Below are 111,132 nucleotides of genomic sequence, written 5' to 3'. Positions count from 1 at the left end.
TCTAAGTCAGAAATATTTTACAGATCAATTAGCTAATTTAGGTAAGGTAAAAACTACACAACTTAAGTTCGGGATTACCTTTGCAAATTTTGCTCCTTGGAATGTATCCGAAACATCTAAAAACGTTGGAAACAATTGTAAATATGACCACCTTCTAGGTCCGGCCGCTGGATGCCCAAACCGAGCTGAAAACTTAGTCCCGAGTACCGGTAAGCTATTGCCAATCTGATTGCATCTATACAAAGCCCATAAATTTTTAATAATTATCATGCAATTATTTTTAATTTATGAGAATCAAAAAAGGCTCGAAAATCTCACCGAGTGATTTAGACCGTCTGATGATTGCCTTTTCCAAACAGTGTCTGATCGGAGTGGAGTTAGTCCCATCTCGAAGAATTCAGCGTGTTGAGCTTAATAGTGGTCTTGAATCACTGGAAAAATGGCCGGTGTAATATCCGTCACTTTTCGACATCAGAATATATGTCCTTAAATATTCTGGTGAAAATTAAAACCTTAGTCATATCTGTCCGTAACGGAATATTCTGGTAAAAATTAAAACCTCACTGACTAAGGAGTGGTAGTGAGATGTGAAAATATTCATGTATGTGTGTTCAAAATATTTAAAATGTATTTAAGAATGAAAAAAATATATATTTTAAGAGTTTTATTCTTTAAAAGTTTTAAAGAAGTATTTTGGGCAAAAGGAACTTCGATAGCCGAAAGACAGATTTTCAACAGCTGAAGTCCATTTTTGGTCTGGATGCCCATTTGGGTAAAATCGACTCCGATAGTCGAAAGTGTGAATTTTGTCATCCGAAAGTCCCCCGACTATCAAGGGTATAAAAGGGACCACTACTCATTTTCAACTCAAAACACTTGGGTTTCTTTCTTTCCTCTCTCTTTCAACTACTGGGGGCATACAAGGAGCTCTTGAAGAGATATCCTTGAGTTTTTGACGATCTGGAGGTGGATTCTTCCATTTGGAAGTGGGGAAGAGTAGATTCAAGCTTTAAGGCTTTGGTTCTCTCACCTCCAAGCTCTAACAAAAGATGTAAACTTTTTTTCTTCTTGATCTAATAGATAGATCTAAGAGAGTTGATGAGGAATTAGGTTTCTAGAACTTTAATTTCATGAAAAGTTGTTTCAAGTTAAGTTTTTTATGAAGTTTATGCATGTGGGTTTGGGGCAAACCTAATATTTGAGTTTTTATGAATGTATGTGGGTATTAAGCATGTTTTGTAGTTGTTCTAGGCCCTAGAGATGTGTATATGTGTTTGAATTGAGTTTTGAAACTTTGGAAGGAGCTGGGCTGTTAATGGGAGAAGGGATCTGCAAGTTTTCAACATAAAAATTCTAAAAATTCTCAGGTTCTGCTGCCAAAAGCCAAAGGTTCGACAGTCAAAACTTGTATTTTCTTAGAAAATCTAAAAATTTTCCAAGTTCGACAACTGAAGTCCTAGACTTTGGCAGTCACAGTGGCTACTACCCAAAATTGGGCACTTGATGTTCTAAGGTTCGGCAGCCGAAGTCCAAGGTTCGGCAGTGAAACTTGGCTCTGCCCACTTATTTTTTTCTTTGATTCCAAGGTTTTAAAACCTAATTTCATGGTTCCTAAGAGCCTAGAATAGGATGCTTTTATTATGTATAGAGTTTTAGAACCTTATATAACACTATAGGGTCCAATTTTATAGGATCAGGCTTGAGGGACTAGGAAGAGTAAAGATCCGAGAATGGCTCTCATTCGAGTAAGGAAGTTGATAGGCTATAAGAGGTGAGTAACTCTAACCTTAATAAAATGAAAACTCTTTATAGGTAATTAATGAGCATCCTCATGCATCATGTCATATTTATTTAGGAAGTAAGTATCTAGAACACGAAGATGTTACATAATTGCATAAATTGCTATTGGTGTATTGATGGTTATTGGATGACCCATTACTCCCCCCATATTATATTTATGTAACGTTACGTATGTTATGGATCCATAAGTAAATCCTAAGGAGAGATCTTCATGTTGCCCTTCAAGGGAGATCTGATAGCTGCCCCTGCGTACATGACACAGGTCATGTTTAAAAGAACAGTTTAGGAAGTTGCTGGTGACAATGTTCATCTTACATGAAATATTTGTAATGTGAAAATCCATGTAAATGATGCATTACACATGTATGAATGAATAATAAAGTTAATGATGATTATGAATGAATAATAAAGTTAATGATGATTAGTTTACTCACTGATCTTGTGTAAGCTTATCCCATTCCCCTAACCCCCAGGTGTAGGGTTGCAAGACTAGAAGAGTTCCTTGAAAAGAGAGCATCAGGGATAGTCTTAGCCCTCCTTTATGTATGATGTATGGGTAGATGGACATTCAATTTATGAATAGTTAGTACTGTGTTGGAACAATATCACTAGTGGGCCAACTTCGGCCCAGAGCCCACAATATCACTAGTGGGCCACCCACTAATGATATTGTCCGCTCTGGGTCGAAACCCTCACGGTTTTAAAACGCGTCACTAAGGGTTACGAACCACCAACTTATAAATCCAAGAGTTACGAACTACCAACTTATAAACCCAGCATCTCTCTCGTGTTTTGTCAATGTGGGATTTATCTAGGGTGTTACAATTTTACCTTTAAATTTTTATCACGACTAAATCATATATCTATAATTATTATGATAATATTATTTTAATTTAATTATTTTATATAAATATATTGTAGCACTGTAACTAAATTAATAGAGAGGTTTTTCAAAAAAAAAAAAATTGGAGTGGAGTTCTTCTATCCGATTTCGAAGCCCATCATTGGTGTCGGTGGTGCCCTTTTGGAGGTGGACACGTCACCCTCGCCTTTCCTCTTAACAATCTTTTCATTCTTTCCAAAAGAAAACACAAAGGGTAAATTATTGAGGTTTAACGAAATTAATAATTTAATTCTTAATTTTTTAAAATTAAATATTTTACTTGCCCACTTTTTATTTCTTTAAAATATTAATTTCTTTGCTCAACTTTTAATCTAATTTATGTTATTAATTATAATAAAAATAATTAAAATATTCTTAACACTATTTTTAATTTAATAGCCACGTAATTATGTCATTAATATTTTAATAATAAAACTATAATTACTTATAACACTTTTTATATTTTCAATTTTAATAACTTAATTGTCTTAGAATTAAAACAGTGTTAGCAACATTTAATTATTTTCTCTATAATTAATGTAAGATCAATCTATTAATGAAATAAAAAAAATAAAAATTAAATTATTTTTTTTTTAAATATAAAAGCAAAGTTATTAATTTTACTGAATTTAAGAGATTATATTATAGTTTTTTCAAAAATAAATTAGAAATGGAAAGTGGTCGGTCTACCATCTGCCTTCCTCTCTTCCTATGGTGACTTTTTTTTTTCATTCAATTAATTAGCTATGATTAAGATTTAAATTTAATATCATATAATTTTAAAAATAATTTAAAAACTATTAAATTAAAATTTATTAATTATTTTATAATATGTAATTTTGTAGCAATGAAAATAATACAATGATAATTGCATATATATCATTTAAAAAAACCTTGTTGAACTCCCATCTCCCACTTATGTAATAAAAAGAAATATGTAATATGTCATATTTAATAATTCACATGATTTAATAATTTATCAAATAATATTTACTTAGCATAAATATTGATTACTTAAATTTTAATTTATCCTCTTTAATTTAAAATTTAAATTTCATATTCCTATTTTTTTTTATCCATTTTACTTCTTTTCAAGTTGTAAAATTTTTATTTTTGTTCTTTTTTTTATTTTTTAATTGATATATATAAACTATTTTAAAATATAATATATATCATTTATCAAAATTTAAAATTCAAAATTAAATGATATTTATATAAGTTACTATTAAATAATTTATTTATTAATATTAGAAAATAAATTCATTTCTCATTTCTCTTGAATATTGAATATATGATTTATTAAAATCTCTCACTTTTTTATCTGTTTATGTTTAATTGTTTTATATTTTTTAAATTTGCATAATATTTTTTAATTATTTATTATGTTTTACTTTTCAAATCCATTACGTTTATATTAATAAATTATTTTCAAATCTTTTTTATTGTGTGCATAATTATAAACTACACTTCAAAAAATAAACATTCTTATAAAAGATATAGAATTTGAAAATTAATGTTGTTTTAAAAAATATAAAATATTATGTAAGAAAATTAAACTATGAAGGTTTGCAATTACCGAGAAGTATAAAAAATTTAATTTTAGAAGAACAAACTTACCTAAAAAAGAAGAATAAAATGAAAATCATAAATTAAGAAATCATTTGACTATTATTATTATTATTATTATTATTATTATTATTATTATTATTATTATTATTATTTCTCAAGTATTATTGTAATATTTAAAATTTTTATTTTTGAGCATATTTACTATTGTAATTATTACGTACAAATTATTTCTAATAATATATGATTTTTGTCAAATGCAATTATACTATAAAAATATTATATTGTTATATTTTTATGAAAGAATATTTATAGAAAAATAATTGATAATCATTTTAGAAATAAAAATTTATTTTAATTTAATAGAAATATAATTATTCAAAATTTTAATAGAACTTTTAAATATATTTAATATAATTAACTAAAAATTTATGATTAGTAAAATTTTATAATATTATTTTAAAATATAAAATTTTATAAAAATAAATATTAAATTATATATTAAAATAAAAAATATAAGTCGTGTATCAAGTGGCACGCTTAAACTATTAGTATTTTTTATTTTAGTTATATTTCCCTCATTGGTAACAATTCATATGTACATATTAAATATCGTTTATTAGTTTTACTATTATCACTTAATTAATGTGTGACTTTTTAATTTTCTACTAATTAATATAACTTATCAATAATGGTGAATTAAACTTTTAACGCATTTTATTTCTATTTTTAATATATATATATATATATATATATATAATTTTAATATATTTTATTTTCACTTTTTTATTATGTTTTCATCATTAATAATAATTAATATGTAATTTTTATAATTTCTTACTTATATAACTTATTAATAATGGTGAAGTAAACTTTTTTTAATGCATTTCATTTTTATTTTTTGATTTATATATATATATAAACTATATAAAAAGATTTTAATATTAAACTAAAGTATTATTTATTAGTTCAATAATTTTTGTAAAATCATAACTAATAAAAGTGTGAAAAGTAGCACACTTAAACTTCTAATTCATTTTATTTTCATTTTTAGTTATATTTTTTTATTATTAATAATTAATATATATTAAATAAAAATAATTAATTTTATTATTAACAATAATTATATGTGAATTTTCAGTTATCTATTACTTAATATAATATATTAATAACAATAAAAAATAAAAGAGCTCAGTGCCTCTTATGTGCGCGCCTATTCATATTTTATATTATTCATATTTTGCGCAATAATTTAAGAGTTAAATTTCGTATAAAAAATTTCAATATCAAGCTAAAATGTTATTATATGGTAAATTTTTTCAAATAATAATTAATATTATTGAATTAAATAATTATATATAATTAATAGATATAAATAATTAAAAATATAATAAAAATAAAATAATACTTTATAATTTTATATAATAATAATTTAAAATTTTATATATCACCCAATGCGTATAGGCAAATAATTGATCTAGAAATAAGAATCACTATATTTTTCAGGTAATTATTATATGTGATTACTCAATTTTATAAATATTTTTATAAAAATTATTAAATTTTAATTTTTTTCATAAAATTTACTAAATTTAAATTTAATTTTATAAAAATTATTATAATTAAAAATTAAAAATTTATTAATTATTTTATTAATTATTTTATAAATAAAATTATCTAACTAATTATTGTTGTGACGAAAAAATAAAAAAAATGATAAAATTATCTAACTAATTATTTTAATGTATTTTTTTAAATTAATAAAATAAAATAATTTTATTTATAAAATAATTAATAAATTAATTTAAATTTTTTTAATTTTTTATTATAATAATTTTTATACAATAAAAATAAAATAAAATAAATTTTATAAAAAATTAAAATTTAATAATTTTTATGAAATACTCAGGAAGCACATGATGGTTACTCCGTTCCAAACTACACAAGAACACGCAACCATGTCTTTCACCACCTTTTAAAAAAAAGAGACTTTATCCACATTACATTCTTTAAATATTAACATGTTCACACCTGATATTGCACGTGTCACCCCTTTTGCTCACCTAACTATGCTTCTCAGCCACGTTCCTTGCTAAACCTCATTTTCTCCAGTCTTTTTAATCTACTCTTAGTCTTTTAAAATGTTAAAATTTGGAAAATTAGGAAAAGGAAAAAAAATAGAAAAATCAATTTTCCTTCTCACGTTACCTGAACTATGGCACAAAGCTTGTTTCTTGGAATCAAAGGTGTAGAAAATAGAGGTAGATGATTAATGGGTAGTCTTTGATTTTTAATTTTTTCAAGAGATATTCATGATTTGTAGTTCAATACACTATGTATTTTCATTAAGAAAAGACCCACCAGCAATATAGGGTCTCTGTCCAGTCCATAGATTTTTTGTTGTTGTTATCATTTCTTATCAATACAAATGATTTTAGCATTTCTTTCTGCTAGCATGTTTTAATCAGTCTCAATCTCAAAAATTTAACTTAAATTTGTACTATTTTGATGAACAGTTGATGGCAGGATTGGAGTTGACCAAGAAATGCTACTGCCTTTGCTTGGTTTTCTTGCCTGTGAGTTTAAGTATATCAATGCTTTAATATACTTTATTTGCTTCCATTATCAGTTCCGTTTCTTATCTTGCTTGCTCCTCTCTCAAAGCCCATTTGAGCTTTCCTTCTGATACTGCTTGTTTTCGATGTTTTCTTCAAGAATTTTTTGTTCATCTTTCCATCCAATTTTCAGGTAAGTGAAGTTTACAGAAACATTTCTAATGTCGATAGATCTTTGAATTGGCAATTTGTACAGCCGAATTACAAATTGTCTTGGTCGTTGTTTCATATATGTGGTCTAGTTTTCTTGGTCCACTCAGAAACTTCCATATAATTATCTTTACCTTCTTCAATTTGACGACTTAAATAAGCCCACAGGAGCCAAATTTAATTATAAACTTAAAGATCTTATATATTCTCCAGTTTTGCCACTTCCCAACTTTCTTTTTGTTGCAAATTTCAGGAGCTGTTGATAAGATAGAGACACAGAAGTTTTGAGTCCTGAAATTTGGAAGAGTTCTTTAGCTAATGGGAGGGAAGAACTCGAAAGGGTCAAGTGGGAGGCATATTTCATCCTCATCATGGAATCAGTACGGATACCCGCAAGCAACACCATATCCATGCCCATCTCCTCAACAAAACCAATATTACACGCCTCAGCAACATCAGCCCTCTACTTCTTATAGTTATGAAGCAGGAGGGCCTCAGCCACAGAGGAGGTTGGATAGGAAGTACTCCAGGATTGCTGATGATTACAAAACATTGGATCAGGTTGGACAATGATTCTTCAGTATATTTGTAAATTGTGATTTATTTCTGTTTTATATGACCTTTTTATTCTTACCCTATATGCAATAAGACTGAAGGGCTCCAGTGACTAGGCTGTGCTGTGGTGGAAGGCCAAAGGTGAGGGATTGATATGAAGGCCTATGTGCTTAGTTCTTGGTTGGGATTAGACCATGATCTGCTGAGGGGTGGTGATGAGTATAGATATCGATGATGATAATGGTGGTGTTAAGTCTCTGAGCACGAGTATTGATATTTACTAAATCCCAAAACTTATGATATCTTATTGTTCTTTATAGTGCTCTAATTTCTCTCTACATATTCTTCAATAACTTTTTTATATTTATGGCTATTAGTAAGAATTTCCTGTTGTTTTATTGTGAATATTTTTTGATGGAAAAGTGCCTCTTTGTTAGATAATTTCAGTACTGAACTTGTGATGATAAATGATAGAGATCGTTAACTACAGGTTACTGCTGCTCTTGCTCAATCTGGCCTGGAGTCTTCTAATCTTATTGTTGGCATTGATTTCACAAAAAGCAATGAGTGGACAGGAGCAAGATCATTCAATCGACGAAGCTTGCATCACATTGGCAATGGACAAAATCCATATGAACAGGCAATATCAATTATTGGCAGAACTTTATCTGCATTCGATGAGGATAACTTAATTCCTTGTTTTGGTTTTGGAGATGGTAGGTTCGTCTGAAGCATTCTCTTGACTGTTCTATATCGAATTAAGATTTGGAATGTGGAGATCATATTTGTCTTGTGTATTTTGCAGCATCAACTCATGATCAAGATGTCTTCAGTTTCCATCAAGACGAAAGATTCTGTAATGGATTTGAGGAAGTGTTGACACGATACAGAGAAATTGTTCCCCAACTTAGACTTGCAGGTGTGGCTTCTATTTATTCCATTAGTCTATGTTAGAGCATTAATATTGTTCTACCAACTAGTTCTAAGTTCTAAAGCACGTATTTATATTTTTCTATGGAAGGACCGACATCTTTTGCACCCATCATTGACATGGCCATTACTATTGTTGAGCAAAGTGGTGGACAGTACCATGTTCTGTTGATAATTGCTGATGGGCAGGCAAGTCACCATCAAGTTGGACCTTGTTTGCATGATGGGCATAGTTTTTCTATATCCTTGGCTAGTCAATACATTATATTATATTATTCATACCTCAAAGTAACTACTAATCATGATAGGTAACAAGGAGCGTCGATACACAACATGGTCAACTCAGTCCACAGGAGAAAAAGACAATTGATGCAATTGTAAAAGCAAGGTAATCCAGGAAGATCCTAAAAAATTGAAAAACTGAAAAAGAGATTAAAAGCATTTTTTAAAACCTAATTGCTTGGATTTTCCAACCCACTTTCTCATATGCTTGTTTCCTTACAGTGAATACCCTTTATCAATAATTTTAGTTGGGGTCGGTGATGGACCTTGGGACATGATGAGAGAGTTTGATGATAATATCCCTGCTCGAGCCTTCGATAATTTTCAGGTAAGCAGCATTTCTGTGGTGTACTTGTCTATGTGTTTTAAGTTTCTCTTCACATATTCAGATATGATTGATTGAAACCATTGTTTTTCTTTGTTTTCTTAGTTTGTGAATTTCACAGAAATAATGTCAAAAAATGTGAATGAATCCAGAAAAGAGACAGAGTTTGCTCTTGCAGCATTGATGGAAATACCTGCTCAATACGGAGCAACCATTGAGCTTGGCATATTGGGGTAATTACAAAAGCCATAATGTGTAGGCCTTTTGCTAATAGATTTTTTCTGTCATCTAAAATTTTTCTAACTTCCATTGCTTATTACCATTGGCAAAGCAGTCAACGGTCAGGGAATGCTCCAGAGAGGGTTCCTCTGCCCCCACCTCTTCATGGACCATCTTCTTTCACCAACAGAGGAAAACCTTCACGCTCAAGCAGCTTTCAGCAACGTGTACCTTCATATTCTGGATATGATTCATCAGTACCTTCTTGCTCTGGATATGACTCACCAGTTTCTGGATATGATACCTCAGTCAACACGGCTCCATATTCAAGTTCTACTTATGATAATCAGGTGCAAAAACCAGTACTCAAAAGAAATTCAATTCGTTTTCATCAACTAGTTTTTCTATTGTCACATTTGCTTTTAAGTCTGCCTCTCTCTTGATGCATGAACAAAGACATCACTCTTTCTTTCAATGCTGGTGTCAACGTCATCGCCTGCACCACAAACTGTCATTTGGATTTCTTACCGCTAACCGTGCCTCTTCTTTTTTGTAAACTTGCAGGTTTGTCCCATTTGTCTTACTAATAGAAAGGACATGGCATTCGGTTGTGGGCATCAGGTAAACCATTTTCTTGTGTTGTTTTGCAGTGTCATCAAATCCATGACAAAATAACCATGCTGACACCCCTTTTTCAGACTTGTTGTGACTGTGGAGAAGACTTGGAATCATGCCCCATTTGTAGAAGCTCAATACAGACTAGAATCAGGCTCTATTAATCATCTTCAATGCACATCTCTGAGATTGGTCTGTGCCACCAGTGAGTTTGGTTCAGTGAAGCTAATTCAAATGCTCATTTTCCGAAGGCAGGAACAGGTTAGCTATTTGAGTACTGATGTTTCCCTCATTATTTTTCTTCAGAAAGCAGAAGCAGTAAATTTCTGCATGAGCTTCACCGAGAAGGAAACAGTTTTGGGATGCGAAGGAGTGTGGCTCATATCTTGGTAGATGTGTGTATTCCTTCGCGTGAGAGTAAATGGAAAATCAAGATGCAAGGGAAGTATTTAATTGTTGACTTGGTAAATATTTTCAACAAGAGTTTGATACTACGATGTCTTGCTGAATATGGTCCTTATTCTTCTTCAACGCTTCTGTTTCACTGTATGATTTTGGCAGAAGCTAGCTGTTGAAAGGCTATTTAGACTGTCGATAGGTTTGGTTTTAGAGCAGATAGATGAAAAAGGACTTGAGGTCTGCATTTATTGTTTCTTTTTAATTTTTTCTTTCTAGTCGTTGGTGGTAATGTTAGATCAACTTGTTTAATTGTGGGAATCTACACTAGTTTGGCTAAGGCTTGGAATTTCATCGTGAAGCTTGATGTGAATTGTATTGGATTTGATGTACACAGGCAATACTGAAGTCTTATTACTGAAAGATACACGCGGTTCTGTATTGCCTAGGAGAAATGTATATAAAGTGTTTGTTTCATTAATTTTCTTGTATGGAAGCTCTTAATTTGAAAATTTGTATTGGTTGGTCACTTTGAAGGGAAACCAGTTGTTCCTGTTGATATAACCTTACGGCAAGAGATTATTTTTATTTATTTTTTTTGCATTTCTGCTACTGACTATTTGCTTCATTCACAGGGATGTCTTTTATCAGTTTATATTGGATAAAGAAGTAACTAAATGCCCATTTGATGCTTTCTAGCAGTTACAAGAAAATTAATCTCAACATATTGTTGCATACATTTGGATGTTCTCAAGAAATTTGAACAATGTAGTGTTACAGGCAGGACAACAAAGGAGGGTGAAAAGCATAGGCTGGATTATCAAATGATTCTGGCTGTCCAGGCTCTCTCAGCAAGTACTAGTAGCACATCATTGACTCTAAAACTCGCAATGAAGGCAACGGATAATGCCCATACAACCTGACAAAATCTAGGGCTTAAAATAGCCAAGAATAGCACTTCGTTTCCCCCTTTTTTCTGATGACTAGCAAAAAGTAATATGATAATATCCCCCCGAGATGATACATTTAATCTTGTTCTGGCACCCCTACGCTGGATTTTCTGGTCAATAATAGTAGTAACCTCTACTTGGTTCCGAGTCGGGCACCATGACACTTGATAGCAATGAACTCTGCATGCTCCATCCTTCAGGCTCTTGAAGGAATCTATTGTCTTCTATGTAGGATTGAATCTCTATAATTATTGTTTTCAGCTCCTGATCCTCCCGTTCTCTCAATGCCTTCAGAAAGTCCTTGGAGATAATGTTCAGCATCTTCCTAAACTGGGATTTGTATTTTTTGAAGAGCACAAACCCTGCTGTCTGATGGAAACATAGATTTTCGTCAGCTCTGTGGATCCTTTAAAAATTATTGTACTGAGTACATCATGAATCTGTATCAACTTACTTGCAGGAATGCTTTCAATGCAACAGCAGTATATACGTTGGCAGGGAGAGTATTCAAGAACCTCGCAAGCCATGCCCAGCCTTCTTTTGGACCATGAGTGTTCTGGATACCCTGGATTTCTGTCTGCCAGAATAAGTGTTCTTTGTCAGCTACAAAGTAGACAAGACAAATAATAACTAATGAATGGAGTTAGACCATCAACATAATAGTACATGCTGCACAACCAACAGGGAAGCACTAGAGTTCTTTTTAACCATAATACAGATTAGCAACAAACCTGAACCAGAGCCCCATATAGTTTCATGTAGGATTCCAATCGTTTCAAATAATCTCTTGTGCTTTCAACCTTCCCATCTTGTTCTTGATATCCAATGGTTTTGTAGTAAGCCTCTTTTGATTCAAATGCTGACTGAAGGTTTAAAAGAATCATTAAGCATATATGCAAACAGCAGTAGCAGCAACAAAAACAACCAAAGAAATGCCACAAGCAAAGAAATGCCACAAGCAAACTTTGGTCTTTCATCCATGAGTAGACCAGTGGAGATTGGATATTAACCCTTTATTTTCCCTTTATAATTTCTTTGAGAATAATAAGTGGGAACAGAATGGTAAATAAACTATTTGTGGTTGCTAATAATAGCTAGCTTCACACATTTTTCTTGCTCTGTGCTTATGTGAGATTTGACCATATTAAAGAAGGATACCTAAAAAGCTACACAGGAAGAAATCAAGGCAAGATTCAAGTGCAAGCACATGATATTTAGCCAAGTCTAAGCTACCCAACTAAGCGAATATTACAATTAGGGCTGAGCACAATACGGTTCAAACCGAAAAACCGAACCGAACCGATTCAATTCGGTTCAATCGGTTCGGTTTTAAAAGTTAATCGGTTCGGTTCGATTTTAATTTATAAAAATTTCGGTTATTTCGGTTCGGTTCGGTTTTGAAAAGAAAAAAATCGGTTAAACCGAACCGAACCGAATAGTGATTTATATAGTCAAATCAAACTAAATCGAACCGAATCGATTTTTGAATTAATTTATTTTTATGAAAAATTTATGAATTATATTTAATTTTATATATATTAATTGTTTAATTTCATTGATTAATGGTTATTAGGTTCAAACCAAAGTTAAAATTAGACCAAGTATTAGACCTAAATTATCATTAATTAAATTAATAAAAAATCAAACCGATCGGTTTAAACCGAACCGAACCGAATTAAAACGGTTCGGTTCGATTCGGTTTTTCACTAACTTCGGTTCGGTTCGGTTTCTGAAATTGACGGTTCGATTTTGATAATTTAATTCGGTTCGGTTCGGTTCGGTTTAAACCGATTGCTCACCCCTAATTACAATCCATTGCAGAAAAAGGTAGGACAATAACAAAATGCCTCTCATGTCATATCCCTTCATTTCTCTATTTAAGCCATTAAAGTGGTTAAGAGAAAAACAAGATTACCAAGAAAGCATGGACAAAGAAATATGAAACCAAAAAAGAAAAGGAAATAGCTGTAAGTGCCATGCTAAAAGTTCATGGTTGTTCACGTGAAATGATAATTGCTTGGAGGAAAATTTACATAAAAATGTTAAAATTGGTGCAGGGTTTTAACATTCAGCTGTCCAATCACCATATGTCCAACATAAATACCCATCATTCAAACAGCATCCGAAATGCCAAAATTAGTACATTGGATAGGTCCTTTATGTAGATCATTTAGATATAATATCAATTTGATACTGCCCTAAGAAAAATGACATGCTGAAAAAAAAGTGAATTCGGGAGACTGTTCTTAGCATTTAGTACTGATAAATAGCATATGATAATTCTCTTATTGCCTTATGAGTGACAAGTACTGCAAGTGAAAATTGAAAACTTGACTTCAAATCATAGCCTAAGAGAAGAAACTGCTTCACCAGTTCCATTCTCCCTAGTATTGCCATTGTATGCAGTACAGAGAATTGAGCCATCTAGGGGCGTATATGGGTTGTTTTTGGTGTTTTGTGTGTATAATGCTAAACCAAAACGAGCTTCTCATCTACAATTTATTCAAAGCAAACCAACCATTCAAACATTGAAACAAAAATTTTTGAATTTAGTGAGTTTAAAAGTCAGTTACCTTCAAGTATACTACATGCTTGGGGACAGTATAGATGCAAGCTGAATGGAACTCAGCCAGAATAAGATCCATTGCATGTGGGAACTGATTCAAGAATCATTAATATATGTTAAAAATCAAAAGAATTCCAAGAGTTGGGGCAAAATCATTTCCTACCCTCCTAATAGCCTAAACACACATGTTATCATTTCAAAATCATATGCTACCACTGACTCAACAGAATCTACATACCACCATAGGCCTTGAGTAGTGCATCAAGCAAGTAAACCATAAATCTATGTCTCCTCCCCCAACACAAATAAATCTGATAGAAATATAGAGACAACAAAATGAAGAGGAGAAAAAACAGCTAATTAAACAAGCTGTACCTGTGAGGTAACAAGAACAATGACATGGCCACATGCAAAAGCAGCATTATCAGGAATTTCGCAGTGGGAAGCAACCTGTAAATATCAAAACTTGGAAAACATCAGTGTACCCTTGAGTTTTCATATCCTATGAGTATACAAGTTAGAAAACTACGTCATAATAGCTGTAACATGAGTGCATAAAACAATTAAAATGAAGAATAAATAATGTTTGAGCTATAAAGCATCCTAGAAGAATGGCATCTACCTTATTCAAAGCCTATTACTGATCAATGACGAACTTTTTACCTTAACACCTTGCTCTTCACCTCTCATTTGTAATGTTACAAACTTCTATTAGATATGATATTATTGATAGCTTATGGTTCAGGTTTATGCAAAAGAAGTGTTCCATTTATATTTTCCATTGTTTATGTACATATGTCAATCAAACTAATGACAAAGAAAAACAATGGCATCCAATTAATTTAAATTTTTAGTAGACTAAAGCATTAACATAGCAAAAGAGCACTCAATACTAGCCATATGGGTTAACCCAAGCACTCTAATCTCTCCATTATCCCAGTGAATCATATAAATTAACAATAAATAACAGTGGAAAAGGCATCATTTTTCTGGACTAATCAAGTTTACCTTCTTTGCAAATGCTGCAATGCTAATTGACAGAGGGCATGAAGGATTCTTGAAAATTTTAATAAGTTCACTTGATTTTGTTCTGCAAAGGTGAATTGAAAAAGTTAAGCTAAGAAAATGCATATAAATTGAATTAAATGAGTATGAGAATTCCAAACAAAAGGAATATCAACCAAACAAGAAATACCTAATATTCTCTTGTGTCCCCCTTATTTGTCTTATCAACCTAGCGATATGCCTTTCACTGTTGCTGAAATCCTAACCAAATATTACACCAAGTCAGAACATCAAATAAAAAACATATATTAATATATGATGATCAATTTCACATAATTAGAAAGCAATGCATTAGCTGAAGCACAACTGAAAATCCCAGAAAACAATAATCACATCAACATGTTCAAAGTAATGAAAATAGTAATATAAGATCCTCAATTTCACATAATCAGAAAGTAATGCATTAGCTGAAACACAACTGGAAGTCCAAGGGCACAGTAATCACATCAACACGTTCAAAGTACTTAAGAAATACTCTAATAGAAAGGTCAAGAAAGACTGAACAAAATATTGGTCCTAACACTCTGCATTATAAGTCTAGAACTATGATATCAAATACAACTACCATAGATTAAATAATTCAAAATCACAGCTAATGAGTTGCAGTGAAGTATCCACAATTACAATCATTATTTTCTAATAAAGACAAATGAAGAAGAACGTTCAAATCATAACATTACAAGTGCAAGCTATACCATATTAGAGCTCAATTTCAGAGATTGGTTCTCTTCCTCCAACTTTTTAAGTTTATGTAGTCTTCCCTGCTCCAGATTCAAAGCACTTTCTGCAGCTCTCAAAATGTCAGCTGCCATAAAAATGGCCAATTCAAAAGTCAGATGAGGGCAAAACCTTAATAAAAGAAAAAATAAAAAAGTGTGTAAGACATATTAACAGGCAAAAACATGAAATGAAAGGACCACAGACTGTGAACCAGATCCATAAACATGCAAAATGATGATGAAGAATAGCCTATAAAACATAAAAGGTTAAAGTCTATGAAAACAAGGAAGAGCAGATTGTAATAGAGGGTATTGAAGAGGATAGAAAATGGTTTTTTTTTTTACCAACTTCCAAATTATGCACATTCTTGAGTTGTGAGAACAGAGAAAGGAATGAAATCAGATTATGATGTACAAGCAACTATATTAATTCACTCACTACAAATCATTACTTGATAATAAATCTTGGGTTCAACTTGACAAACCAGAGCTCAAGGGAATAAATCTACCGGTCATGACCAGGAAACTAGTGAAAGATAAATAGAATGGGCAAAAATTAAAATAGAAAGAGCAAATAGATTTTTCTATTTCAAGAAGATATTCCTAAAGAAATTAACAGTACCAAAAGCATAGCAACTCAAGACACAAATTTGAACACAAAGGTGTAACATCAGAGATTCAGAAAGCATAACAAATTTGAGTTTTGTGTGGAAATCAGGAAAGAAAAACAGAACAAGGAATACCTGTTGGTTCTGATTTACGAGTTCCATTGGATGCAGGTCCCTGCTTATGAAGATTCTGATTTGCTGAACTAACATTTACTTGTTGTCTGGCAGCATCTCCTTGTGGGACTAAAGCAGCTACCCTTTTTGATGCTTCAGCAGCTTCCTTCCGGGCAGCTTCCTGCACTGTTTTCCTCTCTGCTTCTAGAGCAACCATTTTTGCTTCCTCAGCTTTATGTTTAGCCTGAATTAAAAAATGTGATTAGTCCACTTTTCCACTAATAAATAGTATCTTCTCTTAACTCCTGATATGCATATTATAACCACATTATAAAGTATCACATGTACATACATTAAATGACATGACAACCATACGCTTGCAATTACAACATTTGGATTATTTCCTGATATATGTATATACCTCTGCCTCTGCTTTAGCTCTCTCTTGACGTATTCTTTCTTCTTGCAAAGCCTTTTCCTTTCTCTTAGCCTCTTCATGAGCTGCATCACTTCTTATTCTCCTTTCTTCTATTTGTGATTTGAGTTCATGATCTCGCTGGATTGCAGTTAAGTGATTATCTAGTGCTTCAGCACTAGAGTTTTATGAAAAAAATGTCACCATCTATTTTCAGGATTCTCAATAGCTCATTTAGAGCAGCAAGCAGTTTTCTTAATAGCTCATTTGGAGCGGCAAGCAGTTTTCTTAATAGATTTTTTAGAGTAGCAAGCAGTTTTCTTCTTTTGTGAGTGTAAGATTATGTTGCATTGAGAATAAAGAAAGCCAAATAAATGAATAAAGACGATGAATCTTACATTTTACGCTGATATTGGGTATCAAATTTTCGGTCTGATTCCTTTCTTGCCTCTATATACTTCTCAACTCGTTTGAATGCTGAATCATACTTTCCACTGTCCCTCATTAACTCCATCTCTAAAGTTGAGATTTGGTTTCTAATATCCTCCTGTTAGTCAAGCAATTTATCACTGTTATACATACAAACCAGAGAAGCTTGGAAAATCATAAATGCAAGGGCTTCTCTATTAACATTTGCCAACCTGAAAAGTTCAATGATGGTCAGGGCCTAGTTCAACATAATAATCACAAAATGAACCCTATTTATAAAGGGCCACACACAAAAGATTGACAGTTAAATGAAATCCACACACCTTAACTCCAAGCTCAGGGCTTAGCTCAAATAGGGCACCTTCCACTAACCCTACTTCATCCATTAAATAGGATTGGCCATCAAGAGCTATCTGGGAATCAAAGTCATCACTAACACTGAAAACAAAACAAATACACATAAAATACTTGTTACATTGCAAATAAAGGTAACAAACAACAGTACTAGTAAATGCAGTCCAATTTGGCAATACCTAACATAAATATCATCACAATTGAACCGTGTCACCGCTACCGAACTTGGACCATGATCCTCTTCAGCTTCACTTTCTGAATCCTCCATCTCATCATCAGAAATACGCATTATAAACGCCACTGGACTCCTCTCCACACTCTTCCTATTTGAAAAGCCCCTAAATGAACACGATAACAATATATTTAGCAATTCCAAGAACAAAATAATAATAATAATAATAATAATAATAATAATAATAATAATAATAATAACAATAACAATAATAAAACCCTTGAGAGGTAAGAGAAATGGGATACCGATATTGGGTTTTATCGAAGGAGACATCAAGCTTCTTTTCAAGTAACTCAAGCTCTGATAACACAGCGTTAAAACTCCAATCAGGCTCAGGGTCTGCCGCAATCTCAAGAACTTTTGGTGGACAGGGAATTTCCAATTTAAAAGCTCCCCTAAAAGAGTTAAACAGAGTTAGATCCAAATAGATTTCAAATTAAAGCTACGAAATTTAGAGAAAAGCTAAACATAAAAAAATTGAACTCACATAGCTTCGGAAGAAATTCAAAACCCGTCAAATTGAAGTCGAAGTCGTTGCAACAGCGCAAAATTTCCCTAAAGTTTGAGTTAACGGCACCAGAAAAGATTAAATCATCACTGTAGTCTCCATTAAAGCCCAAAGCTTTCCCTCTGCACTACCCAGAACCTCTCTCTACTGATGAAAGAAAAGCTCAAAAGAAACGACCCAAGAGAGATGTCTCCACAACTTGTAGAAAAATGGCAGAGCACTTAGGGGTCAGCATCTGACCCGGATGGAATTGATTTTTTAAGTAATTGAATTATTAATTGACTTTTAAAATATTAATTAATTTAAATTAAAATTTTAAAATTAATTAAAATTAAAAATATTCAATTGATTATAATTATAATTGAATTAATAAAAAAATAAAATATATATTTTATATTATTAATTATTTAATAAAATATTAACAAAAATATATTTTTATTTTTATTTATAAAAAATAATAAACATAATTTAATATTAATAAAATAATAATTATAAATTAAATATTATTATAAAATTATAAAAATAATAATTATAAATAATATAATATTAATAAAATTATAATTAATATATTGATTAATTATAATTCAATTATTTTGATTAGTTTAATTATTAAATTAAAAATAATTGAATCAATAATAAAAAATTAAAATTTTTTATATCAATAACTAAAAATTAAATCTAATTAAATTTATTTTTATTAAAATAAATAAATTTTAATAATGCGCACCTCTAGCAACACAAAACCCACCTTTTATATATATATATATATATATATATATATATATATATATATATATATATGAAAATGCAAAACGTACAGTTGTAAATACTACATTCCATTCCATGTTATGGATTTCGCCCCGTTCTTTTTTTTTCTGAATAAAAATTAATTTTAATAATAACATTTTTTTATTAAATATATTACAATTAAAAATTTATTTGATAGTATTATTAGTATTAATTAAAAAATGAATTTAATGTGTTTGAATTATTAAAATAATAAAATAATTTTAATATACTATTTTTTTGAACCTGAGTTTCATCGGTCCGGTTTCAGTATTGGGCCAATTCAGAACGGGCGCAGCGGGTCTGATTTAAACAAAAGAGAAAGAACGTTTCGGGCCGTTGGATGTTGTGAATCACAAGCTTTTAACATATTGGGCTTGTATTCACACAAAAGGGCTTGGCACCCCCCTTTTTATAAAGGAAATTTGAATTTTAATCCAAAATCATGTGTGAAATGATCATTTTTTTAAAACAAATTTTATTTAAAAAAACACATAAACCAATAAAAATATTATTAAAATATAAACAGTCACCTTCACAATTTGTTTAATTGAAATTTAGTTATTCATTTAATTTTTTTTAATTATATTTTCTACCACGTTTGAAGATAATTTTTATATATTATATTAAATTTATATTTAAAAAATATAGTATTCATATTAGGCTTAAAAAATTCATCAAGTCAATTTAAAAATAAGTAGTCAAGTGTTTAATAAAATTACTTAAAAAGTTACTTTTTAAATAGTTTAAGTATTTACTTAATAAATTAAAAAATAACTTAATTTATTAAAATAATGTAATATTTTATTTAATTAAAACATAATTTTAGAATGAATTGAGTGGCTTCTAAGCAAAATTAAACACACTCTTACAAATAATAATTTTGAAACATTGGCATGCAACTCTTTAGGGTGAAAAAAAAGTCAAAAGCAAAAATAGAAGTGCATTGGCTTGTAAGTTTGTCAAGTTCATGACTCAAGACAAATGCAATGGAAAGGATCTCTTAGGCCTAAAGTTCTTTTCTTTTTTTTGGGGTGTAATGGCAAAGTTTTATACTCTTCTTATCAAATATTATCTATTACTTGGTGTGTTTCCAACTACAACAGATTGTATGCAGCTCATTCTCATTATTTAATTAATTTCAAAATTTTATAATTTTAAAATTAAAATATATTAGTTAAATTTCATCATTATAATAAAATCTTGATAAATAATTTGAGAATTAAAAAAAATAAATTTAAAAAATAATATTTTAAGGAATAATTAATTATAGACAATGACATCAAACTTTCCATTTTTCTTAATGCTAACCCACTTCCCATTCGATATAAAATTAATCAAACGATAATAAACTATTCAATATGTTATATCCAAAATCCTGTAATATTACATGATAATTCTTATATGATAATTCTTTTGGATAACTCAATTCAACTCAATCAAATTTTTCTCTTAAAAATTTAAAATTAATTATATAAATTCTTTTCCTCTACTATAAAAAAAAAAAAAACCCCTTCATGAATCTTAACTACTCAATTTGTTGCAACTCTCTTTATTTTTTTTAATTATTAAAATTTAAAATTTTAAAATAAAATTAGTCTAGTACTATTTCTTTCTTTGATTTGCAATTGCCTTTAATTTTTAAACACTATTTCGCCTATTGCTTTTATCTTATATAGGACCCACAACTATTTATGATTAATCTTAGTTTAATATTTAATTTATTATTATCATTTAAAAGGTACCTTCCCTCGAATATAAATGGAGACTTTGAGCTCCACTTCTGCAGATTGCAAGACCTAACAACAACCCAACACAATCATGGGGAAGCTCTCTTTCTTCTCTGTTCTCTCCATCCTTTCCCTCTCCATAACCTTATCGACAGTGACACCACCAAAACAAGCCGCTGCTCTGCCTCTTTCCACCAGTTCACGGTGGATCGTGGACGAGAACGGCAAAAGAGTGAAGCTAGCATGCGTGAACTGGGTGTCACATCTAGAGGTAGTGGTGGCTGAGGGGCTGAGCAAGCAACCCATGGATGAGATTGCCAAGAAGATTGTGTCCATGGGATTCAATTGTGTGAGACTCACTTGGCCAATTTTCTTGGTCACTAATGATACTTATGCTTCTCTCACCGTCAGACAATCCTTTCAAGGCTTTGGTTTGCTTGAATCCATTTCTGGCATCCAGGCTAATAATCCCTCCATTATTGATCTTCCCCTCATCAAGGCTTACCAGGTAATTAATTAGATTACAAATGTCAAGTTTATTAGCAATAAATACAACAAAAAAGATCTCAAATTTCTGTGGTCTTGCTTGCTAGGAATCCACATTGAAAGAAGGGAATATATATATATATATATATATATATATATTAGTGGTTGATTTGTAACAACAAATTGACTTGTAACTCAATCACTTACATATTAAAATAATTAGTATAAATTAATACCTAATTTGCTAAGCAGTCAATCAATTAGTTTGACACAGTAAGGCCTAGAATAAGGTTTTAAATCATTCGCATTCTATTAAAATAAAATGTAAATAAAAACAAGTTGATTATATTTTAATAAAATTTAACTTTAATTAAAGTTTATTTTTAAAATATAACAATCTTAAAAATAATTTGGTGTCACTATATTAAAATTCATTAATTGATACTTTGCTCTTTAATAAAACAAACTCTTTGATAAAAAGAAAACATCTACATGCAACCTAGCTAATTAGTGTAATACCAGTTTTGAAACAGAGTCTTCTTTTATTAATTTTTTTTAATAATGAGCTTTAGAGAGAGACTCTATTTAGGGCCGAGAGGTTTCAAGTATGAGTTTCATTTGGAGTGAAATTTTTTTAAAAGAAAAAGAAAGCCTAAGTGTTAAAGTAAAATTATATATATATCTTTTTTATTTTTTTCAGGCAGTGGTGTCTAGCCTTGGGGTCCATAATGTGATGGTGATACTAGACAATCACATAAGCAAGCCTGGTTGGTGTTGCAGTAACTTCGACGGCAATGGCTTCTTTGGTGACACTTACTTTAACCCAGATCAATGGATTAAGGGCTTAACCCAAATGGCTACCATTTTTAATGGTGTCCCTAATGTGGTTGGCATGAGCCTTAGGAATGAGCTTCGAGGCCAGAAACAGAATGTAAATGATTGGTACAGGTAAATGCCCTTTGAAGTTTGAAGGTTAAAAACTAACTCAAAATTCGGCTTTTAATAAGATTTAAAGCTCTCATTAGAAGATTTCAAACTAAGAATTGTTTAATTTTGGTATATTATTTCTTAAAGTTTAAATTTTACAAGACAGGTACATGGAGAAAGGAGCTGAAGCAGTGCATTCAGCTAACCCAGATATCCTTGTTATTCTATCTGGCCTGAATTACGACAAAGATTTGTCATTCCTGCTTAACCGTCCAGTGAATTTGACGTTCTCTGGAAAAATAGTAGTTGAGGTACATTGGTATGCGTTTTCAGATGGGCAGGCATGGAAAAATGGGAACTCTAACCAAGTGTGTGGAAGAGTAGTGAGTAATATGATGAGGGTATCAGGGTTTTTGTTAGTCCAAGGTTGGCCATTGTTTGTGAGTGAGTTTGGAGTGGATCAAAGAGGTACAAATGTGAATGATAATAGGTACTTGGGTTGCTTCCTAGGTGTGGCAGCTGAACTTGACTTGGATTGGGCTTTGTGGACACTAGCTGGGAGTTATTATCTCAGGGAAGGTGTGATTGGTTCAAATGAGTTTTATGGGGTGTTGAATTGGAATTGGTGTGACATTCGGAATTCAAGCTTCTTGCAACAAATATCTGCCCTCCAATCTCCTTTTCAAGGTATATTGTTGCAAAAATGATTAGAGGGACAGAATCATGCTTTCATTCCTACACCAGTGTGAATTTTGCATAGGACGTGGGTTTCATATATGGAGTTTGAGAATATTAGGACAGGCTTCAATCCTGCATAATTATCTTTCAAGTTTGTAACATCTGGCTAGCTCTCCACTAATTGGTACTTTATCCCATCCTAAAAAATGTATCTTATAAGTAAAGACATAAGATTGTGTTTATGTTAATGCAGGACCAGGTCTGTCAGACACTAATCTACATAAAGTGATTTTCCACCCATCAACGGGTCTTTGTGTCCAAAGAAAATCAATGATAGAGCCATTGAGGTTAGGCCCTTGCAATGATTCTGACGCATGGAGATACACACCCCAGAAGACGTTATCCATCAAGGGGACATATTTCTGCTTACAAGCAGATGAGTTGGGCAAACCAGCAAAACTTGGAGTAATTTGCACAGACAGTAATTCAAAATGGGATATCATCTCAGATTCTAAAATGCATCTTTCGTCTAAGATTGCCAATGGCACAGCCATTTGCCTAGATGTAGACTCCAACAACACCATTGTTATAAATACTTGCAAGTGTTTGAGTAGAGATAACAATTGCGACCCAGGAAGCCAATGGTTCAAATTGGTGAACAGTACAAGAAGCTCAACCATGGCAAAACCCACTATTCGAATGAGTTCAATCTTAGACCTGGAGCCCCCAGTAATGGATTTATTATGGAAGTTTTAGGGCTCAGCATAACAGAAGCACTCAATGGAGCAACTTGACAAGGAAGTAAACATTTGAACAGTACAAAATATTCATCATTATGTGCACAGATATTTAAAAGCAACATAAAAGGTAATCAGTGGCAACTTGTATTTATCATGTGTACGTCCCAAAGGAACATTTCAATGGCTAAAGCATGAAATTCAGGCTTGAAGAAATAAAGGAGGTTTAGGGGTATTCCATAGCCCAAACAACAGATTATTTGAAGAAGACAGTCTTATCACAGTCACACACAAATGATAAAACAGCAGATTTCATTTTGAATTTCTTTTCCTGGATTTACACTTCAGTGAGATCATCATTTCCTATATAATATTTTCCTTTTTATTTCCATATTAGTTTTGGAATGAAAGAGAACAGCAAAATAATCTCCTCTCATATTCTGACAGGCCACATGTCTAACTTTCAATAACTTGATGCATGTCCACATAATATAACAATGTTAAGATTCAGATATCACATATTAAAGCAAGAAGTGAAACATACTGATTCATGTTGCAGAATACTGATCAACCACAGGATTTATTCTCCCATTGCTGGCATCCAACATTTCTTTCAAAGAAGCAATCTTTGCCACTAGGACCTCTGCAACTGCAATTATGATAGGATTAGGACATCAAAATTTTCAGGGTAACAGCAACAATTTGCAAGTAGGTGGTTAATTAGTCCTTGTTAATAGAATTCCATTTGCAATATAGACATAACAAAATTAGTTTAGGATTAAGGCTTAGTTGTTTTCGTTATGAAATTCAGATTACCATAATTGTCCTAAAAGATTTTGCACCATCTCCCTCATTGCTTTCATTATACAAAATCAAATAACACATTAATAGAACAATTAAATTTAAAATTCTCCTATAAACACCAAAGATCACAGGTGCTTTCTGTTATCTGCATAAAGCAGTTCTGCATAAAGCATTTCATAGACACTCACTAATAAACAAAACATTGTTATTAGCCCTAAAATCAGATGTTAAAATCTAATTGCACAAAGTCTTAGTTTCGAATAAAAACCAGCAAGGAACAAGCTTTCGCTCATTCCTTCTATACAAATATAAAACTGAATCCACCGGAAGGACCTGAAAGTTGAAGTTAATGAACCAAAATTAACTAAAAATAAATAAATAAACAAACAAATGCTGGCAGTTTTAAAGCAAACTTACACAAGATTTTGGACTCTTTTCTTTCCCTGACTTTTCGTCAGCTCTCAGAGCTACCAAACAGAAAATAGAATTCAAAATGCTTTAAGACCACCTGAGAAATGGGTGACCACCGAGCTAAGAAGAGGAAATTTCAAGTCTGAGAAACATAATTCATGCACGCACACAAGGGACAAGGTGCAGATGCGGGGCGATGAAACCTTCACAAGGAGGGGAGTGAGTCTCCCCGTGTTATTGAGAATGAGATCTATTTATTTTTTAACTCAAAGTTGAAAAAACATGTGCCATTGCCTCTAAATTGATTCGCATTATTGTCGGAGCATATGTTAAATTTTTTTAAAAATATATTAATTAGAAAGTATTAATATTAAAAAATTATTTAAATTTATTAATTATAAATATATTAAAATAATAAAATTGTTTTTTAAATTATTTTTTTAATAACATCTAAAATAATATAAAAAATAATTTTGCTCTGCTTAAGAAATAACACAAATATATATATATATATATATATATATATATATATATATATATATATATATATATATATATATATATTTTTTTTTTTTTTTTTTTTTTTGTTGAGAGGTAAAGACAATTTATAAATGGATGCCATAATTCGAGATATTTTTTAATTATATATATATATATTTTAAATTTACTTTTATAAAATAATATGAATTTATTTTTATATTTTATTTTTAAATGCACGATTTTATTTAACTTGATTTAAAAATAATTAAATTAATTTTAATTAGTAAAAGTAATTTTTTAGCATAAAATTCAAATTAAAAATAAATATAAAATATATTTTATATAATAAATACTAAAATATTCATTTAGTATATATAATAAATATAAAATATATTTTTTAAAATATAAAATTTAAATCAATAAACTATTTTATTAATTAAACATAACTTTAAATATTATATTATTAGCCTTTTCAAATTCAATTTTACACTAAATCATAAAGGTTGTGTTATATTAAAAAAAAATTAAAAATTTTAAAACATGGCTATAATTGTAAATTTACATAAATATTTGGACTTTTTCATGCTAATTAATTAGTCTAATTACATAAATCTAACAGATATTAAAGGAATCTCATTTTTTTTAACTAAATTTTAATTGAAATGTAAATTTCAAATCTCACAATTTGATAAAATATTTACAATATTACTAAATACACTAATGTGTCTTTTCTTTTTTAATCGTACGAAGATTTTTTTTTTTTTTCTAATTGTATATCACACACTGATATTATAATAAAATTTGTCTGAATTCAATTACTTACAAAGCTAATATATTCTTTTTATTATAAGATATAAAAAATAAAATTTTGATAAATAATTTGAGAATTAAAAATTAAATTTAAAATATACTATTGCTATTTAAAATAATTTGGAAATAAAATTAAATCAAGAATTATACTCTCAATGTTCCATAAAGATATATTTATTTTCTTTTTTATTTATACTAAATTATATGTCATTTTCTTTTTTAGAATGATAGCTTATTTATTAACTCCTAATATTCTCATATTTAATATGTATTAAAAAGATAAAATTTATTAGTTCTAATAATACTTAATACCATCTAATCATTGGCTTAGAAACATAATTAAATCTTAATTTAATATTTAATTTAAATATTAATATGGCTTTTAGGCAAGGATGACATGCAAAATTTAAAGCCACATTCTAAGACAGTGTAGGAATTGAGGTCATACTCGGTAACAAATTTTAAAGTAATGTGGTGTTAGTCAAAATATTATTTATCTTATTTATACTGTTTGGTGAAATAGTATTTATATTAGTATATTGTATTTAGAGGTTAAAAGAGTGATTTATAAAAAGTTACCCCTCTTATTTATATTGTTCGGTGGTATAATATTTATACTAATATTTAAATATTGAATGAGTAATTTATAAAAAGTTACATTTTTAGCTAGAGATTGATAGAGCATTTTAACTAAGCTGAACTAGATGATACTACTATTTTTATATTTAACAACTAATATAAATATATAGCTGCTAATAGTTAGTAGAAGAACTAATATTGCTAAATAGGATCTAAGAAATAATCCAGATATTTAATTTATAATTAAAAAATGTAAATGGTAAGTTTTACTTCATTTGGTATGTTAATGCTCATATCTAGGGGTGTGCAAATGGTCGGTTCAGTTCAGTTCGGAACTGAACTGAACCGATAAAATCGAAAACTGAAAATAAAAAATCTTAAAAACCAAATCAAATTGATTATTAAGAGAAAACAGAACCGAATCAAACCGATAAATGTCAGTTTGATTGGTTTTAAACCGATTAAATCGAATTTTATAAAATTTCATATTTTCACTATTAAATCTCAATAACAAAAATATAAAAAAAAACTTAGAAATCAAAAATAAAAAATCTTAGGATTTCATTGATATACATATATATAAAATTTTGGTTCGGTTCGGTTTTTTTTCATTTTTTATGAAAATAATCTAACCGAACCGATTAATCGAAATTATCAAAATTTAAAAACCAAACTGAATCGATTGAACTTTAAAACTAAACTGAATTGACTCGGTTCGGTTCAGTTTAATTTTTCAATTTAAACCGAAATCTGCTCACTCCTACTCGTATCCCTGGAACAAATCATTATCATTTAAATCTTCCTTTCCCTCGAATTTGAGTTCTACATATTGCAAGAACAAACAAAAACCCAACACAACCATGGGGAAGCTCTCTTTCTTCTCAATTCTTTCCATCCTCTCCCTCTCTATAACCTTGTTTACAGTGACAACATCCAAGCGAGCCACTGCTCTGCCTCTTTCTACCAGCTCACGGTGGATCGTGGATGAGAACGGCCATAGAATGAAGCTAGCATGCGTGAACTGGGCGTAGTGGTGGCTGAGGGGCTGAGCAAGCAATCCATGGACGAGATTGCCAAGAAGATTGTGTCCACGGGATTCAATTGTGTGAGACTCACTTGGCCCCTTTTCTTGGTCACAAATGATACTTATGCTTCTCTCACCGTCAGACAATCCTTTCAAGGCCTTGGTTTGCTTGAATCCATTTCTTGTATCCAGGCAAATAATCCCTCCATCATTGATCTTCCCCTCATCAAGGCTTATCAGGTAATTAATTGGACTAAAAATTTTCTAGTTTATTAACTTCACTAAACTTGAATTCAAGATTTCATAACTCGACTCAGTCCCACCAAATTAAAATTCATTAATTAACAATTTGCTTTTATAATTTTGTTTCTAGCCTTGGGGACAATAATGTGATGGTAATACTAGACAATCACTTAAGCAAGCCTGGTTGGTGTTGCAGTAACTTCGATGACAATGGCTTTTTTGGCGACACTTACTTTAACCCAGATCAATGGATTAAGGGCTTAACCCAAATGGCTACCATTTTTAATGGTTTCCCTAATGTGGTTGGCATGAGCCTTAGGAATGAGCTTCGAGGCCAGAAACAGAACGTAAATGCTTGGTACAGGTAGTAAGCCTTTGCCTTTGAAGGTTAAAAACTAACTCAAAATTTGGCTTTTAATAAGATTCAAAGCTCTAATTAGAAGATTTCAAAGCTAAGACTTGTATAATTTTGGTATATTATTTCTTAATGTTTGAATTTTACAAGACAGGTACATGGAAAAAGGAGCTGAAGCAGTGCATTCAGCAAACCCAGATGTCCTTGTTATTCTGTCTGGCCTGAGTTACGGCACAGACTTGTCATTCCTGCGCAACAGTCCTGTGAACTAGACATTCACTGGGAAAGTGGTATTTGAGGTGCGTTGGTATGTGGTTTCAGATGGGCAGGCATGGAAAAATGGGAATCCTAACCAATTGTGTGGAAGAGTGATGAGTAATATGACGAGGGTATCATGGTTTTTGTTAGACCAAGGTTGGCCATTGTTTGTGAGCGAGTTTGGACTGGATCAAAGAGGTACAAATGTGAATGATAATAGGTACTTGGGTTGCTTCCTAGTTGTAGAAGCTGAACTTGACTTGGATTGGGCTCTAAGGACACTAGTCGGAATTTATTATCTTAGGGGAGGTGTGTTAGTGTTTGATGAGGTCTATGGGGTGTTGAATTGGAATTGGTGTGACATTCGAATTCAAGCTTCTTGCAACAAATATCTGTCCTCCAATCTCCTTTTCAAGGTATATTGTTGCACTTATAATATAGGGACAGTATCATGCTTTGATTCTTACGCTAGTGTGAGTTCTGCATAAGAAATGCGGATTTTGTGAAATTTTGATAGGAAAAAATGTTGAAAATTATTGCCATTGTTGAGCTCGAGTTGCCTCTTTCAAAATAGTTTAAGCTAATTATGCTTGACTTTCCCTTACTTATATTATTTTTTAACTTCTTATAACTTTTTAACGCGGGACTTCAACACTCCCCCTTAAATGCTATTAAACTGAACTCAAATTTTTGATTTAAAATAGTTGTCACTTGAATTACATACAGTGACCCCTCTAAAATTTGGTCCCTTCTTCTTTTTTTGGCTTGGTTTTAAAGTCTAGTTCATTTTATTAACCCATGGATCCACTTGGATCTTATTCATTGCGGTACTGTTTATCATAGTCCTGGATTATGGCCTATTCTGATACCATGTGAAATTTTGACCCAAAAAGCATTGAAGACTGTTAATGTGTTTTGATTATTGAGTTTGAAATTGTCTCTATCAAAATAACTTAAGCCAATTAAGATTGGCTCTCCCTTATGTTATCTTTTAACTTCTTACAGCTTTTTAATGTGATACTCTAACAGGTATCGCATATGCTTCAATCCTGCATAATTATCTTTCTAAGTTTGTGAGCTCTCTACTAGTTGATGTATATCCTACCCTAAAACATGTATCTTGTAAGTAAAGAGTTAAGATTGTGTTTATTTTAATGCGGGACCAGGCTTGTCAAGTACTAATCCACATAAAGTGATTTTCCACCCATCAACGGGTCTATGTGTCCTAAGAAAATCAATTATAAAGCCGTCGAGGTTGGGCCCTTGCATTGATTCTGAAGGTTGGAGATACACATCCCAGAAGACTTTATCCATTAAAGGGTCATCGTTTTGCTCACAGGCAGATGAGTTGGGCAAACCAGTCAAGCTTGGAGTAATTTGCACAGACAGCAATTCAAAATGGCATATCATCTCAGATTCTAAATTGCATCTTTCGTCTAAGATTACCAATGGCACGGCCATTTGCCTAGATATAGACTCCAACAACACCATTGTTACAAATATTTGCAAGTCTTTGAGTAAAAAGGATACTTGGGACCCAGAAAGCCAATGGCTCAAATTGGTGAACAAAGTTCAACCATGGCAAAACCCTCTAGGCGAATGAGTTCAATCCTGTATTTGGGGTCCCCAATAAATAATTTCTTATGGAAGTTTTTGGGCGTAGCTATGTTATTTGCATTCGGGAATGGGTATTGGAAATAGACACATGTCCATATGTTAGGCTCGTAAGGCATAAGTGCTCGAATACTTTATATAAATAAATAAAATAAATTATATAATAATAACTATCGTCTTTGATGTTAAAAAAATAATAATTTTTGACTAGATAGATTAATATCTTTATTAAATATTAGTTAATATGATAATTTTTTAATATAAAATATATATTGTTTAAAATTTAACAGAATAATATAATTTTAAATAGTTAAAATTATGAAATTTATATTTTCTAATAGTTCTATTTTTTTTTATAAGTTAATTGTTTCAAAATCAATATTAACAGCCACTTGAGACATTAAAACAGAGAAAAAAAAACTCAAAAGTCCTGTAACACATTAAAAGTGCATGAAAAATTACACTATGAAATTATTATATTTATAATTATAAAACTCACTATAATTAATAATTATAATAAAATTATTATACATTTATTAGTTTTATCAAATAAAATTCTTCAATATGTTTGTCAAAATTATTTTTTTAAAAAAATTATTTTTATTAAATAAGTGATTTTATTTTATTATTTTAATTTTATTAAAATTTATTAAATTTAATTTTAATTTTTTTTAAAATACACTTTAATTAATATATTTTCAAAAGTATTTTTTCGACGGAAGCTGCATTGCCAAACAGAGCTTACATAAAAGGCTTAAGTTAATATGCAACAGTGTTAAAGCTGTTGTACAGCAGTTCAAAATCGTTGCCAGCAAATTAAGAAAAAATGTTACAATTTAAGTCGGTACTGTTAGGGTTTGGGTTATGGAATTTTTGTCACGCGGATTCGGCTTATACCGAACACATGGAGACATCTCTGAGATCTGGAGGAGATTCCAGAGCTCTGAGAATAATTCCCTCTCAATTCTGAAACTCGCTTGCAGGTGACTTCGTCTTCTTGCTGTGCTTCTTTTAGATTTTCTTCTGATTCACCTACACGTTATTGATTAAATGTTTGATTTTGAGGTTTAGCATCTAATTCACTTTATTATTAGTGCAATGATAGAAGCTTATTATAATTGTAGGCAAAAATTTTTTGATATTTGTCCATGTGTTTCTTGCAGACTGTATTTTTCATTTTGATGTTGTGATTCCTCTAACTCCCTTCATGTCCAACTTCCTTCTATATGAGTAATCATTTCAGAGACAGAGAGAGAGAGAGAGAGAGAGAGAGAGAGAGAGAGAGAGAGAATATGTGCACTTGTTAATGGCCAGATGATCCTTGGAAGTGAAGCGGATGGATTTGATGGTTTGTGCAATTAGTTGGTTTAGTCCAAAAATTAGAATAATTAAAGTAGTTAAATTTAGAAACAAAAATGAAAAATGATCAAGTTATCTAATTAATGATAATGTTAGTCTTGAAATGTCACGAAATCTAATGACTTGCAACTGATTTTACATAGCTCCATTCTCAGAGTTTAAATGATAAAAAGTCTTTTAATTAGACATATAGTTTAAATGGATAAAATGATGTTATTGGACATATACAATTTGTCTTTTAATTATACAATTGTATATCTCCAAGGATTGAAGAGACACAAGATTCTGCATCTGACTTGGCAGACATCTAAAATTCTCAAAGCTATAAATTCTAAAATTGATAAGAGTTGGGATATATAAAAGTTGGCATTTTTAAGAGTTGCTTGCTCAGGGTGGTGATAAGGTTGACAGCAAAACAGTTAAGGAAATCCCTTGCTATGTTTCTGTCCAAAGTAGTGAGGCCACTGAATACTTTGTTAAGAGTCTTAAAATCAAAGAATGTATCCTGACTTGATGGACCAGGCTGAAACTTTTTATTTTGGTCTGATTTGGTTTTGCTATCATTAACTTGTTCAACTATCCTTGTTTCAGCAATGGATAATGTTTTGTTACTAGCTCACATAAGATTTAAGATAATTCATCCTCCTTTTGCATTTCTTATGGCTTGGGCCTTAAGGTAATTAATAATTCTCTATCACCTAAAAAGACACATATTTGTTGGATAGTGAATTTGTTATAACAGGTACGCAAATCTAAGGTACACACACAAATCGCACAATCACATAGTATAGAAAAAAGAAGAAGAATAATACAGGATTTGATTTAACATGGCTCAACCATAAGGTCTACGTCCATGGGCAAGACAAGAGAAAAAGTTTCACTGTGATGAAAAGAGCAAGATACAATCACTCAGAACTCTCAAACCCTAACCCTAGTATGTTTCCCGAATATCTCACAACTCTACCGCAAAGAGCAGAATATTACAATATATCGGCCCGTGCCTTCGGCTACCACTACTGATCTCACTTTTTATCCCAATTGGGTTGCAACCCTAAACTTTTGGTTGGATCACAATTCGGGTTCATGAAAACGTATCCAAAAATTCAAGCTGCAAAAAAATAACAGAATTTGATTTTCATCATGGGTTTTTATGCAGGCTTGAGAAGGTCAACTTGAGGAAATTGCATAGCCAGGCAAAGACATTGGGGACTCTAGTGACAGTGGTAGGATACCATGATGATGCCATTAAGGGTGCTTTTATGATTGGAGTTGGTCTAATTTCATCATCCTTCAGGTAATTAATGAATAGTTACATATATCCTTCTTTTAATCACATTACATTTAATGGTTTTACGAAATTAATTATTATCCCTTTAAATTCAATATTTTCTGATTATTTAATGATTGGTTTATAGGCTATAAAACTGAAAACATACCCTGTTGAGCTCTCCTTAACAGCTTTAATATGCTTGATGGCCACCATTGAAGGCTCCATATTTGCTGTTATAGTGGAAAGGGGAAATCGGGCCTGGTCTATAAACTTTGATTCTAGGTCTATAAACAAGTTGCGATAGGATTATAATGATTGTTGACTAATTTTATTATTTTAATTTTATTATTTTAAATGCATTTATTCTGTTATTAGATGGCAGTAGGTTGTAACTAATTTGGATTCTGATTCATGGCAAGATATCAAGGTCTGTTTGATTTCCTTACTACAACTTAGTTCTACTGCAAAATTGTGATTTCAGATTCAAGTCATGAAGTCAGTTAGGTGTCTTATTGGACTGTTATTGATCGTGCATGCTTGATGATGAAGATCATACGTGACAAGCTAGGGATGTCAGCATTTCTCAGGTCTTTTGTGGTCGTGGTGGTGAGTTGAATCAACTTTTAAGTATTATGATTTTGGAAAATAATTTATGTGTCTCAACCCTTTTAGTTTGAGAAGTTATGAAAGATAATTTGTGTAGCTCAACTTTTGTTCTATCTGCAGATCAAGAAACTTGATCACTCAGAGTTTCAAAATGCAATTCTGATGCATTAATTTGTCCCTTTTTGTTTTCTTAGCTGGTGAAGATTTTGAAATGATTGATCATTTATTCATTTTAATCCCCTTCCATTTAAATCATTGGTTGTTCAGGTTGGATTTATAATAATTTTTCACCCTGCTATCTACTTTTCATCGGTGAAGTTTGGATTGTGAATTACTTTCTAATCCAAAGACTATCATGGCTGAAGTATTATCCATTGACCATGCACTTTTTCGTGCATGCAAATTGGTGAACAACTGAACACATTATTCTTTGAAATAACTCTCACTTTACAGAATTCTATATTCTGAAATTGGAACTCATAAGTTGATTAACTTTAATTTCTTTGAATTTGCAATCGTATCTGTTTGTAAGAGGTTCAAGGACCAAGTTATTCTACTTGAAGAGCTCCAATGTTGGTTGCTGTACGAAAGTTTCAGTCTTCCTTTACGCATTTGACCACTTTGCATCTGCAGTTCCTTCAGCTACTTTTTTCTTTGTAACTTCACTTTGAAAAATCATTGTAAAACGGTTGTAATAATTTATTAAGTTCCTTCAACTACTTTTGAAAAAAAAAACCATTGTAATTATCTATTAAGGCAGAGGCAGGTGTAGCGGTTGTAAAACGGCTGTCATGGACCTACAACAACAGTTTTGACACCTATAGCAATCCAATTTCTCAAGGCCTCATTTAAGCTCCCGTCCTTTCTTCTTTCTTTCTTTCTTTCTCTTTCTGCGTCGCTGCTGCCTATCTCACTTCTTCTTCTTCTTCTTCTTCTTCTTCTTCTTCTTCTTCTTCTTCTTCTTCGTTTTTTTTATCCTTCTTATTCTTTATCTTTCTTCTTTATCTCTAGACTTCTTGCTGCCATGAAAGGATCATGTAAAAAATATTGAAATAGATATTAGGAACCCCATTTTAGTGAATTAGGGTGCATAGCCAAGCATTTTGGTAAGCACTCTCTTCATCTGAGCTCTCTCACTAGGCATATCCAACTTCATGGATGTGTGTTGGACAAATATTCCATGTGATATCCAGTGTCGTGTCATATAGACATGGTTATGTCAGGGCAAAATGGCGAGTCCAAGTACCAGGGTGGCTTAGCATAACAGCAGTAGTCAATGAAGCAACTTGACAAGAGAGTAAGCATTTGAGCAGTACAAAATATTCATCAATGTGTACATGGATATCTAAAAGCAACATAAAAGGTAATCAGTGATAACTTGTAAGGATTTTATCATGCCTACTCAAAGAAACATTTAAATGGAGAAGAAAAATTATACAATGAAATTCGTTTATGTATAACAATTTCATTATAACTATTGTTGGCCAAATGTCTAATTTTCAATAACTTGATGCGTGTCTACATAATATAACATTGTTAAGATTCAGATATCACATTTTCAAGCATGAAGTGTGAGCATACTGATTCAAGTTGCAGAATACAGATCAACCACATGATTTATTCCTCCATTGCACCTCCATCTTCAATGGCTTCCAACATTTCTTTCAAAGAAGCAATCTTCGTCATTAGGACCTCTGCAACTGCAATTTTGATAGGATTAGGACATCAAAATTTTCAGGGTAACAGCAACAATATGGAAGCAAGCAACTAGCTTTTGCTCATTCTTCTATATAGAATAACCTAAAAATGGAAGCAAGCAACAGAGTTGAATGAACCATAATTAACTATAAATAAATAAACAAATAAATTACTTTTTCTATATGATGTTTATAGTTAAATGGCCAAGAATTAAATTTTATTTTACATGCTAAGTGCTTTTCATATTAATTTTATATTTATTCACACTTTGCATGCACAATAGATTTTTGTTTTTTGTTTTTTTTTTTCTTCCTCTCGTTTACCATTTTCTTTTTTAGGAGATTTTCATTTATCACTTTGCTCTTCTTGAATAAGGACAAGTTTCTCAATGTAACAAGTTATAATTATTGATCAATTGAATTTTGCAATTGAGAATTATGATCTAGTGATTAGAGTATTGATTGAGCATGTAAAACAGTTCAATAGCAAATTCTATCATGAGGAGAAGAAAAAAGAGAGAGCAGCTAACAAAAGGTTGAATCTCAATCTGGTGAAGTCTCTCTCTTTAATCAGCAAATATAGGGGAATAAGAAGCCTCTTGGTTTCTGAAATTAGCTTACTCAATCCACATTGTGCCTCATTGTGCCTTTGAATTGACCTTCCAGTTCAGAATCAATAACAAGGATGGAGGAACTAAAGGAACGCACATTTATGTTTTCTATAACTAAAAGTCTCAGCTGCAGGCATCTGTAGTTTTCTTTCTTCTTCTTCTTCTTCTTCTTCTTCTTCTCTTTTAGACTGAGCTTGGTGGTATTTTGCAGCACACTTCACAATTGGTGGATGAAGAATAAAAATGCGGAAAAAATTATATTCTAAATATGCTATCAAGTTTTTCTAATTGCATAATCATATAAACACTCATCATCAAGAATGCAAAACTTGTATTCCTACTGCAGTAGAAACTGAAATGTATGTCTAGCATAAGATCTTGTAGGATTACTTACTCTCTTTTTTCTAGTAACTTGTACGCTAATTCCCTTCCCTCTTCTTTTTTTTTTTTTTGGCTCCCACAGAATGAGATGCAAAGAAATTTGAAGAACAACTCCTTTTGTAACCTTTTCCTTTTCAGTTTCTTTGCACTTTTGTCATTCAAATCTTAAAATAATAATAATATCCCAATTCAATTGAAATTCTTGATATCTAATCATACTAATTAAATTTAAAGTTCATTCTGGATTTAGAACATATAAAAAATATTCTCATTTTCTTTGTTAAGTGTTTTTTCTTATTTTCTTAACAATGTTTAATTTTCACAATTTCTTTTCATTTTTGAGATATATTTTCAAAAAAGAAAAAATATGTTACCTGGAAAAACATTATTATAGGCACTTTAGTCTCCCTTCCATGTTATATCAAGTAAAAGTGCAAAAAAGGATAGGATTAAATTTTATCCTGGTACAAAGTACAAAAATCTTTAATTAAGAACCACTTCTTTTAGTGATCTCCAAGCAAATCAAAGGAAGCCATAGCTTCACCCTCATTTCAGACTAGTACATGTGCATTTGTGCAAAATCACTACTGGGTTGTCCTCATTGCCATCCATAAATAGCATCAATATATCAATAAGCTAACAAAGCTCATTTTATCAACCCATGCATATGATTAGCCTTGGAGTCACAGATCACTTAGGCATGAACTTCTTTGGATATAGCCCATTTTCTTTGCATTCCTCACCTGCGTCTTGGGAAGAAAATATTCTCATAATGAAAATCCTACTGACGCATGATCCTGATGGTCGTCACCTAGATTCTGAGCTACTACTTTGTGCAATGGTGAATGTTATGTGTTACACTGCTACATCAGAAGTACAAGTAGCTCTCATGATTGCTAATATATTTTTACTCTGAATTTATATATCTATACATATGTTTTTGTATAGATTGATTCTATATGCTTGCAGTAGCCCCATAGAATCTGGTTGCTGCAATCTGTTGTACTAGCTATGTTAATTAATTCATACAAGTAAAGCATACTTGAATATGAATTTGAAAAGCATATTTGAATATGAATTTGAAGTTCAATTTTCGGGTTAGCAACTTCCATATTGATGCCATTGCAGAGAATGATATAAGCAACATTGAAGTAATTGGAACAGAAAAATCACTAAGACAGATCATCTGTAAAATTTCACATGAGGTAATTCTTCATTCAACTTCACTCTCCTGCATGCAAGTACACAAACATTTTAAGTATTTTCTGTGATCACAGATGCTTTTCAAAAACGCTGGAAAGGGGGATCTGCACACGAGGACTATGGTCTTGTTCGATTTGCTGGGAAATTACAGATGGGATGCCAAAGTAGCATTAATATTTGCAGCATTTGCAACAAGCTATGGTGAATTTTGGCTGATAATGCAGCTATACCCTGGCAGTATCAATTGCAATGCTTAAACAGGTACCCAATGATAAGCATGTTAAAGCCTAGGTTTAAGGCATTAAGCAAGTTGGTCAAGACAATGGTGCATTTGACAAATTAAGCAAGTTGGTCAAGACAATGGTGCATGTGACAAAGTGCATTATCAAGTTTGAAGACCTGCCACTTAGTCATGTAAAGCTTGACGATGAAGCAATGGCAATTGCAAAGTCTTATATCTACATAGCTTCTTACTGGGTCACAAGAAGCACATTGGCTTGCTCTTCCCAAATCAGAGACTTGATAGCCAGGAAGCCTAAGCAAGTGCATGTTCCTTCCCTTCAATCATCATATATATATGTACCTTTTCAATTCATTATTTCTATCAAGATACTGGACATTCAACGCATATTACTTATCTAACCAACAGATCTAGCAGAATGCATTAGCCAAACTCATATAGCTTTCTTGCTTTTCTTTTTTGAGATGAAAACTTGTTTAAGTGTTTAATTTTGTATTATAATTAATTAGACCTACATGTGATAATAATGAAATTACCTAAGTTTGATAATAATAAGACTTATAAACAGTACAAGATAGCAAAGAAAGAGCCAAAAAAGGTGATTAGTTAAGTAAGAGCGCAGACCTTTAAAAGTTATATGAAAAACTTAGAACTAAAGAAAGAGAGAAATATATTTATAAATTAACAAGGAGGAAAGAAAAGAAATGTCAAGATCTCAATCAAGTTAGGTGCATTAAGGATAAAGAAGGAAAAATGTTGGTGAAAGATGAGAGCATTAAAGAAAGATGGAGAAATTATTTTGATGATCTCTTTAATAATAGTCAAAGTGGTAACAGCGTGAATATAGAATATAAAGTAATAGAAAAGAATGTGAATTACACTAAAAGTATTAGATCTTTAGAAATAAAGGAAGCACCTAAGAGAATGAAAATGGATAAAGTCTGCAGAATCGATGGAGTACCAATTGAAGCGTAGAAGTATTTGGGAGATGTGGGAGTGGCATGGTTAACTAAATTGTTTAATAAGATTCTAAACTCAAAAATGTTGGTGAAAGATGAGAGCATTAAAGAAAGATGGAGAAATTATTTTGATGATCTCTTTAATAATAGTCAAAGTGGTAACAGCGTGAATATAGAATATAGAGTAATAGAAAAGAATGTGAATTACACTAAAAGTATTAGATCTTTAGAAATAAAGGAAGCACCTAAGAGAATGAAAGTGGATAAAGTCTGCAGAATCGATGGAGTACCAATTGAAGCGTAGAAGTATTTGGGAGATGTGGGAGTGGCATGGTTAACTAAATTGTTTAATAAGATTCTAAACTCAAAGAAAATACCTGTTGAATGGAGGAAGAGTATTTTAGTTCCTATTTTTAAAAATAAATGAGGCATACAAAATTGCTCAAACTATAGGAGAATTAAACTCATGAGCCATACTATAAAGTTGTAGGAGAGAGTTGTGGAACATCGATTACGTCATGACACTTCTATCTCTCCCAATCAATTTAGCTTCATGTCCGGTCGTTCAACTATAGAAGCGATCTTTCTCATTAAAAGTTTGATGGAGAAATACAGAGATGTGAAAAAAGATCTACATAGCGCTTTTATAGATTTAGAGAAGGCTTATGATAGTATTCTAAGAGATATCTCATGGAGAGTGTTAGAACAAAAGAGAGCATCTATTAGATACATACAAGTATTAAAAGATATGTATGAAGGAGTAACTACTATTGTGTGCACAGTGGAAGGGGACACAAGAGATTTTCCTATATCAGTTGTATTACACCAAGGTTCAGCTGTGAGCCCTTATCCTTTTGCATTAGTTCTAGATGAATTGACAAAACATATACAAGAGAGTATCCCTTGGTGCATGATATTTGCAGATGATATAATTCTGATAAATGAGACGCGAGAAGGAGTCAATAGAAAACTAGAGCTTTGGAGAAGTATTCTGGAATTAAAGGGCTTTAAGTTAAGTTGAACAAAAATAGAATGCATGTATTGCTTGTTCAGTGAAGGCCGAACTGATGATAGGGAAGGAGTTAGTTTAGTGGGAGTGATATTACCCCAAAGTAATCACTTTAAATATCTCGGCTCAATCCTTCAAGTAGATGGGGGATGTGAGGAGGATGTTAATCATAGGATTAAAGTTGGATGGTTGAAGTGGAAATGTGCCACAGAAGTTTTATATGATCGCAAGATTCCCAATAAGTTGAAAGGAAAATTTTATCATATAGCCATACGACAGGCCATGTTATATAATAATGAGTGTTGGGCAATGAAAGAGCCGTATGTGTCTAAGATGAGAGTTACAGATATGAGAATATTAAGGTCGACAAGTAGCCATACTAGACTAGATAAAGTCTGTTATGAGAGTATTAGAGAAAATGTAGGAGCGGTGCCAATTAAGAATAAGTTGAGAGAAGGGAGATTGAGGCGGTTTGGTCATGTGAAGCGTCGATATACGGAGGCTCCAGTTAGACAAGTAGAGCACATTGGGTTTAAAGGATAGAAAGAAAAAAAAAGGGGTAGATCTAAACTAATTTAGAGGAGAGTAGTATAACATAACTTAGAAGCATTACACATTTTCGAGGATTTAACTCAAAATCGTTTAGAGTAGAGAAAGAGAATTCATATAGCCAAACCCAATAAATTTTTGGGATAAAAGCTTAATTGAGTTGAGTTAAATTAATTAAACCTCTATGAAACTTTTTGACAGATAGCTGTTAATAATCAATACATTTTCTCTTCAAAACTTCAAATCTAGCAGTACTTGCATTATGGCAACTCTAAGTCTGGTATATAGGTTGAGTGGCATGTACAGTTGCTTCAGTAGGCAAGTTGATTCGTGTCATCATCAAATAGGTTATTGTTCTGATTCTTCAGGGTTGTTCTGTTTGTAAATGTAGCATAGCCTGTAGTATTTTAACACCCCATCTTTTGCATAACTTGCAAAGTCAAAATTATATCAGAAGTTGTTAAACCTTTTGCAGGAGGTCCATGCTGACAACCAAGAGGTCCTTGGCATGTTATTGTGTCTGAAAGATGAATTACCACTTAAGAATTCTTCTACACAAGAAAAGGTCTTTACTCTTTTATTTATAGTATATTCATCTAACAATCCCACATCCATATGCCTGTTATTGTCACACCTTACCCCTCTGTAGGGCATAACATAATCCTGTAGTATACCTAATGAATTACCGACTCCGTCTACCGATAACCCATTAAATACACTACAAGGGATTTTAAAACAATTTTCTTACTTTTTGAAAGTGGTGAGCATTTCTAGCAGGCATTAAAAACATTTAATTGAAGTTTAAAAGTTATGTAAAATTTTTGTCCACTTTTATTTTTTCACAAATTTTGAAATAATTTCGGCAGAGTGCCGACTGTAATTGAGAAAAATAAAAAAATTTTCACCTGTATAAAACACTTCCAATTTATGCACTTCACTAAAATCAATCACCATCATAGCTCAATTCATCACAATTTTTCTCAAACTCCACAATTCAAGTCAATTTTCAACTCAAATATCTTCAAAAATAATACTAAATAATTTTATTCATATTCCATTAAAAAAAATTAATTTACATTCATCAATATAAATTTACAGCAGAAAATTCAAAAATAATATTATTACAGTTTCTGTACAAACTACTCAAGATCAATTTACAATGTACATACAGTCATTTATATCAAAATAAATATATACAATAAGGGTATAATGTAATACTCGATAAAAGATCCAAAGGTAGTACTATGATCCTCAGCAGCTCACTTGGCTGATTTACTAGTCTCTCTACCTGCGATAGCAATAAAAAGTCATCGCTGAGTACAATAACTCAGTGGTGCACAACATACTAAAAATACTCCTTTATGCATAATTAAATCACAAATATCCAATTATAATGATGAAGTCAGTAAATAGATACAAAACACAATTTTAAATTTTCATCAAAGCATTTTTGTTTCAGAAGGCACAAAACAAACTTTATAAAAACACACAGTCATATCATGCCATCAATATAGTGTTCATCTCAATAGCCAGAGGCTTATGAGGCATATCAAGGCTAGCTAGCTCAAACTATGGGTACCCATTCAAATTTCTTTCTCTACTAGCACACACCTCAACACTTCAGCCAGAGAGGAAATTCAAAACTATTTCCTCTCATTAGTCATGCTAGTGAGGCATTCAGATATATGGTCATAACATTGTGGTTTCAAAACTATCTTAACAATTTTCTAAACATTTATTTACAATTCATCACATACCACTAAATTTTCTAACAATTTAAGTCAAAAGTATATTATTCCATTAAATCATAATTTTTAATACAAATAAGTCACAATTTATTCATTCAAAACAATTTGCCAAAGAAAATTTATAGAAAAATTCTATGTTGTGCACAAACTTTGTGCGAGTCACCTCTAGGCCTTGACTCGATGTTTCCTTTCCTTTCTCCGTATTCTTCTCAACTGAAATATATAATTTGCAGTGTTTCAGTATCACAACTTATAATAAATCCAATAAATAAATTTATGTCTACTTAATTCTAATATTAATATGCTTAAAATCATGTTCTTAAAAATTTGCATTTCAGGGGTTACTATTTATGACACTATTCAAGTCAAAATGTTGACTTTCTCATATTTAATAGGTATGTGAATTCTAATTACACCCACATACCACATTTTGGGTGCCTAATTTGTTGGTTTTGGTTGCCCCTGCAATTTTTAGGTCTCCTATTGACAATTTCAAATTTTCAGTTTTTGTACCTTATATTGCACTATTCCATTGGCCTGGTTACTGTGAAAACTTGGCTAAGTGTCCTTCATTAAAGTTGTTCCTTATTGTCTTATCTTTAATTTCCTTTTTGAATCACTCCATTTGGAATTTTGTAGTCCAAGATATGGCCATTTGAATAAGGCTAGCCGGATAGGTTTAATCCAGATTTTCTGGGCACCTAATTAGTTCTGAGAGTTTTAGACCACTAACTTTGGATGACAATTTCACTTGGTTATTAGCAGAATTTGGGTTGGTTTTCTTCACAAAAGATGTAGTGCTATGTCATACCTTTCCAATGCCACAAAAATCAGGTCATTTGGACCTGCCTAAACCAAGTTATGGCCAAATGAACAAACACTGTTTATTTGGTCATTTTTGTATAGTGGCAGTGCACATTATTCGGATTTGACCTAATTGTTCACTATGTTAATGTCATTTTCTGGGCATGGTTTCTGAATGAAAAATGTGTCATTATGTGTCTATTTTCATTCTCAATTGGCCTCACACCAATTGGGTTGGTAAAATTTCAGTTTTGGTCCCTCAAAAGGACCTAGGTCAAGCTACCAGAATAGAAACCCTAACCAATCCGAATTGCAATTCAATTCTACCAATTCCAACACATCACAAATGGTCTCAATTGACCATTTCTAACCTCAATTAAGGTCATTTGCATCATTTAACCATTTTTTCTAATTTTTCCCCCAATTTCAAGAACTCAATAACTCTAATTTACACAATTCATTCAATTAATGAAATTAAAGTACATAATCAACATTTATACACTTAATTCAACTTCTCTAACACTTTAATTCCATCAAATTCAAGCAATTTCTATCCTCCTATATGCTGGCCGAAATTCACAAGAATCTCACACACTTGATTTGTTTCAATTATTTGTTAATTCCAAGTGTAACTTAACTACTTAAAATAAATTCGAAGAGAGAATGAAGAAAGAACACTAACCTCAATTCTTTGATTTACAATCCACCAATTCTTTCACTTTCTCATTTCTTTTTCTCCCTCAATTTTCTTTCTAGTTGCTATAACAAGGTTTAAGTAGAAAATTTGGGGGATTTATGGTTTATTTAGGGGTTTAGAAAGCTTGAAATCAAGCTTTAATGGAAGAAAAAAATAACAAGAGAGAGAGAATGAGAATGGGTGCCAACCATGGGGATGAAGAAAATGAGAAATTTGTTTTTCAATTTTGTTTTTTATTCCTTTTATTTGACTTAGTCATTTTTAATTAATTAAATTTCATTTTTGATGTCATGGGTGATGTAATTTGGATGATGTCATTATTCATTTTCTTTTCTTTTTTCTTTTTACTTTATTTTTCCATTCTTCTTTAATTTAATTCTATATTCCGAAATTTTCATTTCTCCGATTTTATTGGACAGTTAGGTCAGAAGTCACCTCTAGGGGTGAATTGACCAAATTGTCATTAATCGGTTTGATCCGGTTTGCAAATAATTTGATATTTCTTCCGGAATCCTGACCTAATTATTTGACCAACTTATCAACTCTTTATTGTGATTTTCTCTTTTCCACTAGGTTCGCAATAGTCCTTAGGACCGCGGCGTCACATTTTTTCGGTTCAGAATTAAGGTTACGATGGCCTTCGCAGTCACTTCCTGGTAAGGTCACCCATTGCTGTGACTCCCGGCTCATTTAACCTTTTATGTTCTGTTTTTCTTATTTATACTTAACTATCTAACAATTACTAATTATTTATATTCAGGGCTTATCTAGGTGTCTTAGATGTGGTTCTAATACTCTTAATTGTCCGCATCGACACCGATCACCGGAACAGTGAAATATACCAGGCTATGCATATAAGGGTGTTACAGTTATGCTTTTGGCTAATCAAGGTGTATTGTCTAAATACAACAAAATTAATTTCTTGAAGTGAAAATTGAGGAAAAGGAAGAAAGTTTTCCTGAATTTGATATCCTACTTGTCCTTCAACTGAACATTACTATGTCTGCATTAAGGGCCCTTTACCATTCATTTGGTTTGCTGACAGCTAGGTGTGTCTCAACTGAAAGACAAGGTAGTTGTACTTTTGGTCTCAAAGAGCTCCTTCCACTAGAGGGATTATTTCTGCTGGTTCATCAAACATATGATCATCCTCCCTACAATAAAGTAGAGGAAAGTTATGAACTTGTATTGGTTCCAATTTCATTTTCTGATAAATGGTCCTACGATGAAGCAGAAAGATTCAACCTTTTATCGAACTCATTGCCATGGTACTCAATCCGGCGACCTTGGTCACTCAACTCTGCAGTGGTGAACTACATAAAACAATTATGGAACTTTAAAGATGACCCTCTTATGGTGGTGTTGAATTCACAAGGAATGGTTACAAATTCAAATGCAATTGATATGATACTGATCTGGGGTGCCAAAGCATTTTCATTCTCATCGTCAAGAGAAAAACAGCTCTGGGAAGAAAGAGAGTTGGACTCTGCAACTTTTGGTTGATGAAATTGATCCCCTTTTAACTAGATGGGTATGATGCTAATTAAGCATATTTCATTGTTGCATATTAAGCAATAATTTTACCTTGCTCTAAAGCATTTAATTACAGGTCTTGTACTTGTTACTTTTGATTGGTTTCAAGTAGAAGGCAGAAACATTTGCATTTATGGAAGTGACAACCCAGACTGGATCAGAGAATTCAATGCTAAAATGAAAGAAATTAGAAGTGTTGGTGTACAGATTGAAATGGTTTATGTTGGCAGTAGGCATCTGAGTGAACGTGTGAGACACATTTTAGCTACAATCAATGAAGAAATGCACAGTAGTTTGTTCTCTTTCACGAAATGCATTTCTTTTGGCTTCGGTAGGAGAGTATGAGAAGATCAATATTTCGGCCACAACAATCAATCAGCTCAGATCATATTCAGGAAGCAGTGTCTGCTCTGCTAGATAGTACTGATGAGGGATGGGCAGTAATAGGGAAAGGAAATACAACAGATATTGTAAAGCTTCAAGGAACAAAGACAATGGAATGCTTGAATAAGTTTTCAGGATGGGAAGAAAATGTCATAAAGTTAGGATTTTTGGGTGCTCTCAGAAGTGCCCTTGAAGAAGCAGCTCCTCTCCCAGGGCCTTGCAACAATTCTAATATTGTTCCTTATAATTATCAGTTGAAGAAATTGTAGTGTGCAGCAAGGGTAAGCGTCCAATGGAGAAGTATGTTGTATATGAATGAAATGAGATCAATTAGGAAACGTCTACTATGTTGCCTTAATTTGAATGTCGTTTTCAGATGATTTACTAATTGCTGAGCAATCATAAACAAACTAGTGATGGTTATAAGCATTGGTAAAACCCGCTGTGTCTCCCTGCATATCAAGTTTTTTTGATTAAGCTAAATTATTAGTTCGTCTTCCTTTCTATTCTGTTATTTTTCATCTTTTAACTTGATTATTGAGGAGTGAACTCCACTTGAAGCTCTGAATCCACTGCCTTGCTATATGTTGGCTCCTGCTGGGAGTTTGGGATTCAGTGTTTGAGATATGCACAACATGCACACAGCACGCAGGAGAGGTAACAAATTTGAATCCCAATCAACTCAATTAAAAAGAAGAAAAAAACATTCAAAACTGGGAATGCAAGAAAATGTACCAGGAGACAGGTAACACAGTGAAAATACATAGAAAGGAATACACTGTGCTGTTTAATACTGGAGATCAATCTATGCTTCGGAAACATGAACATCTTCCACTTCAATAGGAAGAGTTCACCAGTATGAAGCAACAACAAATCATTCAATCACAACATAATTTCAACCAAAAAAATTGGCACAATCCCAACAATCGCTACGCTTTATTAAACAAAACGCAGCAGCTATAATGTACTAAATTACATACTCAGATAAGATGGAATTGAAATTTATTTACGCTTCCGTTGACGCGTACTTCTGGATTAGCAAAGCCATTGAAGAACGCAACGCCTATCGAAAGCGATAAAATCAAAACACAAACAGTGTAAATTGATCTCAAAAGACTCAAAAAAATACAACAAAAATTAGAAATTGATAATAACAAACAAAAAAAAGAATTGTTCAACACAGAATTCAGAGCTGGGGTATTGGTTAGGTAGGGCGGCGGCGAGGCAGATGAGAAGAAAGGACTGGTTTGGAACGCTCCAGTTCCATACGGGAGCCAGAGCTTGCCTAAAAATGGCTACCCACTCGGCAGCAAAGAAGAAGAAGAGATGAATATTTGGGAACCTAGGGCGGAGCAGTAGAGGAGAATAAATGGAGAAGATTGGGCGGGCATTTGAAGATCTGGTGTGGCGGCAGCAGAGCAGAATATAAGGGGAGAAGCTAGGGTTTGTGATGGGAGTATATACCATGGATGGTTGAGATCATTTGTTAAAGATGGACGGTTATGATTTTATCGTTAAAAAAAAATACAAACCCTTTTAACTTAAATAAATTGTTGTTAATTTAGTTAAACCTTTTAAATTTTATGAATTTAATTTATCCTTTTTAATTCATGGTGATTATTTTTAGGATTAATAAATTTTTATTAATTTAATTAATTTATTTAAGTCTCAAGTTAAAAATTCACTTTTATAAAGTTTCAGTGATAAAAATTAAGCTTATTTGATTCAAATTTTTAATATTTTAACTCTAAAAATATTTATTAGATATTTAAATAGATCAATTAAATTAATAATAATTTATTTAACTCTACTACTAATTATCAAATATTTAAAATAAATCAATTAAATTGATAAAATTTTATTTGACTTTAGAAGTAATTATTAAGTATTTAAATGAACTAACTAAATTGATAATAATTTATTTATTTTTAAGAGTAATTATTAAAAATTTACAAAGTTTTTTTAAATAAGGTCCTACAAATGCTAGAAAAAATTATTAATTACTGATCCAAACAATACACATATACTTATTTTATCTTTAATTTAAATTTATTTCAATTCATTTTGGTTTTACCAAAATTTTTTTTAAATTAAATTAAATTAAATAAATAATTTTTTTAAATATTTAAAACCGAATTAAAAAAGATTTTTAAAATAATCAAATAAAATTTCTAAATTAAATCATCTCAATCATTTTTTTTTAAAATTGAATTTCGCTCATCCTATTTTTTGCGGAAAATAACGGAAATGCAATTTTCAATTTGACATTAATGCCCTTCTTTCATATAAGCCCAATAATTTGATGTCGGGCTTACTATGTGCATAGAGGTGGCCCGGTTTAACATTCGGATTAGATCTACAGTGCCCAAAATGTAATGGAATCGAACCGTTGCTCAAAATCAAGTAGTATACCCACTGCTATTAAACCTGACCCATCCGGCAAAAAAACTAAATGAATAGGTCACAAATTCAATCACCAAGTTAATAATTCAACAAGTAAATCATAAAAATTTTAATTAAATATTATTAATTTAAAATAACTTATGAGGTAACTAATGTTCACATCATTCAAAATAAAATTGGAGAAAATTATTATTTAATCTTTGAATTTTAATGAAGTTGATTATTTAATTTATTTTAAAAATTACAATATTTAATAATTTATTTTAAGTTTATTAAATTATTTGATTCTTTTATTAATTTTTCTATTAGTTAATAAATTTTAATAATACTAATCAAATTATTATTTATTCATTCTATTTTATTAAAATTAATTACTTAATTTTATATTTTAAAAAATATATTAATTATTACTTATAATTTGATTCTATTAACTCTTTAATGCTTTCAGTTATTTTTTCTTTTATATCCAAATTGTCCAAATCTTTTTGCCATTATTTCTCTTTTACCCTCCCATATTTTTCTCTTCCTATATTTTTTTTTTCCATTTACACTCACATTCTTCTCTTCTTATTTTCTCTCTATTTTCATCTTTTGATAAAAATGATACAAGTTGTCTGCGTGTAAAGGTTAGTTAGTTTCCTCAAATTTCTAACTAATTAAGACGATAATCTAGGAAAATTATTTTTCAATAGAAAAATTACAAAAATAATATTTAAGAAATTAAATGAAAATACTTGAATAATTTTAAAAAAATAAATTCAAATTTAGTCTATATATAGAAAATTTTAATTTTCTGTAAAGGATGTGTTTTTTAAAATGTTTCAAAACAGAAGGATCAATTAATTAATTTTATTAAATAGAAAAATTAAATAGTAATTTAACTGATGACTAATAGAAAATTTAATGGAAGGATTAAAGAGTTTAACAAAAGTAAAATATAAAAATTAAATAGTATATTTTTTAAAATAAATAATTAATTTTATTAAAATAAAAAAATTAAATAATAATTTTCTCATAAATTAAAATCATTTAAATAGCAATACAAACTAAATTAAACAACAGTTCAAATATCAAAACCAAAGTTAAGTTGAAGTATTAACATCCACCATATTTTGACAACATGTTTGATTCTAAAAAATCAACAAATTAATTAGTACAATTGAAAGGCCATAAGTTGCAGCAGCTCATAAGTCTAATTGAAACTGGGAGAAGAGCTAAGTGAAAGGTAACCTTTTTTTCTTTAATTATATATATATATTGGTCCAATAATAAGGCATGAATCATTTTAATTACATTTTTAGGCAAGTGACAAGATGTAATTAACACTAGCAAGTGTATTAGTAGTGTTGAAGTAATATAATGATGAAAAAGAGTATCAAAATTGTTTAGTGAAATTAAATTATTATTTGTAATATAATTAACAGTACAAGAATCAAATTTGTTATTTATAATTAAATTAACACTACTTTAATATTATTTGAAAAATTGAATATTAAATTTAGTAAAATTAAAAAAATAATAATAAAAATAAAAGCAACAAATAAATCAATGAAAGAAACTTGTTATTATGAAAAAATGTTAGGGCAAAGATCTCTCCTTCTTCTATATATAAAAATCAAATACAAGTTTTGTTTCATAAGATGGTAAGATTCAATATGATCAATTGTTATTTTCAAATTAAATATTCATCAAAACTAAAGATCTCTATTCGAGTAACTAATAATCTAAATGTATAAAGTACTGAAATTACTTGCACTTAATTCACCTCATTTGATTGTGAATTAAACCGATCAAACATACTATTTCCAAGGTCCTTATTTGGATTGCCTAGTCCAAATGTAATATGCAGTATTTTTTCTAAAAATCAATTATGCAATCAATTGAGAAATAAGTCCTAACTTCTTCATTCAAGCCTTGTTACAACCATCAATCAATCAATAACACAAAACATTAAATGCAATATTGCATAATTTCATAAAAATAAAAGGCTAAATATATATATATGGACACTTGAATTACATTTTTACATAATAGATACTTGAATTGTCACACTTTATCCCTCTGTAAGGTATAACATGATCCCGTAGTATACCTAATGAATTACTGACTCCGTCTACCAATTATCTAACAAATACACTACAAAGGATTTTAAAATAATTTTCTTATTTTTTGAAAGTGGTGAGCATTTCTAGCAGGCATTAAAAATATTTAATTAAAGTTTAAAAGTTATGTAAAATTTTTGTCCACTTTTATTTTTCCATAATTTTTGAAAAATTTCAGTAGAGTACCGGTTATAATTAAGAAAAACAAAAAATTTTTACCTGTAGAAAACACTTCCAATATAACACTTCAACCAATCTCAACCACCATTAAAACTCAAGTCAATATAATTTTCCCCAACCTCCACAATTTAAATCAATTTCTAACTCAAATATTTCAGAAATAATACTAAATAGTTTTCATTCACATTCCATTCAAGAAACATTAATTTACATTCATCAGTCTAAATTACATCAGAAAATCCAAAATAACATTATTACAAAATCTGTACAACTGCTCATGACCAATTTACAAATGTACATACAGTCAATTACATCAAAATAAACATGTACAATCAGAGTATAAAATTATACCCAACAAAAGGTCCAGAGGTAGCTCTGAAATCCTCAGCAGCTCACTCTGCTGCTCTACTAGTCTCTCTATCTGCGACAGCAATAAACAGCCATCGCTGAGCACTATGACTCAGTGGTGCACAACATACTAACATAATGTCACGACCCAACCTATAAAGCCCCCGAGGCCCGTAGTAAGCCTAACTGTTCATTAACCCAACTCTAAGGCCCATTTGGGCCCAAATTCAAGAAACCAAACGGATAGAGTCCGGCCATAAAATGGACTTTCCAACGGGGAGTTTTCGACTCACCCGACCTGTAAACACAATAAATACTCAATTGGGGAGCTCAGCTCACCCTCCACATACTCATCAAAGATAAAATAAATGGGAGCTCACTCCTCATCCAATACATCAAACATTCATAGAATATTAAGTTTACAGTCCAAAATAATAATTTAGGTTACCAAATCAAATAAATATTTCTAACACATGAAATTCTAAGATTTAACTTATACAAACATTAGTAATCGACGGAGAAAGCGAGTTAACCTCAAAAATATCCTCCAAATTTTTGAACAGAGTGAGCGAGTAAAATATCAATTTTAACCATAATCTCTATAACTATCTAAAACTAATGCACCTGTAGAGTGAAATGCAACATCAACAACATTTTCACATCATAACATCAAAAGGTAATTTGGAGCACTCACGCACCTGTATCATCAATCATAATATATGGGGTGATCCCTATCGACTCTCTTAAATCCAACAAGAACTCACTTCCACTTAATAACCAAATCGAGGGTCCCAAATAAGAACTCAAGCCGTGACTACCCCTCGAAGGATCGGGTCCCGAAGAACTCAGCCGTGACTAATAGTCCACACCACATCACACGCACACCAACGCACGCTGCTCCAAATTACCACAACAACATTCATGGCACGTTATATGAATGCAACATAAGTCGTGCCTAGAGTTTAACTATATAATATATGCATATAAGTGATGCATGGGCATAACATATAATAATATCGAAATTACAATTAAAATTAATATTTTACTCGAAGAAGGGACAATTTTATTACAATCATTTAATAAATTTAACTCAATACAAACAAAGAAAAAGACCAATACGTCTAAGTCGAAATCCATCTCCCTATACCTAGGACCTACCCAAAAAATGGCTCAAAACACACTTCTATATTTACAATCCATATATCCACAACTCAATCATATCACACCCCATCAAATCAATCATCCATCACAAGATGTAATATTTCAATTTAGTCCTTATAATTGACCATTTTTGCAAAAACAAATAAGCTCTAAAAATTCTAAAACTTTGGCAATATTACTAAACTATTGCAAAAGAATCATAATTTTCTAAGCTACCACGAATATTTTATGGATTTTTAATCCTATTTAAGCACTAGAAAATTACGAAAAAGCAAGGTTCGTTTTACCTTTGCCGATGCCCGACAATGGTGGGGTAGCCAAAACCTCGATCCAGAGACTTTTCCAGAGGAAATTCAAATTGAGGATACCTACACGAAGCCCAATAATAATATATAAAAAATCAGGGGTGTTACACATAAAATCTTATGCATAAATCAAATCACGTTTATTCAAATATGGTACTGAAAATGAAAACAAATACAAATACAATTGATAATTTTAGTCAAAACAGTCTCATTTCGGAAGTCCCAAAACAGATTTTATAAAAATACACAGTTATATCATGCCATCAGCACAATGTTCATCTCAATAGCCGGAGGATTATGAGGAATCTCAAGGCTAGCTAGCTCAAACTATGGGTACCCATTCAATTTCTTCCTCTATTGGCACACACCTCAACATTTCAGCCAGAGAGGGAATTCAAAATTCAAAATTAATTCCTTCCACTAGGCATGCTAGTGAGGCATTCAGATATATAGTTATGACACTGTGGTTTCAAAACTATCTTAACATTTTACTAAACATTTATTGACAATTCAAACACATATAATTAAATTTCTAACAATTTAAGTCAAAAGCATAATATTCATTTCATTCACAAATTTGCAATAAAAATAAATCACAATTTATTTATCAAAATAAATTGTCAAAAGAATTTACAGAAAAATTTTATATTGTGCACAAACTTTATGTGAGTCGCCTCTAGGCCTTGACTCGATGTCTTGGGTTCTTTCCCGTTATTCTTTTCAATTGAAACACATAATTTTACAGCATTTCAATATCATAACGTATAATAAGTTCAATCAGAAATTCACAATTACTCATGTCTAGCTCAAATATGTTTAATTTAACGTTCTTTGAATTTTGCATTTCGGTTTACTATTTATGATACTATTTAAGTCAAATTATTGACTTTCTTATGCTTAATAGGTATGAGAATTTTAATTTCACCCACATACCACATTTTAGTTGCTTAATTTGTTGATTTTGGTTGCCCCTTTAATTTTTAGGTCTTCTAGGCACAATTTCAAATTTTCAGTTTTGATGTCCTGTATTGCATTGTTCCATTGATCATGTTGCGGTGGGAATTTGGCTAAGTATTCTTCATAGAAGTTGTTCCTTATTGTCTTAGCTTTAATCCCCCTTTTGAATCACTTCATTCGGAGTTTTGTAGCCCAAGATATGACAATTTGAACATAGCTGGCCAGATTGCTCTAACCCAGATTTCTGGGCACCTAATTTGGTTCTAGCAGTTTTGGACCACTAATTTTAAGTGGCAAAATGACTGGGTTATGGGAAAAATTTGAGTTAGTGTTCTTCATGAAAGTTGTAGTGATATGTCATACCTTTCCAATGCCACAAAAATCAGGTCATTTGGACTTGTATAGCCCAAGTTATGGTCAAATGAACAAACACTATTTATTTGGTTATTTTGGTACAGTGGCAGTGCACTACACTCGGGTTTGACCTAATTATTCACTATGCTAATGTCATTTTCTAGGCATGATTCCTCAATGAAAAATGTGTCATTATGTGTCTATTTTCATTCCCAATTTGCCTCACACCAATTGGGTTGGTAAATTTTCAGTTTTAATCTCTGAAAGGGACCTTGGTCAAGCTGCCAGAATAATGGCTCTAACCAATCCAAATTGCACTTGGTTTCTACCAATTCAAACATGCCACAAATGGTCCCAATTGACCATTTCTCACTTCAATTAGGGTCATTTGCACCAATTGACCATTTTTCAAAATTTCCTCCCAATTTTCAAGAGGTTAAGAACCCTAATTACAAAATTTTGAAATCTAATGAAATTAAAGTGTATATTCATTATCTACATGCTTAATTCAACCTAATTAACCATTCAAGTTCATCAAAATCTTGCAAATCAAGTCCCCCCTATAGCTGGCAAAAATTTCTATTTGGTCCTTCCATGATAGTTTTTGTTTGAATTTAAGTTCAATTCTAGGTTAACTTAACTAAGAACATGAAAATTTAACAAAAGATGTTAAGTTTAAGTACTAACCTTTGTTTGATCTCTATTTCTTCAATTTCTTCCTTTTTCTTTCTTTCTTTCCTTCCTCAATCTTCTTCTCAAGTGAAGATAACAAGCTTTAATCAAAGAGATTTGGGGAATTTATGGGTAATTTAGGGGTTTAAGAGCTTGATTTCATGCTTTAATAGAGGTTTTTGGTGAGAGAACAAATGGGAGAGAGAGAGCTACGGAAATTTGGAGAAGAAGAAGAAAAAAATTTTGTCTTTTTAATTTTGTTTTTTTCTCCATTTATGCCATAATTGACTTAGTAAAAAATTTGGGTAAAATAATTTTAATTTTGACATCATTCATGATGTCACCTAATGATGTAATAATCCATTTCTTTTCCCTTTTTCTTTTTCTTTAATTTTTTCCATAGTTATTTAATTTAATTCTCGATTCCGAAATTTTCATTTTTTTGATTTTATTGGACAGTTAGGTCAGGAGTAAGCTCTAGGGGTGAATTGACCAATTTGTCCCTCGTCGGTCTGATTCGGTTTGTAAGTAATTCAAGATTTCTTCCGGATTCCTGACCTAATTATTTGACCTGTTTAACAATTCTTTTATGTGATTTTTCTCTTTTCCACTGTGTTCGCAGTAGTCCATAGGATCGCGGCGTCACATTTTTCGATTCAAAATTCGGGTTAAAACTGACCTCACAATCACTTCCCGGGAAGATCACCCATCACTGTGACTCTCGGCTCATTTAACCTTTTATGTTTTGTTTTCTTATTTATACTTAACTATCTAGTAATCACCGATTGTTTGCATCAGGGCTTATCTAGGTGTCTTAGATGTGGTTCTAATTCCCTTAATTGTCCGGACCGACACCGGTCACCGAAATAGTGAAATATACCAGGCTATGCATATAGGGGTGTTACATGAACTATTTTTCTTTCTATCTCACACCTCAACACACTCTCTCTCTCTATATATATATGACCCTGAAAGTGAGGTACACGCATATTTGAGTTGTGAAATGTATACCAAATGAACAATAAATATTTGAACTAGTACCATTATATGTGGGAAACAACTTTGAATAAAAAAAAGGCTTTGGCACCATTATCTCTCTCTATTTTACTCTATGTTTATCATTATGTATAAATTGGAATTTCATGAAGGTATGCGTTTTGCTTATGGAAGAAAATAAATATCGGGTTCTTTGATTTGTCTAGTGGAGGACAATAGGTATGTGTTTGAGGCCAATACCATCCCGAGAATGGAGATCTTGGTGCTCTCTGCTTTTTAGTGGAGAATGAATCATATAACTCCATTATCATTTCTTCATTTTATTACAAGAAGGCTGTTCAAAATTTCTCCAAACTTATAAACACAGTTCTGTCTATCATCACAGACAATATATGCAGCATCTTTTCCATCCCTTGCAACCTATTCACTTATAATAATTGATAAACCAATTTTATATAAGTATTTTAGAGTAGTTTTGCATCTATTTTGCCCTTTTTAGTTTAGTAATTTTATGCTTTTAGTACTTATTTTAGTTAATTTATTAATTTTAGTTTTATTATTTTGATTTTTGAAATTTTAATATTTTTGATAGGTTTTAATAAGGTTTAAAGGCAAAAAGGTCCATATAGAAAAAATTCAAAGTGATTTGGAAGCTTAAAGTAGTGTAGAAAATGAAGAAAATTTATCTAAGGAAGAAGACCAGCCGAGATTTTCAAAGGGTTTAACATGCCCCGTGTTGAAGGTCATGTAAAGATATGAGTCAGCCAGCAGGAATCCACATGAGGCATGTAGATTCAACATTGGGTCGTGTAAACAGAGATTTTGGAACAAAACATGCCGAAAGTTTCAGGGTCTTCAACATGCTCTGTGTAGCTAGTCATGCAGAATCTAAAGGCTCCTCCTTTGAATTAACATGAGGCATGTGGAAAATAACTTAAATCAATATGAGGCATGTGATATGGTGCTAGCAGATTTGCTGACATGGAAAAATTTTCTCTTTTCACACCTTTTACACCTTTTATCTTTATCCCTTTAGAGACTATTTTTAGGGCAAAGTTTGAAGGGATATATAAGCATCATATTCTCATTTTTTACCATAGGGAGAAAGAGAGAGAAAAATCAAAAGAGGAAGGAAAGAAGGAATTATGCCATTTTTCTGGAGGAAGGACACCTACAGAGTGATGTTTTTCAGCTTCCATTTTCAGAGATTTGGATTCTCTTTTCTAGGTTCTTTTATTTTTAGTCTTATTTTCATGTTTTCTTACTTTATTTTATATTTACTACTTGTAAATGCAAGTATGAGTGAGTAGATACTTAGGATTTCAGAGTTGGGTGTAATGATTTAAGTTTTATTTGTGGATTTAGACTAGTTTTAGCCAGATTTTAATATATATAAGTTTTGATTTTTATCTTGTGTGCTTATTTACATACCCATTATTGGTACTCTTTGGGTTTTGTTCTTAATATTAGATTGAAGGATCGAAAGGTGAAAATCTATGATAGATAATCAAGATAATGAACTTAATCACCTAGTGTTAGAAATAAAACTAGTGGGTTAAGAGGAATTTCAAGTTGATTAAAGTGCTTAAAGGGTTTTGGATAATTAAATATCACATGAGAATGTGATTTAGTTTCCTTTAAAACACTCTTTAGTTTGCCTGAAAGAGAAATTAAAGGAAATCAGAATCAACTTCCTTCAAACTTGTATTTCCTTCAATCTTGGTTTGCCTATCCAAATCCCAATAAAATTTACTTCATGAACTTCAACTCTGGAATCAATTTTTACCATTATTAATTAAATTTTTAATTACTTGCTGAAATTTTAATAAATTAGTATAGTACTTAAAAATTTAATTGCTTATTTCATTATAATTTTCTTATTTTTTTCAATTTAATTTGTTGCATCTCTTACTCTATTTTTGGCACAAATTATTGATAGCCCAAATAATCGTGACTTTTATAGTTTGGTACTCAAACAACAAATCTCTATGGGACAATATCTTTTCTTTACTTCTTGAATGACCCGTATACTTGCGGAGTACGTATCAAGTTTTTGGTGCCATTGGCAGGGATTTGTTTTTGTTTGATATTAGACGATTGATTGTTTGGTTAATTTGGGCATTTTATTGTTTATTTTAATTTCTTTTCTTTTTCATTTTACTTTGAGATTTTCTTGTTTTGATTTTTCAGGTACATATCTTTTATATGAGAAGAACAAAAAGTGCATAAATTGATTTAATTTTTGATCCTGAGATTGAAAAGATAGCTAAAGCTTTGAGAGCAGAGTTTAAAAGAAGAAAAGCTGAACTCCGAATTCAAAGACAGCAAGAGCAACAAGTGATAGAAGCTATGACAAACAACAAAAACAGATCAATTAAGGATCATGCTTTTCCTAGCTATGAAGATTTTAAACCAAGTATTACAAGGCCTAGAGTGGAAGCGAATAATTTTGAGTTGAAGCCCTCACTTTTCCAAATGGTTCAACAATCACAATTTGGGAGAGGTCCTACTGAGAGTCCACATGTGCACCTTGCACATTTTCTTGAGATTAGTGACATGCTGAAGATATATGGAGTGTTAGATGATGCCATCCGGCTAAGATTATTTCCTTTTTCCTTGAAGGATTGTGTTAGGGAGTGGTTGCATTCATTACCTCCAGGTTCAATAACTACTTGGGATGAGTTGTCACAAGCTTTCTTGGCTCAATACTTTCCTCCTAGCAAGACTGCAAAATTGAGAAATGAATTAACTTCTTTCAGACCAAGGGATGATGAGAGTCTCTATGAAGCATGGGAGAGATATAAGGATCTTTAAAGGAGATGTCCACATCATGGAATCCCTAAATGGATGTTAGTTCAACATTTCTACAATGGTGTGTATCCAGCAATTAGAAGTATAATTGATGTATCTTTAGGAGGTAATCTTATGGAGAAGTCAGAAGATGAAGCTTATTCAGCATTGGATAAAATTGCTTACAATAATTATCAATGGAGCTGTGAAAGAAATGAAACAAAGAAGCCATCAACTGGTGTATATGAGTTAGATGCCATGAGTATGTTTAATGCCAAAATTGATGCTTTAACAAGAAAAATGGATAAGTTAAGCATGAAGGTTGATGCTTCAATTGGAGGATCTAGTCATGCAGAAGATGTTGGTGCAGGAAATATGCATTGTATCAATGATTTTCCTTCTTATGGGCAAGAGTTTGGAAATGAGCAAGTTTATTTTGTTAGAAATTATAATCAGAAACCAGTTGGTAATCCTTTGTTTGCTACATATAATCCAGCATGGAGAAATCGCCCTAACTTTTCTTGGGCAGGTCGACAAGGACAGCAGTAGCAGAATTATCAATAACCTCCTAATTTCTAGCAGCAGTAGTAGAATTTTTAGCAAAATAGAGTACCACCTGGATTTCCACCACAAAGGAATCAAAATGCACTTATTCCATAACCACCAGTTCAATCTTCAGACCAAGATTCAATTTTGAAGTCTATGATGGAGAATTTCTTAGCTGCTCAACAGAAACAAGGAGAAATGATTCAGCAATTAACTTCAAGGATAGATCAGCTTGCCACTCATAACAGGATGTTGGAAAACCAAATAACTCAACAAGCAAGTTCTTCTAGCAAAGCACAAGGAAAACTTCCAAGTTAGCCAGAGAATCCAAGAGAACATTGCAAGGCAGTGATCCTAAGGAGTGGGAAAATTGTTGGAGATGAAAAGAAAGATAAGGTAGAAGAGGAAAAGAAGAAAAAAGATGAAGACAAGAATGAATCTACTTCAAATCATGACGAAGTTAATGAGGAAGCAAACAAAAAGAAGGAAATTGAAAAAGAAGAAGAGGAAAAGTATGTGCCTCCACCACCATACAAGCCGCCATTGCCATATCCTTAGAGGTTTCAGAAAGCAAAGCTAGATAAGCAGTTCGGGAAATTTTTAGAAGTTTTGAAGAAATTATACATCAATATTCCATTTATAGATGCAATTTCTCAAATGCCCTCATATGCTAAGTTCCTGAAAGAAATTTTGTCAAATAAGAGGAGACTAAAAGATTATGCAACTGTGGCATTAATACAAAAGTGAGTGCTCTCTTACAAAATAAGCTCCCACCGAAATTGAAGGATCCAGGAAGTTTCTTTATTCCTTGTCATATTGGGGACACTAGCATTAACAAAGCATTGTGTGATCTTGGAGCTAGTGTAAGTTTGATGCCACTCTCTATTTGTGAAAAGTTGAAGGTTGGAGAATTGAAGCCAAAAACCATTTTTTTGCAACTAGCTAATAGATCTATCAAATATCTAGTAGCAATTTTGGAAAATATACCCTTAAAAGTTGGGAAATTTTTCATTCCTGTGGATTTTATGGTTCTTAAAATGGAAGAGGATAATCACATACCTATCATTTTAGGAAGGCCATTTTTAGCCACAGCAGGGGCTATAATTGATGTGAAGAATGGTAGATTGACATTAAAAGTTGGAGAAGAGGAGGTTGAATTTAATTTGAATCAAACTTTGAAGAAACATCATAGAGTTAACCCTTGTTTAAGGGTAGATGTTATTGATGAGATTGTGAAAGAATAATTTAGGAAAAGATATCCTGAGGACCCTTTGGAGAATTGTTTGGTACATAGTAGAACAACAAAGGATGAAAATCCTGATGTTATAGCTTTTGCTCAAATTTTGGAGGCTACTCAAGAAGTTGTAGGAGATTAAGTTTTGTAAGTTGAAGAGTTGAAACATGAAGTTGGACAACCACCCTTGCTAGATGAGAAGGAAACACCACAGGTAGACCTTAAACCACTTCCATCTACATTAAGGTATGCTTTTCTTATACCTAATTCAACTTATCCTATCATTGTTAGTGCAAGTCTGAATGATGTACAAGTTGAAAAGTTATTGAGAGAGTTAAGAGCGCATAGGAAAGTCATTGGTTACACCATTAATGATATCAAGGGTATAAGCCCTACCTTGTACATGCATAGGATTCTTTTAGAGGATAATTTTAAAGCCACCATAGAACATCAAAAAAGGTTGAATCCTAATATGAAAGAAGTGGTGAAGAAAGAAATCTTGAAATTGCTTGAAGCTGGGATCATTTATCCTATTTCTGATAGTAGTTGGGTTAGCCCAGTTAATGTAATCCCTAAGAAAGGAGGTGTGACCGTTGTGAAAAATGAAAATAATGAGTTGATACCTATTAGAATTGTCACAGGATGGAGGATGTGCATAAATTACAGGAAGCTTAATAGTGCCACTAGGAAAGACCATTTTCCCTTGCTTTTTATTGATTAAATGTTAAAGAGGTTAGCAAAACATTCATATTTTTGTTATTTGTATGGGTATTCTGGTTTTTTCCAAATCCCAATACATCTTAGTGATCAAGAGAAAACCACATTCACATGTCCATATGGTACGTTTGCATATAGAAGAATGCCTTTTGACTTATGTAATGCACCAGCTACTTTTCAGCAGTGTATGATGGCCATATTTTTTGATTTTATTGAGGAAATTATGGATGTTTTCATGGATGATTTTTCTGTATATGGTTTTTCTTTTGATAATTGTCTATCTAACATTTCTAAAGTGCTTAAAAGATTTGAAGAAATAGATTTGATGCTAAATTGGGAGAAATGTCATTTTATGATGCAAGAAGGCATGGTTTTTGGACATTTGGTATCACATAAAGGAATTGAAGTGGACAAGGCCAAAGTAGAAGTGATTAAGAAGATGCCTCCACCAACTTCAGTGAAGGGAATGCAAAGTTTTCTTGGGCATGCTAGTTTCTACAGGCGATTTATAAAGGATTTTTCAAAAATTGCTAAACCTCTTATAAATTTGTTAAATCATGATGTTCCTTTTAATTTTGACAAAGCTTGTTTTGATTCTTTTAATAGGTTAAAGGAAGCTCTAATAACAGCACCTATTAGGCAACCTCCGGATTGGTCATTGCCATTTGAGGTTACGTGCGATACTAGTGACTTTACTGTGGGAGCTGTACTTGGTCAGAAAAAAGAGAAGAGATCTTATGCAATCTATTATGCCAGCAAAACTTTAGATGATGCTCAAGTAAATTATGCCACCACTGAGCAGGAATTATTAGCTATGGTATTTGCGATGGAAAAGTTTAGGTTCTATCTAGTTGGATCAAAAGTGATTGTCTATACAGACCATGCTGCCATAAGATATTTAATGAATAAAAAGGAAGCAAAGCCAAGACTGATAAGATGGGTTCTATTACTACAGGAGTTTGATTTACAAATTAAAGATAAAAAGGGAGCTGAAAATTTTGTAGCAGATCATCTATCAAGGATTAAGCAGCAGAGTAAAGATGGAAATGAAGAGGAATTGCCAATTAACGAGTTCTTCTCAAATGAGCAATTACTAGTTGTTATTACTGCATTGCCATGGTTTACAGATTTTGTCAATTACCTGTCATGTGGAGTTCTCTCACTAGATTTGAGCTATCAACAGAGGAAAAAAATTCTTGCATGATGTGAAATTTTAACATCGGAGGATCCATTGTTATTCAAGAGATGTAATGATGGCCTAGTTAGAAGGTGTGTGCCTGAAGAGGAAATAGAAAACATTTTAGAGCATTATCATTCTTCTGATTATGAAGGTCATTTCAGTGTGAATAAAACAGTGGCTAAGGTACTTCAAGCTGGATTTTATTGGCCACACATGTTTAAAATTGTGAGAGAATTTATTTTAAGATGTGATAGATGTCAAAGAGTGGGGAATATTTCAAGAAAAAATGAAATGCCACAACAAGAAATTTTGGAGATTGTGTTATTTGATGTTTGGGGCATAGATTTCATGGGACCATTCCCATCATCTTTTGGGAATAAATACATTTTAGTAGGTGTAGATTATGTGTCAAAATGGGTTGAGGCAATTGCTTCCCCTACAAATGATGCAAGGGTAGTAGTAAAATTTTTGAAGAAGTTTTTTTTCACTAGATTTGGATCTCCAAGAGCTATAATCAGTGATGGTGGATCTCATTTCTGTAATAAACAGTTTGAACATCTTTTAAAGAAATATGAGTTTACTCATAAGGTAGCTGCATCTTACCATCCTCAGACCAGTGAGCAAGTTAAAGTATCTAATAGGGAATTGAAGAGAATTTTGAAAAAAAATTATTAATCATTCAAGGAAGGATTGGTTATTGAGGCTAAATGATGCATTATGGGCATACAGGACAACTTATAAGACACTCATTGGAACTACACCTTTTAAGCTAGTTTATGGGAAATCATGTCATTTTCCAGTTGAGTTGGAACACAAAGCATATTGGGTAATCCGAACTTTGAATTTTGACTTAAAAAGTGCTGGAGAAAAAAAGATTACTTTAATTAAACGAACTTGAAGAAATAAGGTTAGATGCCTATGAGAATGATAGGATTTTTAAGGAAATGGCTAGATTTTGGCATGATAAGTATATTAAAAGGAAGGAGTTTAAAGAGGGTGACCTGGTTTTATTGTATAATTCTAGACTTAGACTTTTTCCTGGGAAGTTGAAATCAAGATGGTCTGGTCCTTTCAAGGTTGTGAAAGTTTATCCCCATGGAGCTGTGGATACTTGGAGTGAAAATTCTGGCCTTTTTAAAGTTAATGGTCAAAGGCTCAAGATTTATATCACAGGCCAGCCAATTGAGAAGGGAATAAGTTGTTTCCTTGATGATCCACCAATTCACTAAATTAAGGATGGTCAAGCTAATGACCTAAAATTAGCGCTCTTTGGGAGGCACCCCAAAATTTTTTCCTTATACTTAATTTTTCTCTTGTTTTGTTTCATTTTTATACCCCATTCAACTCAAATTTGACATTTAAATTTCTTTCTGCAGGTTATTGGTGATTTTTTTTAGCAAATGTATATGTTGAATTGAAGGAATAAGTGTTTAGAAAGTTGCTAAACCTTATATTTGTTTTCCATAATGCATGCTATTCTTAACAAAGTCAAATCTGAACTAATTTGAGCTTTATGTCTGATTGTAGCAACATGGTGGAGTGGAAGGCCATTTTTGTTTCAAAATTTTGAGGAAATTGATGAGAAATATAGGAACTTTCATGGTAATTAATAGCAATATACTTTTGATTTTACTTTTTAGATAATTAATTTTGATGTATTGCACTGAGATTGACATATTTGCCATTGGGTATTTTGTGAAATTTCATGGTACAATTCTGTAGAATTTTAGTCATGTGAATAGTATCTGTAGCAAAATTTTATTCCTTGTTCATAAATTTTTAATGTTAAGTTTGGGGTTGAATTTGGGTGTTATTCCTTATGGTGTGACTGTTAATGTGAATATTAGTTGAGTAATGTTTTAGTTTGTGTTTGGTGGATTGATGGATTTTAATTGTTCTTAGTGATTAATTAGGTTTCAATTGGATTTTGAGTGAAATTTTTGTACAAATTGTGTCTTAGGTTTGGTTTATGTGTGTTTAGGATCACGTTTTTAGGTTTTATATCAAGTCATTTAGCACTGGGTTCAACATGATGTATGCTGGGGGTAGTGTCACCACCAAAACCTGTTCTTAGCACTTTAAATTGCTAAAAATGTAAAACCTGTCGAGAGTTTCAAGGGGTCTTACATGCCTCGTGTAGCACCTAATGTACAATCACACGGGGCATTTCACTTTTCCCTTTTATCCTAATGCCGACACCATATTTTGGCCGATCACCGAAGTCAAGGGACTTTAAAATCGACTCCCAGCCGACGTCCTTCGATCACAAATGACTTTTCCGAACACATCGATTGCTCGGTCATGAAATAAACCAATCCCACACTTAGTTAATTGTTTTCTGATCTCTTATCAGAGGAGTTTGAATCAATGATGGGTCTCCGGACCATCCATTCTCGCCTTCGATCTCTCTTTACAAATATCGTGGAAAGTCATTTAGCTAATGCTAGAATCGGGTTCCTCACTTGTATGTCCCAGATATTTCTTAAAATAAAGTTAAAGGTTTCTGTCCGGTCTACTGACGATCCCGATCTTAAGAATTCAAATTAAGTCTTTCCAATGTTTTAAAGATTTACCCGGTGTTTGGTTATGGCTAAGTCCGGTCTCAGGCTTACAATGTTTTCTAATCTCTTATACTTAGGTTAATGGTGGCTTTCAGGTTTGATGTCCAATATGTTCAAACAATTAAGTACTCATACAATTTGCACGCTTTCCGATCTCATCAAGAATTTGAACAGAAAAAGGACTTCAATTCATTTCAAAATAAAATTTACAAGTCATTCGGCTGGAGGGTCTCCCCCAGCCTGTTCTCTAGGTACATCATTTCTCTCATTCTCTCTCTCTCTCTCTGGCTCCTCGTTGCTCTCATCTTCAACCTCTGGGGTGAGCTCATTCATCCAGTAGAAGTCCTCTTTAGGATATCGCTTCCTCAGCTCAGCCAGAAGGTCATTATGGGCGTTTACATAAGCCCCAGCCTCCTTTGTGGTGCTCTCCTCTTCCTTAGCTTGGAGTTCGTCATCCTTGGCTCGGAGCTCTTCCTCCTTCGCCCGAAGGTCTTCAGCATAACGAGCGAGATCGACAGACTGACTAGCTCGGGAGTCTTCAAGTTCTCGCTCCACCTCCGCTATCCTCTCCTCATAATGCTTCATCCGATCTTCCATTCTGGCAATGTAGTCGTTAGTAGAGGAGAGCTGAGCTTGTGCAGTTGAGGCATCTTGGACCGCCTTAAGGATTTCCTTCTTTAAGGCATGGGCTTTCTCTCTGAGTACGTGCTTATTTGCAATGGCCTCTAAGCCTAAGCTCATTGTCTGAGCTAAGATATCATCCATGCTCTCCTCTGCCAACCAGTTTCGATCTTTTTGGAAGCAGATGGAAGCTCCCATGACTTTGGTCAGGTCGGGATTCCCCCTTGTAGAGAGGTTCCTTTCCAGCGATTGGATAAGAAGTTGAGCACCCCGAGAAAGTGTCCTAACCGTAGGACCCGAAGATTCCCCTTCCACATTGGAAGAGATCGGAGGAGGTGGGGGAGGCGGAAGCTCGATTTGCTGAGGAGCAGGAGCGACGACCTCTACCTCAGAGATCGATTGCTCCTGAGAATGGGGAGGAGAGCTCGGCAACTCTACAAATTCACAATGAGGGGTCTGAGCATCAGCAATGGTGGCCCCTTTCATCACCTGCACTTTTCTAAAGACCTCCCTCTTTTGCTTGCGACTCTCCTTGGAAGCATCGCCGCTCGCCATATCTGCACAAAGAAGAAGTCAAAGAGTTCACTAAGATTCAGAGACCAGAGATATGGGTAGTACCAGGGCCGAGGTCAGAGAGCTGAAGCTCGCATTCTTCGTCAGTAATCAGCTGCATCATCCAATACTTCAGTTCGGCCATCACCGTGTCTAAGCAAAAGAATTTCTAGGTGGACGCCTGAGACTTTAACTCTTTCACCACGACGTCTTTGTCCTTATTTAAGGCGATCTTCTTCGAGATCAAAGCGACTAGGTGTTGCCAACTCCGTGTACTCTCAAAGCCTTTCCGAATCTTGCTCCTCAAAATAAAGAATCGGTTCTTCCAATTCTTCAATGAAGAAGAGAGATCGGTAAAGGGGGAGCAATTAGGCTTAGCCTGAAAGAACTAGAACTCATCATCCTTCCTTCGGGCAAGCTTATGTAGCTCGACAAAGACTTTAGTTGTGGGTTCTAGTCCCTTAGCTCGGCTGAGGCCTTGGAAAGCTATTAGAGTCCGCCAGGAGTTCGGATACACTTGAGCTACCGAGACGTGGTGAAACTTTAGGACGGCCTTGTAAAATTCGTTCGAAGGAAAATAGAGCTTGGCCTTCAGCTGGTCTTCATACACCATGATGAGATCGCTCTCATCGAAGAAGTGATCGGCCCGATGATCGCCGTGGCATTTGATCAATTTAAAGGAGTTGATCTGCAGATTGTACTCCTGACTTATAGATTGAAGATTGGTTTCTCTCAGGACCAAAGGCAACTCATCCATCGCGTTTTCTCTTACGGAAGATGCTCGCCTGGCCCGCAATGATCAAGAACCTAATGAGGGTCAGGGTTCGACCACTTGATCTAATTACATCGCCCTCTTCTGAGGTCCACGAAACATGGACGGAAGGTGGGCTCGCAGCCCTCTGACCCTATGCGCCGCTCATTTTCAAGAAAATGAAAGAAGTTTAACTAAGAAAAGAATCAAAATCCTTACCGGAATGTGATCGGTGCTGGAAAAACTTGAAGAAACGAGAGAATGCTAAGATTGCTTGCAAAGTTTTAAAAATGACATAAGGGAGCAACTGATTGACCCTCCCCCTATTTATACCCGTCTGAGCATTTAATGCTCACAAAGTCCCAAGCGGCACATTGGTTAGCGGAATCAGCTTGCTTTCCTGACATGTTGCGGGAAGGTTCTAGAAATACAATAATAAAATCAAATAAATGAGATCGGTTAGCTAGGGTTTTCGGATTGGGCAAACTTTGAAAGCCACAGATCGGCTAATGACGATTTAGTTAAAGATCAGATCGGATATGCACATCAGAAATCGAAAAAATAACTAATGCAATAATTAAATAATAACCTTCAAATAAAATTTCATTTCATTTTCAAAAGGTTGGATTACATTATTTGGGCGATCTCAAGAGATCGGATTATATCATTAAGGGAATCTTTAAAGATCAAATTACATCATTTGGGCGATCTCTAAAGATTAGTACTACATCTTACCCAGTAAGGGCCTATGTTAAAGCCTAGTCTTGTGGCTGAATCAAAAGATGTGTTTGATCAGAAAGCCAGCCACAAGTATTGGATAGATGTGCAGCTCAGATAGGGTGACTATGACTCTTATGATGGTGAGCGGAGTCATCGTCGATGTCATCGACCAGAATCGAGCTGTAGTCAGGACACCCGATATGGTGGGGAGCCAAATGAACTTCAAGCGGCGGTCACCGACATTGAGATTGAAATTAGCAGTCTCTTGCCCGAGATCGATTCACCGATTATATCAGTAGACCGATTCGAGATCGACACGATCGTCACTTTTGATCTTGATCGGTAAATTAGTCCGGTTCCCTCACTGTCATTAGATGTTGTCCTCATGGTTCTCCGATCGCCGAGATCGTAAATTTTCAGGCGAAGGGTGAAGAAAACATTCGAAAAAAGATCAAAAGCAGTCACCATTGTCGCAAGGTATTTTGTGGTTGCTTGGACTAAGCTCTTCACCGAAGTGGGAAAAGTGAGGAGTCGCCACTTTAATTTTGAGGGAAATTAAAGAAAACCACTTGTGAAAATAAATTAGAAAGAAACCACTTCGAAAACAGAGATTCTAAGTTCGGGGTCCATATACGGGCGGGGAAGGTGTTAGGCACCTTGCCTTGTCCCTCAACAAGGGTAAACAGAGTTAATATTATGCTCTTTCATAAATTAAAAGGGTAATTAGGGGATTGGGATAGTGATGATATTAATCCTTTATGCAAAAATAAAGGAATGTTTGATATTTCACTTATTTTGGGTTGCCCAAGAACACGAGTTCATGAGATGGCCCTTTAGTGAATAGGTGTTTGAGTGAAGTTGTCTCGTGTATTGGGGTTGTGTCGCTTGGTTTGGATTTTGCTAAGAGAGCTTGGGCGGGGAGCTTCTCTCGGTCTTTAGATATGTTTTATCAAGGGTTGTAAGCGGGAGATTTTGGATAAGAACTCTCCTCCGATCTCCCTGTTTGATTTAAACAAGAATCAGGTAAGAACTCTCTCCTGATCTCTTAAAGTGTTTGGTTTAAAATTTGATGAAGGATCTCGGATAAGAACTCTTCTCCGATCTCCATTTTTTTATTTGAATGAGGATCGAGTAAGAACTCTCCCCCGACCTCTGTGTTTGGTTCAAAAATTTTAAAGAAGGATCTCGAATAAGAACTCTCCTCCAACCTCCATGTTTTTTATTTGAATGAGGATCGGGTAAGAACTCTCCCTCGACCTCTGTGTTTCAATTTGAATGAAGATAGTGTAAGAACTTTTCCCCGACCTCTTTAAGTGTTAGTGATATAAGACCGAACTTTTCACTGATCTCGTATATGACCACCTTGTCCGAACTCTTTGGCTGGCTATATCCGATCTTTTTCGGTTACTAGTCTGGGGTCCAATCTTTTCTCGATTCCCGCTCTATTATGCTATTTCTTAGACTCGCTTAGTAGCCTGACCTCATAACTTTTCCTCTGATTCCCTATTCATTCTTTTATTATTTTTATTTATTCAAAAGAAACTTTCACATTAGGATACTGCTACTAACATTTTATTAAATTACCTACAAGTTACCCGCAATCAGAACACCTATATTCGAAGGAAATAAAAACTAAGAACGAATAAATAACGTGAACTGATGAATAGAAAGAGTAAACTCAAGAGAATAACTATCGGCCTGAAGGCTCCACGTGGGGATCTTTAGTATAACTAAACTTAATGAAAATTTCGTGAATAAAAGCAGAGAAAGTAAAACGCGAGTGTTCGGCAAAGTGACAGTCTAGACACTTACCTGTGTGAGGTCGAGGCTATCAAACCGACTCCGGAGATCACAAATATTGTGGAGTTGAAAGCTGGTGGTACAGGGACCAATGCTTACTTCGAGATTGCGAGAACCAGGTTAGAATGCAGTTGAGCCAAAGCGACGGAAACTGGGTCAAAATGAGATCAAGCCTAGAAAATAATATACTGATGTTGGGGTGATGAAGACGAGACTGAATGGAAATAATATAGCAGAGTGATGAATAGGCTAAAAATGAAGGATTTCAGGGTTTGAAAACTCTTTCAATGGAGATACTTAAGAAAACTAATTTCTGAATGGCAAAGTAGCAAGACTGAATTAAATTTCAGAGCCCTTCCACTATAATCACCACCACCACCCCCCCTCCTTTTCTACAGTATTGCATGCAGGTATTTATAGGGAATATGTGCTCCTAATAAAGGGTTAGGATCTCCTCTAGGGAGACGGAAGGTTTGGATTTAAAAGGACATGATCCGATGTATGAGAATTGAAGAGAATCAAAATGGACGGCTGAGATCCTATTCAGAATATCTGTCCTTTCTCTTTTTTTAATCCAACGGCTCAGGGTCTTTCCTGTCAAGATGGATCCGAAGGCCGGGAATAAAATGCACCGATCCTGTCGTCTACTTTTTGATCCAAGGGCTCCGGGTTCGTTCTTACAAGTAAGATCAACGGTGGAGATTGAGATGTACAGGACTGCCATAACTGTCTTAGCGTCTGTCAGCAATGTGGACGATTCTGCAAATGAGGCGTGCGGTGAAGATTTGATCACGCCTGCAAAGCTTTAACTACCTCGGCTCTGATTATGTAGAGAGTTATTGGAAGTCATCTCATCCTCTTCGTGCTTTCTGATCTCTATTGTTTCCGATCTCTCAATTATGACCCTCTTCCTCTCAGATCTTTCTTATATCTGGTCCCTCATCGCTTCCCAATCTCTCCCATCTAGAACTTTCCTCTTTATCCAACCTGCCTTAGTTAAAGCAATTAATTCTTCGGTTACCGATGCATCCGCTTCAGTTTTCGTAGGCAATAAATGCTCAGGCTCTATATATATGCACCAGCGAGGAAACTCCTCCACACTTCATTTCTTCTCCTTCCATTTCTCCATTTCTCCTGTTCTAGCTTCTCTGGTAACAATTCCGACTTTGGTGACTGCTTTTGATCTTTTTCTGACTATTTTCTTTATCCCTCGCCTGAAAATTTAAAATCTCGATGATCGGAGAATCATGAGAACTGTATCTAATGACAGTGAAGGAACTAGACTAATTTACCGATCAGGATTGAAAATGACGATCATGCCGATCTCGAATCGGTCAACCGATATAATCGGTAAACTGATCTCGGGCAAGAGGACTGCTAATTTCAATCTTAATATCGGTGACCGCCTCTTGAAGTTCATTTGGCTCCTCACTACATCGGGCATCCCAACTGCAACTCGGTTCTGGTTGATGACATCGACGATGACTCCGCTCACCATCATGAGAGTTATAGTCACCCCATCTGAGCTGCATATCTATCCAATACTTGTGGCGAGCTTTCTGATCAAACACATCTTTTATTTCAGCCACAAGACTAGGCTTTGACATAGGTCCTTACTAGGTAAGATGTAGTGCTGATCTTTAGAGATCGCCCAAATGATGTAATATGATCTTTAAAGGTTCTATGATGTAATCCATTCTCTTGGGATCACCCAAATGATGTAATCTGAACTTTTGGAAATGAAATGAAATTTTATTTGAAGGTTATTATTTAATTATTGCATTGGTTATTTTTCCTATCTCTAATGTGCATATCCGATCTGATCTCTAACTAAATCGTCATTAGTCGATCTGTGACTTTGAACATTTGCCCAATCTAACAGCCCTAACTAACCAATCTCATTTTATTCGATTTTATTTATTGTGTTTCTGGAACCTTCCCGTGACGTATCAGGAAAGCAGGCTGATTCCGCTAACCGATGCGTTGCTTGGGACTCTGTGAGCATTGAATGCTCAAACGGGTATAAATAGGGGAAGGGTCCATCAGTTGCTCCCCTATGTCACTTTCAGCGCTCTACTAGCAACTTCAACATTCTCTCGTTTCTTCAAGTTTTTTTCGGCACCGACCACATTCCAGTAAGGGTTTTGATCCTTTTTTAGTTAAACCTCTTTTGTTTTTCTGTGAAAATGAGCGGTGCCGAGGGTCAGAGAGCGGCGAGCCCCCCCTCCGTCCATATCTCGTGGACATCGGACGAAGTTGAGGTGGTCAGGCCAAGTGGGCGACCTGAGCCTCCTACGACCTCTGCTTCAGCCCACGGTCGAGCGGCCCAATCAAGACAAACATCTTCCTCTGGGAGAGAAAATCTTCCTGTGGACGAGTTGCCGTCAATCCTCCAGGAAACCGATCTACAATCCATTAATCAAGAGTACAACCTTTGGACCGACTCTTACGAGCTTATCAGATGCCATGGTGATCTCCGAGCCGATCACTTCTTTGAAGAAAATGATGCGATCATGGTGTATGAAGAGCAATTAAAAGCCGGACTTTTGGTTCCCCCTTGATGACTTCTTTAAGGACGTTCTGAAGTTCCACCACGTATGTGTAGCCCAAGTGCATCCGAACTCATGGCAAATTCTGGTGGCTTTTAAAGGCTTATGCCCGGCCAAAAAGCTTGAGCCTACAGCAAAGTTTTTACCAAGTTGCATAGGCTTACTCGTCGAAAGGGCGATGAATACTGGTTCTTCCAAGCCAAACTGCATTGCGTGCTTTTTACCGACCTCCCCTCTTCACTGAAGAATTAGAAGAATCGCTTCTTTATGTTGAGGAGCAAGATTCCGAGCAGTTTTGAGGGTTTTCCCCATAGTTGGCAATATCTGGTCCCATCAATTCCAAAGAAGATCGCCTTTAATAGGGACGAGGGTGCCATGGTAATGGAATTAAAGGATCAGGTGGCCGCTCACAAATATTCATGCTTATACGCTGTTATGGCCGAACTGAGATGGTGGTTGATTCAGATAATCGCCAATGAAGATTATGAACTGCAGATCTCTGACCTTGGACCCGGGATCGATATAACCTAAATCTTTAGTCTCCCGACTTAGGTAATCTCACTAACTGTTTTTCTGTGCAGAAATGGCTGGAGGCGAAGGCGCAAAGGAGAGCCGCAAACGAAAAAGAGAAGCCTCTCAAAAGGTATGAGAAATGAAGATCGCCGTGGCATCACAGGCGCCAAGGCGAGATTCGGGAGAAGTGCTGGGAGACTCGTCCCGACCTTTGGGACAATCGATCCCAGAAGTAGAGGTAGCTCCTTATCCTCCTCGACAAGAAGAACCACCACCTCTACCTATTTCTTCAAGTGCGGAAGGGGGGTCTGCCCAACCTACTGTGAGGACCCTTTCTCATGGTGCCCAGGTCCTCATTCACTCTCTAGAGAAGAACCGATCAGTTCGGGAGAATCCGGGCTTGGCCAAAGTTTTGGGTGGTACCATATGCCTCCAGAAGGACCGGAATAGGCTGACCCCATATAGCATTGATGATCTCCTGGCTCAGACAATGAGTTTGAGCGTAGAGAACCTGGTGAATCAGCATATAGTCAGGAAAAAGGCTCATCTTCTGAGGCAAGAAATTCTGAAAGCAGTCCAGGATGCAGCTTCCGCCCGTTCATCTGCCCAGGACTATATTGCTGAAATCGAAGGTCGGATGAAATCCTACGAGGCTAAGTTGGCCGAATAGGCTCGTGAACTTGGAGAAGCTCGAGCGCTCCGAACTGCCGACGTCGCTCGCCTTACCGAAGAACTCAAAGTGAAAGAAGAAGAGGCTGTGACGAGGGAAGCTGGTGCTTACGTGAATGCACACAGCGATCTTTTAGCCGAGCTCGAGAGGCATTATCCTGGGGAAGACTTCTCCTGGATGGTGGATCTTGCTCCTAGAGACGAAGAGGGGAGCGAGGAGGAAACCAAAAGAGAGAGAGAGGATGAGCGAAATGAAAATGTACCTGGAGACGAATGACCTGTCACTTTTATTTTAAGATGAAATGAAACCCCTTTTGTTCAATTTCTTAATGAGATCGGAAAGCGTCCAAATTGTATGAGTGCTTGATTGTTTGAACACATTAGAACATCAAACTTAAAAGCGAGTATTAATCTAAGTATAAAAGGTCAGAAAAACATTGTAAGCACGAGATCGGCTTAAGCCGAGACCAAACACCGGGTAAAACTTTAGAACCTTAAAATTGGAAAGGCTTAATTTGAATTCTTAAGATCAGAATCACCATTAAGTCGGACTAAAACCTTAACTTTGTTTTAAGGAATGTCTAAGACATACAAGTGAGGAACCCAATCTTAGTGTTAGCTAAACGACTTTCAACTATATTTGTGAAGAAGAGATCGAAAATAAGACTGGATGGCATAGAGACCTGATATTGGTTCGATCTCCTTTGATGAGAGATCGAAAAACAATCGACTAAATGTGGGATCGGTTTATTTCATGACCGAGTCACTTGTAACCGAAGAATGTCGACTGGGGGGTCGATTTTCAAAGTCCATTGACTTCGGTGATCGGCCGAAATATGATGTCGACAACCATAATCAGAATTGTTACTGGAGAAGCTAGAATTGGAGAAATGGAGAAACTGGAGGAGGAGAAGTGAAGTATGAAGGGGATTTCTCGTTGGTGTATATATATAAGGCTTGAGCATTTATTGCATGCAAAAACCGAAGTGTATGCATTGGTAACTGATGAATTAATTGCTTTGACCAAGGCAGGTCAGATAACAAGAAAGATCTAGAATGGGAGAGATTGGGGAATGAGAAGGGACCTGATACTAGAGAGGTCAGAAAAGGAGAGGGTCATAATAGGGAGAGTGAAAGAAATAGAGATCGGAAAGCACGGAGGGATTAAAATAACTTTCAATCAACTCTCTTCATAATCAGAGTTGAGTTAGTTAAAGCATTGCAGGCGGATTAAATCTTCACCGCACACCTCAGTTGCAGAAATGCCTACCTAGTTGATAGACGCCAAAACAGTTATGGCAGTTCTATACACCTCGATCTCCACCGTTGATCATACTTGTAAGGATGAACCTAGAGCCCTTAGATCAAAAAGTAGACAACAAGATCGGCACTTTTCATTCCCAGCCCTCGGATCCATCTTGTAAGGCAAGACCTGAGCCGTTGGATTAAGAGAAGAAAGGATGGATGTTCTGAATGAAATCTCAACCCTCCATTTTGATTCTCTTTAATTCTCAGACGTCGGATTGTGTCCTTTTGAATCTAAACCCTCCGTCTTTTCTGATGAGATCCTGACCCTTCATAAGGAGCACCCGTTCCCTGTAAATACCTGCATGTAATACTGTAGAAGGGACGGACAAAAAGGTGGTGGTGATTATAGTGGAAAGGCTCTGAAATTTGATTCAGTCTTGCTTCTTTGCCATTCTAAGCTATCATAGAATCGAGAAACTTCAGAAACCAGTTTTCTTAAGTATCTCCATTGAAGGAGTTTTGGACCCTGAAATTCTTCATTTTCAGTGTCGGTTCATTACTCTGCGAGACCATTTTTTGTTCAGTTTCATCTTCATCGCCCTAACGTCAGCATATTATTCTCCAAGCTTGACTTCATTCTGACCCAGTTACCGTCGCTTCGGCTCAACTGCATTTCGACCTAGTTCTCGTTACTTCGAACTAAGCGTTAGTCCTTCAACCATCAGCTTTCAACTCTACTATATTTGTGGTTTCAGAATTAATTCAATAGCCTCAACCTCTCACAGGTAAGTGTCTAGACTGTCATTTTGCTGAATGCTCGTGTTTTATTTTATCTATTCTTATTCTTGAAAATTCTATTATTTTCAGTCACACTAAAATCCTAGCGTAGATTATATAGGCCAATAGTTATTTCCTGAGTCTATTTCTTCTATTCATTCGTAAGCTTTATTTATTTCTTCTTAGTTTTCATTTCCTTTGAAAATAGGTGTTCTGGTTGTGGGAAAATTGTAGGTAACTTAAAAAATATTGGTAGAAGTATCTTAACGTGAAAGTTTTCGAACAAATAAAAATAACAAAAGGCCGAATAGTAAATCAGAGGAATAAGTTATGAGGTCAGGCTACGAAATGAGCCCAGAAGATAACATAATAGAGTGGGAATCAAGATGAGATCGAGTCCCGGACTAGTAACCAAAAGAGATCGGATATCGCCAGTCAAAGAGCTCTAATAAGGCAATCACATAGGCGATCGGCGAGAAGTTCGGTCTTATATCCACCCTTTAGTTATAAGGCATCAGTGAGTTAAGAGAAGCTTTGCGCGGGTTTCTGGTGCCTTCAGGATCCAGAATCCTTAGTTCAAGGTCCTTACGATATACGATCCTAACAAACACTTTAAGAGATCGGGGGAGAGTTCTTACCTGATTCTTATTCAAAATTTAAATAAAACACGGAGATCGGAGGAGAGTTCTTATCCGAGATCCTCCACTTAAAACTTCAAACCGAATACTTTAAGAGATCGGGAGAGAGTTCTTACCCGATTCTCAGTCAAAAATTTTAATAGGCGGAGATCGGAGGAGAGTTCTTATCCGAGATCCTTCACTCAAAACTTTAAACCCGATTCTCATTCAAATTTAAATAAAACACGGAGATTGAAGGAGAGTTCTTATCCGAGACCCTTTACTCAAAATTTTAAACAAAATATTTTAGGAGATCGAGAGAGAGTTCTTACCCGATTTTCTCCAAAATCTTAATAATGTACACGAAGTTCAGAGGAGAGTTCGTATCTGAAATCTCCTGCTTAAAACTCTAAAAAACATACCTAGAGAGCGGTAGAAACTTCTTATTCGAGCTCTCTTAATAAAATCCAAATTAAAATAACACAACTCCAATACACAAGATAACTTTACTCGATACCTATTCACTAAAGGGCCATCTTGTGAACTCGTGTTCTTGGGCAACCCAAAATAAGTGAAATATCAAATATTCCTTTATGCCGTACAAAGGATTAACATCATCACTATCCTAACCCTCTAATTATCTTTTTAACCTATAAAGAGCATATCATTAAATATGTTTACCCTCGTTGAGAGACAAGGCAGGGTGCCTAACACCTTCCCCGCCTGTATACGGACCTTGAACCTAGAATTTCTATTTTCGAAGTGGTTTTTTTTAATCTATTTTCACAAATGATTTTCTTTAAATTCCCTCAAAATTAAAGTGGCGACTCCTCACTTTACCCACTTCGGTGAAGAGCTTCATCGAGGCAACTGCAAATTACCTTGCGACAGCTTGGCGACTCCACTGGGGACACTTTTTCACCTTAACCCTAGTTTAGAGGTCCAAAAGCGGATTTAATTTTGTGGTCTTGTAAATTAAAATCGTAATTAGGGGGTTTAACTTACAAAATTTGAAAGTCATAATGTGTTAATTATTGTTTAACCATTTTGCTTATCTTGATTGTCTTATTTCCCACATCACTCTTCGTCTTAAAAAAAAAAAACAAAAAAGGAAGAAGGAAAAATCCCCCTGTACAGGGAAGAGGTAAATGTGTCCCTTCACACACTGAACACTCACACAATGTCCTCACACACTTCAACCCTATACCCAGGCTTTCTCACCCTCTTAGGAAATAGGAAGGAGTCATATAGCGGTACTCATGGATTTTACCCCGTTAGTATCTGTGAAGGCTTCTGCTCAGATTGGAACTTGTTCCATCTACTGTGATACTCATGGAATTCTCTCGTTAGTATCATGGTGGTGGAAAGGGGCTCTATTGTTTACAGTAGGGACGATTTAGGGACCTGTGGCTTTTAGAAAATTAGATCTTGAGCTAAACTATCACATTAGCCGAAAGCCATAGCAAACTACTTCGTAAGATAGAACTATCCAATTAGATAGTACTTACCCGGTACTAGGACTCTCCCTATTTTAGGACAAAAAGGGACATACTTTTACCTTACTCTGTTTGTATTTTTAATTATTTTTTTTAAAAAAGGGGGTAATTTTGAATCATACTGTTAGAATGATCTAAACACCTTCCTACTTTGATAGGTGTATAGATATTACCACATCAGCAGTATAATTTGAAATTACCTGAATTTATTCTGCTAATAATTTTCTCCACAGGAGTTGTGAATTGGAGTCTGAAAAGGGTAAAACAGAAAATTTAACATGTCATCCTCGAGTCAGTCGACGGAAGAAGTTCCTAGACAAGAACAGAATGCTAGACCATGGTCCAAACCGCTTCATAGTTTAGAGTCCCCATAGAGTGATGCCACCGGGGCAGACACTGTCCTATTACCTTCATTAGATCTGAGCAAGGTTGAAGTCAAAATGACCGGTCTTACGGAGCTATCTAGCATTTGGAAATCACTTCCCGATCATGTCAAGGCAAAGTTTGAGGAAAAATATGGAAGGATTGCAATCTTAATACGGGTCAAAGTCCAAGTTCCGGTGATAAAAGCCATGTTGTCAATCTGGAATCCCAAGTACGGAGTGTTATCCTTCAACGACATTGATACGACCCCCACTATGGAAGAATATCAGGCACTACTAGAAATCCCTTATGTGGCACAAAATTAGATCTACTTACACCTCGAGCATAGGCAGAGAAATTGTCAAAGGGAACACACGTGGGTGGTATTGGACTTATGTCAAAAAAACATTTGGATCTGCACATTCAAAATAGACAATGGGAACAAGCTTTGATGACACTAGCTCTGGGGATTTATGGCCTAATTATATTTTCCGGGCCTTTGAGAATTATAACCTGCAGTGTCACGGAGATGTTCTGAGCAGTAAAAAAGCAAAAGGTCAACCCAATACCGGCAATCCTTGCAGAGACCCTATTGACTCTTACTTATTATCGACGACAAGGCAGGGGATCTATTAAGTGCTGTTCTCAATTGCTACACCTTTGGATCCTCAGTCACATGTGTCCTCTGGAGACTAAGGGATTAACTTGGTATCCTGACCAGCCGCTTATTGAGAAAATGGCTAGATTAGCGATCAGTCCAAAGAACAAGCTGCAGTGGCAAGAGCAGATTCTAAACTTCAACAGTCACAACTACTGCTAGAGGAAATTGTGGACATTGGGTCAACCTATTTTGTTCAGTACGGGGAGTAATCATTTGATATCTTTGATCGGAGTGATCGGATACACGAGTTACATCCCGACGTTGGTAATGAGGCAGTTCGATTCAACCCAATCCATGCTCAGTGTTGAAGAACACCATCAAGTTCATTTATACCACGAGCTCGGTAGTGAGGAAGAATTGAAAGTATTCCACAAATCATGGGAGAGCGTCACTATGATTGGAAGATCGCCTAAAGCGCCGAGCACCATGGAAGACTACTTTAGATGGAGGGCTAGTAGAGATCAGGGATGTCTAATTGCCAAGCCAACAGAACCTGAAGGTAGCTCCCCTCATCAGAAATTTCTTTCAGAAGAAGATAATGCTTAGTTGGTCAGCTCTCTACAGAGATCGAATGCCAAGAACCAGCAGTTTTTAGAATGGATAAAGTAGTTGGAGGACCGACAGCAAATCCTCAAAAGAGAGGTAAAAAGGGTCAGGGAAGAAGCGACGATAGAAAAGGCAGAATTTGAGGAACAAGAAACACGTTAGGAAAAGGAAAAGACCTTTCTCCAAGGTGCAATAAGAGAGGCGGGAGTTCAGAATGGCGAGTTGCAAGAAAAAATGAAATACCAGGAGACACTCATGAAAGAATATATACAAGAGGGCAAAAAGAAGAAGCTTGAACTAAAGGAGCAAGCACAGCTTATCAACGACATTTTGAAGGAGTGTGCTAAAGAAAGAAAAGAAAAAGAAAAACAAGCTACCCTCCATCAAGAGCTGAGAGAAAATATTGACCAGCTAGAAAGAATGATTGTGCAAGGAAAATAAGAGCTTCTACCAGAATTTGAATACACCTTGAAAACATTCAACCCTACCCGATAAGAAGAAAGACTCTACGAATACCTCAAAAGATGCCATTGCATTCTAAAAAGTCTCCCTGACCCTAGGCAAATGTAAAAAAAAACATATGTATGAACTATTTGATTAATGAATCACTTTGGGCTGTCGTTTAGCAAAATTGTGAATGAATGGTATGACTTCTGTAGGAACTATCCTCGCTAGGGTTATATGAAAAGAAGAATGTGCCATATGGACAAGTATCATAGACACGCATTCGATCCAATCATTCACTGTTAGACTATCGGGCGATGCCATGATAAAATTGACGCAATTATCCTTCTATAGATTCCATTCTTGGCTTTCATACGCCACCGTATCCTTTGTCCAAGTTAGGACCTTTAATTTTTAACAAAATTTGAAATTCATTTAATGATTTCTCCCATAGGAAATCAACATTGCTCCAAGCAAAGTAAGCCTGACCAAGCAAGCAGTTCAACCAAGACGAGTGTACTTAACAAGGTCTCGAACAAAGAAGATAATGGAAGACCAAGAACAAGTCCAGAACCTACAGGGACAAGTTTCTGAATTGAGAGATCAAGTCTCAAAGTTTATGAAACTGATGAAGGAGATATCTCAAAATAAACCTGCATCAGAACCTAATTTGCCACTACCTCCCCCACTACCTACAACGATTGATTCACACCAAGCTTCATCCTCTTTTACTTTTCAACCATCCATTCCGAATCCGACAATCACTGTCAATCCGACTCTCCCAAATAATGACTTACCTTTTCCTTATTACCCGACTGTCTTAAATGCTGAGTTACACCATTCTATCCCAATCCCTCCAGTCCACCCTGCCCCTCATTTCCCAACTGGGGGAATAGGTCATGCAGTAGGAGGGGAAAGTAAAACAAGAGAGAATGAGAAGTTATCCGCTCTAGAGGAGAGATTAAGAGCAATAGAGGGACTGAATATGTACGGCTCAGTAGATGTATCGTCGCTGAGATTGGTACTAGATGTGGTGGTACCACCCAAATTCAAAGTTTCGGATTTCAACAAGTATATCAGAAATTCAGATCCCCGCATCCATCTGGCAATTTACATTGCCAAGATGTTAGCCCTTACATAAGATGACAGACTTCTGGTCCACTTCTTCCATGAGAGTCTCTTCGGGGCAGCCCTGAGATGGTGCATTCAACTGGATAGGAGCAAACTACGCTCCTGGAAAGATTTGGCCAATGCTTTCCTAAAACAGTACAAATTTAACTGTGATGTTGCCCCCACAAGGAGGGACCTCTAAAATCTGGTGCAGAGAGAGAGGGAAAGCTTTAAAGAGTATGCCCAGAGATGGAGAGAGAAAGTAGCAGAGGTATACCCTTCGGTTACTAACAATGAACTCTGCTTTCTGTTCATTGAGACGTTAAAAGCTCCGTATTTAAATCTAATGATTGGAAACACCTCCAATAGCTTCTCAGACATCATCTAAGCTGGTGAAAGAATAGAGGCTAACTTAAGGTTAGGACAGTTGCAGGAGTTGGCTGAGAATCCTGTAAAGAAAACCACTAGTTTTGGAAAGAAGAAAGAAGGTGATGTGCACTCCATCACTCGACAAACCCAACCTTCATTCTCTCAGAATAACTTTCAGCCATACCCTCCTACTCAAGGCCCGACAATAGCTAAAATTCAGTCCCCTTTTCCAAATTATCCTCACCCTCACCCACAATATCCACTGCAAGCAGCTTACCAACCCAGACCTCCTGATCAACCTGTTCAACCAAGACCACCTCCTCCTCAAAATAATTCTAGACCATAGAGAGACCCTGATTCACTTCTCCCCCTTCCACTTAGTGAAATATACCGATACTTCCTCGGTATAAATTAGATAGTGCCTATTCCCTTGGACTCGATTTAGCCACCATATCCCAGGTGGTATGACGCCAATGCCCGATGTGAATATCATGGAGGGGCACTGGGGCACTTGACTGATAATTGCGGAGCTCTTAGGGGAAAAGTACAGGCCCTGATCAGAAATGGTTAGCTAAAAATTGAAGGAAACAGTTCTCTCCCCAATGTCACTTCAAACCCATTACCCAATCATGGTATGGGTAATGGCGTGAATATGATAGATTCTGAAGAAGAAAGGTCAACCTTAGGTAGATCAACTGATTCCTCACTTTGAGGAAATTTTTGCAATGGCAGTGAGGGAAGGTTACCTCTGCCCTTAAACACCGGGGTCTGAAGATGATGCAAGATGCCCCTATCACGGAGGAGCAGCTAACCACAAGCTGCGAAACTATAAGGAGTTCAAACAAGAAGTCCGGAGGATGCTGTCACTCAAAACTTTGAGATGTCAGTGGAGACTGAGGTTGGAGGGCGAAGTGAACACAACTAGGTCTGGCCGGAATGCCTCCACTTCCCATCCCAGATTAACCTTTTTTGCTCCCAGCGCACCAACATTACCACCACCAATAACATTAATCTAAACCCTACCTCAACTCCCAGTCACCAACACCCATGCGATACCTTAGAATTACAATCTCCAGGTATTTACTCAAGGTGCATCTAGCAGCACTCCAACTCCTACCCTTAACTATGCCCAAGTTCAACCAATCACTCCTCCCAAACCATGCTTTGCTCCTCACGAGCACTTTAAATGACTTATGCTGGACCCTCCAACGACGCTACTCCCTAATTAAACCCAAAAACAACCAGTGGCTTCTCCTCACCAGAGCAAGAGGTAGAATTTGTAACCCGAAGTGGGAGATGTTACGGGAATGAAGAGAGGAAAAAGAAGAAGGGGAAAGTAAAAATGGAAGAGCGACCAGAGAACACGGAGGAGGGGGATGAGAAAATTGAGAAATGAGAACCTATTGAACCGAGGGGAGAAGAGGAACTGTTGCTTCAAATAATAAAGTAGAGTGAATACGATGTTGTCAAGCAACTGAAGAAGACGCCTGCTCGGATTTCATTGCTGTCACTGATTCTGAGCTCGGAAGTGTATCGCCAAGCCCTGCAAAAGATTCTGGATTAGGCCTTTGTGAACCCCGATATCACACCGGGGCAATTCGAGAAAATAGTTGGGCAAATACAGGCATCCAGTTTCATCACTTTCTCGGAAGAGGAGATAAAACCGGCTGGCTTGAAGCACACCAAAGCTTTGCACGTGACAGTCAAATGTAAAGGGTGCATAATCGCCAAGGTCTTGATTGACAACAGATATGCTCTTAATGTCTTACCCAATGCCACCCTGGCAAGACTACCTATTGATCGATCAAACATACGCCAAAGTGCTATGGTGGTAAGAGCCTTTGACGGCACAAGAAGGGAGGTACTTGGAGACATTGATTTGCCACTCCAAATCGGGGCATGCACTTTCAATATCACATTCTAAGTGATGGACATTGAATCTGCATACACCATGCTACTAGGGAGACCCTGGATCCATTCAGCAAATGCTGTACCTTTGACCCTGCACCAGAGAATTAAATACATTATGGGCGGCAGGATCATCACAGTAAGAGGGGAAGAAGCCATGCTGGTCATCAAGCTGCAATCAGTTCCTTATGTGGAAACAACTGAAAAGTCCTTAAAAAGTTCTTTCCAGGGACTAGAGTTATAGGAAACTACCCTGAAGGAAGAAGGGGCTGCGGCTATGGTGGCAAAGGTGATGCTTAAGAGAGGATCTGAAAAGGACAAGGGATTGGGCACCGTGTTGCAGTGAATTATTGAACCCATACCGGCTATTTAGAAGGTCGGCCGCTTCAGCCTGGGATATGAGGAAGATGCTCTCATGGATGGGCGATTCTGGATGAGAAACACGCCCCGAGATCAAAGGTTTGATCAGAGAGTCAGGAACATGAAAGTTGTCCCAAAAATCACAGATGTTTTCACCAAATCGACCATTGAGAATCTGGAGGAAGGTGAAGGATTTCCCGAAGAGCATTCTATTGATGTCATACAACTGGACTCCCTATATGAAGCCCTAATCTCACCAATTGCTAAGGGGCAAGAGCTGGATAATTGGGTAGCAGAAGACATTCCTGTGCTCAATCTCGAGTAAAGTACATTTTGTTATCCACGCTTGATCATGTTGTCCATGATGACAAGTGTAATGTTGTGAATGGACCTCTTTTTGATAAATGATTAATAGATTAATAGCGCATTTTGCATCCAATTTTTTTTTTTCCTTAAAAATCTATTCTCATAATATACTCCACTTTCGTTTCTTCAGTACCATTCATTAATTCACGCCTAATAACTCAATTGACTCAGAAATTACTCATGTTAATTTTGAAATTCCCGTAATTGTTAATACTTCAAGTGATTCTAAAAAAGAACTTGTAGAAGAAAGGGGTGAAAGAGATGAACCTTCCCTAGTTCCTTATGGGGATGAAACACACACGTTAAATCTAGGTACTAAAGAAATAAGGAAGGAAATTAAGGTTGTGGGAAGTGGAGAATTAGAAGATATGGTCAGTTTGCTCAAAGAATTCTTGGATGTATTTTCATGGAGCTATGATGATATGCCTGGATTAGACCCTCAGATAGTGACACACAAGATTCACCTAGTTCCTGGGACAATTCCAGTAAAGCAGAAGTTAAGAAGATTGAATCCCGACACCCTACTCAAAGTTAGGGATGAAGTCAAAAAGCAGTATGATGCTGGATTTTTGGAAGTAGTCAAGTACCCTCAGTGGATAGCTAATGTTGTTCCGGTAATAAAGAAGGACAGGAGAGTCAGGGTATGTGTTGATTACAGGAATCTCAATAAAGTGAGCTTGAAGGATGATTTCCCTCTCTCACATATAGACGTGCTAGTCGATAACACTGCAGGATTGGGTAGATGTTCGTGAATTGACGGAGCATCCGGGTACAACCAAATCCCCATGGATGAAGAAGACAAAGAGAAGACTACTTTTATCATCCAGTGGGGGGGTATTCTGTTATCGGGTTATGCCATTTGGGTTAAAGAATGCTGGAGCTACCTACCAACATGCTATGGTCACATTATTCCATGACATGACGCATAAAGAAGTAGAAGTGTATGTGGATGATATGATCATCAAGTCCAGAGAGGGAGAAAGTCATGTACAAGTGTTGAGAAAAGTATTCGAAAGGCTCAGGAAGTATCAGCTGAAATTGAACCCAGCCAAGTGTGTGTTTGGGGCTAGATCTGGAAAGCTATTGGGATTCATAGTGAGTGAGAAGGGAATTGAAGTGGACCCAGACAAGGTTCGAGCCATTCAAGAAATGCTATCCCCAAAGACAGAAAGAGAGGTGCGTAGTTTTCTGGGAAAGTTGAACTACATCTCGAGATTCATTTCCAACCTCACTGCTAAAGCTGAGCCCATCTTTAAGCTACTCAGAAAGAACAACACCACTCGATGGGATCCAGTCTTTCAGGAGGCTTTCGAGAAAATTAAGCAGTATATGTCAAACTCGCTAATATTGGTGCCTCCAGTGGTAGGAAGGCCGTTGATTCTGTATATGGCAGTTCAACAGAGCTCGATGGGGTGTGTTCTGGGGCAGCACAATAACACGGGTCGAAAGGAGAGGGCCATTTATTATTTGAGCAAGAAGTTCAATGATTGCGAGTTAAGGTACTCATTCCTAGAGAAAACTTGCTGCGCGTTGGCCTGGACGGCAAATCGGCTCAAACACTATATGTTGAATCATAAGACATGGCTCATCTCTCGAATGGATCCCATCAAGTATGTATTTGAAAGCCCATTCATGCCAGGGAGGATAGCAAAATGGCAAGTCATACTCTCTCAATATGACATTGTCTATATGACCAGAAAGGCGGTAAAAGGGAGCGTAATTGCTGATCTCCTAGTAGAAAACCCTATCAAGATTATGAAGCCCTAGATTTTGAGTTCCCTGATGAGCATGTTAATGAGGTCGACAGTGAGTATAAGGAACCGACTGATGTATGGGAAATGTATTTTGACAGAGCAGTCAATTTGTCTGGTAATTGGATCGGAGCTGTGTTAATATCCCCTGACGGAAAATACTTCCTGATAGCTGTCAAGTTAAGATTTGACTTCACCAACAACGTCACAGAATACGAAGCCTGTGTGATGGGTTTACAGGCCGCCATTAAAATAAAGGTCAGAAAGTTAGAGGTGTATAGAGATTCGGCCTTGATCATTTATCAAGCCAAGGGAGAATGGCAAACCAAGGACTCGAAGCTGATCCCATATCAAAAGTACCTACTGGAATTGATTAAGAAATTTGAAGATATCTCTTTCACTCACCTCAACAGGGATAAGAATCAATTCGCAGATGCCTTAGCCACTCTGGCTGTCATGGCTCAAATGGAAGAGAGGCAGATGACTCAGGTATTGCAAATCCAAGCAATGGGTGAGCCAACTTATTATTTCATGGACGAGGAAGAAATTGATGGCAAACCCTGGTATCATGATATCCAGGTCTACATCAAAACCAGGGAATACCCTCTGGGGGCAAGCAGGAATGAAAGGAGAATGATCAGAAGATTAGCTTTGGGATACTTCCCCAGCACTGAAATTTTGTACAAAAGGAGTTCCAATGGCGAATTGTTAAGGTGTGTAGATGCAAAAGAAGCAAGAAGAATCCTTTTTGAGACTCATGAGGGGAATTGCTTAACCCACGCCAATGGGCATATGATAGCCAAGCAAATCATGAGATGGGGATACTTCTGGACTACTATAGAAAAAGACTGCATCGAGTACTTTCGGAAGTGTCACAAATGTCAAATCTACGCAGATCCGATAAATGTCCCACCTCATCAATTGTTCAATCTTGTCTCACCTTGGCCTTTCGCAATGTGGGGGATTGATGTGATCGGTCCCATTAATCCCAAGGCATCCAATGGGCATAAGTTCATCTTGGTAGCCATTGATTACTTTTCCAAATGGGTCAAAGCGACATCATATGCCCACATCACGCAGAATACGTTCCTCAAATTTCTCCGAAATAATGTCATCTGCCGACACGGCCTCCCCAGCGAAATCGTCACTGACAATGCCAAAAATTTGAATGGTCCAAAGATCCGAAGTTTATGTGACCAGTATAAAATCCGACATCTCAATTCTTCACCATATCGTCCCCAGATGAATGGAGCGGTAGAGGCCGCTAACAAAAACCTTAAGAGAATAATCCGAAAAATGACCATCACTTATAGGGATTGGCATGATATGCTTCCCTACGCTTTTCATGCGTATCAGACCTCCATAAGAACATCGACTTGGGCAACTCCATACTCATTGGTTTACAGAATAGAGGTTGTTCTGCCTATCGAGGTACAAATTCCCTCCCTGAGAATTTTGAAAGAATCAGGAATCGATGAGTCAGAATGGAATCAATCAAGGTTGGACCAATTGAATTTGCTAGACAAAAAAAGGCTAGTAGCAGCGTGTCATGGGCAATTATACCAATGGAGAATGGCTAGGGCATTTAACAAAGGCGTTCGCCCGCGCGAATTCCAACCAGAAGATCTGGTCTTGAAAAAGATTCTTCCAAATCAAAATGATACCCGGGGCAAATGGTCGCCAATTTATGAGGGACCCTATGTAGTTAAAAAGGCATTTTCTGGTGGTGCACTGATCTTGACCTGCATGGACGGCGAAGAATTCCCAAGACCTGTGAATGCATATGCTGTCAAAAGGTATTATGCCTAAAAAAAAAAAAGTAGGAGTGAAAACCCGAAAGGGCGCTTCTAGCAAATGTGCGAAAGAGGGCAAAAACCCGCAAGGGCACTTTTCTGTAAAATGAGTGAAGGATGAAAACCCGAAAAGGCATCCTGAAAAAGCGAGCCAAAAAAATAAAATAAAATAAAATAAAATAAATAAAAAAAATCTAGGAGCGAAAACCCGAAATGGCGCCCTTAGAACCAGAAAATGGAAAAATGAGGAAGGGAATACGAGACCAGAAAAGGAAATAAGTCACCATGGCACGAACGTTCGTCAAAAGATTACTTGAAATAATGGCAGTTAAGGGAGTTCAAAGTTAACTACTAGGAATTTGTGAGATCCATTCTTGTACCCTTTTTCTTTGAAACTGTACTTTTTTTCTCAAGCCATAATAAAGTCATTCTTTCACTCTAATTTATCTTTCTTATATACTTACACTCTAATATACTTACTCTCTCATTTATCTTTCTTATATACTTACACTCTAATTTATCTTTCTTATATACCCACACTCTAATGTTTTCTTTCTTCTATACCTTTATTTATGCGTTATTAATCTGTTAAAACTTTATCATAAGATTAGGATTTGAATATCGATAACTTCATGTACTTTGCTATGAGATTTGCAGGAAATGATCGATAGCCAAAAAAAAAAAAACTAGGGGTGAAAACCCAAAAGGGCGCTCCTACTAAAATATGCAGATGAGAAAGTGGGAATCTGCAAGGGCGCTTTTCACAAAATAAGAAAAGAGTCGAGAACAGAAAGGGCATCCTGGAAGTGAGTAAGAGAAAGAAAGGTGTAGGTCAAGTCTTGGGACTCGTCCTCCATTAATCATTTATCTTATGAATCTTGTTAAGTACACTTCGATGCGGAAGAACTTCTTGTGACAGGTTAGCCTTGCTTTGTCAGCATTATTTTTAAGCATTTTAATTTCCTGTCATAAACCTCTGGTTCTTTGATCTAAGTTGATTTTAATTTCTAGCACTTTAATTTCTTGATATCAACATCTGGTTTCTTGATCCAAGTTGATTTTAATTTTCAACATTTTAATTTCTTGATATCAACCTCTGGTTTCTTGATCTAAGTTGATTTTAATTTTCAGCATTTTAATTTCCTGCTATCAACCTCTGGTTCCTTGATCCAAGTTGATTTTAATTTTAAGCATTTTAATTTCCTGTCATTAATCTCTGGTTCCTTGATCTAAGTTGATTTTAATTTTCAACATTTTAATTTCTTGATATCAACCTCTGGTTCCTTGATTCAAGTTGATTTTAATTTCTAGCATTTTAATTTCTTGTTATCAACCTCTAGTTTCTTGATCTAAGTTAATTTTAATTTTCAGCATTTTAATTTCCTCCTATCAACCTCTGGTTCCTTGATCCAAGTTGATTTTAATTTTAAGCATTTTAATTTCTTGTCATCAACCTCTGGTTCCTTGATCTAAGTTGATTTTAATTTTCAACATTTTAATATCTTGATATCAACCTCTGGTTCCTTGATTTAAGTGATTTTAACTTCTAGCATTTTAATTTCTTGTTATCAACCTCTGATTCCTTGATCTAAGTTGATTTTAATTTTCAGCATTTTAATTTCCTGCTATCAACCTCTGGTTCCTTGATCCAAGTTGATTTTAATTTTAAGCATTTTAATTTCCTGTCATCAACCTCTGGTTCCTTCATCTAAGTTGATTTTAATTTCTAGCACTTTAATTTCTTGATATCAACCTCTGGTTCCTTGATCCAAGTTGATTATAATTTTCAACATTTTAATTTCTTAATATCAACTTCTGGTTCCTTGATTCAAGTTGATTTTAATTTCTTGTTATTAACCTTTGGTTCCTTGATCTAAGTTGATTTTAATTTTCAGTATTTTAATTTCCTGCTATCAACCTCTGGTTCCTTGATCCAAGTTGATTTTAATTTTAAACATTTTAATTTCTTGTCATCAACCTCTGGTTTCTTGATCTAAGTTAATTTTAATTTCTAGCACTTTAATTTCTTGATATCAATCTCTAGTTCCTTGATCCAAGTTGATTTTAATTTTTAACATTTTAATTTCTTGATATCAACCTCTGATTCCTTGATTCAAGTTGATTTTAATTTTTAGCACTTTAATTTCCTGTCATCAACCTCTGGTTCCTTAATCCAAGTTGATTTTAATTTTAAACATTTTAATTTCTTGATATCAACCTCTGGTTCCTTGATCTAAGTTGATTTTAATTTTCAATATTTTAATTTCTTGATATAACCTCTGGTTCCTTGATCCAAGTTGATTTTTAATTTTCAGCCTTTTAATTTCTTACCCTCAATCTTTGGTTCCTAGATCCAAGATTGATTTTGATTCTCGGCATTCTAATTTTCCATACTCCAACCGCCCAAAATATGGGTATGAATCTTTACATAATTCCTATACGGGAAAATTTTATTCCCTTTAATAGAAATTATGTAAAGAGGGGTAGCTGTTGACACCATATTTTGGCTGATAACTGAAGTCAAGGGACTTTAAAATCGACTCCTAGCCAACGTCCTTCGATCACAAATGACTTTTCTGAACACATCGATTGCTCGGTCATGAAATAAACCGATCCCACACTTAGTTAATTGTTTTTCGATCTCTTATCAGAGGGGTTCGAATCAATGACGGGTCTCCGGACCATCCAGTCTCGCCTCCGATCTCTCTTTACAAATATTGTGGAAAGTCATTTAGCTAATGCTAGAATCGGGTTCCTCACTTGTATGTCCCAGATATTTCTTAAAATAAAGTTAAAGGTTTCTGTCCGGTCTACTGACGATCCCGATCTTAAGAATTCAAATTAAGTCTTTCCAATATTCTAAAGATTTACTCGGTGTTTGGTCATGGCTAAGTCCGGTCTCAAGCTTACAATATTTTACGATCTCTTATTCTTAGGTTAATGTTGGCTTTCAGGTTTGATGTCCAATACGTTCAAACAATTAAGTACTCATACGATTTGCATGCTTTCCGATCTCATCAAGAATTTGAACAGAAAAAGGACTTCAATTCATTTCAAAATAAAATTTACAAGTCATTCGGCTGGAGGGTCTCCCCCAGCCTGTTCTCTAGGTACATCATTTCTCTCATTCTCTCTCTTTCTCTCTGGCTCCTCGTCCCTCTCATCTTCGACCTTTGACGTGAGCTCATTCATCCAGGAGAAGTCCTCTTCAGGATACCACTTCTTCAGCTCAGCCAAAAGGTCATTATGGGTGTTCATATAAGCCCCGGCATCCTTTGTGGTGCTCTCCTCTTCCTTAGCTTGGAGTTCCTCATCCTTGGCTCGGAGCTCTTCCTCTTTCACCCAAAGGTCTTCAGCATAATGAGCGAGATCGGTAAACCGACTAGCTAGGGAGTCTTTAAGTTCTCACTCCACCTCTGTTATCCTCTCCTCATAATGCTTCATCCGATCTTCCATTCTAGCGATGTAGTCGTTAGTAAAGGAGAGCTGAGCTTGTGCAGCTGAGGCCTCTTGGACCGCCTTAAGGATCTCCTTCTTTAAGGTATGGGCTTTCTCTCTGAGTACGTGCTGGTTTGCAATGGCCTCTATGCCTAAGCTCATTGTCTGAGCTAAGATATCATCCATGCTCTCCTCTGCCAACCGGTTCTGATCTTCTTGGAAGCAGATGGAAGCTCCCATGACTTTGACCAGGTTGAGATTCCCCCTTGTAGAGCGGTTCCTTTCTAGCGATTGGATCAGAAGTTGAGCACCCCAGGAAAGTGTCCTAACCGTAGGACCCGAAGATTTCCCTTCCACATTGGAAGAGATCAGAGGAGGCGGGGGCGGCGGAAGCTCGATTTGCTGAGGAGCAGGAGCAACGACCTCTACCTTAGAGATTGGTTGCTCCTGAGATCAGGGAGGAGAGCTCGGTACCTCTACTAATTCACGATGAGGGGTTTGAGCATTAGCAATGGTGGCCCCCTTCATCGCCCATACTTTTTTGGAGACCTCCCTCTTTCGCTTGTGGCTCTCCTTGGAAGCATCGCCACTCGCCATACCTGCACAAAGAAGAAGTCAGTGAGTTCGCTAAGATTCAGATACCAGAGATATGGGTAGTACCAGGGCCGAGGTCAGAGAGCTGAAGCTCGTATTATTCGTCAGTGAAGCCGCATCATCCAATACTTCAGTTCGGCCATCATCACGTCTAAGCAAGAGAATTTTTAGGTGGATGCTTGAGACTTTAACTCTTTCACCATGGTGTCTTCATCCTTATTTAAGGCGATCTTCTTCGGGATCGGAGTGACCAGGTGTTGCCAACTCTGTGGGATACCCTTAAAGGCGTTCCAAATCTTGCTCCTCAAAATAAAGAACCGGTTCTTCCAATTATTCAATGAAGAAGGGAGATTGGTAAAAAGGGAGCAGTTAGGCTTAGCCTGAAAGAACCAGAACTCATCATCCTTCCTTCGGGCAAGCCTATGTAGCTCGGCAAAGACTTTAGCCATGGGTTCCAGTCCCTTCGCTCGACAGAGGCCCTGGAAAGCTATTAGAGTCCACTAGGAGTTCGGATGCACTTGAGCTACTGAGACATGGTGGAACTTTAGGACGGCCTTGTAAAATTCGTCCAAGGGAAAACGGAGCCCGGTCTTTAGCTACTATTCATACACCATGATGAGATCGCTCTCATCAAAGAAGTGATCGGCCTGATGATCGCCGTGGCATTTGATCAGTTCAAAGGAGTCGATCCACATATTATACTCCTGACTTATAGATTGAAGATCGATTTCTCTTAGGACTGAAGGCAACTCATTCACTGGCAGGTTTTCTCTTCTGGAAGATGCTCTTTGCCTCGGTCTGGCAGCCGGACCAGTAACTGAAACGAGGGTCGTGCTGGTTCGACCACCTGATCTAATTACATCGCCCTCTTCCGAGGTCCACAAAACATGGACGGAAGGCGGGCTCGCAGCCCTCTGACCCTCGGCGCCGCTCATTTTCAAGAAAACAAAAGAAGTTTAACTAAGAAAAGAATCAAAATCCTTACTGGAATGTGATCGGTGCTGGAAAAACTTGAAGAAATGAGAGAATGCTGAGATTGCTAGCAAAGTTCTGAAAATGACATAAGGGAGCAATTGATTGACCCTCCCCCTATTTATACCCGTCTGAGCATTTAATGCTCACAAAGTCCCAAGCGGCGCATCGGTTAGCGGAATCTGCTCGCTTTCCTGACACGTCATGGGAAGGTTCCAGAAATACAATAATAAAATCGAATAAATGAGATCGGTTAGCTAGGGTTATCGAATTGGGCAAACTTTCAAAGCCACAAATTGGCTAATGACAATTTAGTTAGAGATCAGATCGGATATGCACATCAGAGATCAGAAAAATAACTAATGCAATAATTAAATAATAACCTTCAAATAAAATTTCATTTCATTTCCAAAAGGTCGGATTACATCATTTGGGTGATCTCAAGAGATCGGATTACATCATTAAGGGAATCTTTAAAGATCAAATTACATCATTTGGGCGATCTCTAAAGATTAGTACTACATCTTACCCAGTAAGGGCCTATGTCAAAACCTAGTCTTGTGGTTGAATCAAAAGATGTGTTTGATCAGAAAGCCAGCCACAAGTATTAGATAGATGTGCAGCTGATATAGGGTGACTATGACTCTCATGATGGTGAGCGGATGTCACACCTTACCCTTCCGTAAGGCATAACATGATCCCGTAAAATACTTAATGAACTACCGAACTTCACCTACCGATAACTCATTAAGTACTCTACAAGGGATTTTAAAACAATTTTCTTACATTTTGGAAGTGGTGAGCATTTTAGTGGGAATTAAAAACCATTTATTCAAGTTTAAATACTAGTAAAAAATTTTGTCCATTTTAAATTTTGCCGCAAATTTTATAAAAATTTTGACAGAGTTCCCTCTGTATTTTGAGAAACCAGTTCTTCAAAGACCTGTAAAAAGCACTTCCAAAAGTTTTCCACAACTCCTAATCTCCAATAAAACTCAAATCAACCCAATTCAAATCACTTCAAAGCAATTTCCACAATTTAATCAAATTTGGTCATCACAAAATTTTTAATACTTCATTAACAAGGCATAAAGCAGAAAATTCATATTTACAAATATTAAATTTACAGAAGCAACCCAAAATAATATTATTACAATTTATTTACAACTGCTCAACTACATTGATACATATAACATTTCCATATTTACATCAAAATTATCTACAAGGGTATAAAATAATACCCGTACAAAAGCTTGATGTGATCTTCAACTCAGTAGCAGCTCACTCTGCTGCTTTTTCCTTGCTCTTATCTGCGACAGCAAAATAAGCCATCGCTGAGTATAAAAATACTCAGTGGTACACAATAAAAATTTAAAATGCAATAAATAAATCATTCATTGCCAAACACAATTCAAATGTTTCTCAATCACATTTCAATAATGATCAAAATTTATAATAACACCATTTTGTCAAATAATCTATTAAACACAGTTTAGTCAAACAATTTCATAAACACAGTGTTGCCAAAGTCATACACAACTTAAGCCATGACACAAAATTTTCGATCAATGCCGCGTTGTACACCACGACAAAGCAATCTCAACCCCATTAATCGAAACCAATGAGGGAGGTGGCTAGCTAGCTAATGAGTACTCATCCGATCTACAACCTCAACTGGCAAGCCAGAGAGGGAGGAAAATAAACGATCTCAACCCCATAAATGGAGGAGGAATAATAAGTAACTGTCATGCTAAGTGTGAATCAAAAATCCATTTCAAACATTTCATTCAAATATTGCATACAAAAATCAAATCAATTTCCAAAGTTACAATTTGATCACAAGGTGGCAACACCAAAGTTCATAAATTCATAATGCGTGCTAAATCAATTTTTCAAGGGTAAAATGCTTAAATAAGGTTTATTGTGCACAAACCTGACTGGAGTCGCCTCTAGGCCTTGACTCAGTCTCTCCGAGCTTCCAAGTCTTTTTCAGCTGAAACACAAAATTTCATAGTGTTTCAGTACCATAACTTAACATAAGTCCAAAAATAAATTTAACTTCACTTTAACTAGCTCTATTGCGTTAAATTCGACGTTCTCAAAGTTTTTATGTTTTGGGTTACTATTCACTACACTATTCAAGTCAAATTATTGACTTTTTAGGGATTAATAGGTATGGGAACTCCAACTTCACCCACATACCACATTTTGGTCATTAAACTTGTTGGTTTTGGTCACTTTTTCAAAGCTTAGGTCATTTTGGCAAAATTGCCAATTTTCGGTTTTAGTGCTTCAAAATTGCACTGTTCCATTGGTCGATCTACTGTTGGAATTTGACAAAACTTCCTTCATATAAAATGTTCCTTATTGTCTTAAGTGTATTCTCATTTTTGGATCACCTCAATCAGAGTTTTGTAGCTCAAGTTATGGTCAAAATAAGTTTACTGTTCACGCAATCGCTCATACCGTATCTTGGGTTACGCAGATTTTGATCCAACTTTGGTCAGTAATTTGATCAAGTTAAGTTCATAATTTGGTCTAACTTTCTTCATATGAAATGTTCTACTATGTCTTAGGTTTCCATCGGTTCAAGAATCGCCTAAATCCGAGTTTCCTAGAGAGAGTTATAGCCATCCAAACATTACTGCTCACATGAAAATCTGCAGAGTTGCAGGTTTGGTAACTCAAATTTGTTCAATAATTTGAATGGGTTAATGGCATAATTTGGGGTGATGTTCTTCATGAAAGTTTTAGATCTATATCTCTTCTAACCTCTGGCCAAATTTCAGGTCAATTTGACCTGTCTAACTCGAGTTATGACCAAATGAACAGTTACTGTTCATTTGGTCAGTTTGGTGCAGTGGCAGCCTGCTCTCATTTCACTTTGGTCAATTGTTTCACCAAGTTTTAGTCAGTTTTTGGCCATGGTTCCTTAATGAAAATTGTGCTATTTTATGTCTATTTTCATCCCCAATTTCTGGCATATCAATTGGACTTGTAAAATTTGAGTTTTGGTCCTTCAAAGTGGGTTTGGTCATGCTGCCAGCAGCATGACCATTTACCTCCGAATTTAACTTAGTTTCCTATCATTCCCACACAAGTTATTTGGTCATAATTGACCATTATTTCACTTCACAATAGGTCCAACATGCCATTTATACATTTTTCCAAAATTTGGTTCACCACCCTAGCATTCAAAACCCCAACTCATCAATTTCACTACTTTGTTGCAATTAATCACACTTAATGGTATTAATACTAATCATTCAACTAAGGAAGGTTTCTAAACTCATTCAAATGTATCATATTCATGCAAATCATATTCCTCTCAAGCTGCCCAAAAATTCAGTTTGGTTCTTCCCCCATTTTTATTTCATTTAAATCAAGTTCTAAGCTCATTTCAACCACTAGTTATGCATGTAAATGGAAAAATAAGGAGTTTGATATGCTAACCTCACTTAAAGCTTCAAATCACTATCTTTAACTCCTCTTTCTTCTTGAAATCCTCTTCTCAAGTTGAGATCACAAGTTCTAGTGAGGTATTTAAGGGAGTTATTAAGGTTGGGTAAGGAAAAATTAAACTTAGTGTAAGCTTAAAGAAAAAGCTCTCATGGAGGACTTATGGAGGAAAGTGGGGCGGCACAATGAAGGGAGAAGATGAAGAATTTTTTCTAATTTTTTTTCTTTTATTTCCTTTTATTTATTTTGCTTTGGAAGACCATAAATTCCAATTTAATAATTCACTTAATTAATTTGTTTATGACATCATTCATGATGTCATCAACTTTGACTTTTCCATCTTTTTCTTTTTTTTTCTATTTATTTTTTTCTATTAGTTCTTTAATTTAATTCCTGATTCCGAAAGTTTCTTTTCTCCGATTTTATTGGACAGTTAGGCCAGGAGTCAGCTCTCGGGGTCAATTGACCAAATTGCCCTTCGCCGGTTCATCCCGGTTTGCAAATAATCCAATATTTCTTCCGGCTCCCTGACCTAATTATTTGACTGACTTAACAGTTCTTTTTCGTGATTTTCTCTTTTCCACTGTGTTCATAAGGGTCCTAAGGACCGCAGCGTCACTTTTTTACGGTTCGAAATTTGAGTTTAAAACGACTTCATGATCGTTCAGGAGAGGTCACTCATCGCTGTAACTCTCGGCTCGTTTAACCTCTTATGTTCTGTTTTTCTTATTTATAGTTAACTAATTAAACATTACTAATTATTTGTGTTTATGGCTTCTCAAGTTGTCTTAAGTGTGGCCCTAATCCCATTAATTGTCCGGACCAACACCGGTCACCGAAACAGTGAAATATACCAGGCTATGCAACGGGGGTGTTACAATTCTCCCCCCCCTAAAATAAATTTCGTCTCGAAATTTTTACCTGGTATCAATCTCTGAACAGCTGTGGGTGTTGTCTCCTCATGTACTCCTCTCGTTCCCAAGTAGCCTCTTGGCCCGAATGATGGTTCCACGGCACTTTTACCAATGGTATTTGCTTATTCCGTAGCTGCTTCACCTTATAAGCCAGAATCTTTATGGGTTCTTCTTCATATGTGAGGTCTGGATTCACTTCTATTTCTTCTACTGGTAGTACATGAGATGGGTCTGATCGGTACCTCCTCAACATAGACACATGGAAGACATTATGTATCTTCTCCATCTCTGGAGGTAGTGCCAACCGATATGCCAAAGGACCCACTCTTTCCAGAACCTCATATGGCCCGATAAAACGAGGACTTAGTTTCCCCTTTTTGCCGAATCTCATAATCCTCTTCCAAGGAGAAACCTTGAGGAAAACTTTCTCACCCACTGCATACTCAATATCCCTTCTTTTCAAATCAACATAGGACTTTTGACGATCTGATGCAGTTTTAAGTCGGTCTCTGATTACCCTGATTTTCTCTTCAATCTGTTGAACAATTTCGGGTCCAATCATTTTTCTTTCACCCACGTCATCCCAACACAACGAGGTTCTACATTTCCTGCCATACAAAGCTTCATATGGAGGCATCCCAATGCTTGATTGGTAGCTATTGTTGTAAGCAAACTCAATCAAAGGCAAGTGTGTATCCCAACTACCCTCAAACTCAATCACACAAGCTCGTAGCATGTCCTCCAAGATCTGAATTATCCTCTCAGACTGGCCATCTGTCTGTGGGTGGAATGCAGTACTGAAGTTCAATCTAGTTCCTAGGGCTCTCTGAAGACTACCCCAGAATCTAGAAGTGAACCTAGGATCTCTGTCTGATACAATGGATACTGGCACTCCATGCAGTCTCACAATCTCATCGATGTACAATCTGGCCAATCTGTCCAAACTGTAGTCCATTTGGATCGCGAAAATGAGCGAACTTAGTCGATGCGACAATAACCCATACTGCATCATGACTCTTCTGTGTCCTCGGAAGTCCCATTACAAAATCCATCGTTATTCTCTCCCATTTCCATTCTGGCACTGGTAGTGGATGTAACAACCCAGTTGGTACTTGATGCTCTGCCTTTACTTGCTGACAAGTTAGGCATTTGGACACAAACTCTGCCACATCTCTCTTCATACCCATCCACCAGTAATGCTCCTTTAGCCCTCTATACATTTTTGTACCACCAGGGTGCATGGCAAAAGGAGACTCATGTGCTTCCTTCAAAATGATCTGCCTCAAATCAACATCATTAGGAACACACATTCTGCCTTGGTATAGCAGTAAACCATCATCTCTGATTGAGAACTCTGGTTTCTTGCCCTGCCGGACTTCTTCCAACAGCTTCTGATACCTTTCATCATTCTGAGCAGCCATTCTGATCTGATCAATCAACACTGGTTGTACATGCCATGCAACTGCTGCCTGCCCATCATCATTAATCTCTAAACTGGCATGTAATAACCTCAACTCATGTACCAAAGACAAAGGAGTAACCCGTAGACTTGCCATAGTCTTGCGACTTAGGGCGTCAGCCACAACATTAGCTTTCCCTGGCTGATAGTCTATCAGACAATCATAGTCTTTTATCAACTCTAACCACCTCCTCTGTCTCAAATTCAACTCTTTCTGGGTGCCCAAATACTTCAAACTCTTATGATCTGTGTAGATATAACACTTCTCCCCATACAAATAATGTCTCCAGATCTTAAGAGCAAATACAATGGCTGCAAGCTCCAAATCATGTGTCGGATAATTCCTCTCATGCGGTTTCAGCTGGCGTGATGCATAGGCAATGACATTTCGATCTTGCATCAACACACAACCTAACCCGTTGTGAGAAGCATCGCTGTAAACTGTATATTCTTTACCCGGTGTGGGTAAAGTCAGGACTGGAGCCTCTGTCAAACATCTTTTCAATTCATCAAAACTTTGCTGGCATTTGTCCGTCCACTGAAATTTCACGTCCTTTCTAAGTAGCTTGGTCAATGGAGATGCCAACATCGAGAATCCCTTCACAAACCGACGGTAGTATCCAGCTAAACCCAGAAAACTGCGAATCTCTGTGACATTTCTGGGTGGTTTCCAATTAAGGACAGCTTCAATCTTGCTAGGATCTACCTTAATACCCTCTTCTGATACTACATGCCCCAAGAAAGATATTTCCTTCAGCCAAAATTCACACTTCGACAATTTGGCATATAGCTGTTTCTCTCTCAAAGTCTGCAGTACAATCCGCAGATGTCTATCATGCTCTTCTGCATTCCTCGAATAGACCAATATATCATCAATAAATACCACAACAAACTGGTCGAGGTATGGTCTGAAGATAGTGTTCATCAGATCCATAAAAGCAGCCGGAGCATTAGTTAACCCGAATGGCATAACCAAGAACTCATAATGGCCATAACGGGTTACGGCGATTTTAGAAATACTGCTCTTGTACTTTCAGGTGATAATAACTGATCTCGAGTCAATTTTGGAGAACTGTTTGCACCCCTCAACTGATTAAACAAGTCATCAATGCGGGGCAATGGATATCTATTCTTTATTGTCACCTTATTCAACTGCCGATAATCAATACACAAACGGAGAGTGCCATCTTTCTTCTTTACAAACAACACTGGCGCTCCCCAAGGTGACACACTAGGGCGGATGAAGCCCTTATCAAGCAACTCTTGCAACTGCACTTTCAATTCTTTTAGTTCTGCTGGTGCCATTCTGTATGGTGTTATGGAGACTGGGTCCACACCAGGCATAACATCAATCTCAAACTGCACCTCTCTTTCTGGAGGTAATCCTGGCAATTCATCAGGAAACACAACCGGAAAGTCACATCTGATAGGGATGTCCCTTAGTGCTGGACTCCCCACTTGGGTGTCTATCACATGTGCCAAATACATCTCACACCCTTTCCTAATCATTTTTCTGGCCAGTGCAGCTGAAATGATGTTTGATGGCAGTAAATGCCTCTCCCCGTGTATTACCACATCACCGTATAAAGGGAGACCAAAAGTGACTGTCTTCAGTCTACAGTCAATCATGGCATGATGCCTGGCTAACCAATCCATGCCCAAGATAATGTCATAATCTCTGAAGGGCATTTCAATTAAATCAGATAGAAAAGTATGTCCTTGGATCACCAAAGGACAGTCCCTATATAGCCTATTTACCCTGACCTCCTGGCCTAATGGACTAGTTACTAGCACATCATAGTCCATTGGTACACACTGAATAGCGATGAGCACATCACACTAGCACTAACATATGAATGTGTGGAGCCAGGATCAAATAACACATACACATCTTGGTCAAGGATGGAGAAAATACCAGCTACAACATCTGATGTTTCAGCCTCTTCCCTCTGACGTATGGTATACACTCTGACTGGTGCGCTACTAGGTACTGGCTGATTAACAGTGCTTTGACTTCCAGGGGTGTTACCAGGACCCCTACCTCTGCCTCTGCCTCTAGCAGCTGACTGTGACCCTCTGGGTGCAGAGATTTGAGTTGATTCTTCAGGTGTGGCAAAAGATCCAGACCGGCGTGGACTAGTGCAATCCTTAGCGAAATGTCTGCTTCCTCCACAATTAAAGCATGCACCAGTAGCCTTGAAACAAACCCCACCATGAGTTCTACCACACGTTTCACACTGCCGGACCGATAGAGATCCTCGGGGTGCTCTTTGGTCTGTGACCGACTGCAGGGTGGTCTTTGGCCAGAAAATCTGCCTTTGCCTCTACGGGAGCTAGATCCCCCAAACTGTTTCCTCTTCCCAGAACCACTTCCAGATGCTTGTTCAGTAGTCTTTTCAGTTTTCTCTTTCTCTTGTGAACCCTTCTTCACTGCCCCTTCGGATTCTATCCTTTCTAATTCCAAGGCTTGTGAGATCAATTCAGCAAAATTCTGATGTCTGAAACCCACAACTTGCATCCTCAGACTCTGCCTTAGCCCGAATTCAAACCTCTTGCATCTGTCTCTGGGGGTGGAGACTAAGCTTCCAGCATAGTGGCTTAGCCTTGAGAAATCTCTCTCATATTCTGCTACAGTTCGGTTCCCTTGTTTCAAACTCAAAAATTCTTGCAACTTCATATCCACATATGCATCGGGAACCCATTTCTGTCGGAACTCCCTCAAAAAGTCTGTCCATGTCAGCACAGGTGGCTCAACCAGGCTGTGGGGGATGGTCTTCCACCATTCAAACGCATCCCCTTGCAACAAGGAAACATAATACTCAAACTTCAATTCCTCTGTACACTGTAGCTTCCTGAAAACTCGTTCCATTCTTTCTAACTACTGTTCTGCCTCCAGTGGATCCACAGTGCTTTTAAACTCAGTGGCCCCAAATTTAATCAATTTTTCATCTTTAGAAATGAGGGTGGTTGTGCTACTGAGTACTAGCATCCGAGCTTGGGGTGGCACATTACCCGCCATTTCTTTGAAAGAAGCGACCATCTGCTGCATAAATTGAGCAGAAAGCTGCGGTCTTTGGAGCAAGTGAGTGGCTGACCCACTCACATTCTGGAGTGCTGGGGCTTCCTCTTGAACCTCAGCCTCAACAGATTGTTCTTCGGAATGATCTCCTCCTTCCATTCCGTTTTCTCAAATTTTCTACTTCCTGAGATCAAACACAAGGAGGTTGACCTCCGTTAGTGCATATTCATGATGTAAATACGTCATATGTATCAATTTAAGACACTTGAGCAGTTGTACTTATCAATAAAATGTTCATACACATAGTCAAAATTTATTGAAAAACTATGCTCTGATACCACTAAAACATGTCACACCTTACCCCTCCGTAAGGCATAACATGATTCCGTAGAATACTTAATGAACTACTGAACTTCACCTACCGATAACTCATTAAGTACTCTACAAGGGATTTTAAAACAATTTTCTTACATTTTGGAAGTGGTGAGCATTTTAGTGGGAATTAAAAACCATTTATTCAAGTTTAAATACTAGTAAAAAATTTTGTCCATTTTAAATTTTGCCGCAAATTTTATAAAAATTTTGACAGAGTTCCCTCTGTATTTTGAGAAACCAGTTCTTCAAAGACCTGTAAAAAGCACTTTCAAAAGTTTTCCACAACTCCCAATCTCCAATAAAACTCAAATCAACCCAATTCAAATCACTTCAAAGCAATTTCCACAATTTAATCAAATTTGGTCATCACAAAATTTTTAATACTTCATTAACAAGGCATAAAGCAGAAAATTCATATTTACAAATATTAAATTTACAGAAGCAACCCAAAATAATATTATTACAATTTATTTACAACTGCTCAACTACATTGATACATATAACATTTCCATATTTACATCAAAATTATCTACAAGGGTATAAAATAATACCCGTACAAAAGCTTGATGTGATCTTCAATTCGATGTGACTCACTCTGCTTTGCTTTTTCCTTGCTCTTATCTACGACAGCAAAATAAGCCATCGCTGAGTATAAAAATACTCAGTGGTACACAATAAAAATTTAAAATGCAATAAATAAATCATTCATTGCCAAACACAATTCAAATGTTTCTCAATCACATTTCAATAATGATCAAAATTCATAATAACACCATTTTGTCAAATAATCTATTAAACACAGTTTAGTCAAACAATTTCATAAACACAGTGTTGCCAAAGTCATACACAACTTAAGCCATGACACAAAATTTTCGATCAATGCCGCGTTGTACACCACGACAAAGCAATCTCAACCCCATTAATCGAAACCAATGAGGGAGGTGGCTAGCTAGCTAATGAGTACTCATCCGATCTACAACCTCAACTGGCAAGCCAGAGAGGGAGGAAAATAAACGATCTCAACCCCATAAATGGAGGAGGAATAATAAGTAACTGTCATGCTAAGTGTGAATCAAAAATCCATTTCAAACATTTCATTCAAATATTGCATACAAAAATCAAATCAATTTCCAAAGTTACAATTTGATCACAAGGTGGCAACACCAAAGTTCATAAATTCATAATGCGTGCTAAATTAATTTTTCAAGGGTAAAATGCTTAAATAAGGTTTATTGTGCACAAACCTGACTGGAGTCGCCTCTAGGCCTTGACTCAGTCTCTCCGAGCTTCCAAGTCTTTTTCAGCTGAAACACATAATTTCATAGTGTTTCAGTACCATAACTTAACATAAGTCTAAAAATAAATTTAACTTCACTTTAACTAGCTCTATTGCGTTAAATTCGACGTTCTCAAAGTTTTTATGTTTCGGGTTACTATTTACTACACTATTCAAGTCAAATTGTTGACTTTTTAGGGATTAATAGGTATGGGAACTCCAACTTCACCCACATACCACATTTTGGTCATTAAACTTGTTGGTTTTGGTCACTTTTTCAAAGCTTAGGTCATTTTGGCAAAATTGCCAATTTTCGGTTTTAGTGCTTCAAAGTTGCACTATTCCATTGGTCGATCTACTGTTGTAATTTGACAAAAATTCCTTCATATAAAATGTTCCTTATTGTCTTAAGTGTATTCTCATTTTTGGATCACCTCAATCGGAGTTTTGTAGCTCAAGTTATGGTCAAAATAATTTACTGTTCACGTGCACTGTTCATACTGATATCTTGGGTTCTGGCAGATTTTGATCCAACTTTGGTCAGTAATTTGATCAAGTTAAGTTCATAATTTAGTCTAACTTTCTTCATATGAAATGTTCTACTATATCTTAGGTTTCCATCGGTTCAAGAATCGCCTAAATCCGAGTTTCCTAGAGAGAGTTATAGCCATCCAAACATTACTGCTCACATGAAAATCTGCAGAGTTGCAGGTTTGGTAACTCAACTTTGCTCAATAATTTGAATGGGTTAATGGCATAATTTGGGGTGATGTTCTTCATGAAAGTTTTAGATCTATATCTCCTCTAACCTCTGGCCAAATTTCAGGTCAATTTGACCTGTATAACTCGAGTTAAGACCAAATGAACAGTTACTGTTCATTTGGTCAGTTTGGTGCAGTGGCAGCCTGCTCTCATTTCACTTTGGTCAATTGTTTCACCAAGTTTTAGTCAGTTTTTGGCCATGGTTCCTTAATGAAAATTGTGCTATTTTATGTCTATTTTCATCCCCAATTGGTGGCATATCAATTGGACTTGTAAAATTTGAGTTTTGGTCCTTCAAAGTGGGTTTGGTCATGCTGCTAGCAGCATGACCATTTACCTCCGAATTTAACTTAGTTTCCTATCATTCCCACACAAGTTATTTGGTCATAATTGACCATTATTTCACTTCAAAATAGGTCCAACATGCCATTTATTCATTTTTCCAAAATTTGGTTCACCACCCTAGCATTCAAAACCCTAACTCATCAATTTCACTACTTTGTTGCAATTAATCACACTTAATGGTATTAATACTAATCATTCAACTAAGGAAGGTTTCTAAACTCATTCAAATGTATCATATTCATGCAAATCATATTCCTCTCAAGCTGCCCAAAAATTCAATTTGGTTCTTCCCCCATTTTTATTTCATTTAAATCAAGTTCTAAGCTCATTTCAACCACTAGTTATGCATGTAAATGGAAAAATAAGGAGTTTGATATGCTAACCTCACTTAAAGCTTCAAATCACTATCTTTAACTCCTCTTTCTTCTTGAAATCCTCTTCTCAAGTTGAGATCACAAGTTCTAGTGAGGTATTTAAGGGAGTTATTAAGGTTGGGTAAGGAAAAATTAAGCTTAGTGTAAGCTTAAAGAAAAAGCTCTCATGGAGGACTTATGGAGGAAAGTGGGGCGGCACAATGAAGGGAGAAGATGAAGAATTTTTTCTAATTTTTTTTCTTTTATTTCCTTTTATTTATTTTTCTTTGGAAGACCATAAATTCTAATTTAATAATTCACTTAATTAATTTGTTTATGACATCATTCATGATGTCATCAACTTTGACTTTTCCATCTTTTTCTTTTTTTTTTCTATTTATTTTTTTCTATTAGTTCTTTAATTTAATTCCCGATTCCGAAATTTTCTTTTCTCCGATTTTATTGGACAGTTAGGTCAGGAGTCAGCTCTCGGGGTCAATTGACCAAATTGCCCTTCGCCGGTTCATCCCGGTTTGCAAATAATCCAATATTTCTTCCGGCTCCCTGACCTAATTATTTGACTGACTTAACAGTTCTTTTTCATGATTTTCTCTTTTCCACTGTGTTCATAAGGGTCCTAAGGACCGCAGCGTCACTTTTTACGGTTCGAAATTTGAGTTTAAAATGACTTCGCAGTCGTTCCCGAGGAGGTCACTCATCGCTGTGACTCTCGGCTCGTTTAACCTCTTATGTTCTGTTTTTCTTATTTATAGTTAACTAATTAAGCATTACTAATTATTTATGTTTATGGCTTCTCAAATTGTCTTAAGTGTGGCCCTAATCCCATTAATTGTCCGGACCGACACCGGTCACCGGAACAGTGAAATATACCAGGCTATGCAACGGGGGTGTTACAGCGGAGTCATCGTCGATGTCATCGATCAGAACCGAGCTGCAGTCGGGACGCCCAATATGATGAGGAGCCAAATGAACTTCAAGAGGCGGTCATCGACATTGAGATTGAAATTAACATTCCTCTTGCCCGAGATCGGTTCATCGATTATATCAGTAGACCGATTCGAGATTGGCACGATCGTCACTTTCGATCTTGATCGGTAAATTAGTCTGGTTCTCTCACTATCATTAGATGTTGTCCTCATGGTTCTCCGATCGCTAGGATCGTAAATTTTCAGGCGAAGGGCAAAGAAAACAATCGAAAAAAGATCAAAAGCAGTCACCATAATCAGAATTGTTACCAGAGAAGCTAGAATTGGAGAAATGGAGAAACTGGAGGAGGAGAAGTGAAGTATGAAGGGAATTTCTCATTGGTGTATATATGTAGGGTTTGAGCATTTATTGTATGCAGAAACTAAAACGTATGCATCGGTAACTGAAGAATTAATTGCTTTGACCAAGGCAGGTCAGATAACAAGAAAGATCTAGAATGGGAGAGATCGGGGAAGGAGAAGGGACCTGATACTAGAGAGGTCGAAAAAGGAGAGGGTCATAATAGGGAGAGTGGAAGAAATAGAGATCGGAAAGCATGGAGGGATTAAAATAACTTTCAATCAACTTTCTTCATAATCAGAGTTGAGTTAGTTAAAGCGTTGTAGGCGGATCAAATCTTCACCACACGCCTCAGTCGTAGAAACGCCTACCTAGTTGACAGACGCCAAAACAGTTATGGCAGTTTTGTACACCTCGATCTCTATCATTGATCATACTTGTAAGGACAAACCCAGAGCCCTTAGATCAAAAAGTAGACGACAGGATCGGCACTTTTCATTCCCAACCCTCGGATCCATCTTGTAAGGCAAGACCCTGAGCCGTTGGCTTAAGAGAAGAAAGGACGGATGTTCTGAATGAAATCTCAACCCTCCATTTTGATTCTCTTTAATTCTCAAATGTCGGATTGTGTCCTTTTGAATCTAAACCCTCTGTCTTCCCTGATGAGATCCTGACCCTTCATAAGGAGCACCCATTCCCTATAAATACCTGCATGCAATACTGTAAAGGTGGTGGTGATTATAGTGGAAAGGCTCTGAAATTTGATTCAGTCTTGCTACTTTGCCATTCTAAGCTATCATAGAATCGAGAAACTTCAGAAACCAGTTTTCTTAAGTATCTCCATTGAAGGAGTTTTGGACCCTGAAATTCTTCATTTTCAGTGTCGGTTCATTACTCTGCGAGACCATTTTTTATTTAGTTTCGTCTTCATCGCCCTAACGTCAACATATTATTCTCCAAGCTTGACTTCATTCTGACCCAGTTACTGTCTCTTCGACTCAACTGCATTCTGACCTAGTTCTCGTTACTTCGAACTAAGCATTAGTCCTTCGACCATTAGCTTTCAACTCTACAATATTTGTGGTTCCAGATTTAATTCAATAGCCTTAACCTCCCACAGGTAAGTGTCTAGACTGTCATTTTGCCGAATGCTCGTGTTTTATTTTATCTGTTCTTGTTCTTGAAAATTCTATTACGTTCAGTCACACTAAAATCCCAACGTAGATTATACAGGCCAATAGTTATTTCCTGAGTCTATTTCTTCTATTCATTCGTAAGCTTTATTTATTTCTTCGTAGTTTTCATTTCCTTTGAAAATAGGTGTTCTGGTTGTGGGCAAATTGTAGGTAACTTAAAAAATATGGGTAGAAGTATCTTAACGTGAAAGTTTTCGAACAAATAAAAATAACAAAAGGCCGAATAGTAAATCAGAGGAATAAGTTATAAGGTCAGGCTACGAAACGAGCCCAGAAGATAACATAATAGAGTGGGAATCAAGATGAGATCAGGTCCCGGACTAGTAACCAAAAGAGATCGGATATCGCCAGTCAAAGAGCTCTGATAAGGCGATCACATAGGAGATCGGCGAGAAGTTTAGTCTTATATCCACCCTCTAGTTATAAGGCATCAGTGAGTTAAGAGAAGCTTTGTGTGGGTTTTTGGAGCCTTCAGGCGCTAGAATCCTTAGTTCAAGGTCCTTACGATATACGATCCTAATAAACACTTTAAGAGATCGGGGGAGAGTTCTTACCTAATTCTCATTCAAAATTTAAATAAAACATGGAGATCGAGGGAGAGTTCTTATCCGAGATCCTCCACTTAAAACTTCAAACCGAATACTTTAAGAGATCGGGGGAGAGTTCTTACCCGATTCTCAGTCAAAAATTTTAATAGGCGGAGATCGGAGAAGAGTTCTTATCCGAGATCCTTCACTCAAAATTTTAAACCCGATTCTCATTCAAATTTAAATAAAACACGGAGATCGGAGGAGAGTTCTTATCCGAGACCCTTCACTCAAAATTTTAAATAAAATATTTTAGGAGATCGGGAGAGTTCTTACTCGATTTTTGCCAAAATCTTAATAATGTACGCGGAGTTCGGAGGAGAGTTCTTATCCGAAATCTCCCACTTAAAACTCTAAAAAACATATATAGAGAGCGGTAGAAACTTCTTATCCGAGCTCTCTTAACAAAATCCAAATTAAAATAACACAACTCCAATACACAAGATAACTTTACTCGATACCTATTCACTAAAGGGCCATCTTGTGAACTCGTGTTCTTGAGCAACCCAAATTAAGTGAAATATCAAATATTCCTTTATGCTACACAAGGATTAACATTATCACTATCTCAACCCTCTAATTATCTTTTTAACCTATGAAGAGCATAACATTAAATCTGTTTACCCTCGTTGAGGGACGAGGCAGGGTGCCTAACACCTTCCCCGCCCGTATACGGACCCTGAACCTAGAATCTCTATTTTCGAAGTGGTTTTTTTTAATCTATTTTCATAAATGGTTCTCTTTAATTTTCCTCAAAATTAAAGTGGCGACTCTTCACTTTACCCACTTCAGTGAAGAGCTTCGTCAAGGCGATCACAAATTATCTTGCGACACCCAACATGCCTCATGTCATTCATCTTTTCCCAAATCACACGAGGCATGTCACCCCACAACTATTCTCAACATGCCTCATGTCAGACCCTAGGTATATCACCACTTAAACCTTTACCCTGGCCATTTTATCCTATTTCACCTCATCAGCCACACGACCTAAGCTTTCACTGTTCCTTTTATGGTGCACACCAAACAACCTTCCACCCACATACCTAAGCTACAAGCCATAAAAATGGCTAGTAACAGTGATTTTTCAACCCCAACACCAAATCCTACACCACCCAATGCTACACCCGAAATTCCCATTTCGTCTCTAAATTCCCAAATTCCCGATATGAACCCTAATTCCCCATTAATCCTCTCATTCTACCCCTAATCCCGATAATGCAACCTAAGATGCCACACCTTCCTCCCAAAAACACACAAAATTCGCCCCTTCCACTGTCTGTGAGTCACGAAAAAGAAAGAAATCAGTTCCTAGTTCCTTTGCTCGACCAAAACAGCCTAGGGTTGTTTCCCCACAACCTGTTAGTGCCAGGACCCTCTCTGCTGCCCAAGGTTCTATTTCTCCACAAGTCTCTTATGCTCTAACTAGGGTTCAATTGCCTCTGCATCATTCCCCAACTGTGTCTCAAACTGCTCCAGTTATCCCTCAATTTGGCGAAAAGGTAAATTCATTTTACCCATGGACTTTTAGAGATTTTGATATGAGAAAAAATTATGAGGCACTTGCTAAAAAGAAAATTCTAGCCACCAAGTACATTGATGAACACAGTCTCAGGGAGATAGGGCTTTATGACTATGTTAGTGAATATTTGGAGAATGTAAGTTGGAGTGATTTTGCTAAAATTCAAGAACCTACTTCTAAGGAATTGACATTTGAGTTTTTAAGCTCACAGAAATTGGATTTCCAGCCCATAAACAATAACCATAGGGACACCATTTCCTTTAGGTGTTTGGGTCAGGATAGGAAACTTGTCAATGCTCAAGTAAATGCTTTATTTGGTTTCTGTAATGATGGTGCAAAAGTGATTGAGTGGCAAAGGACTATTTATGACCACCCTCCATTTTGGAAGTCAATTGCACCATATGGAAAATATTATAACCCTAGTTCTGGTAAGGCCTCAACTATCCAAGACTTTACTCTTAGATACTTGTAAAGGTTCATGTCTCATACTATATTAGGCAGGGGGCACAGTAATGGAGTTGTAGGGAAAAATGATTTATTCTTTTTATGGTGCATGAAAGAGAAGAAAAAGATAAATGGTGCTTATTTTCTTTGCTCTCATATGGAACATATAGTCTCTAAGCAATCAGCTGGCAGTATAGTTATTGGAAGGATGGTGACTGTGATTGCCAAATCCTTTGGTTTTAACCCTGACCAATATGCTATGGTGTCTATGGTTGGCTAATCCTTTCTGAACAGGATTATCATGACTCAAATGAAAATTTGTATGAAAAGAGGTGATGTTTATGTATTTGTAGATGGGTAGACATGATGGTGAAGAGCAACAATCACAGGGTATAGGACAGCCACCTGATGCCGATCCTTCTAGCTCTCACCTACCTACTGTTGGACAATCAGATTTATTTGCTTTTCTTAAAAATTTGGAAGCCAAAATTGACAAGCTGAATGATGCACGGCAACCTGCCTTTGATGATAATTCTGATATTGTGGTTGCTCTAAAAGCTTTAGAAGCTAAGGTTGATGCAGTTGGTCAGAAGCAAGCCAAGGTTGAGAAAAAGATTAAAAAGAAATTTCCTTCATTCAGGAAAAAGCAAAAAATTCATGATAGAGAAATAATTGACATTTATAATAAGTTGGCAGCCTCTTTTAACCAGCTGTATAAATGGGGCCAAGACATTTTTGAAGAGATGAAGGCTATGGTAGAAAACCTGGATACTGCTTCTGAGAAATCCAATGAGCAAGCACCTGAATAGCAAATGAGCCAGTACAATCCACAAATGAAGAAGACCAACCAACTGTCTAGTTTTAGAAATTTGTTTTTGTTAGTTTTAGTTACCTTATGAAACTTTAGTTTTTAATTGTGTTAATTGGTTAGTCTGCTTTATAATTTCAACTGTTAATTTCCTGGTATTTGGAACTTCTATATGTTTTATCTATTTGTGAATGGTTCAATTTCTGTTTTTCTTTATTTCTGTTTGTTTCATGAATCTTAAGTTGGCTTATTCATTATTGCTGGCTGCATTGGTTTATTTTGATGTACTGCATGCATTGTCTTTGTAATCCAGATTTCTATCGAATTGATAATTTTCTTTAATCTTAGTCTCTATTGGCTATTGTAATAGCATTATCGATATTGCTTTTTGATAGTCATATAACTAGATTATTGAAAGTTTAGCAGCTGCTCTTCTGTTAGCTATTGCAATACAACATCTAAGATAACTTCTAGCCATTCACATGCCGGATGTTGAAACTGTTTTCCTTTAACATGCCTCGTACTAAGGGTTATGTTATCATGTGAGCTATTTGAATTGCTTTAAATTTGTAAAGTTGTTAAAATTCACCAAAATTTTCATGGAGCATAACATGCGCCATGTTAGTACCCAGTGTCAGTTGCTCAGCATTCAGCAAAGGGGCATGCTAATTTACCTTTACTTCAACATGCTTCATGCTTTTAGAACAACATGCCTCATGCTCCAAATACTTATAACTCACATGCCTCATGTACATATTCTGATCATTCAACACTAGGCATGTATGTTCTACATGGTAACTCTTTTCCACTCATTCTTGGTTTATATCTCTCGAGCTATCATTGATTGATTTCATTTACATTCTTGCCACTTCAATTAAGCCAATGAGGACATTGTCTCATTTGAGTTTAGGGGAGGGCAAAATTTTTTCAAAATTTTTAATCCTTTTTATTTACGTTACTTAAATTGCATCACTTATTTGCATTTCATTCATACTTAGTTACTTAGTTCACATACACCATACACCTACACCATGTAAATATATACACTTGCATATAGATATCATATAGATTATGTATAGTTTTTATTTCATTTTTTTATTTTATTTAATTTTTGCATTCATTTTAGAAATCATGCATACATAAAAAAAAATAAATTTCTACCTAATTCTTAGAAGATTGAGAATCATTTTGAAAAGTGATTTAGCTTGCCTCTAGATAGATTTGATGGATTGAAAGTTCCGGATTGGTATAAGGTTATAAGATTCTTAGCCAAGGGCCACCCAATTAATTACATTGAGTTTTGAGTGCTTAGAGAAAACTCTAGGGTAAGAAATAACTAATTATTTCTCACCGATTCTAGAACAAGCCTTCTAGACCTTTCGAGGTAAAATCTTAGTATTCACTTGAAAAGAGAAATGATCAAGGCAATCTTTGAATTTTAAATCCACATTTTTAGCCTTAACCAACCTCACTTTAAAATTTCCTTTTGAAACCAATTTAAGCCTTCATTTATACCCCTTATTTCCTTGGTACCCATAATCTACCTAGCCATAAACCTAAACACTTATCTACCCTTTATGAGAATAATTTGTTTAAGTGATAGATACAAAAAAAAAAAAAAAAAAGCATATAATAATCAAATGAGAGAAGTACTAAAGTAAAATTAACTAGCAATCATATCATGTTGTGAAAATTTATTTACCACTCAAGTATACAAAGAAATGTGTTTGGGGGTGGATTAAAAAGGGACAATTGCAATGCAAAATTCAATGTTATTTATGTAGTCCCTAAAAGAGTTTTAAAAATTGTATGTTAGCATTAGTGATTTATTATAAAGTTCTTCCTCCCATTTAATTCAAAAATAAATAAATAAAATAAAATAAAAATAAAAATAAAAGAAAAATGTATCTTAATCTTTTTAACAATTTAATTATTCTCATGTTTTGCTTTTCTTTTATCTTTTCTTTATTAGCCACATTATTACACCTTAGCCCCATTACAATCATTAAAAATCCTTTTGATCTCTTGATTATGTTTTGCTACATTAGTGGAGATTGGATTAGTTGGTTTGCCTATGGGATTGGCACATTATTCATCCATTTAACTATTTCCATCATCACTTGAGACATTTTAGTTTATGGATTGTTTTAGATCCTATTTGAGTATGATTTTTCTATGTAATTAATTGGTTTGGGTTTTATGGAATGAATAATTGACTCAAGGCTAAGTAGTGATAACTTTGGTGAGAATTGAATTCCTTATACCTTGAAGGTGGGTGTATAGTTTGTTGATGGCTAGAGGTAAGTTTGAGAGGTTAGATGAGTGATTTTCATGAATCTACGAAAAAAGATACCCCAATTGCATATAATTATTTTTAATTTGCTTGAGGACAAGCAAAGATTTGAGCTTGGGGGAATTTGATTAAACAATTTTATATAGATATTTTAGGTAGTTTTGCATCCATTTTGCCCTTTTAGTTTAGTAATTTTATGCTTTTAGTGCCTATTTTAGTTAATTTATTAATTTTAGTTTCATTATATTTGATTTTTGGAATTTTAATGTT

The 111,132-nt window shown here is 35.2% G+C and overlaps 4 protein-coding genes, 1 long non-coding RNA gene, 2 other non-coding genes and 1 pseudogene across 10 annotated transcripts; 4 read left to right on the top strand and 4 right to left on the bottom strand.

The window, feature by feature from the left end:
* The first annotated feature begins 6,358 nt into the window (after positions 1–6,358).
* LOC110644836 (E3 ubiquitin-protein ligase RGLG2) lies at positions 6,359–10,817 on the top strand. Of its 2 annotated transcripts, XM_058128922.1 has the most exons (13): positions 6,359–6,510; positions 6,766–6,997; positions 7,268–7,575; positions 8,060–8,285; positions 8,375–8,488; positions 8,591–8,688; positions 8,808–8,887; positions 9,004–9,109; positions 9,212–9,339; positions 9,441–9,675; positions 9,890–9,946; positions 10,024–10,132; positions 10,247–10,817. In XM_058128922.1, exons 3-12 carry the CDS (start codon positions 7,333–7,335, stop codon positions 10,102–10,104), a joined length of 1,368 nt encoding a protein of 455 aa, XP_057984905.1. In that variant the 5' UTR covers positions 6,359–6,510; positions 6,766–6,997; positions 7,268–7,332; the 3' UTR covers positions 10,105–10,132; positions 10,247–10,817. The 2 variants fall into 2 exon arrangements, with proteins under 2 accessions (XP_057984905.1, XP_021653487.1); XM_021797795.2 differs by having other exon boundaries at positions 6,766–6,825; positions 10,024–10,817.
* Positions 10,818–11,049: 232 nt separating this feature from the next.
* On the bottom strand, positions 11,050–18,540 carry LOC110644834 (mRNA export factor GLE1). Of its 3 annotated transcripts, none has more exons than XM_021797791.2 (15): positions 18,276–18,540; positions 18,034–18,183; positions 17,736–17,894; positions 17,526–17,640; positions 17,172–17,320; positions 16,780–16,951; positions 16,380–16,602; positions 15,613–15,722; positions 15,048–15,118; positions 14,861–14,942; positions 14,228–14,302; positions 13,860–13,943; positions 12,018–12,149; positions 11,741–11,863; positions 11,050–11,655 (listed from the first exon to the last, which is right to left on the bottom strand). In XM_021797791.2, coding segments are annotated over exons 1-15 (1,902 nt in total). In that variant the 5' UTR covers positions 18,278–18,540; the 3' UTR covers positions 11,050–11,400. The 3 variants fall into 3 exon arrangements, 2 of the variants coding, with proteins under 2 accessions (XP_021653483.1, XP_021653484.1); XR_002492906.2 differs by having other exon boundaries at positions 11,507–11,655; positions 11,741–11,889; positions 18,276–18,494; XM_021797792.2 differs by lacking the exon at positions 13,860–13,943 and having other exon boundaries at positions 18,276–18,494.
* A 2,292-nt stretch (positions 18,541–20,832) lies between these two features.
* LOC110644839 (glycosyl hydrolase 5 family protein) lies at positions 20,833–23,962 on the top strand. Its single transcript, XM_021797800.2, has 4 exons — positions 20,833–21,320; positions 21,999–22,246; positions 22,392–22,912; positions 23,157–23,962. Exons 1-4 carry the CDS (start codon positions 20,904–20,906, stop codon positions 23,657–23,659), a joined length of 1,689 nt encoding a protein of 562 aa, XP_021653492.2. The 5' UTR covers positions 20,833–20,903; the 3' UTR covers positions 23,660–23,962.
* Positions 23,963–24,097: 135 nt separating this feature from the next.
* On the bottom strand, positions 24,098–25,104 carry LOC110644840 (uncharacterized). The gene is made up of 2 exons (XR_002492907.2): positions 24,862–25,104; positions 24,098–24,289 (listed from the first exon to the last, which is right to left on the bottom strand). It is a non-coding gene; the product is annotated as an uncharacterized LOC110644840 (long non-coding RNA).
* A 2,480-nt stretch (positions 25,105–27,584) lies between these two features.
* Positions 27,585–30,352, top strand: LOC110644831 (glycosyl hydrolase 5 family protein-like; annotated as a pseudogene).
* Positions 30,353–36,803: 6,451 nt separating this feature from the next.
* Positions 36,804–45,759, top strand: LOC110652808 (protein SIEVE ELEMENT OCCLUSION C). Its single transcript, XM_058128778.1, is given in 15 exon segments — positions 36,804–37,022; positions 37,228–37,347; positions 37,420–37,577; positions 37,579–37,617; positions 37,619–37,654; positions 37,690–37,890; positions 40,339–40,373; positions 40,376–40,450; positions 40,541–40,668; positions 44,398–44,443; positions 44,446–44,825; positions 44,827–44,890; positions 44,998–45,189; positions 45,192–45,515; positions 45,518–45,759. Coding segments are annotated over 15 exon segments (2,088 nt in total). The 3' UTR covers positions 45,589–45,759.
* A 237-nt stretch (positions 45,760–45,996) lies between these two features.
* LOC131170165 (small nucleolar RNA snoR137) lies at positions 45,997–46,137 on the bottom strand. Its single transcript, XR_009141102.1, has one exon. It is a non-coding gene; the product is annotated as a small nucleolar RNA snoR137 (small nucleolar RNA).
* An 11,340-nt stretch (positions 46,138–57,477) lies between these two features.
* Positions 57,478–57,584, bottom strand: LOC131170184 (small nucleolar RNA R71). The gene has a single exon (XR_009141121.1). It is a non-coding gene; the product is annotated as a small nucleolar RNA R71 (small nucleolar RNA).
* Positions 57,585–111,132: the final 53,548 nt, after the last annotated feature.

This window comes from Hevea brasiliensis, chromosome 10, assembly GCF_030052815.1.
Source record: "Hevea brasiliensis isolate MT/VB/25A 57/8 chromosome 10, ASM3005281v1, whole genome shotgun sequence".
Lineage (NCBI taxonomy): Eukaryota > Viridiplantae > Streptophyta > Magnoliopsida > Malpighiales > Euphorbiaceae > Hevea > Hevea brasiliensis.
Note: the sequence above shows the minus strand (reverse complement) of the source record. Positions and strands in the feature narration are given on the sequence as shown.

What these genes read in the sequence shown, in the direction of transcription:
- LOC110644836 (XM_021797795.2), top strand. Translation starts at nt 7,333, where the DNA reads ATGGGAGGGAAGAACTCGAAAGGGTCAAGTGGGAGGCATATTTCATCC. An exon ending in GATGCAATTGTAAAAGCAAG is followed by an intron (nt 8,888 to 9,003) that starts GTAATCCAGGAA and finishes GTTTCCTTACAG; the next exon opens with TGAATACCCTTTATCAATAA. An exon ending in CATTCGGTTGTGGGCATCAG is followed by an intron (nt 9,947 to 10,023) that starts GTAAACCATTTT and finishes CCCCTTTTTCAG; the next exon opens with ACTTGTTGTGACTGTGGAGA.
- LOC110644834 (XM_021797791.2), bottom strand. An exon ending in TGTGATGATATTTATGTTAG is followed by an intron (nt 17,641 to 17,735) that starts GTATTGCCAAAT and finishes TTTTGTTTTCAG; the next exon opens with TGTTAGTGATGACTTTGATT. An exon ending in TGAAATTGAGCTCTAATATG is followed by an intron (nt 15,119 to 15,612) that starts GTATAGCTTGCA and finishes ATATTTGGTTAG; the next exon opens with GATTTCAGCAACAGTGAAAG.
- LOC110644839 (XM_021797800.2), top strand. Translation starts at nt 20,904, where the DNA reads ATGGGGAAGCTCTCTTTCTTCTCTGTTCTCTCCATCCTTTCCCTCTCC. An exon ending in AATGTAAATGATTGGTACAG is followed by an intron (nt 22,247 to 22,391) that starts GTAAATGCCCTT and finishes TTTACAAGACAG; the next exon opens with GTACATGGAGAAAGGAGCTG. An exon ending in CCTCCAATCTCCTTTTCAAG is followed by an intron (nt 22,913 to 23,156) that starts GTATATTGTTGC and finishes ATGTTAATGCAG; the next exon opens with GACCAGGTCTGTCAGACACT.